Source organism: Chelonoidis abingdonii, chromosome 24 (genome assembly GCF_003597395.2).
Source record: "Chelonoidis abingdonii isolate Lonesome George chromosome 24, CheloAbing_2.0, whole genome shotgun sequence".
Lineage (NCBI taxonomy): Eukaryota > Metazoa > Chordata > Testudines > Testudinidae > Chelonoidis > Chelonoidis abingdonii.
Window position 1 is genome coordinate 4,508,360 of NC_133792.1, and position 144,179 is coordinate 4,652,538.

The 144,179-nt window shown below is 47.7% G+C and overlaps 2 protein-coding genes across 12 annotated transcripts in view; one reads left to right on the forward strand and one right to left on the reverse strand.

The window, feature by feature from the left end:
- Positions 1-34,043: 34,043 nt before the first annotated feature.
- LOC116820424 (cholesterol 7-desaturase nvd-like) lies at positions 34,044-111,203 on the reverse strand. The gene is made up of 9 exons (XM_075060689.1): positions 111,168-111,203; positions 109,802-110,038; positions 90,121-90,244; positions 50,158-50,346; positions 48,696-48,874; positions 44,811-44,936; positions 44,348-44,467; positions 39,369-39,545; positions 34,044-35,986 (listed from the first exon to the last, which is right to left on the reverse strand). The coding sequence occupies exons 1-9, from the start codon at positions 111,201-111,203 to the stop codon at positions 35,825-35,827; spliced, it is 1,350 nt and encodes a 449-aa protein (XP_074916790.1). The 3' UTR covers positions 34,044-35,824.
- Positions 111,204-127,246: 16,043 nt separating this feature from the next.
- The window catches only part of GRIN1 (glutamate ionotropic receptor NMDA type subunit 1), a 66,785-nt gene continuing 49,852 nt past the window's right edge, over positions 127,247-144,179 (forward strand). For 10 of the 11 annotated variants that reach the window (XR_004372617.2, XR_004372614.2, XR_004372616.2 and 7 more), the window contains exons 1-4: positions 127,247-127,330; positions 134,898-135,074; positions 141,459-141,521; positions 142,269-142,369. Coding sequence is in view for 6 of the 11 variants with exons in the window: in XM_032772874.2 (XP_032628765.2) it covers positions 134,964-135,074; positions 141,459-141,521; positions 142,269-142,369 (275 nt within the window). In the remaining 5 variants the exon portion in view is untranslated. The remainder of the gene's footprint in view (positions 127,331-134,897; positions 135,075-141,458; positions 141,522-142,268; positions 142,370-144,179) is intronic. The other variant, XR_004372615.2, reaches the window with a different exon arrangement.

The window sequence follows — 144,179 nt, forward strand, 5'->3', positions numbered from 1 at the left end:
ACTGCAAAACACTTTGCTTCCCTCATTCATTATTGATAAATGCTTCTGTGCATGAAACCGGAATCTCTGTTCTGTGTGAACTAATCTGCTGGTGCTTATTCTGCACCCGACATCATATTCCTCTGTGCTGTGGAAACCATTATGATGTCAGAGAATTGTCACAGAAGGAAACAAGCACCAAAAGTGGATGAACTCTGAAGAAACAAAGTTCTTCTTGTCTTGTCCAAATATCCTTCTTAACAAAGGCAGAGAACTGAAAAAACAGGATATAAAGGCAGAATTTTTCTACGCAGAAAGTTCTATTTTTGTGAGTGCGCAGCAGCTGAGATGCCCATGGGACAGCACTAAACCTATAACCCTCTCCTCTATCTCAGTTTCTCTCGTTTTTTTCCAACAATAGAACATGGTTGTTGTCTAACAATATTCCACTCCACTAAGGTTATCTCTTGAATGGTTAGGAGCAAGTTGACTGGCTGATGTGATGGGTCCAGTGTCTTGTTGTTCTGTTGGATTTCAGCTGGAGTGAAGGATGTTAGCAAAGACTTGTCCATATGAGAAAATTTGCAACAGTTTAACTAAATAGAATTTAAATCAATTGAGTTAAAACAGCATTTTAGTTAAACAAAGAGAAGATTAAGGGGTGACTTACCTACCTGGGAAACAAATATTTAATAATGGACTCATCAGTCTAGAAGAGAAACATCTAAAATCAAGATTGGATGCTTTTCTAACAGATCTGCTCTAGGAATTATTTTGGGGAATTGTTATCCAGGAGGTCAAACTAGATACTCACAATGGTCCCTTCTGGCCTTAGAATCTATGAAAAATTGGTGAAAATCCGTAATGTAGACATTTAAACCAATTTAAGCAAGTGTTAAATTGGTTTAGCTTGAGTCTGTAAGTTACAGAATTAAGCTAAACCAATTTAAGTACGAGTTAAACTGATTTAAGCATCTACATTAGAGGTTTCTGCTAGTTTCACTAAATATATTTAGTGAACACCGATGCAGTTTTTCTCTTATAGACAAAGTGTCACATTTTAAAAAGTACCTAAAGGTCAGATTTTTAAGAGTATTTAGGCACCTAATCCCCTTTAAAAATGTGTCCCACAGTGACTTAGGACCCTAAATCACTTTTGAAAATGGGATTTAGGCCCTTAGGGATATAAGTCTCTTGAAAAGTCAATGGGAATTAAATTCCTGAATCCCTTTTGAAAATGGGACTTTGGCACTTCTGAAAATGTTGCCCAAGGCCTGAATTGCCATGTCAGAGAGTCCTTCTGGAGTCTTAATGTTCCATATGGTGCCTCACAGTTTGTGGTTCTCAAATCCTATAGAGTGGCTCTCCACATCTTGTGCTTTCACACACTGTAGCAGTGCGGAGGGTTTTCTATAAGAAGTAGTATTTTTATTGAAGGAGGAGTTCGTACCGCCTTAGCCAATCTGAAGCATACTGTAGAGTAGCCTGAATCTAACAATGGCTGAACTGTCATGGCAACATGACACAGAGTAGGGAGATGATAATAAAAAGACACTATACTGTACCTAAAAATACTGTGTTCACTTCTGGACACCACAAAGTTAGCAACAAATTGAAAGCAGTGGGGCTGGGTGAACTGATCTATAACGAAGAAAAAGCTAAATCTAGTTTGGCTAAGTGAGACCAAGGGAGGACTAGAGAGTTTGTGAGTATTTGAGAGGTACAAACTCCAAGTGGGGAGAGGGGCGGAGTTGTTTAGGGTGTTCCATGTGGAATAACTAGGAGTAATGGGATGAAATGAAACAAAAGAAATGTAAACTGGATCTCAGGAAGTCTGTATCATTGTGGAGGGATCTATAAAATCTAGGAATAGTCTCAAGGGAATGGGTTTGAGCCCCACCATTTAAAACAAGACCAGGCAGAGCGACGGAGGACAGACTGCATGGCACAGTATTGGACTGGCCCCTGTGCATGGACAAAGTGACCAAATCAATTTTTTCCATGTCTAAAGTGTATATATGCACCCGCTTTAGCATGCAGGCTGCTGATTGGCTTGTGGGATGGCACCAATTCTGAGAGTGCCTGGGTACAAATAATAAATGGGTGCATCTCATTTACTCTCAAGCTAACAGTGCAAGATTGAGAGTTAAATCAAACGCTTTACTCCTCCCACTGTGCATCAGCTGTGGCACACAGGGCTTCTGAGTCCTTGGTATCAGCTGGGAGTCCCTAGAAGCATCAGACCCAATGAGACAATGCAGGTAAAATTTTCAGTGGGACTTGGGCTCCTAAATCACGTAGGTGATTTTGAAATCATTGCCCAGTAGCAATAAGTACTCCCTTGTACAGCACCTAGGACACGTCTGTGTATCGTGGGGAATTTTAGACTAATGGAAACTTCATTAAGCCAATCGTTGTGAATGAGTAGATGTAAAAACAAGCACACATCCTAGCTGGAATGGCCCTTTGATACTATGGGAATAGTTTGCTTACGCTAGACCAGATATGGTAAACCAATGAGACTGTATTGCCCTCTAATGTAATTTTCTATAATGAAAGTTTGGGGGAGTCCTGTTTAATTTTGTTGGTCAGTTGGATTTTTTGGGGGGGGGGAGTTGTGGGGGGGGTTTTTTTGTTTGTTTACTACGCCTATTAGAGTCCTTTGCTTTATAACCTGACAGAAGAGTTTTGCTCACATTAGAGGATAGTGTATCCAGTAGACTTTTTAGGGTTTAGTAATCTGTAAACCAGCTGAGTTTGAAATTTTTAGTATAGCTTCTGCAGTCAGTCACATGAATGGCTAGTTGGTGCCCAACATCGACCACTGACTGAAAGGACTGTTTCTTTCTGTATTTTAATGTCACTGACAGCAGCCAGCATTTGTCTTGGTACCCAGATGAGCAGCATAGCCTTAACAAGAGGGAGGTTTTGCAATGGAATTGATGGACAGAGGCACGTAAAACCCTTGCTATGTATAGCCAAAGTTCCTTAAAAAGACCCTTCCAGCCTCATAAGCCTTGAATAGTCTTCTGGGGATCCTTGGGGTGGTCTCTGAAATGGGTGTGGTTAGGATATATGTTTTTTATTTTTGATGATGTTATCCATGGAGAAGGTCCCGTCAGCTTGAGAAAGGAGGCATGTACTCTGAAAAGAGCAACAAAATCTTAGGACTGTTGTGGATGTTGCCAGAGTCCCTTTACGTTCACTGGAAGCTTTATTTAATTTTTTAAACGGAAAACTGATAATGGATGACAGGTGAATACCCAAGGTCACAAATGCAGGAGGAATACACATCATCCAGACTCTGAGGATTCCAGTCTATCCTGTAGCTAGAATGTCTGCGACCAACAAAAACACCAGGAAATCCTCATATGCAGCCAGTCTGAAAAGTTCTTCATTTTGTATGTTAAGTTCTCAAAACCTCCTGTTGGGAGCTGATTTCTTCTTGTTTTATCAGGAAAATGATTAACAAAGTTCTCTTTTTCCTCCCCATCTCCCCTCACCCAGTAACTTGTGTGCATTTACCTTCTTTTCTGTAGATGCAGATGTTCTAGGCAATACCATAGATGCACCAGCATGTTTCTCTCTACATGCGAGTGCAAGAATCTCATGCCATCTTAAAAAAAAGAAAATATACAAAAAATATCTTTTTTAGGCCAGAGTTTTCTACAGGTATTAATGAATATTTTTCTTAATCCTTATAAGTTTTATGTGTTTAATATTTCTTAATACCAGTAGCATTAATTTATACTTTTGTAGCAACACAATATTTTTATAAACCGCCACCGCTGGCTTTATCTTCATAATGGGGAAATGTGCGGGCAGTTGGCCCCGCACTGTACCATGTACTGTATTTAAAAGGTTATCTAATGTCACACTTGCTGTGTTAATAAACTAAACAAAACCTGTTTGAAGTCTCATGTATTGTTGGTGTGGATCGAATGACTCAATAGAGAGCAATATTGCACGGGATTGGGTTGCTGATTTTCATTGTGATATATGAATGCTTGAGGCTAACTCAAGTTCTTCTAGGTTTTTTCTTTCTAGGATTTTTTGTTTGTCTGTTATTTACAGCTAAATAAATTCAGTGCTGTTTGAAACTTAGACTGACGTCAAACAAAAAGGATTATTTAAAAAAAAATCAAGCTGTTTAAATGTTGCTGTTTCTACAAGTCTGTTGCTGTCTGAATGGAAATATTCCATGTGTGAAAAGGAGTAATTCCACTTAGGATCCAACTAGCTCCGAGCTCCAGGCCAGAGTTCAGTTATTTGGAGAAGTGTCTTAGAGACATATTTCTGCAACATTCTTTTCAGAGTTGATGCCAAGGCAGAAGACAAACTGTAAGAAAGCATCCGTTGCTTGAGGATTTTCATGTCAGTGTTGTATTTATGGTTTTACAATAAAACAACCTTTAGGAAAAAGTAAATGTGTGGGGTTTTCTCTTTTTCAGGAATGTATCTGAGACCTCTCGATAGCCCTTGGTTATTACAGGTTTGGAAGAGCTGATTACATATCTTGAGGTCTGAGACCACAGGGCAGTAGCAGTCATTCTTTGGTGGACTGTATGGGTCATCAGACTCTGCAGTGGGCCTCATCCTATGTTCCTTGTGTACCCAAAACTCCCATTAAAGCCAACCAGAGTTCTAGGTATACTGGAAAAGCTATTTTAAAAGTAAAAGGCAGGGGTAAGTTGGAGGTTGGTTGTATTTAGCACCAAAGCAAAATCAATCTCCATTTTCAAGAGACCTTATGGAATACCAGGGAGATGGATAGTGTAGGTACCAGAAAGTGTGTCCTTTTTTAATTTATTTTATTTCTTAAAGGAAGAACAAGTAGTGAAGAGGTTTGGTGACTATTCAAAGGCATGTGAAGGAATAACCACTAAAATCAAAACCGAACATGGTATAGTAGCCAGAAACAGTAGGGAAGCCAGGAACTTGTCTCCCTTTGTAATTGAAGAGAAAAACGGGGAAAGATTACTCAGAAATCAGCACAGAGAAACCCTGAGAAATTATGCAAAAAGCACTTAAGAGCTGAATAAATTTTCTCTTAAAATACTCAAAAAATCTATAGATTCCAAGGCCAGAAGAGACCATTGTGACCAGCTAGTCTGACCCCCTGTACCACACAGGCCAGAGACCTGCCCCAAAATAATTCCTAGAGCAGATCTGTTAGACAAACATCCAACCTTGATTTACAAATTGTGAAAATGACACAGGTACCAGCATTGTCCAAACCAAACTGACCAGGAGACCTAAAGCAGAATCCTGGATGATTGAAGTGGAGCTCTGAGGAGTGGCAGTCCTGGAGGGTGCATGTGTGTAGCGGGATATTGTAGCTGTGTGTGCTGTACACTCTAAACCAGTTATTTAGTGGTGGACTGGAGGGTGTCTAATGTTGATCCTATCATTAAAAAGGAGGGAAATGTGTTGCCATGGGAACTGTTGGCCAGTAGTCACTCAGTCAGCACAGTCTCTCTCGTGGAACTGTGCTGTTGTATAAAGACTGGGGCTTTCAATGGAGCAGGGCAGCTTTCAAGGATATTGCGGTGCCTAAGGATGCGGAGAGGTGCCTTGGGAGATTTTCAAAGCACCTAAGCAGGTTAGGCACCTAATTCCTATTGAAATCAGTGGGGGCTAGGCCTCTAACCTGCTTCGGCGCTATGACAGATCTCGCTAGGCACATAACTGTGTCTTTGGGCACCTCCATCCCTCTGACAATCCGTCCCAAAGAGTCTAGTGCCCGCTGGCATTCTGTGAGCAATGGGCTGCAAGCTCCATTGTGCCCCATGGAAAGTGCAAGTACTGATCACATCTGGTTAGTCTGGGTGTCAGCCATACACTGACTGATCCCTAAATCACACTGTTCATTTTTACACACATGGTAGGAGTGTGTCAGACTTTGAGGAGTGCAAAAGATTTTACCGCTATTCATGAATTAATCCTTCAAGGAAGCTTAGTGTGCCCATTTTACACAGCACAGAAGCTGCTTGCCGCATGTCATACAGACTGAGCGAGCCAGGGTTAGACCCTGCAGCTACTGCCTCTCAGTCCTGGGCCTTAGCCACAAGTATGGGATTTGCAAAAAAATGTTCAGATTGGATCACAAAAAATGTTTCATTTCAATATTAAAGCAATTCATTTTGATTTTAATCTTTTATTAATTTTTTAGTACAAATTAATGGGTAGAGAGTGGATTTGAACGCAGTTCTTTCACACCCTCAGAGAGTGCTCTAAATACAAAGCCATTTTGTGTAAGGGTGGCACCTTCAGCTGGGTTTTGTGTGGTAGCTGTCTCTGAGCATGTCTACCAGCTTGGCTGAGCTAGGCAGGTGAATTCCAAGTTGTGAATCCTGCTGGACGTTAGGCATTAGCTAGGCACTGCTGTCAGGACTGAGGTGACTGTGCATGCCCAGCAGAAGAACTGTAGGCAACTATGGGACTTTACCAGTGGAAACTTAGGTGGTTGGGCACTTTAGGCACCTAGAGGGTTAGGTGGCAGCTCAGCAGGAGGCAGAGGAGACCGAGCATTTTGAAACCTTCCTGGCTCAAGAGGAATCACATGCCCCAAAAATTGCTGGACAATTTTTGAACATTTGGCCTATGTCATTTTAGAAGACAGGAAATGAAAAGCCTGAATGTTACTTCCAGCTCAGAAAACTTTTGACAAGGGCAAGTGACAGCCGTACATTTTGTTTTCTTGGAAGCATTAGTCTCCGATACTATTTTTCACTCTCTTATTCCTGTTGTATATTGTTATTTTGTTGTATAGGTGGCAGGCCAGAAGGAGAATTAAATCCTTTTTCTTCAAGTAGTGTCCCTATAGGTGCTCCACTGTAGGTGGATCTTCGCCCATGCATCTCTAATCAGAGATTTTAGATAGCAGTGTCTGTTCGGCCAGCAAAAGTGCCCTCACTCCCTCATGGTCTGCCTCAAGGCTAACTAGTGCTAGCCAAGGGAACCACCCTCAGTTCCTTCTCAACCACCTTTGGCCTTGAACAGAACGTGTAGCTGTCCTGTTGACTACTTAGCTCTTCTTATATTGGTAGCCTATAGTTATAGTTCACTCTTAGTTCTTCGAGTTTCCTTTTCTTTTGTAGTACCCTTAGAGCTTCCATTTTTCAATTTAAAAACAAAATCTTTTTTTCTTTTGACTATTTTCTCCCCCACCTTTTGCTGTGAGATCATCCCCTTAGGGGCATGCCGAATTCCCCCCGCTTCAAGAGGTGCCTCTCCTGCAGGGAGGCAATCCCGGTGAGGGACAGCCAAGCTAGATCCCAAAAGAACCAGGAGCTGAAGTTAAACTTCTCCTCATGGAGGGTGCTCTTAGGCTAACATCTGACTGCAGTCCTGAATCCTCTCCAGGACAAAGATCATCGCTGGAGCCTTAAACCCCCAGAGAGGTGGAATCGCAGTCAAAGTCAACTGATTCCTCCTGAAAAGCCTCCAGAAAATGGACTACAAGCCAGAAGGGATCCCCAGTGTGTCCAGTCACCACAGCAAAAATGGCTCCAAACCACAGTTCCCAGGAATCTCAGGGACTCCACAGTACGAATTCTACCATAGCACCTAAAGACCTGAAGGGCAAAGGCATTGAAACAAAGGGTCCACCTACCAGATATAAGGACGGAGACCATACCGGCTCTACAAAATTGGCACCGAAAAAAATACACTTGGCAGTGAGTGCTCAAAAACAACCCTCCTAGGAGCATGCCTCCCATAACAGAGCCTCGGTACCAGTGAGTGAGCACCAGCAATTCCTTACAGTACCAGTCCCATCAACAGTACCACAGGAGTTCTGTTTCCTGAAGGACCTTACAGTCACAGAGAAGCCAGAGTCCCTGCTACTGCACCTGTGCTCTGACCCTCAGTCTTCTAGTATGGTCACCTGTGGGTACCACCATCGATACACTTCCCCCACCCAACAGTGGCCTTACTGGGATCCATGGGCAGTCTACAGGCCCCACACTTCTTGAGCATTGAGTGTCGCCCATGGAGAATCCACTAGACATTACCCTACAGCTTTGGTGTCCAGGGCCCTGGAACCCAAGGAAGAAACTTTGAAGGAGCAGGAGGCCAGACTAGAAGGGGAAACTATCTCACTGGTGAACATCTCCTCCTTGCCCAGATGCGGTGATAATGTCTCCTCTTCCATCACTGACCGATGACTTTAGGCTCTTCCAAGACCTCACTAAGAGGGTGGCAAATGCACTACAAATTCCACTTGATGGGGTTAAAGACTCCCACCATATTGTTAGATATACTGCACACTTCCTCCTCTTCAAGAATTGCCCTCCTAAACAATGAGGCACTTCTAGACTCTGCTAAGGTCATCTAGCAGGCACCAGGCTCCATTGCCCCAACATGCAAAAAAGTCAACTAAAAGTATTACATGTCCCCTAATGAGACAGACTTCCTCTTCACGCACCTTAACCTAACACTGTAGTCATGGATGCGGTTAATGCACAGGAAAAGCAACATCATACCAAGTCGACCCCCCCATGATAGAGACTGGAAGAGGTGAGACCTGTTTGGGCAGAAGGCATACTCATCAGCAACCCTGCAATTCAGAGTCTCAAACTAGCAGGCCATAATGGGTAAATATGACTGCATGAATTATGGAAACTCAGCGCCTTTATTGACCACTTGCAGGAAGCACAGAAGGATCAATTTCAGGCCATCATCAAGGAGGACCAGTTAGTAGCATGAACGGCACTACAGATCACACTGGACACTGCAGATAAGTGGCCCTCTCAGTCTTGACAGCAGTGGTAATGAGGTGGGCATCCTGGTTACACCGCTCAGGGTTCCTGAAGGAAGTGCACATGATGGTCGAGGACCTCCCGTTTGAAGGACCCAAACTGATTCCTGATAAGACAGACGCGTCACTCTATACCTTAAAGGACTCTAGGGCCATGCTGCGCACCCTGGGAATCTATACACTAGGACAGAAGAGGAAATTCAGCTACAACCACCTTACAAATCCAAGCTATCCCAGTTCCTCCCATCACAGTGCTATTATGAGCTGCAGCATAAGCCACCCAGGATACAAAAGCAGAAGTTGTCAGCTTCCCAATCCTCAGTCTCTCAACCCTCGTCCTCTGAGCACCAGTTTTGATGCCTTGGTCAAGGCCCAAACCTCTACTCTTGCAACAACATCAGCTGCTAGATATGGACCTTCCGTACCTCTTCAGAAGTCACCTGACGCACTCCTCTGAAGTTGGAAGAACATCACCTCCAACAAATGGTCTTGGAAATTATTTTGAAGAGTTACTCCATCCACTTCACGTCCCTCCCCCCGACCCACCCTCCCTCTCCCTCGCTCTTCAGGGATCCTTCTCACAAGAGTTTATTACATCAGGAAATAAATCACCTTCTATGCCTAGGGGCGATAGATCCAGTCCTCACTCACTTCAGAGACAAGAGTGTTTATTTGCTGATCCCCAAGAAAAGGGACATTGGAGATCCCTACTAGATCTAAGGGCGCTAAACAGATGCTTGAAGGCACAAAAGTTCAAGATGGTCACAGTATCAGCCATTATTCCATCTCTGTAGCAAGATTTGTTTTCGGCCCTCGACCTACAAGATGCCTACTTCCACATTTCAATCCGACCATCTCACAGGAGATTCCTCTGATTTACCTTTGGGCAGGACCATTATCAGTACAGAGTGCTCCCATTCAGCCTCTCATCTGCACCCAGGGTATTTTCCAAGTTCCTCTCCATTGTTGTGGTGCACCTACAAACATTAGGTATTGTCATCTACCCATACGTGGACAACTTTCTTCTCAAGGCTCGTTCCTTCCAAGACACCTGGTGTACCACTCAGATGTCTATGCACATATATGAGCAGCTGGGTCTACAGCTCAGCATCCAGAAATCGACCTTGACCCCAGTACAACATCTGGAATTCATTGGGGCCAAACTCGAGGCAGTGCAAGTGAGAGTGTTCTTCCCACTGCACAGATCCAACACCCTGATGAGTCTCATAGAGTGTGTCCAGGCCAGCCCACATACACTGGCCAGGAATTGTCTCCAACTTCTCGGGCACATGGTGGCATGCACATTTGTGACTCCACGCACCCAGTTGTTCATGAGATGATTGCAGATATGGCTCAAATCTGTCTACTGTCCAAAAAGGACGGGCTAAACAAGCTGCTGTCAATGCCCTCTAGGGTCAAACACTCCTTGAACTAATGGAAAGAACCATCCAACATCCATGCAAGCATTCCATTTGCACAGCCCCCACTGACGCTGATTCTAGCAACAGATGCCTCTCTAATAGGGATCCCATGTAAATGACTACAAAGTCCAGGGAAAGTGATGTCCCACGGAAGCGATTCTCCATAGCAATCTTTTAGAACTAAGAGCCATCAGATGCACCTGTGCACATTTTCTCCCATTTATCAGGGATACTAACATGAAAGTCATGATGGACAATATAACTTGCTTGTTTTACGTAAATCACCAGGGAGGTGCCAGATAACCCTCCCTTTGCATGGAACCACTGAAACTTTGGAATTGGTGCATCTGCCACAATGTGCTCATTTCAGCTGCTTACTTACTAGGGATACAAAATGCGACAGTCAACAGTCTCAGCTGGAATTTCTCTCATGACCACAAATGGGAAATGAACCCATCAATTCTTCACAACATATTCAACCTATGGGGAACCCCGACAATAGATCAGTTTGCTACTTACCGGAACAAGAAATGTCTCTGCTACTGTATCGGAGTTCAACTAGGGACACAGTCCCTTGGGGATGCTATCATCTTCCCATGGGGCCGAGAGCTATTGTACACCTTTCCCCCATTCCCTCTGATGTCCAAGGTCCTGTTAAAGATATGGTAAGAGAAAGCGAAAGTTATACTGATTGCCTCCACCTGGCCAAGGGAAGTTTGGTACCCTTACTTTGTACAGCTGGCAGTATGTCCTCTGCTTCATGTTTGGCCCATTAGTCACTTGTTCTCCCAAAACGATGGACAGATCCTTCACCCCAACATATGGATCCTCTGGCTCCAGGCTTGGCTCTTTCTTGGTTCCAACACTTAGAGAGCGAATGCTCAGAGGAGGTGAAAGAGGAAAACACAGTAGGAAAACGACGACTCGTTGTACTTACCTACAGAAATGGAAATGATTCTAAATTTGGTGCAATTCCAAACAAGTGGACCCGACATCTTCCTCCTTCCCTCTCTTTGATTCTAGACTATACTGTAGACTGCAGAAGGTCTGGGCTCTCTCTGAGCTCACTTAAAGTACATTTAGCGGCCATAATGGTCTTCCACCACCCACGGGACGGATGCTCAGTATTTGCCCACCCAGCAACATGCAGATTCCTTGAGGGCATGGGAAACCTGTTCCCACATGTCAGACCACCCACTCCAACCTGGGACCTCTGTGTAGTTCTGAGAACTTTGACTAGACCATTCTTCAAGCCTATAGCCATCTGCTCTCTGTTATACCTATCCATGAACATGACATTTATAGTGGCCATTACCTTAGCAAAAAGGGTGGGAGAGGGAGTGGCATTGATAGCGCACCCGCCATTCATGGTGGTCTTTAAAGACAAAATCAACTTGAGGTCACACCCCAAGTTCTTCCCCAAGGTAATCTCCTCCTTTACATGTGAGCCAGCTAATTCACCTCCACATGTTTTTTCAAAAACCTTATTGTGACAACAGAGAGGCAATGCTACATATGCTGGATATTAGGAGAGCCCTGGCATTTTATTTGGACAGGAATCAAGTCTTTAGGAAGTCTCCCAAATTCTTCCTTTCATTCACAAAAAGATCCAAGGGCTCTGCAATATCAGCTCAAAGACTTTCCAAATGGGTCTCCAGTCACATTAACCACTATTACTATGCACGTAACTGCTGTGTCCATCAGGGATCTGCAAGCACTCTCAAGATCTGTTTCTACTTTGGTCGCATTTGTTAAAGATGTCACCATCTCATAAATCTGTAGGGCAGCAACCTGGGCCTCTGCCCATACTTTTCATGGATCACTACACGATTGCCTGGGACTCTGCCTCTAATGCCATCTTCATCCCCACATTTCTATCATCAGTTACAGACTCCACTCCACACCCCAGCCCTCCATGGGGAAGACTGCTGTGGAATCACCTACACTGGAGCACCCATAGGGACACTCCTCGAAGAAGAAGAGGAAGTTACTCATCTTGCGCAGTAAAAATGGTTCTTTGAGATGTGTATCCCTATGGGCGGCTCCACGAGCTGCCATCCTCCTTTCTACTTCGAAGTTCTTGCCAAGGGACTCTGCGGTAAAGAAGGAACTGAAGGTGGTTCGCCCGTGCAGCACTATTTAGCCTCAAGACAGACCACAAGGGAGGGAGGAAGGGCGCATGTGCAGGCCGAGCGGACCCTGCTTTCTAAAATCTCCAGTTAGAGATGCAGGGGCACAGATACACCTACAGCGGAGCATCCATAGGGACACACATCTCAAAGAACCATCATGACTGCACAGGGTGAGTAACTTCCTCATCTTGCCGCAGATAAGCTGATTTCTATCTCCTCAGTGCCAGTCTGTGAAATACATCTTAGAGCAACAGCAAAATAAATAAATGAGCAATTCTTCTGACTCAGGTAGTTATGGGGAAGTTCTAATGGCCTTTATTAGCAAACCACCTAAATCCAAGGCAAAGCCATGAATCTCCGTTCAGGAACCAGGTGGGGACCTGAAATTGTCAACTGTGAGTGGATCCAGCTGACTGATTCTCAGATTTCTCAATCTGTTGTTCTCCATCACTGTAGCCCATGGCCGGGGCTCTTAGTAAGAGAGTTCTGGTATGTGAGGAAAGCACAGATCTGCAGCCTAGTGTAGTGACAACATTTTTATGTAGCTGAGCACTGGGAACATATCAGGCAGGGGTCTAGCCTATACTAGACACCACGTTAAAGTAGGATTCTACTCTGAAAAGTGTCTGACCATCTCTTCATGGTTCTGGTATGTGGGGCAAAACTCAGGGCCCAATTTGCTCCTTCTTTGCACTTTGTGGTCATTTAAGCCCTGTACAAAATGGGTGTAAGATGTTACCAGAATTCTCCTGTCGCTTACATTGGTGGCAGTGTTTTGCAGAGGGGTGTTTTTCTTTTCACCTTTGATGCTTCCTCAGATACTGAAGGATTTTGTAATACTTCAAGCATGTCTGGATGGTTCTTAGAAGTAGTCTCCTAGGACCTGTACACAGTGAATTTAGACTTCTGTAAAATCAATTAACATGCCCCTGCTCTGAAACTGTCTACCAGACTGGGCCCCATAATTGAAATAGACATGGGAATGCTAGGTTTGAAAATCCTGACAGTGCTTAGAGATGAGCTTGGTCACCAAGCAGCCTGGTGTCATCAGGGCTTCAGTGGCTTGGTGCATTCCCACTGCAGAAACATAGGTACCATGGGAATTTTGACATCTTCAGGGCTAGGCAGTAGTTGAGCAGGGGTTTTGAGGACCTCAGTGGCACCTAAATGTTGGATTTAGGCACCTAAAATAGCAGCTAAGCACCTAAGTCCCTTTGTGAGTCTAGCCCCAACTGCCTAAATTCCCCTTGCTTTCATTAGAACTTAGGTGCTTTTGAAAGTTTGAACTCCATCTCAGTAGGGCTATGGTGTGATGCTGTCCAATGGCATTGAATACGTTTGAGATTTAAAATGTAAAAACAATCATTTTTAATAACGTACAGTACAGATTTCCCCACAGTCACACAGAAGTTACCACCTGCCTTATTTTTTCTGTCTCCTGCTCATCTTCGCATTGTCTACACCATCTTTTTAACTTTCCTCTCCCCCTTGTAACGAAAAACAAAACAAACAGCACAGATCTGCAGCCTCGTCTCGTGACAACTTGCTCGTGTAGCTGAGCACTGGGAACATCTCAGGCAGGTGTCTAGCCTATACTAGACACCACATAGAGGAGCTAGCAAACAGGAGCGGCTAACAAGGGAGTTTAGACGGGGAGCTAGATACATGTAACATTCTTTAAACTTAAACCAAAACCATCCCCTGATGACAACATAGGAACGAGCCACAGGAATAAGAAGAGAATGCAGGCAGAAGTCCAGCAACGGAATGAGGGCTAATCAGTGTATTGCACCCAATGCAGCATGTATGATAGGTGTCCATTTGGTGCAAGGTGCTCAGAGACCATGTGCAGGCTTTGGAGACCAGAGTGGCTGAACTGCAGGAGCCAAGGGAGACAGAAAGGTATATAGATGAGACTTTCCAGGAATGGTTCCACCCCTGGTCTGACAGCCTCTGTGCTGTTGAGGAGGATGAAAGTCTCAAGAAAGGAGAACATCCAACTGGAGCAGAGGGAAATGATCCCATAGCTAGGACCCTCCTTACAGATGATGTCGTGGTATCCTCTCACACTGAGGATACCTCTCCGGGGGACAGAACTCCAGTTATTAGGAAGAGACAGGTATTAGTTACGGGGAATTCGATCATTAGAAACATAGCTGAATCTGTGATGACCAGTGTAGTAAGTGAAGGCCCTGATAAAGGCCCAGTATGAGGCCTGAGGCCCAAACTAAAGTAATGGTTAAGACTTTGCTAACATAAAGCAAAGTGAAGCTGTGAGCCAGAGGCAGGCCCTGCTCACAGAAGCTGGCAAGGAAAGGGCTGATGCTGCAAGAAGATACGTACCTAAAAGGTACTGAACACTAGAGATCAGAACATTCACATACTTGCACATTCCACACAGATAACAAGGAACAGGCTGACCCATCCCAATGACAGGGGCAAAAGGGTAATATGATGGATAGAGTTGTTTTGTTCAAACCAACATGTACAAGGTGAGAGGCGGCACCTTACTACGTAGAGGGGTTGTACCTTGCTACGTAGAGGGGTTGCACCTCAATACGTCAGGAGTGATGTGTAACTTGTTTGTACCTGTGTATAAGAATGTATCCCTGGGGCGATGTCTTTGTCCGGCCGAGGGGGCAGTGGAAAGCCCCGCCACTAACTGAGCCGAGTCCATTGACCGTGGGTACCTGGTAGTATGCCCTGAATTAGGCTAAGAAACCTACAGGGAACTATTATTGTATCCAATATGGCAATAAACCTGGCCGACGTGCCTTCGTACCTTACTAGACTCTGTGGTCATTGGGGGTTCTCTTCGGGTCTGCTGTGTCAGCTAGCTGTGCAGAGCTGGGGCAGCACACAGAGGGAACACATGCACGCAGCCGAGTGATACCAACAAGGAGAGAGCAGAGCACCACACCGGTAGCATCTGACAACAACCAGGAGAACCGCATGGTGACTTGCCTGCCTGGTGCGAAGGTTGCGGATCTTTCGAGACATCTAGATAGACTTGCATGTAGTGCTGGGGAGAAGCCAGTGGTCCTGGTTCATGTAGGTACCAATGACATAGGGAAGGATAGGAGAGAGGTCCTGGAGGCCAAATTTAGGCTGCTAGGCAAGAGATTGAAATCCAGGACCTCCATGGAAGCATTCTCAGAAATGCTTCCAGTTCCACACGCAGGGCCAGTTAGACAGGCAGAAGTGCAGAGTATCAGTGTGTGGATAAGATGATGGTGTAAGGAAGAGAGGTTTAGATTTATTAGGAACTGGGGAAACTTTTGGGAAAGGGGGCGCCTATACAAGAAGGATGGGCTCCACCTAAACTAAAATGGAACCATGTTGCTGGCACTTAAAAAGGTTGTAGAGTGGTTTTTAAACTAAGGGCTAGGGGTGCAGAGGAGCATATGGTTCAAACAGAGACATCCCTTAGGAAAGGATATATTAATGGAGATTAATGTTCTAGTAAGGAGGAGATAAAATACAAGTAGGATCTGATGAGAAACAGTCAAATGAAAAAGAATCCCATTCAATTACATCATGTAATGGCAGACAGACAAGAAGTGACAAGTTCTTCGAGTGGTTGTAGATGTCCATTCCAACCAGGTGTGCGCGCGCTGCATGCACGCCAACCGGAAGATTTTTCCCTTAGCAGCATCTGTAGGGTCGTCCTGGGTGCCCCCTGGAGTGGTGCCTTCATGGTGCCCAGTATAGGGCCCTGCTGACACTCCACTCCCTCAGTTCTCTGTTAAAAAGTAAGCCTTTAATACAGCTTATAAAATATTTACTTTATATACTAAGTATAATGTATTATGCTTTATAACCAAAACTATATAACAACTCCATCATATTATTGCTATAAAAATGTTATTGCTTGTATTGATATTAGCTTAAAATTATATTATTATAAAAAATGTACTTTCATGTCCATGCTAATCATGCATTGTCATTACATCCATTCAAAACCCCTAACATTAAAACATCTAATATAAAATCTAAAATCCATATCTTAATGCAAATAAAAATTTAAAAATATTTATTATACTAAAAATACCAAAAAATATAAAAATACAAAAAAACTAACAAAAATTTATGAAAAATCTTAATGCATAACAATCTCTGTTAGCCAAAATTAAGCTAACTGTAACCCTAATAACACAAAATTTATAAAAACAAAAATTATATAGAACAAACAAAAAAAACTATATAAAAATTATTTTAACCTTATATAAATAATATGTAAATAAACTGGCGTCTCTCAAAAATAAAAAAACACAATATCAAAATAACCTATGTATAAACAAGATGCACCTGTTGTTTTCCACACTGTTTCTCTTAATCATACCCTTAATTTTAAAAACCTCCTCCCAAACCTTGGGTCATGGTTTACTAGCCTTTTCCGTACAGTTGTCAAATAAATTATTTTTTTCTTTTCTTTCTATGTGTTGTTTGGGTAATATTGCAATATGCTAAATGTTTGTATAGTGCTGTTACTAAAAGCTCTACTGTCCATAAAAAAAACACAATATTTCTCCCTCCAGCTTAATCGCAAATTGCGTAACGGGCCTGACAATTTGGATTATCAGGCCTGAAGGGGGGACTGTGACAATTAGCAGCGATCCCCTAACAGTTAGTAGCCTTATAATAGTTGGCAACCATTAGAAAAAATTGAATATCTCACGGACACAGTAGCCTGAACTTTTAAACTGTCTTTCCTTATCAGTCTTGAGGCAATTAAAGCTGGTCCTAAGCTGGTTTTTGCTAAGCAGATTGCAAAAGTGCAGGGTTTGCTAACTGCCAATCAAATGCTAACACGACCGAAGCCTGTGTGAGTGTGTATAAAAAATTCTTGGTTTTTGTGTGGAGTAGAGTGTTTTGTACCAAGGTACAAAACTCTCCTTTCTTCTGCAAAATAAAGCAACCTTTCCTTATCCCTGTCTGGCTGTCATTGGCTCTCAGCTAGGCTGACCCAACATTTTGGTAACAGTTCCTTCTTACTGCCAGTGACGGCTAGTTGGAACTTCGCTCACTTCTGCAGCAAGTGTGTCTGATAGCATATTGTGTGAATAGTTTCTCAGTTAATAGTTGTTCCTTACAGTTAGTTGGTTTGACCACCCCTCCTCCCCCCGGACAATGTTTCCCCTCTTGGGGTCTCCAGGGTTTAAGCTCTGTGAGGCCTGTGGCAAGTTTATGCCCAAGAGTGATCCTCACTCTTCCTGCTTGTTATGCTTTGGTGAGAGTCACCGGAAGGAGAAGTGCTATCTGCAAGGGTTTCCATCCCAGAACCCTCAAAAACCGGGAACAGAGACTAAAACGGCTTTTGATGGAGGCGGCATTGAGGCCACACTCTGACCCGGGACCCACTGAACTGGCACCAAGCACGTCCTCATTGGTGCACAATGCTCCAGCACCAACAGCATGCGAAACGGCCCCAACTAAGGATTCCAAGACCCCCCCAGCACCATCACGGCTCAGGCCATAAGAAGTTGGCCTTAGCATGGCACAGCTCTCCATCCCCAGTGCCAATAAAGAAGAGGAGACCGGTGAGGAGTCGATCACTCCTCTCCAAACCTAAGGGGTCTGCGGCGTCCACGAGTGTGTTGGGACAGACCGCCCCCTCCTTGCTTCCACTCAGTGTCTTGTCGACTCCTGCCCCAGCCGGGATCCAGTTGAGTCCGAACCCTCCTCAGTCCCCGGAGCACCAAGGGGACATACAGTTACCATCGACACCGGAGGTGTTTGAGGCAGCCCCAGACCTGATGCACTTCCTGGTGCCTTCCTCCCCACAGAGGAGGGACAAGTCACCAGTGACTGCGCATCCCCTATTCCACTCCAGGGGCAAGCCAGCCATCACCAGCACCCCCGGCACCGCCTGCACAGACAGACGGGCCACACTATTCCCTGGCTTCGTTGCACCGCTTGCTGGCTACCCAGGTCCTCCTCCATAGTCGTCCTCAGAGACCTCAGAGTCGGAGGTGGACTTTTATTGCTCCAGCAGATCACAGAGCAGGAGGTCCAGGTCTCACCGGAGTCACGAGCCATACCCCGCACCATGACAGCAACAGTGGCAGCTGTCTGCTCCATGGCCCTTCTGGACACCATGGGCTTCCATCAGGGCCAAGTCCACAGTCCGTGGTCCAGGACTGTGTCAACGTCTTCGACATCTTTCGTGGCACAGACAGTGCCGGCACTGCCACCAGCGGCACCATCATCTGAGGGAGTGGCACCGCTGGCACAGCCAGCTCCGGCACCATCTCTCTAGGCAACGGCACCGCCGAGTACTCCAGCTTCAACCCCGCCAGAACCATCAGGCTCAGCACCACCAGATTTGTCAGCCCTGGCACCAGCTGCGGTGCTGAATCCCCCATCAGCACTGGCACTGCAGCTCGAGTACCGTGTGCCAAGGGACCCCAGAGGTGCAGAGGGTTGCGAACAGGGCCCGCTACCTGTCCTCTCATGCTCGTCCTCGCCTGATGAAGCGGTCACGAGGACATCAGTGGCCCCGGCTCTCAAGGACAACCGTGTTCTCCAGCAGCTATTATGATGGGCCACTCAAAGCCTGGGGATACAGGCCAAGGAGGTGGAGGAGAATTTGGACCCTGTCGTGGACATCCTTGCTCTCTCTGGCCCATCCAGAGTTGCTCTGCCATGGATAAAAACAGTAGTTGACACATCCAAAAATCTGTGGCAGACCCCACTTCTCTGGCCCCTACAACCAAGAAAACCAAGCGCTGCTACTTCTTACCATCTAAGGGGTCTGAACACCTTGATACCCACCCTCTCCGAGACTCTTTGGTGGTTGATGCGGCCAATCAGAAAGAGTGTCAGTTGTTACAACCTCCGCCTCTAAAAACAGGGACACCAAGAAGCTGGACCTATTTGGCCAAAAGGTCTATTCAACCTGCAGCTCCACATAGCCAACCAGCAGGCCATTTTAAGCTGCTACAGACATAACACCTGCTTGGCAATGGCTAAGTTTGCGGAGCTCCTGTCTCAGGACTCTCAGGTAGAGTTCTCTGTACTTGTGGAGGAGGGGAAGTTGGTTTCCTTTGCCTCTCTGCAAGCGGCTCTGGACACGGCGGATGCAATCTCCACAGGGGTGGTGATAAGGTGAGGCTCCTGGCTACAGCTCTCTGGACTGCCCCACGAGGTCCAGCAGACCATACAGGACCTCCCCTTCGAGGGATCCTCCCTTTTCTCTGAAAAAACAGATGAGACACTTCACAGTTTGAAGGACTCTAGGGCTACTCTGTGCTCGCTGGGGCTCCACACACCAGCCACCCAGCACAGGTATTTTAGGCCTCAGCCTGTTCCTTGGCCTTACCAGCCACAGAACCGCCAGGATGTTCCGTGTAGGCAAAACAGGAGTGCTAGGAGGAGACAACATCCCTCCTCTGGGCAAAACTCGACCAGCCCAAGCCTCTGCCCAGGCCTAGACCACCCTTTTGAAGGTGTGGTCAAGGATGACTCACCAGTACAGACTCTGGATCCTTCCCCTCTTACCTTCTCGTCCCACCTATCCCCTTTCTACCATGCCTGGTCCCAAATTACTTCAGACCACTGGGTGCTCCGCACAGTAGAGAGGGATATTCCATTCAATTCTGTGCCCCCCCACCCCTCCAACCCACTTCCCCGTCCTCCTTCAGGGACCCTTCTCATGAGCAAGTTCTAATTCAAGAAGTGCAGTCCCCCCTCTCGGTGGGGGCAGTGGAGGAGGTTCCTCAGGAGCTAAGGGACGAGGGGTTTTACTCTCAGTATTTCCTAATACTGAAGGCCAAAGGAAGTTTGAGACCCATCTTGGACCTGTGACAGCTCAACAAGCATGTAAAGAAACTCAAGTTCCGCATGGTCTCACTAACCTCCATTATCCCCTCATTGGATCCGGGAGACTGATACACTGCCCCCGACTTGAAGGACGTGTATTTTCACATCGCAGTAGTTCCACATCACAGACGCTACCTCAGATTCGTGGTGAGCAACGGTCACTATCAGTTTGCCATCATCCCATTCAGACTGTCGACAGTGCCCTGAGTATTCACAAAGTGCATGGCGGTCATCGCGGCATTCCTCTGCAAGTGCCAGATACAGGTTTTTGCTTACCTCGACAACTGGCCGATCAGGGGCCGCTCAAGGGCCCAAGTGGAGGGTCAGGTCGAATTCATAAGGACCTGCCTCGAATTGGGTCTCCTTCTAAACGAGGTCCTGGTGAAGAGGATAGAGTTTATAGGCGCAGTCCTAGACTCAACTCAAGCCAGGGTATGCCTCCTGGAAACCAGGTTTCGCTCACTAGGCGACATCATATGGGGCCTCAGACAGTTCCCCACGACTGCAGCAAGGAATTGCTTAAAGTTGGTGGGACACATGGCTGCATGCACCTACATGGTACAGCACTCCAGGCTCAGACTGCGGCCAACCTGAGACGCTCTGGACAGCATCATAACCCTGCTCCGCTCGGTGATGGACTCCCTCCTATGGTGACTCGACCCACGAGTGGTTTGTGCGGGAGTGCCCTTTGCCAGCCCTCAGCCCTCTCTCTCATCGGTGACAGACGCCTCGGATCTAGGGGACCTCAGGACTCAAGACCTCTGGTCTCAGGTGAACTTCACTCTGCACATCAATGTCAGAGAGCTGAGAGCGGTGCACCTGGCATGCCAGATTTTCAAAACCCACATAGCAGTTATGTGCATCTCAGTCCTCACAGACAACACCTCGGCGATGTTCTGTATCAACAAATGGGGATGCACGTTCTTCTCCCCTGTGCCGGGAAGCCCTCGGTCTGTGGGACTTCTGTGTAGAGTATTTGATCCGCCTGCAGGCGTCATACCTTCCAGGAGTGCAGAACGAGCTGGCAGACAGTCTCAGCTGGACCCTCCATGGCCATGAGCGGTCCCTCCGGCTGGACGTGGTGAGCTCAATCTTGCCTCTCTGGGGCTGTCCCCAGATAGACCTGTTCTCCACTCCTGGCAACAGGAAATGTCAGCTATTCTGCTCGCTCATAGGTCACAGTCCGGGGTCCATCACAGATGCCCTCCTCCCCCTGTGGGGGGCCACCTGCTCTCTGCTTTTCCACCAATTCCGCTGGTCCACAAGGTGCTTCTCAAGATCCGCAGGCACCGAGCTCTAGTCATACTGGTAGCTCCGCCCTGGCCGCACCAGCACTGGTTCACATCGCTCCTGGGAATGTCTGTAGCGGCTCTGCTCACTTTACCGCTGGTCCCAGATCCGATCATGCAGGACTATGGCTGACTCTGGTACCTGAATCTGGAGTTGCTCCACCTCACGGCTTGGATGCTCCATGGCTAAACACCACTGAGCTATCATGCGCGGATCAAGTCAGACAAGTCCTCCTTGGTTATAGAAAGCCCTCCACCAGGGCAACATACCTTGCCAAGTGGAAAAGGTTCTCCATCTGGGTGGAGCAATGCAGTCAGTCGCCGTTGCTTGCCCCCATACCGTTCATACTGGACTACCTCTTTCACCTAAAACAACTAGATCTGTTCCTGTCATCAATAAGGGTCCACTTAGCCACCATCTCCACCTTCCATCAGGGCACAGACGGCTTCTTGGTCATCACAAACCCTCTAGTCAGTTGTTTTCTCAAGGGCTTGGACAGGCTCTTCCCGAAGACGCGTCAGCCTGTCCCGGCCTGGGACCTTAATCTAGTCCTCTCCAGACTTACGGGCCCTCCATTTGAACCACTGGCGACCTGCTTCCTGCTCTCTCTCTCATACAAGGTTGCATTACTCATGGAAATTACCTCGCCTAGATGGATATCAGAGCTCAGGGCCCTCACGTCCGAGCCCCTTTACACAGTTTTTCATAAGGACAAGGTCCAGCTCAGACCTCACCCGGCCTTTCTCCCTAAGGTTGTGTCCCAGTTTCAGGTGGGCTGGGACATCTTCCTCCCAGTGTTTTATCCCAAGCCACACTCCTCCGATAGGGAGCGCAGGCTGCACTCACTGGATGTACGTTGGGCCCTAGCCTTCTACATAGAGAGGACTAAGTCGTTCCTGAAGTCTGTCCAACTCTTTGTGGCCATGACGGACAGAATGAAAGGTCTCCCTATCTCTTCTCAATGCTTTGGTCATGGATCACATCCTGCATTAGGGAGTGTTACGGCCTGTCAAGGGTGCCACTCTACCAGGGCCCAGGTCTCCTCGGCAGCGTTCGTGGTGCAGGTCCCCACCCAGGACATCTGCAGGGTGGCTACGTAGTCCTCGATACATACATTCACGACACACTATGCAATTACACAACAGGCAAGAGACGATGCAGCCTTTGGACATGCAGTGCTCCAATCAGTGCATAACTCCGACCCCACCTCCTGAGCTTTGGCTTGTGAGTGACCTGGTTGGAATGGACATGAACAATCACTTGAAGAAGAAGAAATGGTTACTCACTTTCTCGTAACTGTTCTTCGAGATGTGTTGTTCAGGTCCATTCCAATACCCACCCTCCTACCCTTCTGTCGGAATAGCCAGCAAGAAGAAACTGAGGGGGTGGAGGGACATGAACAACATATCTTGAAGAAGAACATTTACGAGAAAGTGAGTAACCATTTTTTTTAAAAGTGCTTATGTACCAATGCTAGAAGTCTAAATAATAAGATGTGTGAACTAGAGTGCCTCATATTAAATGAGAATATTGCTATAGCAGGCATCACTGAAACTTGGTGGAATGAGGATAATCAATGGGACATGGTAATACCAGGGTACAAAATATATCGGAAGAACAGAACAAGTCGTGCTGGTGGGGAGTGGCACAATATGTGAAAGGAAGTGTAGAATCAAATAAAGTAAGAATCTTACATGAACCAAACTGTACCATAGAATCTCTATGGATAGTAATTCCATGTTTTAATAATAAGAATATAGCAGTAGGGATATATTACCGACCACCTGACCAGGATGGTGATAGTGACTGTGAAATGCTCATGGATATTAGAGAGGCTATAAAAATAAAAAAACTCAATAATAATGGGGGATTACAACTATCCCCATATTGGCTAGGTACATGTCAGCTCACGACAGGATGAAGAGATAAAGTTTCTTGACACCTTTAATGACTGCTTCTTGGAGCAGCTAGTCCTGGAACCCACCATAGGAGAGGCAATTCTTGATTTAGTCCTATGTGGAGCACAGCATCTGGACCAAGAGGTGATAGCTGGACTTGCTGGTAATAGTGACCATGAATATAATTAAATTTAACATCTCTGTGGCGGGGGAAAACTCTACAGCAGCCCAACTCCTATATCTTTAATTTCAAAGAACTACACAAAATTAGGAAGTAATAAAGAAATTAAAAGCGTTACAGTGCCAAAAGTGAATCCCTGCAAGCTTTCATGGAAACTTTTTAAAGACACCATTAATAAAGCTCAATTTAATGGTATAGCCTCTATCAATCGTTCTTTCCCCATCTGAACTTATGGGTACAAATGTGGGGACCTGCATGGACACTTCTAAGCTTAATTGACGTAGCTTAGATCTGGTATACACTGCCACCACCCAGAATTTCCAGTGTCTGGGGCACTCTCTGTCCCCCCAAAACTTGCGTCCCCTCCCTGAGTTTGCCTTGAGGGATCTTCACCAATTTTTCCACTCCTGGTGAACACAGATCCAAACCCCTTTGGATTTAAAACAAGGAGAAATTAACCATCTCCCCTCCTTTCCCCACAAACCAATCCCTGGTAGGTCCAGATCCAATCCCTTGGATCTTAAAACAAGGGAATTTAACCATGCCCCCCCTCCTTTCCCCCACCAATCCCTGTTGTGAGTCCAGAAATCCTCCCCTTGTGATCTTAAAAACAAGGAAAATCAATCAGGTTCTTAAAAGAAAGCTTTTAATTAAAGAAAGAAAAGGTAAAAATTATCTCTGTAAAATAGGATGGAAAAATGCTTTACAGGGTTAATCAGATTCTATAGACCAAGAGGCCCCCCCCCCTTAGCCTTAGATTCAAAGTTACAGCAAAGAGGTAAAATCCCTTCCAGCAAAAAAAAAGAAACATTTACAAGTTGAGAAAACAAAACATTAAGACTAACACGCCTTGCCTGGCTAATTACTTACAAGTTTGAAACATGAGAGGACTGAGTTCAGAAAGATTTGGAGGAGCCTGGATTGATTGTCCCGTCCTCCCTCTCAGTCCCGAGAGCGAACAACAAACAAAACAAAAAGCACAAACAAAGACTTCCCTCCACCAAGATTTGAGAGTATCTTGTCCCCCTATTGGTCCTCTGGTCAGGTGTCAACCAGGTTTACTGAGCTTCTTAACCCTTTACAGGTAAAAGAGACATTAACCCTTAACTATCTGTTTATGACAACCCCAAATTAAAAAACATAGTAAGAGAACCAAAAGAGACCCACTATCGCTAAACCACAAACTAAAAGAAGCAGTGAGAAGCAAAAAGGCATCCTTTAAAAAGTGAAAGTTAAATCCTAGTGAGGAAGATAGAAAGGAGCATAAACTCTGGTAAATGAAGTGTAAAAATATGATTAGGAAGGCTAAAAAAGAATTTGAATAACAGTTAGCCAAAGACTCAAAAAATAATAGCAAAAAAAAAAAAAGTTAAGTACATCAGAAGCAGGAAGCCTGCTAAACAACTAGTGGGACCACTGGACTATCTAAAGGATTTAAAGGAGCACTCAAAGACGATAATGGATTCTTTGCATCAGTCATCACTGCTGAGGATGTGAGGGAGATTCCCAAACCTGAGCCATTCTTTTTAGGTAACAAATCTGAGATTGAGGTCTCATTAGAGGAGGTTTTAGAACAAATTGATAAACTAAATAATAATAAGTCACCAGGACCAGATGGTATTCACCCAAGGAACTCAAATGTGAAATTGCAGAACTACTATCTGTAGTCTGTAACCTATCATTTAAATCAGCTTCTGTACCAAATGACTGGAGGATATGTGATGCTAATTATTAAAAAGGGCTCCACAAGTGATCCTGGCAATTACAGGCCGGTAAGCCTGACTTCAGTACAGGACAAACTAGTTGAAACTATAGTAAAGAACAAAATTGTCAGACACATGGATGAACATAATTTGTTGGGGAAGAGTCAACGTTGTTTCTGTAAAAAGAAATCATGTCTCACCAATCTACTAGAATTCTTTGAGGGCGTTGTGACGGGTTGGGTCACAGAAACTCCCTCAAGACAGTCACTAGATATGCTGAGATACCATTGAGAACAAATCCCTCTGCCAGAAAAGGCTTCCCTCCATTCCCGTCTTGCTGAGCTAGACACACTAGTCAGTTCCAGCACAGACCAAGAGGCTGGGCCACACCCCCTGCAGTTTACAGAAACTAAGATTCACTTAGCCCAGTGGCTTCTCAGTTAACAGGGACTTTCCTAGCACCCAATATTCAGTCTCTCTGGGAGCCTAAACCACAAATAAATCCGTTTTACTCTGTATAAAGCTTATATAGGGTAAACTCATAAATTGTCCACCCTCTATAGCACAGATAGAGATAGTTAAGTCCCAGGCAGACTGCAAAGAGCTACAAAAGGATCTCTCAAAACTGGGTGACTGGGCAACAAAATGGCAGATGAAATTCAATGTTGATAAATGCAAAGTAATGCACATTGGGAAACATAATCCCAACTATACATATAAAATGATGGGGTCTAAATTAGCTGTTACCACTCAAGAAATGATGGGGTCTAAATTAGCCATTACCACTCAAGAAAGAGATCTTGGAGTCATTGTAGATAGTTCTCTGAACACATCCACTCAATGTACAGTGGCAGTCAAAAAAGTGAACAGAATGGGGTAGAAAATATATTTCCTCTTTATAAATCCATGGTACGCCCACATCTTGATTACTGTGTGCAGATGTGGTCACCCCATCTCAAAGATATATTGGAATTGGAAAAGGTTCAGAAAAGGGCAACAAAAATGATTAGGGGTCTGGGACAACTGCCAGATGAAGAGAGATTAATAAAACTGGGACTTTTCAGCTTGGAAAATGATATGGTAGAGGTCTATAAAATCATGACTGGTGTGGAGAAAGTAAATAAGGAAGTGTTATTTACTCCTCCTCATAACACAAGAACTAGGGGTCACCAAATGAAATGAATAGGCAGCAGGTTTAAAACAAAAAGGAAGTATTTTTTTCACACAATGCACAGTCAGCCTGTCAACCTCCTTGCCAGAGGATGTTGTGAAGGCCAAGACTATAACGGTTCAAAAAAGAACTAGATAAGATCATGGAGGATAGGTCCATCAATGGCTATTAGCCAGGATGGGCAGGGATGGTGACCCTAGCCTCTGTTTGCCAGAAGCTGGGAATGGGTGACAGAGGATGGATCACTGGATGGTTACCTGATCTGTTCATTGCCCCTGGGATACCTGGCATTGGCCATTGTCAGAAAACAGGATCCTGGGGTAGTTGGACCTTTCGTCTGACCCGGTGTGGCCATTCTTATGTTCTTATTAAAGTAAGAGTGTACACTGAAGAAAGGCTCAGGTCTGGGCTACCCCTAAAATTTAGGTTGATCTAGCTACATTTATCAGAGCTGTGAAAAATTTCACACACTGTGCAACATAGTTAGGTCAACCTAACCCCCCACTGTAGACACAGCTAAGTCAATGGAAGGCTGCTTCTGTCAACGTAGCTACCACCTCTGAGAGAGGTGCATTCTGTACATTGATGGAAAAGCCCCATCTGTTCATGTAGGAAGCGCCTACACAGGGGCGGCTCTAGGCACCAGCAAAGCAAGCAGCTGCTTGGGGCAACCCATTTGCAGGGGTGGCAGCTGGCAGGGATCCAGCCTGGGAGCTGTAGTTCCTTGGTTAGCTTCCTGCCTATAGAGCCAGCCCTGGAGCAGGGAAAGAACTACATTTCCCAGCATTCCCTTTGCCACTATCAACAGGAAAGGGAGGGAGAGGGAGTATGGTAGCTGAAAGCTCATGCTGCAGCTAGCTGTGAATGAAGAGCTCACTGCTAGAGCGAGGTGGGACTGTGAATGGGGAACAAGTGTGCCCAAGGAGTAGAAGGCTTTGGCCCAGATATCCCCTTCAAACGACATCCCCAGACTGGCTTAGGGATACTGGTGTGATCTCATCTTGCAGCCCCCACAGAAGGAATTGGGTGGACTAAATGCACAGTACCCCTCTCTATCTGAAGCCTAGCAAGGGAGGTAGTGGCTCCCACTAGAATTTAAAATGAAAAGTAAGGGAGGGGAGGCTCTACTGGACCTGGGCAGCTTTATATACAGTACCAGGCATGTAGGAGGATTTCCACTTCTGAGCCATGGAAGCAGAAATTGACTTTTCCTTTCCAGATTTAGCTAATATTCAGAAAGGGAATCTAGCACCTGCCTTCCAGATTTGATCACCTCAAAATTCAGGAGTGCTCAAGCTCAATTGGCAAGTTGTTAACTGGCGCGTTGCTCCCAAATCAAATATAGCTGATCTCACCTGTAATTTGACTGTAGAAAAGTAGGATAAATTGCGCTAACAATGCTTCCAGTTGGGTTTTAGACTGAAATTGCCTAATTTCAATCAGCATTGCCTTTGTTTGTTAAGAAGGAAGACAGGGATAATGGCATTGGCAAAAATTCCCCCATAGAAAACCAAGAGGTGGAACACAAAGAATCATAAAAGGCAACTCAACTTCCTCATGATGGAGAACAGGCTTAATAATATGCATGCCAAATCCTCCATCCACACAAGCTGAACATTGTTTCACTTTACTGCAGCTCTGTAACCATATTGGGAACCACTCCTCCGTGTTCTGTGCACATACCAACATTCCTGCCGGAATGACCCGCCGCTGGGAGAAGTTATCAATGACCTGCCCAGGGCTGGGGTGAAGGAAGATTGTGGCGTGGCAGGGGGCAGAGCCCAGGGCGGGAGGCAGAGGATGTGGGGGGGGCTTTTGGGGGGGGGAGCCCAAAGTGGGGCAGGCAAGCGGGTGTGTTTGGGGGGAGCTCCCAGGGCGGGGACAGGCAGGGTGGTGCGGGGGGGAGCCCAAGGCTGGGGTGGAGGCAGCCAAATTTTTTTTTGCTTGGGGTGGCAAAAAACCCAGAGCCAGCCCTGCGTCTAAACTACAGCTGCAGCACTGTAGCTGTGTCACTGGACATACTCCAGTGCAGATATGCCCTAAAAGTAGCTTTGTGGTTTTCTATAGTTATTGTCTCTCAATGAGACAGCTTAAATAGGCTTGCAAGTGTTTTTCGAAGTCATGCCTGGACTTTAATCGAGGGTTCATTCCATTGCCAGTAATAAAGATCCTGTAGGTGAAATTCTGCCTTCAGTGCTGCACCTTTAGCCACACTGTCTTCAGATTAGCCCCATGGTGACACCTGTGTGATCCATTAGCCAGCACTGTGTGCACAGCTGTAACTTACCAGTCTTTGACTGACTGTAGAGAACCATTCTGTTGATGGTGCACAGGTAGGAAGATCATTCAACTCCTTCTCCCATAGCTGTGTTGGCTCTGCAGAGCTCACATGAGGAAGCAATATACAGTGGGTTGGGATTTTAGAAGTGCCCAGAGGATTTAGGCACCAAAATCCTATTGGCGTTCAAAGCTGTGCACCTAAATGAAGCCTCCCCTGCCCCAACTTCAGAGCCTGCGTTCCAGCATGAGCCACAACTTCCAGGTGCTATCAACACAGCTGTGCTCAGAATGCTAGTGTGAGTGAGTCCCACACACCCAAGTCTATTGACCCGGGCTGGGAGAGTCTCTCCTTTGTGCTGTGTAGACATGCCTACAAAGACCAGCTCAGCTGGTGAGTGCTGCTCGGACCTTACATGCGCACCTAATAATGCAGGTCTCCCTGCTGACTGCTAGGCCAACACTAACAGTTACTCCTTGTTTCCCTTGTGATGGAAGCAGCTGCCACTCTGTCCCTCTCCCTCCCTGCCCAAGTTTGTCTCCCTCTGTATTCCTGCTCTACTTGTCCCCTCCATCCTCCTGCTCCATATTTTCTAAACTTATTCCTCTGTACCCCACAAGTCTCCTGTTTTCTCTCCCTGCGCTTCTCCTGGCTCTTCAGTCTATCCACTGTCTTAAGCATAGTGCACAGGGACAGACGAGCTTCAGGCCCAGGCTATTCTTCCTGTAAATCTGCACAGAGATGGTTGTAACAGCCATTGCCACCACATGTAATAGCTTTGGAAACCATATTGTAGTAAGCATCTGAATAGCTTATGTAGTACCGGAGGCCAGGGATTGCATGTACCTCCACAGGGAGAGGGTTGCTACAGCTCTGCCAGGGATTAAGAACAGTGGTGGGTAATTAACGTGCATCACTCAAACACCTCCAGAGAGCCTGGAGAGATTTGCATATACTGGGTCAAACTGGGTTTTCCAGGGACTAACAAAGGAAGACTTTTGATATAAACAGGTTGTGTTTGACTCCGGGCTTCTTTCTGATCCAGCAAATGGACAGGAGCTTCTGCCCATGGGTTAAACATTTATTGATTCCAAGGACAGAGGGGATCAATGTGATCATCTGGTCTGATCTCCTGTAGAACACAGGCCAGAGAACATCCCCAAAAGAATCCTAGAGCAGAGCGTTTAGAAAACCAGCCAGTCTTGATCTAAAAATTGTTATTAAGGGAGAAACCACCATGACCCTTTATCAACATCCTTCTTGACTTGTGGAGGTGAACAGGACACACAGTTCCAGAGCGGTCATACCAGTGCCAAATACAGAGGTGAAATTATGTTTCTACTCCGATTTGTGATTCCCCTGTTTATGCATGTGAGGATCGCATTAGCCCTTTTAGCTACAGCCTTGCACTGGGCAATCAGCATTGCGGCTGATTATCCACCCCCACCCCCAAATCTTTTTCAGTCACTGCTTCCCACAATAGGGTCCCCCGTCCTGTAAGTATGGCCGACATTCTTTGTTCCAAGATATATACAGTTATATTCAGCTGCATTAAAATGCATATTGTTTGCTTGTGCCCAGTTTACCAAGCAATCCACATCTTTCTGTATCGATGATGGTTTTATGTTTTCTTTCAGATCATTGGTAAAAATGTTAAATAGCACAGGGCCAAGAACCGAACCCTGCTGGCCCCCCTAGAAACACACCTGCTCAATGACAATTCCCAATTTACAATGACGTTTTAAGTCCTATCCATTAGCCATCTTCCAATCCACGTAATGTGTGCTGTGTTTATTCTACTTTTTTAATCAAAGTGTCATGTGGTACCAAGTCAAATGCCTTACAGAGGTGTCTATTACAGCAACACTATTACCTTTATCAACCAAACTTGTAATTTCATAAAAAATATTGTTTGTTTGACAGGCTCTATTTTCCATAAACCCAAGTTGATTGAAATTAATGATATTACCCACTGTAGTGAGGCAGAGAGGCCTGAGGCAGAGGGACCACTCTCTGAACCCAGGTGGGCAGAGCCAGGCCATGCTCACCCCTCCCACTGGAAGTCAGGAGGCAGGACAGGAAGTACAAAGGGTGGATCCTGGAGCTCAGTTGGGCTCCAGCCACCGGAGGAGACCGATGCCTTCTGCCCGCTCCCGAACCTGGAGACTGAAGGGGAGCTCTGCTGAACTGAGGACTGGCCAGAGCGGCTGGAGTCGCCAGCAGACCAAGCCACTGAGGACTTGCTGGGACTGCCACTAGCGACCTTCCCCAAGGAACCGAGGACACCCCACAGATCCAAGTATACCCCAAGGAGAGGGTATGAAGTGGCCCAGGGACAGCTAACCCCAGACTGGCTGCATTGCTGCTGGAAACCCGGTCAATGTGTTGCAGCTGGATTCCCCAATGACCCAGTAGCAGAACACTCTGCCACTGTCAGGGCCCTTGTCTGGGACCCTGTGAAGGGCTCATTTCCTTCTGAGTTAACAGTGCTTCAGAAACAGGCAATGCCATTTTTGACATGGAGAGTGGCACTCTCCTTCCCCTTTTCCCCACTCAATCCTTCATAAATAGATTATAATCATCGCTTTTAACATTCCAATTGTGTAAATCATCCCACCACACTTCAGTAATACCAACTAGATTGAATTAATGCCCATAAAAACTCCTAACATTGGTGTATAGGCAATTAAAGAATTTCTCCTCTTCATTTCCTTTGGTTCCTTGTTTAATTTAGTTATCAACATCTTGATTTTGTGCCAATTCAGTGCTCAAATCTTCCCTTCTTTTACCCTCCCATTTTGTTATTAGTTTAATGCCCACCCAGCTACTTTGGCCAGCCTGTCCCCAAGAAGACTTCTGTGGAAGTGGAGGCCATCCAAACAATACAGCTACCTCCCCTTGTAGAAGATGGACCAATGTTCCACAAAACCAAAACCCTCCACCACTTACTTAACTAGCGGTTCACTTCCAGAATCTTCGGCCTTTGCTTGTGGGACCAGAAGGGTCTCAAAGAAGTTTCCTTGGACATTCTCGTTCTTCAGTCAAATATCCTGCAACACAGTGTCATCAATGCCAGTATGAACCGTCACTAATGGATCCTTTCCAGTCAACTTCAGAAGCCTATCTAATCTTTGAGTGATGTTTTGTATCTTGGCTCCAGGAAGGCAGAAGCTATCCCTTGAAGAATGTTCTTTCAATTCTTCTGAGTACTGAATCCCCAACAAGGATCGTCTCTCTTCCTTGGACTGTTGGAGAACAATTTGTGGGCAAGCTTGATTTACTTACAGCTGCTATCCACAGATGTGTCCCATACAGCTCTCAGTTCCCTTTGACTAGCTGGATCTTGAGAGGCATTTTCCATGTTGAGGGCCTGGTATCGACTGGAAATGTCTAGCTCTGTGAAATTCCCTGTCCTCTTCTCCCTGGTGGCCACAGCCTGCCTATCCTCATCTCTCTCCAGATGTGTAGAATGCTGCTGTGACCATTTGCCTCTGGTGCTTACAAACTGCTCAGCCTCTTTGGTTTCCTCTCTCCCCGATTCCTTGGTAAGCCAGCTCCTTTTTTCCTTGAACCTGGGTACTTGTGTTTCCCAAACCTGGCTGTCTAGGAACTCCTCAGCTTCCCAAATTCTCAGCAGTGTCTCTCCTTGCCCCTCCAATCCAAGAATTGTCTCCTCCAGCACAATCAACTACTTGAAGTTCATACACATGAAGTCCTGTCTGGTTTCAGGCAGAAAATAAAATATGGCACATCTGTTGCAGGTCACCACCACTGTTCCGTTGCTGGCCATTGTGGAATCACATGAAAAGCTGAACCTGGAGGGAAAGTCTCTCACACTTCCTCTCTCAGCTCCCTCCAGAAGACTCCTTTGAGATGCCTCTGTTCATGGCTCTTGAGTTCACCTGGCAAGTGATTTTTTATACTTTAGATCAGCTCAGCTCCATCCCTCATCAGCATGGAGTGATTAACCACTCAGAGCCTTCAAAGAGCTGAGCTGTTCAGAGCTCCAAGGGTCAGAGCCTCTGGACCTTTACCAAGGCATCAAAAAAACAGAGCCTCTCTCCATTGCTTACTCAGGCTAGGTCTATACACGCATGGCTGGGCAGTGCCAGTTGACTTGAGCTAAGAGACTATTTAACTGCAGTATAGCTGTTCAGATTTGGAGTGGAGCCTGGACTCTAGGACCCTACAACATGGGAGGGTCCCAGAGCTTGGGCTGCAGTCTGAGCCTGAACGTCTACACTGCAGTTAAACAGCCCCTTAACCTGAGCCCCACAAGCCTGAGTCAGCTGGAATGGGTCAGCCATGGGTGTCTAATAGCAGTGTAGATATACCTTGAGGGGCCCACTTCCCAGTTACACAGCCCATACAGAGAGAGCAAACAAACAACCCACAGACAAACCAAAGACTCCACTCACCAGAAAGTCTGCAGCTACGCCCTCTGAAATGCTCCTGTTAGCTGCCTCAGTTTGCAAAAGACTTTTATGGGTAATCTCTGGTAAGTTTTTGGCATGCACATAGTATTTTTTATCATTTTTAAGTATTTTTCTCACTAATGCTTTTACCTTAAGAATAAATGGGCTTGCTTAGGAAGAGCTGGGTGGAAGCTTGTAACTGCTGGCAATACACTAGAGAGAAAGCAAAGAGCAGGTGCTGATTGTTAGGCAGAGGTGGATTAAGATTTCACGGGCTCTAGGCCTGAGCAAGTTTGGGGCCCCCTCTCCACGCCTTCCACCTGTGGTTTCGCCTCCATTCCGCCCTTTCCGCCTGAAGGCGCACCCAGAGCCCCACACCATTCTGCCCCTTCTCCCCACTTGTCCCATCCATCTGGGATGACTGGGCCCGGACTCAACTACCAATACTTTTCCATGAACAAGAGCACGGAGAGCTTCCAGACCTTCCAGGTGCAGCTGTGCAGCGTATCCGCAGCACAGGTTCCCAAGCAAGTTGCTGTGATAATCTTGTCCAAGCTCAGTGGCAACAACCTCTGCCAGGTAGCCTTTAAAGGCCTTCACAACATCCTCGGGCAATAAATTCCACAGGTTGACTATGCGTTATGTGAAAAAATACTTCCTTTTGTTTGTGTTAAACCTGCTGCCTATTAATTTCATTTGGTGACCCCTAGTTCTTTCGTTATGAGGAGTAAATAACGCTTCCTTATTTACTTTCTCCACACCAGTCATGATTTTATAGACCTCTATCATATCCCCCCCTTAGTCGTCTCTTTTCCAGGCTTCATCCACCCCAAGGAAGCCATAGGTAAAGCTCAGCTGAGTGCTGCTAGTTTAGAAAGCACTGAGGGTTCTTCCCAGGACCTATGGAGAATGACGAGTCAGGTAACACTTTGTATATTTTTATTCTACACGTTTTTATGAAACTTTTGTAATATAAAAATAGTAAAGGCAAGGATCAAAACAAAAGCCCAGTTCACGTTGTAGAAAGAATTTTTATGGATGAGCTGAAACTGGTGCCACTTGTGAACACTTCTCTGGGTGATATGTGAGCCAGAGAAGAGCTCAGCCCCCTACAATTAGCCTGTTCCTGGTTCCACCCAGAAGTGATTCTTCCAAGACTTATTTAACTCCTGTAACTCCTTTGTGGCACTCATCCCTATTAGTACAAGATCAGTCACACCAGAGAGCCAGACATTTGCCAAGGGGTTGACTAGCCCACCTGACGTTGCTATGCCACGTAGTCCAGGCCTGCTTCAGCATTTAGGTGATGAGTGACCCCATGCCATCATGATTCTATGGCTGTAGCCCCCATCGCAGACAATGAAGTAAGTGCGGATTGGCCATCCACAGACCCGGAGGGGGAGGAGCCACTCCCCCCAACCGACTACACAACCCCCTCAAGACTATGACGTTAAGGGACTAGTTTAAACAGTTCACCCAGTAACGAGTGTGGGGCTAGAGAAAGTCCCAGGAAGGAAAGGCCTCTGGCTTGCTGGTTAACATTGTTTTATGGTTCAGTGCAAAAACAAAAGGCTCAGTAAAGTGCAGAATTCACAAGCTACAGGAGGACAGGTTTACACAAGCGATCTGTATAGCAGACAATGTCAGTCAGCTCCAGCATGGTGCAGCCTAGCTTGGAAGGCTCCTAACAGGTCTGTGCGCCCCAAGTTGGTTTTTGATGGCGATGAGCACAGAGTAACTACATTACAGTCTGATCACCAACTTCTGCCCTGACTTACCTGCAACAAACAGGAGTCTAGAGGTTGTAAGTCAAGGCAGAAGTTGGCCCATCTATGTATACTACTAAGGAACAAAGCACAATGGAAATTAGAGCAGTTTTTAGCCAAACCAGCAAAGCTCAGTTTTCGTACACATACTAAAGGCTGATTGTCCAGTGTGTCTGCACGCTCTGCACTTGCCCCAGATGAGTACCTAGCTTTCTAAACAAGTCCCTGCTGGTGTTCGGTCAGTTGTTACTGTCCACATACACATTACTCCAGGAGGAACTAATCTTGGCACAAAACGTTTGGTTTTTACGTTCTTACAGTGTAAGACAATCAGGAAAATTACTTCCCATCTTCACTAGATGCTATATGTCCATTAAGATCTGTTCAGGGGCTGACAAACTCCTTGGTAAAACTCCTGTAGAAATCCATCAGGGACCATCTATAGCCAGCCCTGACCATTGCTGTGGATCCCTTGCTAGTTTCTAAGTACATCAGCAAAAGAACAGACCATCTGCTCCTTAGAGTGACCCTGTCTATTCCTCATCCATGGTAACAATCCTGGTTTGCCATGACTTGCTGTGGGGAGGAGGAACAGATGTCAAATGACAGCTTTAGAGAATAGGCGCACGTGAGCCCTGCAGCACCTAAGGATTGGGGTTTCATACAATTGTCCCTGAGTAACAAAAGCTGCAAAGCACAGACTATTTCCTGAGGGGATTTTAGCAGTCTCGTTTTCCCATTGGAGATGGGGGCACCCAGTGCTACAGCTCAGTTATGACAGCAAAGTCTACACAACACTTAACAGATTTGCCCGGCCTTACATGGAAGACATTATGCTTGGCCGGCTCGAAGTATTGAACTAGAGAGTTTTACTTGTACTGCAGAATAGTCCAACTGTGCCACTGAAAATCCAGAAATGCAGCTTTATTAACTTGCTATGCGTTTGACTGCCGTTCTCATGGGCGAGAAAGGGATGTAGCCATTTGACATCTTTTGAGCACTTGGACATCACCAGTCCAGTACACCCTTTTGGAAAGTGAATCTAGTGCTGTTCTCACTATAGAATTGAGCAAACCAGCGCCTGTGCCTTGGGATCGCGGAATCTTCCTTTACCAGCAGTGGTTTAGACAGATATTGCTTGTTGTTCCAGATCATGATATCACGTTCAAACTGCGGGGAGAAGAAACAGAATCATTTTAAATATATGGAACTTTGAACTAGAGGCTCATTCATGCTATCAATCCACTGGTGATGCTCCTAGTACCACACATTGGTGTTTCTAGCGATCCCACTGGCTCTGAAGCAAGCTCAAGTATTCAGCTTTTGCTGGCATTGTGTTTTGAGTGTTTATTAGCCACAGAGAACATAAGAACAGCCAGACTGGGTCAGACCAAAGGTTCATCTAGCCCAGAATCCTGTCTTCTGACACTGGCCAATGCCAGGTGTCCCAGAGGGAATGAACAGAACAGGGAATCATCAAGTGATCTATTCCCTGTGGCTCATTCCCAGCTTCTGGCAAACAGGGGCTAGGGACACCATCCCTCCCCATCCTGGCTAATAGCCACTGATGGACCTATCCTCCATGAATTTATCTAGTTCTTTTTTGAACCCTGTTATGGTCTTGGTCTTTACAACATCCTCTGGCAAGGAGTTCCGCAGGTTGACTGTGTGTTGTGTGAAGCATCCCTGCATCCTCACCAGACAAGCTTGGGGGATCTTTAGGGATTCATAGTGCTCTTTTCTGCCCAATTTTCTTTATCAAAATCCTTTTTTTGGTTCACCTGGGATCTCTCAACATTTCTGTCATCCTGGAGGCATCGACTCTTAGCACCACTCAAGGTTTAGGAGAAGAGTTTAATTTTAGCACATCTCATAGGCTTGGGCTACACTAGTAGGGTGGTGCGGGGAGGTCGAATTAAGATACTCAACTTCAGCTACGCTGTTCGTGTGAAGTCAAAGTATCTTAGTTCAATCTACCTGGCCGTCCTTACGGCATTGAGTCGACTGCCGTGACTTCCTCGTCGACTCCGCTTACTCCTCCTGCCAAGGTGGAGTACGAGCGTCGATAGCGGATCTATTTATCGCGTCCAGACAAGACGCGATAAATCGATCTCTGATACATCGAACACTACCTGCCGATCCGGTGGGTAGTACAGACATCATAGGCTTCAGGTGCTGAACGAGAGCACCAAGCTGGTGTGGGGCTACTCTTGCCATGTATGGGGCCTTTTAATAACTCTGTAACACGCAATATGTATCCATCCACAGGACTCGCAGAAGGGTACAAGGCCTCTGGCAGCGCAACATGGGAGGCCTTTTTTAAGAGCAGCTTCCATCATGGTAGAAAATACCCTAGAAGCCGGGCCTTCCCTTTAAGATAGAGGATGATCCAATTCAAGGGTTTGAGCGTGTCAGGCGGGTAGCAAGAGCTCGCTGTGAGAGGCACGCTCATGGCTAGGCTCCTGACTATTAAGGGCTTTATAGGGTAAGACTAACAACTTAAATTCCCCCCAGACAAGATTAATGGAGCTCAATTTGCAGTGCAGCCACTGGAGAGACTAGTGTTGCTCATACACCTTAGGAACACATGCAAGGTCTGACATTTGCACTTGTAGCATGCTTATATTGGACCCTTGACACAGGCTCCAGCCTAGAAAACGCCCCCCTTCCTCCTTCCTTTGCAGAGCTACCATCAGGGCTCGCTCCAGGCACCAGCTTAGCAAGCAGGTGCTTGGGGCGGCCACTCCAGAAAGGGGTGGCAGGTCCAGGTATTCGGTGGAGGGTCCCTCACTCCTGCTCGGAGCGAAGGACCTCTCGCTGAATTGCTGCAGATCGCGATCTCAGTTGTTGTTTTTTTGCGCTGCTTTGGGTGGCAAAACCCCTGGAGCTGGCCCTGGCTACCATGCCAAGTGAGATCAAACAGTTTCCAGCTTTTATCCAGTGTGCACAACCAGCTGTAAACTGGATCCAGGCTTTGCGGGAAATAAGTCATTGAGGGAATGCCAAGGCCCATGGTTGGCAGGGACTGGCAAGCCTCTGCCAGACGGGGAGTCGCCAGTCCCGAATAGCTGAGTAGCACCGAGAGGCTTTCTTGGGGCAGTGTGTGCTGACAGAGAGGTGTGGCGGTCTCAGGAAGGGACTCTGAGCTCAGATGGGGTTTTTAGAGACTACCAAAACAAAATCAGGCCTTTGCCTTCCATCACGCACTCTCCACCGGAGAGCACCTTGCTTCTGCCGCTGGCTCCCTCAGCTGCCTCAGATGTTGTGAACCTGGAGCTGCTGTTGAAAGGGCTGCAGGCCCTGGCAGGGTGCTAGTCCCTGGTCAGAGAGGTCCCAGATCGTAGCAATGAACAATGCCCTCTGTCACTGCTCTGGCGGGTGAGGACCAGGGCAATGCAAGAGACAGGCATCAAAACACCAGCACCCAGCACCAAGGGCTGTGAAGCCCTGGAAGGAGCTGGTGGAGCCCAAATTATGCCCTCAAGCTTCCCCTTGCTCAGAAAATGTGATCTGAGGTGGGGGAGGGTCTCCTCTCATCAAAGATTCCTGACAGCAACAAAGCCCAGAAACTGCTAGTCTTCATCTAGCCACACCCCCGTGGGGTCCTTGATACAGGATGCAGGACTTCTGTGGTCATCCCGGCCCTTGCCTCTGATCAGCTACTGCCAAATTCTGTCCTGGGACTAACTGCGAAAGCTGGTGGAAATTTCAGCGAGTGCAGCACAGTGCTGCCTTGCTTGTGAACAAGGCAGGCTAGGGCAGTGTGCAATGCCTGGGATCTGCCCCAGTCTGCTCCTCACTCCCACTGGCAGTGTTGGGTGCCAGATACCTAGTGCCCCTCGCCTTCAGCAACAGCTTCCCTGAGGCCTTTGGAGGCCAGCCATAGTCAGAACAGCTTTTTATCTGGCCCAGGGTAGGGGTTGGCACCTAAAGCCCACGGGCTTTCAGAGCACCGAGGGGGCAGGGCAAGCCATTCTTGCCTCTGGACTTCACTCCTGCCACATCTGTGGAAGCCAAAGCCAGACACACCCAAGAAATGAACCAAGAGGCAGCTTTGCTGCCCGCCAGCTCCTGTGCCTTTAGCATTCAGCCTCCTGACCTGGCTACGTGTCTGCCCTGTACATTTGCAGTATTACCAAAGGTTGGAGGCACAGGGGAACTAGCGCCACTTGTAATCCAAGCCCAGACTCTGCAGCGTCGAGTGCCACAGAAAGCAGCTGGTGCCAAGACAGCAAGTGGCTTGGCAGTTCTGACAGCACTCCCTTTAGAAGCAATTCTTTGGGTACATCTGCACATCGTGGTGGGGTGGGGGATAATTCCCATCATGAGAGACAGCTGTGCACTAGCTCACTCAGCCGTGTAGCCTTGGCGGCGCTGTGGGAGGGACTAGCTGCTCTGAGTAGGTACCAGTGTCCTGGACAGGCGCAGACTCAGATGCGCCCCCCCTCCCCAACCCCTGCTGCCATGCTACACTCCAGAATCACTGAGGGTAAGCTGCCTCTTGATGGGCGTCACAGGCCAGCTCACTGTGCAGCCGTACCCTGTGGTTTACCTGAACGCATTCCACTTTCAGAATGAACTTGGGGATCACCACCGGCATGCTGCGCTGATAATAGATCTTGTGGACAACGTGCTGCAGGAGAGGCTCCACAGGCGTCACGCTTTGAAGAATGATCCCACGGCCCAGGAAAGCATGTTCAAAGATCAGGTAGACCAGCCCTGGCCCCACCTTCAGACAGAGAAGGACGTCAGCTCATTCTCTTCACTCAGGAAGGCTGGGGCGGGGAGTAGGGTGACCAGATGTCCCAATTTTATAGGGATAGTCCTGATTTTTGGGTCTTTTTCTTATATAGGTTCCTAGTACCCCCCCGCCCATGTCCCGATTTTTCACATTCGCTGTCTGGTGACCCTAGTGGGGAGGAGGAGAATCCTCACTGCCTGAACATATTTCTATCAGGTCCAGGGGTCACAGCCTGGATTTAGGAGCAGATTCGCTGCCCTGGGTGGGTCTCTTTGTGCTGCTCAGGCAGTGCCAGCCCAAAGTCCCCGCTGGGGATGCCCCCAGTCAGGTAAGAGTCTCCACCAGGTGTAGGAGTGGGCCTAGCTAACGCCCAGCTCGCCCCAGGAAGTCGAGGGCTGTCTGGGCTGAAAGGGCAGAGGCAGTGTGTCCTGGACCCTTGCGGAACCACAGCAAATTGCTCCAGTTAGTGCAGCCCGAGCTGGAGGAGAGTGCCAGGGAGCTATCATTGGTGGCTGATCTCACCTGTTCATGTCTCTCCCCCAGGACATCCATTGTGTGTTCCTATTCACATACACATTTTCTTTCTAATAGTCACGAGCCTCATAGAATATCAGGGATGGAAGGGACCTCAGGAGGTCATCTAGCCCAACCCCCTGCAGGACCAATCCTCCAACTAAATCATCCCAGCCAGGGCTTTGTCAAGCCTGACCTTAAAAAACCTCTAAGGAAGGAGATTCCACCACCTCCCCAGGTAACCCATTCCAGTGCTTCACCACCCTGCTACTGAAAAAGTTTTTTCTGATATCCAACCTAAACGTCCTCCACTGCAACTTGAGACCATTACTCCTTGTTCTCTCATCAGGTACCACTGAGAACAGTCTAGATCCATCCTCATTGGAACCCCCTTTCAGGTAGTTGAAAGCAGCTATCAAATTCCCCCTCATTCTTCTCTTCTGCAGACTAAACAATCCCAGTTTCTCGCATCCTCAAAAGTCATGTGCTCCGTCCCCTAATCATTTTGTTGCTCTCCGCTGGACTCTTTCCAATTTTTCCACATCCTTCTTGTAGTGTGGGGCCCAGAACTGGACACAGTATCCAGATGAGGCCTCACCAATGTCGAATAGAGGGAATGTTCACATCCCTCGATCTGCTGGCAATGCCCCTACATACAGCCCAAAATGCCATTAGCCTTCTTTGGCAACAAGGCACACTGTCGACTCATATCCAGCTTCTCGTCCACTGTAACCCCTAGGTCCTTTTCTGCAGAACTGCTGCCCAGCCATTTGGTCCCTAGTGTGTGGCAGTGAATGGGATTCTTCCTTCCTAAGTGCAGGACTCTGCACTTGTCCTTGTTGAACCTCATCAGATTTCTTTTGGCCCAATCCTCTAATTTGTCTAGGTCCCTCTGTATCCTCTCCCTACCCTCCAGCATATCTGCCACTCCTCCCAGTTTAGTGTTATCGGCAAACTTGCTGAGAGTGCAGTCCACACCATCTTCCAGATCATTAATGAAGCTATTGACCAAAACTGGCCCCAGGACCAACCCTTGAGACACAAGTGCCCCTAGCCAGGAGCAAACACCTCTTGCATGGAACAAGGAAGTAGATGAACATAAGGGGTCTGTATGGGTTGAGTTGTCCTGCTTTGTAACAAAGTCCTAAAGATAAATGGATAAAAAAAGATATAAAAACCCGGAGGCTGGGTTGGCCATCCAGGTGTTGCTAACCATGACACTCTGGGAGAAAACCTGTATCCCTGTGTAGGACCATTTCCCAGACCTGAGGCAGAGCTCTGTGTAAGCTCAAAAGCTTCTTTTGCTCACCAACAGAAGCTGGTCCAATAGACGATATTACCTCCCTCCCCCTGCCCCAGATTGTCTTTCTAAGACATGAACAGCATTTGGCAGGAGTGAGACACCCATTTTGCTCCCCTTTTCTGCAGGAGCTGCCAAGTGGGGTGTACAGCCACTTGTGTTAACCTTTGCTAAAGAGCTTTTTTTTCTCAGTCTAGTCAGGGCTGTCAGCAAGTCCCTACCGCAAGGCCCTCCTCACCCTTCCTTGGCTGGAGACAACTGTACGAGCCATTCCCCACACACTGCGCATCCCTCTGCTGCCTAACAGGAAGAGTCCCTGCAGCAAGGCCTCAGAAGAGGAGTAAGAATATAAGCCAAGCATTTTAATCAGCAGCGGGCTCTGCCTCCACTAAGGAAAGGCTGCACCCAAACTCTGAGGGTGCATAGAGCCTGTTTGCAATGGAACAGGAGCTTCTAAATAGTGACTCTACCAAGATAAAACATAAGCTATAGAGCGCTTCAATTAGTGAAGCCTGTGCAGTGTAGCTGGAATAGCACGTAAGATTGGAAGCAGTATGGCCAACCCCAACTAGTCCCAAATCATGGGTCACACCCCCAAGAATCATGAGATTTTTTTGAGGGGACGGGGTTAAGAAAAAATGTTTACATTGAGTTGTTTGGTTGGCCTTGATTTTTGGCCTACACTCCCCCACCCCAGTGTGTGCATAGACAATAGTTAGTGTTGCCCACTCTTCCAACTGTATTGAGGAAGGTGATTTTGGCCCCACTCTTGTTGGCTCCCTGATGGTGTGGATGGTGCAGGGTTTCCCGCTTCTCCTCAGACCTCAAATTCTAATTATTTCCACCCCAGCCCCCACCTCAGTTATCCACATTGTTCTGCCCCCTCCCCTCCAGGCCCGGCCCCTAGAGCTCCCAACCGTTCTTACTATATGCATATTTTCTAATCATTCCCATGGCTCGTTTCTGACCCCTCTCCAGTTTATTGAAGTCCTTGAACTGTGGGCACCAGAACTGGACACAGGATTCCAGCAGCAATTGCACCAGTGCCAAATACCTCTCTGCTCCTCCTTGAGATTTCCCTGTTTATATATCCAAGCATCAGATTAGCCCAGTGTCACGCTGGGAGCTCATGTGCAGCTAATTATCCATCTCCCCACTCCCACATCTTTTCTAAGGTCGCTGCTTCCCAGGATAGAGTCCCCCATCTTGTAAGTAAGGCAGACGTTTGGTCCTAGATGTGGGATTTGACATTTGGTGGTATTAAAGTGCATATTTTTTGCTTGTGCCCAACTTGCCAAGCAATTTGGATTGCTCTGTATCAGACATCTGTCCTCTTTATTAATTACCACTCCAATGTTTGTCTCATGTGCAAACTTTATCAGTAATTATATGATTTCTTCCAGGTCATTGATAAAAATGTTAAAGAGAGTATGGCCAAGAACCAATTCCTGTGGGGCCACACTAGAATCACGCCCATTCGATGAGGATTCACCATTTCTAATTACATCCGAGACCCAGTTTTTTATTCATTTGTGCCATGCTGCTTTGTATCATTGCAATTTCTTAATCAAAATGTCACATAGTACCAAGTCAAAGGCTTTACAGATGTCTATTAAAGCATCACTTATCAACCGAACTTGCAAGCTCATTAAAAACAAACAAGTTAGAAATTTAGCCGTATGGAGTGGAAATCCATCAGCTTCATGACAAACAAGTTAGACAGAATCTATTTTCCATCAACTCATGTTGACTGGTATTTATTCCCATCCGTTAAAACTTTATTAATCAAGTCCCATATTAGTCATTCTATTATTTTGCCAAGGATCTAGGTCAGCCTGCCTGGCCTATAGTTACTCGGGTCATCTCATTTACCCCTTTTAAATACTTGCACTGTGACAAAGGTCCTTCTCTACCTTGGTAGGTCCTGCGCTTATTGGCAGATTTGCTCACCTCACAGATTCACCCTGTGGGTCGGGAAACAGCCCAGAGACCTTCCCCTCTTGTAGAAGCTACAGTCCAGGTCAATTCCTCCTGTGTTTGATCAGGAGTTGGGAGGTTTTGGGAGAACCCAGCCCCCCCCTCTACTCCAGGTTCCAGCCCAGGGTCTTGAGAGCCTTCTGGAACAGCTGCACAACACCTACAACTCCCTGGGTTACTTCCTCATGGCCTCCTCCCAACACCTTCTTTGCCCTCACCACCTGACCTTACTCCTGGTGTCTGATAATGCTTATACTTCTCAGTCCTCCAGCAGTATGCCTACTCACTCTCAGCTTCTTCCACGCCTCCTGCGCCCAGTTCCTCGCACACACTTCCTCTCCTCTGGCTCCCTGGCTTCCTCTGGCCTGATTGGAGTGAGCCCTTTTATAGCATCACAGTGCCTTAATTAGAGTCAGGTGCTTAACAGCCTCACCTGACTCTTAGCAGGTTAATTGGAGTCAGGTGTTCTCATTACCCTGGAGCAGCCCCTGCTCTGGTCAGTCAGGGAACAGAAAACTGCTTCTCCAGTGGCCAGTATCTCTCCCTTCTACTCTGCTGTTCCCAACTGGCCTGGGTCTATCACAGCACATTAGCTTCTCTTTAGTCCTGTAGAGCTTCCTGACTGTTCCATGCAAAGCATCAATTTCTTCCTTAGGTTTAGACAGAAACAAACCCAGTCACTCTAGGTTGTTTCTCTTCCTGGTGTTGCTAATGTTTTGCATCTTCAGTCCTCAGCACAGAATTCACTACATGCATCAGCTCCCCTGGGTCGTGTTCTGGCCCTGGACATACGTATGAAAATGCATAATGTTTGCTTGTGCCCAGCTTATCTCTCTTTTCGCAGACTTGTAACTGTGGCACAGGGAAGTCAAATTATTTAGCTGAAACCTAAGCAAGTTTGTGAGAAAGCCCAGACTACACTTCATTGTGCCCATTAATCACTAGAACTTCCTTTGTTCCCGGTACTTGTGAGTACTGTTTTGTGATGTGTGTTACCTACCTGTCTGGCTCTAACTGCTAAATCCATCAAGGAGAAGTGCTTTCCAAACACTGTTAGACTGTGTTTAACCACTAACTGGGAACAATGCTTGTTGGGTTCTGGCTCTGGCTGCCATTCACCCTAAAAGAGATTGAGAAGAAGTACTCAGTCTAGAGCCATGGGGAAAAGTACAAAACAAGACATATGGGATAAGTCCATTGTAGTTTGAGCATGTTGTAGAATATCTGAAGTGAACTGGAAAGGGAAGAGGCTGGTCATATTTCTAAGGAGGTGTCATACAAGAAAGCATGGCTGGAGGGTTGAGGCCAAGTGAGTGCAAGACAGGAGAAGGGTGCTAAAGGTGTGTGAGAGGAGAGCCAGGCAAACATTATGGAAAACTCTGAAGCAAAGGAAAGCTTGAACTGGACTTGCAAGTCAATGCAGTGACTCAGATGGAATAAATGTGTTCTGTTGATCCTTTTACCTTCCAGCAGTGCTTCACAGACTCCCACAGCTTGGAGTGTGTGTATCTCAGGTCAACTCCACTCATAAAAACTGGTTGATGCAGAAAAGTTAGATGAGCAAAATCTGCAGCATTTTCAGGGATTTCCTGCATGTGGGGAACATTAACTGTTACCAGACAGACACCATCAATACAAGTTAATTTGTTCCAAGTTAGCTGTACATTCAGATACACGCACTATATCTTTACAGTGACACTGCAAGGTTGAGCCCCACGGCCCCAGGCACTGTACAGACATGGCAGTGGGTCCTACCCCAGAGAGTTTAATATCTAAAAGACAAGACATAATGGATGGATGGGACAAACATGTGGGTACATGATGGGGTGTCGTAGCACAGACTAGCAGGGTGTACTGCATTTAGCTATTTGGTAGCCATAACCACAACACAACCAGATAGACAACATGGAGATGGAATTAAGGTTTCTTGTATATTAGTAATTTAGGGTAAATTTTTACTGGGATATTGCAGTTATCCTGAGACCGAGCATCATGAACCTGATAAAAGCAGAACTGAAGTAAAGCTGAAAGAAACCCAAACATGTTAAGGTCTGGAAATGCAGTAAGGGCACCCACTCCGCCCTATCCCAGCACCACACCGTGACCATATTATTGTGAGCAAAGCCGTTTAGCAAGTGTGCTCCCAGAGCAGATTTAACAATTGTTAACAATCAGTTTGAGGCCACCCCTGCCCACTGCATGTTTCTTTAGGAAAAACTTGTAACAACTAATATTTCCCAGCTGCGTTAACCCACTCTGGAGCCGCACACAGCAGCCTGAATAGATAAGCCAAGTAAGCAGAGTGTAGAATTAATTTGCACTTGCAGAGCAGTGCAAAGCCAACAGGGGTGTACACCCCAGTGTTCCGCTCCCAAATTCTCCCTCCCTCTTGCCCCCTACAGTCCCATGCACACCCTGCCCCAAAGTTCACATTATGCCTCATATTTTCAAGCACACACTCCCCAGTTTCCACTTCTCTGTTGAGTAGACACCAGATAGGTTTGGGGAAGAAATGCTTTGGATTAACAGTAATTTTGACCCTTAATTTTCATAAATAAAAGTGTCAGCAGAGGTCGGTACATAAAAAGTCTTCAGAGAAACTCAAAGAATTCCCCTTATTGAAAAAGGCTGCCATCTCTCATTGTTCTCTGTCAGACAGAGGCCTGACAACTCTCAGTGAAGATGCCCTCTTTCAAAGTGGCCACCACCTCCCATTGTTTCCAGTAAGAACCTTGCTAATCATGATTTTTGCCAAGAGCGGCCTGTGTCCTCATTTCCATGGAGAGCAATGGGAAGTGGCAGCCATTTTGAGAGAGACAGTTCGGTGCGGAATTCTGGGTAGCAGAACATTTGTCACGTCAGGCTGAAGAAAAAACTTTGTTATGAAGATTAATAGCAAAAGAGTTACCATCAACCATTAAAGTCTCTTCAAATTTATTTGTATGCACAAGATTTCAGAGAGTTTTAACCAGGGGAAGTTTGAAGCATCTGTTTTATTCAGGACTCAGAATCATTCAGAAGAGAAACCTCTTGCGAGTAGGTGTACATTTCATAGAGGATTCTTTTATAATCAACTCAGTTTTAAGTCAAACTAAATTAACAGATTCACTTGTCAATTCTCAGATTGTCCTTTCCATATTCAGAGAGCACATGCCCTACGTTTGGGGAGCTTATGCTGCATTCTTTGTACATAACGAAGCACTTGAATTCCTGCTTTAAGTGCAGAGGCCAATAGAGTTTAACTACAGAACAGCAAAATGGAGTCTCCACGATAAAGGCTGTGTTTTCCATTGACTTGTCCTGGGCACATGCCACAAGAGTCAGTCTGACACCAGTCATCTGAAAAGAGTTACTGACAGTTCCAGTTTAGAAACAAGGCAGGCAGCGTATTTCCAAGGGATACAGCTTAGAGACAGGTTGTATAAATGTTTTATGGCCACGTGAATTGGGCTATCTGAGATAGGCAACTGTCACACCAAGGGCTTGTGTTTATTTCCAAGTGCCATTTAATAGAAGAAGGGAAATGGTCAAGTCTTGATCTGGGCTGAGATTTTCAGAGGAGCCTTAAGGAGTTGGGCACACATCCTCTTGGTATTCATTTGGGTGCTCAGGGACAGTGCTACCATTAAGGCAAACTAGGAGGTTGCCTAGGGCACCAAGATTTGGGGGCACCAAAAAGCGGTGCTCCCAATTTTTTTTTTACAGCATTCCTGGGCTGGGCTGCCCGCAGCGCACTGACACGTGGGGCTCAGACTCCCTCTCCCAGCGCAGCGGCTGCTCCACTTCTCCCGCCTCCCAGGCTTGCGGTGCCAATCAGCTGTTTGGCTCTGCACGCCTGGGAGGGGAGAAGAATTAGAGCAGGGTGATGTGCTCGGGGAGGATGCGGAGCAGAGGTAAGCTGGGGTGGGGAGCAGCCGCATGGCTCCCCGGGGGGGAACTGCCATGGGTGGCGTGCCTCAGGGCGGGGGGGGAGCTACTGTGGGAGGAGTGCCTCAGGATGGAGGGGGGGCAAGGAGTTGCCACAGAGATTGGGGGGGCACAGGTGGAAGTTTCGCCTAGGGCACGAAACTTTCTTGCACCAGCCCTGTGGGTGCCTAACTCCCTTGAGTTTATTTTAACAACTTCAGCCACATCCACGTGGCTGCACTAGCTGTTATAACCAAGTGGCTGGCTCACGCATCACAGGCAGAGCTCCTACTGAAGTCAATGGGAGTTTTGCCTGCACTGGGCTCCAGGAGAAAACAGTTGATACACAGCTAAGGCCATCTGCTAAGTGTTCTACCAGCTTCTCCTTTTCTTAACCATGTAAGAGTCAAAAATTAAGAAGGAAAGTTTCAAAGCTGTAAACTACAGTGCTCGTGCTAGTGACTGGCAGAGCTGGAGTCCTCATCTGCTTTAGATAGGTGTCAAGACCGAATCCCCACTCTGGCACTTTGAGTGCAGAAGGTGGGGGCCTGCAAAGACTCTACAAATTAATATTTGCCACTCCAGGCTTGTATTAAACTCCCAAGGTTACACCTTTTCTCTGACCTTGGCTTAGTAAATGCTGCCACCACCCAAATGCAAAAAACCCCTGGACCCTGGAAGGAGCACTTGGGAATTCCTCCCTATGGGGTACCCTCAAGCCTTTTCACCTCCCCTTCGGGGAATTGCTGAGAAGAAAACAAAGAAAATTAGCTGTTGCCACCAGCTAATGAAACAGCATAGGCACAAACCTCTTAGGACACAACAATTCAAATCCTGTTCTTAAAAAAGGTAAATTTTATTAAAAACAAAAAGAAAGAAAATACATCTGGAACTTAGGCTTTTGCTAGATTTTAACAGAGCAATTCCAAAATTTAAGCACCCAAAATAGCCTTTTTGGGGATTCAGCTTAAAGGTTACAAGCAATCAAAAGCAGCTGGGGTTAGCACAGAGGAGATTCACAAGTCAAAAACTGCGCTTATCTCAACGTTCTCTATCCAAATGATTCTTTCTAGGTATAGAAGATAATTTTTCATACCTGGTTCAAACCTTACACACATTCCTGCTCCACGTCCCTGCAGCCCAGAAAGAACAACAGGCAAAGGGAAAGGTTTTTTTCCCCCAATTTCATAAAGTTCTAGCCTTCCCATTGGCTCTTTTGGCCAGGTGCACACTTTTTTTCTTTACCTGGGGGACTTTTTAACCCTTTACAGGTAAGCAAGCAGAGAACAGGTACCAAAAGGAATTTTACAACTAACTGGCTGGCTGAGTGTCCATCAAAGGGAGCTACCCCCCTTTATTTATCACAGTAGGTACAATTTCCAGAGCACAAAACCCCACAGGCATTACCCAGAGTCTGACCAGATGTAGTAGAAGTCTCCTACCTGAATGTGTGCATTGACAAAATGTTCTGTGTGGCCACGATACACCCACTCCTTGGAGGTGATCTCTTCCTGCTCTGGGACAGCCCACACTGGATCAATACCATCACAGTGGTACCAGACAAGTATCATTCCGTTTATTTCACACGAGGGCCATGTTTTAATCTTTGCAAAGTCTGGCACTGCGCAGGGGAGAAAGAGGTTAGTGCAGAGCAGATGGTGCCAAGTCTTATACTGTGTCATGTCACTCAGCCCTGAGCTACAGCAAACAGCACAGAGAGGCAGAGTCCTAGCAGAGGACATTAGTGCTGCACAGCATCTCTTGTACTGGTTGTACAGGATCTGAAAGCTCTTACAGGACAATGCAGAAGGATGGTTTTGTGGTTCATGTTCTCCCACGTCAGCCTGAAGATACATCTACACTACAGCTGGGCATAAGCCTGGGCAGACAGACTTCCAGCGTGGACATTGTGGCAGGGGCTAGTCAGGCGATCAGGGGGGTGTGGACCTGGGTAGCTAGCCCAAGCTGCTGCCCATGCCACAATGCCCACACTGCTATTTTTAACATGGTAGCTTAAGCCCCACTACCGTGAGTCTGTGCACCTAGGGCTGCTCTCAGCTGCAGTAGAGATGTACCCTTGGGGGCCCAAACTAGACAAGGTGGATATACACTGATGGGCTTTTAAAAATGTTTAATTGGGTTTTTGAAAATTTACATTAATTATATTTCTCATTTTAAAAATAAACCTGATTAAAATTAAATCTGAAGTTATGACAACCTATGCTAAGGCCTCAATTTACTATATCATTCATTCAGGTTATTTAAATAAATAAAGTGATTCCCATCAATGAGCCCCCTCAATTAGAGGAATTAAATCGTGTTCTTTTTGAATTATAAACAGAATCATTTTTTCACTTGAGGTCAACTCAAACTATATGAGCATCTCACAATATCATGTCCTTCATAGTCATACGTTCTAGGGCCAGAGAGGACCATTGTGATCATCTAGCCTGACTTCCTGTAGAACACAGGCCAGAGACCTGCCCCAAGGTATTTCCTAGAGTAGAGCTTTTAGAAAAACATCCAGAAACAGATTGGTTGCTTTCACCCAGTTTACCAAGTGACTCAGATGGCTCTGTATCAGACACCTGACTGCTTCATTATTCATCACCTCCCAATTTTTCTGTCATCTGCAAAATTTATCAGCAATGATTTTATGTTTTTTTGGGTCACTGATAAAAATGTTGACTGGAGTAAATCCCTGAGGGACCCCACTAGACGCACACCTGTTTGATGATGATTCTGCATTGAGAGTTACAGTTTGAGACCTGTCCGTGTGGATGTTTCCAGAGTTATATTTCCTTAAGAAAGTGTGTTCTGTGTCAGAACAGACAGGGCATTGCCTCTGCCACAAGCTTGTGAGCGCAGAGTTGTGGGGAGGGGGAGGAGAAAGCGGAGAATCACCTTTTTCAGCATATGGGATTGTAGTGCATTTTCCATCTTCTCCCCGAAACTGCCACCCGTGGAAAGGGCACTCAATACAGTTACCCACCACACGGCCACCAGCAGCAAGGTTGGCACCCAGGTGTGGGCAGTAGGCATCGACTACATACACTTGTCCATCCAGAGCACGGAATACAGCAACCTGTTCCCCTGCACAGAAAGAGACAAAAACACATGGTTAGGCTGGTAACAGAGTGATCTCATTCTAAGAGTTTGGGCAATACGCCACCTGCTGTATCTCTTTGCATATTTTCAGAACTGTAAAGCATTGTTTGCAGGAGTTTATGCAAGAGGTGGAGCACACCAGGGCACCCAACTTGTGATATAAGCAAGGAGGTTTCTAGCCGAGCAGTTCCCGTTCCAGTTCTTTTGGATTCCCTCAGAGAAGGAAAGCAAGAGAATTACAAAGCAGTCAATGAAGCTGAACTAAGTGGTTTTCCTGTCAAGACAGTCCATAAGGGCTTTGAGAAAAGGCTGTCCTGTCAGCCCACTGGGGTCTACAATGGTTGGCATTTTTGGAGAATTGTATTACTGTCTTAGATCAGTCAACGTCTGAAGTGACACCAAGAAGTATCCCAGATGGTAAGACAGACTCCATACTTGGTACTATTGACCTACAGGAGCACATCTGCCCATTGCTACTCAGAGACTCAGCACTCACCTTTCTGTCCCCACGTCAAAAGGGTCATTTTCAGGATGTCATTAGGAGACCAGGACAACATTGCAGATGTTCAGTATAATCCTTTATTAACTTTTCTCCAATTTCATACTGCAGCTTACAGTGAACCTGCATAATATTAGGAGTGCTGAAGCCAACCATTTCTACAACTATTTAGAGTCTAAAAACTAATGCCTGATGTGAGGTATGTACAGGTGGCCCAAAATCAAGGGAAATCCCAGTTTGGCATAAGCCACAGAAGCAAGATATAGTAGCTATAATTTCTGAGAAACAGATTCTCCAGGCCATCATGACTTAAAAGCTGGTTTAAACTCATATATACATAGTCACAGAAAGTTCCTAAAGAAATGCAATTGTTTTGTTCAGTTTCAAAGGACTTTAATTATATGAAAATGAAAATTGATCAAGAAGGTATTTTCATTTTAAAAAGTTCCCAGAATTTTTAACTAACTCTAATCATGGCCTTTAAACATTTACCATGCTCATTTGCACGCAAGGAAGATGTTTGATTTATTGTAAACAAGATTTTGATCAAGTTGGGTTGGAATTGACCATGTAGGTTATAGAGTGGATGGACCTATACCAGGGGCGGCTCTAGCTTTTTTGCCACCCCAAGCATGGCAGGCAGGCTGCCTTCGGTGGCTTGCCTGCGGGAGGTCTCTGGTCCTGTGGATTCGGCAGCTTGCCTGCAGGAGGTCCGCCGGTCCCGCGGCTTCAGCGTACCCGCCGTCAAATTCCCACCGAAGCCATGGGACCAGCGGACCTCCTGCAGGCAAGCCGCCGAAGGCTGCCTGACTGCTGCCCTCGCAGAGACCGGCAGGGCGTCCCCCTGCGGCTTGCCACCCCAGGCACACGCTTGGAGCGCTGATGCCTTGAGCTGCCGCTGACCTGTACTGTGGTAATTGTCTTCCATGGGAATGGGAGATGGGGCAAGAAGCAAATGCAGGCTTGTTCCTCTAATAACTTTGTCCAGTCTAATTTTAAGATACTCAAATACATCTCACATTTAGGAAGATGTAATCTCAAGTACCCAGTCTTGGGTTTGTAAAAGTGAAGGGCTTTTTGTGGAAGGGAATGGGGGATGAGATGGGGGAAGGAGAGCCACATGGCAATAAAGTTTGATTAGGAAAAGGAAAGGTTATTTTAAGGAAAAAAGAAAACAATAGCTGGAGAGACATTCCCCCCACAATATGGCCATTGGCTTAGAGTGGAAGATGAATTAAATGGCGATGCAGGAGGTGGTGTGTGTGTGTGTGTGTGTGTGGGTGTGTGGGTGGGTGTGGGTGTGTGTGTGTGGAAAGAGAGTGGGGGCAATCATTTAAAGAAAGTTATGCAAGTCTGTCATCTGTTTAGGGATGCCGGCATGCAGGAAAGCATTCCACATTCTAAGTGACTGTCCCAGCATTGCTGGGGGAGTGGGCACACTCAGAGTCCTAATAGAAAAACCCCTGATTTCAGAATGGCGGCTTCCTTCCCATTCTCTACGGCAGTCATAGAAGAACACAGGTGGGATTATTCTGGGTATGCTGTTTAGCCACAAGATGGAACCAAACTGCAGCCAGAGGAAGCTGACGACTAAGCAGCTCTGTATGCGTGTAGTGTAGCGTGAGCACACCTTGGTTTGGCTCGATCTTTGCCAGACAGGAAAGGATGTAGGTTCCTGGCAAGCTATGGGCAGAAGGTATTTCTCCAGGATTATTGGTGAGTCCCATACTCCTCCCTCCCTGTCATGAGCAGAGGGCACATGCCCTTGATGGACAGTGGCTAGAGAAGAGGTCTCAGCCAGTTCCTCACGCAGTCTCTCCTCTTCCCGGCAGCATCATTCCAGGCTAAGCCGGCTGCATATTTATTTTTCAGGTACTGTGACAACATTTGCTAAGGAAATGCTATGTGGCATCATCCTGTATTTGTGGGCAGTCAAGATAGTGTCATCTCAGCCTCTTGGAGATGCCTCAGATATTGCAGAGGGGTTGATGACACCAGTGCTGAGCCTTGCAGAACTGTATGGGAGGACTCGTATGTGGCGCACAGTGAAACCAGATGGTGGAAAGCACCCACCAGCAAAAACACACGTCACACCTAGGCACACCCCCATCCTAATCAGCCTCTCAGTCACCACCTCTGTAAAATGAGAATATTACTTTTCTTCTAGAGATTTAGCACCTAGATAGCATTCATTTGTAGATCTGCGGAGCATCTTATAGAGCCGAGTGAGCATTGTTAGCCCACTCTGCAAACAGGCAGATTGAGATGGAAGTTGCATGACTTGCCCCACAGACACTGTGGATTAACCACAGGGTCGTGTTCCAATCTTAGTTCTGAGACAGGTTTGCTATGTAATCTTGGGCAAATCACTTAACCTTCTCATTCCTCAGGGAAACAGAAACGTACCCAAGTGCAGAATTACTTGTCGAACTTGTAGTGGTGAATTTCCAAGACCTAACTAAACAGGACAGTTTTTAGTCCTAGTCTATAGTGGAATTAGGCAGGGCCATCCTTAGCCATAGGCAGAACAGGCAGCCACCTAGGGCACCACTAGGTCTGGGGGCACTGTTCTGCTGGGAGCCCGGACAGGTGGAAAGCAGTGCAGCATGTAAGAGCAGGGCTGCTGGGTCCTAGAGAGACAAATGCAGCACAGTCTGAGGGAGGGGATTGGCTTCTGGGAAGAGGTGGGGGAAGGAACTCACCTTTGAGTGTGACTCTTTCCCCTGGCGTGAGGTGAGGCAGGCTCAGCGGCTCTGGCAGTATCCTTTGTTGTCCCTCATAACATCCATTCTTCTTCCCCCTGCCCCACGGAGCACCCCCCCCCCTTTCTCTGCCCCCCACGGAGCACCCTCTCTCCCCCATTCCCTCCGTCAAGGCTGGGTTGGGTGAGGTGCTGGAGGGGGAGGGGAGGCTAGCTGGCTGCTTGCTGAGGATTGAAAGTGAAAGCCAGGATTGGAAGGGTCGCACAAGACTGGGCTGGGGATAGCCAGATAGCGTGTGTGAAAAATCAGGACAAGGGGTTGGGGTAGGGTGAGCAGATGTCCACTTTTATAGGGACAGTCCCAATTTTGGGTCTTTTTCTATATATCTAGGCTCCTATCCCCCCACCCCCCTCCTGATTTTTCACACTTGCTGTCTGGTCACCCTAGGTGGGGGTAATTGGTGCCTATATAAGACAAAGCCCCAAATATCAGGACTGGCCCTATAAAATCAGACATCTGGATCTGGTCACCCTAGCTGGGAGCGCGTCTCTCCCCCGGCTGGCACTGATCCATCTCATCCGGGGGAGCTGCACTAGGGCAGGTGAGCTGCTGTGGCTCCATGGGTGCCCCGTCCCTGAGATCAGATGCTGTGCTAACTTCACCAGCTGTCCATTGGGCTGGCGGTGGTGCCCATTGGCGTGTGATCGGACCTGAGGGTTTGCTGCTGCTGTTGCCACTGCTGCACCCCAAGAGGTGGATTTGGGGTCCTGCAGTTTTTCCACCTATCTCCTCTCTACTGCAGCTGTTGGACCAGCAGGCTGGGGGGTGAGAGCCAAGCATGGAAAGCAGTACTGTGTTGCCATTTAGATTGTCATTTAACAAATTTGTTTGCCCAAAAATGCTTGCTAACAATCCTGAATTCAATTTCAATATATTTTTTAAAAAAAAATCAATATCTTAGCACAAAACAGAAAAATTAAGTTGTTGACAATTATTTGTGACAAGTTTGGTATGGGGAAAGGAGTGGGGCAGTTTTCATCAGAGAAACAAAAAATGTTGACTGACTTTCCTATAGCCCTGTTACTGCTAAATAGAGTCCCCTCCAACAACTGTAATATGCTCATCTCCTTACTAGCTGTAATAAGCAGGGAGTCGGCAACCTACGGCACATGCCAAAGGTGGCATGCCGAGCTGATTTTTTGATTGCAGCAGTGGCGGGCTGAGTGGCTCAGCCCGCCACTGCTCTGGGGTTCCGGCTGCTGCCCATTGCCACCTGGGGTCCTGCCGCCAGGCCCACTCAGCACCTAACCGCTGCCGCCTGGGACCCCCAAGGAACCCCAGGCTGGCAGCAGGCCTGAGCGGAGGCAGGTGGCTGAGACCCTGGCTGAGCCACTCAACTGCACTGTTGGCCTGGGTTCCATTCACTCAGCTGGCAGCGGGCCTGAGCGGACTAAATTCAATGAACCAGGTGGAAAAGCAAGAGCAACTAATGACAAAGTGCAAGAAACCTACAGCAGCTGGATCCCCCAACCTTTTTTCCATGAAATAGGCAGGCATACCATCGCAAGCGTAGCAAATAATGAAGGACCTGTGGTGGGCGGATGAGCATCTGCATGCGCAAAATTGCTGAAAATCAAGAGCGGCATTTCAGGTGGCAGCCGACACCTCTGGATGAATGCTGCTTGTCGGTGGCAAGCAGTGTCATCCAGAGGCGTTGGCGCTGAAATGGCCGCCTGAATTCAGCCAGCATTTTGGCAGATGCTTCGTCCTCCGGCCAGTACGCGGTGCACTCCGAGAGGCCCCTGGTGGGCGCCATGGCACATGCAGCGGGCACACGATTTGTCAGGACCCCTGACCTAGCGCAGCCTCCTGAAGCATTGTGGTGATCGCACTTTTGATTAAATGGACTTGAACTGAGTGGAACACCGTACAATGAGACATGTCATCTGTCAAGTGTTGCCACATGCAAAAAATCGATGATGGACTTGTACAGTTTATTCATACCTCTGACAGCAACTTGTTGACATATATCCTAATGTGTACATTGCCACTCGTATTCTACTGACAATTCCTGTAACAGTAGCATCAAGCGAGAACGGAGTTTCTCAAAAACTAAAGCTCATTAAAAACTATCTCCGCTCTACAAGGAGTCAGAAACACTGACTGGTCTTGCTATTCTTGCATCATGAAACAAGACATCACTTTGTCTTGTCATATACGATGACATTATTATTGATTTTGCAGCCAAAAAGCCACGAAAGATTGCTTTTTAAAAACAAATCTTGTTTCAATACCTCTTCATATGAAATTTCCATAAAATGTGACAAATTAAAAAAAAATTATTATGATTTGCAATCATTCTGTAAATCCAGAATTTTTTCTATAGTGGCTACTCTCTTTAGTGCTAGTCCCATCAGCACTACAGTGTGCTTTCATTAAGTTTAAACTGGTTTTAATAACATGGATGTGGCAATTTTTTCCCATACTGTAAGCTTATGTTTGTGTTGCTCAGAGCAAGACAGGCACAGGGGCACTAGTTTAATAATCCTGCCTAGGGCACCATAAATCCTAAGGACGGCCCTGGAATTAGGGATAGGGTTTATGAGTTCTGGCCTCCCCCATCTCTGCTTAATCCCTTGACTTTAGGGAATCTGCCTGTTTCAGTCACAGAGGATAAGATAGGTCTTTCACAGAAATATTTCATTGTGGTACAAATGTTTCTCTGGGCTAAGAAAATAGTGCATGTTGAACAGAATACAGAGACAGAAAGCAATAGATACAGGTAATATCTAACTAGCACTGGCAGATAGTTTAATTTTAAATTTAAGAAAAAGTGTCTTCCTGACAGACAGGAAAACCCTGTTTGCCTCCCTGGTTCCAACAGAGTCTTGGAGAAAAGGATATTCAATAAAATGTCCGGGGGCGCTGAAGGCAAAAAGTCTGTGTTATAAAAACACTTCTCTGCTTTTCCCTCTCTCCGTGGCTGTGTACAGACAGATGGCCTTCACGGGAGCAGGCGGAAGAGCTGACACAGTGGTTGGCCCCAGTCCTCATTTCAGACCATTAGAACCCTGCATGGCGATGGGGGGGGAGGGGGACGACAGTGACCCATTGGACACTGTCCTCTGGAAAGACCAGAAGCTTGCAGTGTTGGGGACAAGTCCCTGCAAGTGGGAAGAGGAAGAGACAGCCCGGAGAAGAGCTCTGGCAGCCTGAGACAGGCCACAGGAAAAGGTCCTTGGCTAATATTAGCAATGGCTGGAGAGCTCCCAATCCAAACGATAAAGATTTTACTTATTTCTTTTGCCCACAGAGGGCCATGGTTCTCAGCCCACATTCTCCTGTAACGAGCTGAAAGCTGCAGGGCTGGAACAAGCACTAGTCTGCTCCCATTTACGATGTGAGCTTGATGAACCTAGGGTTAGTCTGCAGTGTTTAAAGTCACTCCCCAAATCTAGACAGCGATGAAGACATTCTGCACTTTATTACTTTGACATTTACAGTATGAAAAGGGCATCGCCAGGGCAGGGACGGTGTCCCGGAGAGGTCAGCGAGAGGAGGAATAGGATGGGAAAGCTTGAGCAAATAGGCTAGAGTGTTACATAAACAAAGAGTTACAACGGAAGTTGCTCCCGATTTATGATACAAGAGGGAAATAAAATGCATATTAAACAGATCAGGCTGAAGCTCACTCAGATGCGCTCAGCAGAAGTAAAAGGAACAAACTTCTGGCCTGGGAGTTGAAGGTGTTTGTGAGGGAAATCCATGTAGCCCCTCAAGTTAGGAGTACCCAGTATAAAACCAGCCCCGCTCCAGTGCCAGACATTAAAATGATTGGTATTAACCTGGCAATCCAGAAATAGGTAAAGAGCAGTAGTTATCTACTGGCCTCTCAGCCTCTACTGACTCCAACGGAGACGGAGCAATCACAGTAATCTTAACTCTAAAGCTCTGCTGAAGTTAATACCACTGATCCAATATCGGGAAATCGGTTCCTTTCTAATGGTAGACAGAGAAACGAATCCACAAGGCCTGACAGACACCTACTCCACAGTGGGGATGTCTGTGGAAACAAAAGGAAGCATGTTTGGAGTGATGCCACTTACTACCTGGATGGGCAGAACAGTTGTAGTGAGACTTCGTCTGCTGATACTCACCTTCTATTCAACTTCCAACATTAGATGAGATTTTTCTGAAGCAACTCGCATAGAAAAATAACCATGAGTAAGTGACAATACTCTAAACCCATTAGGAGATATGGCTGTTCCATACACCTCGCTTCCCAGATGAAAAATATAGTCATCTGGGTTGAATCACCCCAAACAAGATCTGGGATTTTAAAGCAGTGGAAGAGTTTAGAATTGAACAACAAAGTTAACCTGGATTCCAAGAACAACTCTTCCTCAAGGACCCTGAAACCCCAATGCTAAGGATCGCTCTGTTGTGGTGGGATAAGAAGGCTTGGCAGAATTCAGTTTGTATTGATTAGAATTTTGACAGATAACAGCTATGTTGATTTTTTTTTAAAGGCAAATGGCACTAGGCTGCGTGTGGGGAGGGCGGAGTAGGGAAGGACCAAGAGAAGGAGCTTTCTACCCTGCTGCCGCTACCTTTCTTCCATGCCCACAAGAAATTCAAGTTTTGTCTCCTCTGGCAAACCAATGCCAGAAATGCTGCTGGAGACAAGTGATTGGAAAGCTGAGCAGTCAAGGGGGGCAGGAAGAACTGAGTACATCAGAGGCCTCTATTGTACTGTGACAAAGTTCCTCCTTTACCTTCGTGGGTCCTGCGCTTATTCACAGATTTGCTCACCTCAGTGATCTTCCCCTCTGGTGGAACCCACAGTCTGGGTCAACTCCTCCTGTGTCTGATCAGGAGTTGGGAGGTTTGGGGGGAACCTGGGCCCGCCCTCTACTCCGGTTCCAGCCCAGGGCCCTGTGGATCGCAGCTGTCTATAGTGCCTCCTGTAACAGCTGCATGACAGCTACAACTCCCTGGGCTACTTCCCCATGGCCTCCTCCAAACACCTTCTTTATCCTCACCACAGGACCTTCCTCCTGGTGTCTGATAATGCTTGATTGTCTGATAATTCCTCAATCCTCCAGCAGCACACAGCTCTCACTCTCAGTCTCAGCTCCTTGCGCCTCTTCCCAGCTCCTCTCACACACTCCTTCTCTCTCCTCCTCCCTGCCTGACTGGAGTGAGCTTTTTAAACCCAGGTGCCCTGATTAGCCTGCCTTGATTGGCTGCAGGTGTTTAATTCAATGTAGCTATCTCCACTGCCTTCTAAGAAAGATCTTAATTGGCCCCAGGTGCCTTGATTAACCTGGAGCAACTGCCATTTGGTTACCATGGTACTAGGGATTTGTTTAGCCTGGGGCTAACATACCGGTTCCTCAGTACTTTACTGTAGCCATCTTGTCTTGCCCCATCACAGTACACATCAAAAAAGCATCAGAGACATCTGTTGGAGGAAAGGTTAAGCCTTGAGACACAGTCCCCTTTCTGTGCACATGCTGTAACGACAGCTCTAAGACCTGACTCCTCTCCTTAGTTACCTTTGATTCACTGTGCAGGTGACAGTGTGTGATCGGGACACTGCAAACCGTGAGCCATTTATTAATATTTAACGTAGACAATCGTTATTTAGATACACAACTACGGAGCTCAGCAAAGCGTCACATCAGAAATGAAGTAGACAGAATGTCAGAGGGAGCATGGTATGAACAGGTCTGTTCACTATCCTGTGACACAGGAGCCCCACCTTGTGCTGTCACAATTGGGTAGTATACGAAGGCCTTGCATAACACCTGTAGAATCATCGAATCATAGGGTTAGAAAGGACTGCAAAGGTCTTCTACTCTATCCCCTGCCAAGAGGCAGGATTTGTTGTGACTAAACCATCCAAGACAGATGGCTCCAGTCTCCTTTTGAAAACCTCCAGTCAAGGAGCTTCCACAACCTCCCTATGCCTCTCTGCCATTGTCCTACTGTTCTTTTAGTTAGGAAGTTTTTCCTGAGACTTAATCCAATCCCCCTATGCTGTAGTTTGAACCCACTGTCTCTTGTCTTGTCCTCTGTGGCAAGAAAGAACAACTTTTCTCCATCTGTTTTATAGCAGTCTTTCAAGTATTTCAAGACTGCTATCATGTCCCCCTTTAATCTCTTCTTTTCCAAACTAAACATACCCAGTTCCTTCAACCTTTGATCACATGGCTTGTGTTCCATCCCTCTGATCATCTTTGTTGCTCACCTCTGGATCCTTTCCATTTCTCCACATCCTTTCTATACATTGGTGATCAAAACTGGACACAGTACCCCAGCTGAGACCTAACCAGTACCGAGTAGAGTGGTACTATCACCTCCCGTGACTTGCATGCTATGCCTCTGTTAATGCAACCTAAAACTGCATTAGCTGTTTTTGCAACGGTTGCTGACTCATGTTGAGGTTGTGATCCACCACAACTCCCAGATCCTTGTTGGCAGTGCTGCTGCCAAGTCAGTTATCCCCCATTTTGTGTGCATTTGGTTTTTCTTCCCTAAGTGCAGCACCTTACATTTGTCTTTGTTGAATTTCATTTTGTTGTCTATAACCCAGTTCTCCAATTTATCAAGATCCCTCTGAATTGTAGCTCTATCCTCCAAAGTGTTGGCAACCCCCTAGCTTTGAGTCATCTGCAAATCCGATCAGTATGCTCTCTAGTCCTACATCCAGGTCATCAATAAAGATGTTACACAACACTGGACCCAGAACAGATCCCTGTGGAACCCCACTGGAGACCGCCCTCCAGCCTGACATCATCCCATTAATAGTTACACTTTGTTTGCGGTTCTTTAACCAATTATATATCCCTTTCATCATACTTCAGCCAAGCCCGCATTTCTTCAGTTAACTTATCAGACTGTCATGTGGGACTGTGTCAAAAGCCTTGCTGAAATTCAACTATACTCTGTCCACCACGTTCCCCTTATCCACCAAACCAGTTACCCTGTCAAAGAAGGAAATCTAGCTGGTTTTGCAGGATTTGTTCTTGGTAAATCCATGCTGGCTGCTAGTGATCACCCCTTCATCCTCCAGGTGATTGCAAACTGAATGTTTTATATGTTGCTCTAGTAGCTTCCCAGGTATCGAAGTCAGGCTGTCTGGTCTATAGTTCCCTGGCTCCTTCCAGGGCCACCCAGAGGATCTGGGGGGCCTGGGGCAAGGTGGGGGAGCTGTGGTGCTTGTACTCACTCGCAGCAGTTCCAGTCTTTGGTGGCATTTCGGCGGCGGGGGGCCCCTTCAGTCACTCCACAGCTTCGGCAGCACTGAAGGGCCCTCCCACTGCTGAAATGCCCCAAATTGCCCCACTTGCGCCCCCTCCCCCCGGGCGGTCCTGGCTCCTCATTAAGTCTGTCTTAACAAGTCTGCTCCCAGCTCCACCTCCATCTCTTCCATTTACCCCTTGCCTTCTCCTTCCCTTCCTATGCCTGACCCAATATGCCATGCTGCTACCTAGGTGCCTGAGAGACCCTCCTGAGAGCATGCTAGGCCAAGTCAGAGAGGCAGCCACTTGGTGACCAGAGAGTGAGCATGGAACTAACTAGTCCCGGACTAGCCATTGCCAGTTCTCAGGTCCTCTCCTTTGGCAACATCACTTGTGAGTTCTCTGGTAGGTGCAGTACAAATACACAGTGCCAATGTCTTTAGCACCTGGTCTGCCAATTGCCCCCTATGGCTGCACAGCACAGGCCACCTAGCAACCCAGCCTTCCCCTGCCACTTTTCAGATGAGAGGGCCAGAAGTTGCAAACAACATGCAGGAAAAACAAGATTTGGACTCTACTGCTTACAAGACCAAGGCCCTGTTCCATTGGGCAAGTCGCACTGGTGACTTTTTTAATTACATCAGTGCAAACCCCTGATGTAGAGGCACTTTCCTGGCTTTAAGCCTCAGTGAAACTGGTTTCAGTGAAGTTTAAGCCAGTGACTCCCTGAGTTAAACAGGTTCATATCTTGCTGAAATGGCTTTAACTTAACTTTGCAGGGGTGGGGGGGCTGGTTTGTATAATTTTTGGTGGTGACCAGAACTGGTCTAAGTCCCCCCCCCCAACACACACACACACACCCCTGCCTAAGGCTTTGGGAAGGAGTTTAGGTGCAGAGTGTGGGCTCTGGGCTGGGGCAGGGGTGCAGGAGGGGTTGCGGGGGGCAAGGGTTTGGTGTGGGAGGGGTGAGAGATCGGGCTCGGAGGGAGTTTGGGTGCAGGGTGCGGGCTCTGGGCTAGGGGGCACGGGTGCAGGAGGTGTTGCGGGGGGGCAGGCTTTGGGAGGAAGTTTGGGTGCTGGGTGCTGGCTCTAGGCTGCGACAGGGGGTTGGGGTGCGAGTTCTGGGAGGGAGTTTGGGTGCAGAGTGTGGGCTGTGGGCTGGGGCAGGGGTGCAGGAGAAGGGGTTGCAGGGGGGAGGCTTTGGGAGGGAGTTTGGGTGCAGGGGGCAGGCTCTGGGCGGGGGTTGGGGTGTGAGTTCTAGGAGGGAGGTTGGGTGCAGGAGGGGTGAGAGGTCAGGCTCTGGGAAGGAGTTTGGGTGCACGGTGCAGGCTCTGGGCTGGCGGAGGGGTGCAGGAGGGGTTGCAGGTTCTGGGAGGGAGTTTGGGTGCAGGAGGGGTGAGAGGTCAGGCTCTGGAAGGGAGTTTGGGTGCAGGCTCGCAAGAACTGTTTACGCCAGTTTCCATCATGCCAACTGCTAGCCAAAGCAGCAGCCAGGACATTTCCTAGAAAGCTCTGGACTGGCACATTAGAAGCTGGATTTCTGACTTCTCTCTGATCAGGAACAGAGTTCTTGCTTATTGACACTATTATTGAGGTTATTTTCAGAATATTTATACACTGCTTTCATATTCTAGTTACTGGATGTGGCTATCATTGGTACCCTTACTATGTTAATGAAGATTAATCATTATGAACTACATAATTACATTATCGTGAATTACAGGATATTAAAATCATTGCAATCACCTACAAGCTGTCTTCCCCAACATCTCAGGTTAAAAACATTATGTCTCACTGTAGCTTTCTGGATGAAACTGTCAGCAATTTTATTCACATCTAGTTTCTTGGTATTGTCTTGATGCATGTTAAGGAGAGCTACGTTATTCAGTTGGGTCTGTCCCAGTGATTACTGGAGATCATTTGTAAATTTTCTGAAGCTGGAGAATGAGTTCAGGATGATACGGGCACAGTGAGAAGGATTCTTATACATTTGCAGTACTCTGGAAACATAGTGGTCCCAGGGTATTGCAAATCACTCCGAGATCTCTTCCTTGATGGTAACAGCTAATTTAGGAACTATCATTTTGTATGTATAGTTGTGATTGCATTTAACGCTGAATTTATCTGCCACTGTCAAAACAACTAGGAGTCCTTGTGGCACCTTAGAGACTAACACATTTACTTGGGCATAAGCTTTTATGGGCTAGAACCCACTTCATCAGATGCATGGAGTGAAAAATACAGGAGCAGGTATATATACAAAGGACATGAAAAGATGGGAGTTATCTTACCAACTGGAGGGTCAGTCTAACGAGACAATTGAATTCAGAGTAGAATACCATGGGAGGAAAAATCACTTTTGTAGTGGTAATGAGGGTGCCCCATTTCAAACAGTTGATAAGAAGATGTGAGTAACCATAGGGGGAAATTAGTTTTTGTAGTGACCCAGCCACTCGCAGTCTTTATTCAGGCCTAATTTGATGATGTCCAGTTTGGAAATTAATTCCAGTTTTGCAGTTTCACGTTGGAGTCTGTTTTTGAAGTTTTTTTTGTTGAAGAATTGCCCCTTTTAAGTCTATTAGTGAGTGACCAGGGAGTCTGAAGTGTTTTACTGATTTTTGAACGTAATTTCCCAGTGTCAGATTTGTGTCCATTTATTCTTTTCCATAGAGACTGGGTGGTTTGGCCACTGTACATGGCAGAGAGGTATTGCTGGCACATGATGGCATATAGCACATGGGTAGATATGCAGGTGAATGAGCCCCCTGATGGTATGGCTGATGTGGTTAGGCCTATGATGGTGTCCAGTGACTAGATATGCGGACAGAGTTGGCACCGGGGTTTGTTACAGGGTTTGATTCCTGGGTTAGTGTTTCTGTGGTGTGGTGTGTAGTTGCTGGTGAGTATTTGCTTCAGGTTGGGGGTGCTGTCTGTAAGTGAGGACAGGCCTATCCCCCGAGGTCTGTGAGAGTGAGGGACTGTCCTTCAGGGTAGGTTGTAGATCCTTGATGTACTGGAGAGGTTTTAGTTGGGGGCTGAAGGTGTTGCCCAGTCACCTAGTTTTCTGAGATGCCTTTGTAACTCTTTGCAGTCTGCTTTGGACTTAACTATCTCGAGCAGCTTTGTATCATCTGCAAATTTTGCCTCCTCACTGTTTGCCCCTTTTTTCAGATCATTTCTGAATATGTTGAATGGGACGGGGCCCAGTACAGACCCCTCGGGGACACCATTTACCTCTCTCCATTCTGATAATGGACCATTTATTCCTGCCCTTTGTTTCCTATCTTTTAACTGGGGTGCCTGGGAATGCTTTCAGGATCATCTAAGGATCTTTAATTTAATGACAAGCCTGCCTCTGTTTATAACCAACTCCTTGCCCCAAGGGCAGAACTTGTCAGCAGCACAGAACTCAAAACATTCCACACTCATGCTCTGGCTCCTAGGTGCTGAGCACCCACTTGTTTTCTCCGTGGGTGCTTGAGCTCCGGAGCGCCCACAAGTCGGCACCTGCACAAATCGGCCCTGTGGGATTTCCCTACCCAGCTGTCAGCGCAGCTCTGAGACTGAAGCAAACCCTGCAAGCCTGCTGGAGCTGGGCTGTGAAATACAGGCATGGGGAGGGCCTTGCCTAGAGCACACAGGTGCTCCTAGGCTGCTGGCTGTGGCCAGGTGATTCCAGTGAAACCCTTCCCTGGCAATAGCACCATGGCAGAGGATTATCTGGTTTCCTTAGCACCAGCAGAGGCAACTCGCTGTTATGGTTGTTTTCTTCAATCCACCAAGAGCAAAACAGGTTTCAGGTTCATGAACACAAGGCACCTAGCCGGAAATATACAGGAAGATCTCCAAGAGCCCCATGAGTGACATTCCACTTCCTAACAGAGAAAAAAGGGGGGGGCAGCTGCCTCTGTGGCTGGGACAGTCCCTACATTAAAGGTGCACTGCACAGAGCCAGAGTGTCAGCTCTTTTCAGTTACGCACAACAGATTCTCACACCACTATGGTTACAATCGACCTTTATCGCTACAATGCCTGGAGTCTGATTATCCATATCTGGAGAGAGGGAGTCACCAAGTTGCACTGGATTCGTTTCTCAGACTTTAAAAAGTTGAGACACAGCCCAAGGCATGGCTGAACTTTCCGCAGCCAACAGAGCAAGAGAGACAGTGCTTGGGGGAGCCTTCAGCCCAAGCCTCTTCGGATGCCTACCAAGCTCTCCAAGAGACCCATTTTTCTGGTGCAGGGATACAGTTCACAGAATGACATGAGAGAATGCCAGGCCCCATTTATTCAGTCTGTCTTAGGCTATTAAGGCCCTACACAGACAGGTTCCAAAAGGTGCCCGGTTCCGTGCTTCATCCCAGCAGTAGCAATGAGGGAGAACCGGAGTCTCCACTGCTCTTCCCTGTGTGTAGTTTGCATTCTGAGTTGTCAGGATTTCGCACTACAGATGATTTCAGGCAATGGAGTGTCAGCCCATGACAGCCCGAGGGCTGCTGTGGAGTATCTGCTCACTGCGGTATCACTGCATGTCCACTCAGTGATGATAACAGGAATGGCCGATCCAGCATCTTTCTCCACCCCAGAGCAGTGACAGTCACTGCCAGGGGTTTTATACTGAGACCTCTTCCTTCATTTGGGAGGGCACCGTATTAACCAAATCACTGTAACCATTTCTCCAGTTTCAGGTTTGTTTCTTTTGATTTCTAAAGAGAGACAGAAAGAACCTAACCAACAGCCAGGGTGCCTGTTGGTAGCACTGGTTCCTGCCTAGGGATGTAGGTGATTGACTAAGCGTGGCATTTCATGCCATTGAGGATGCCTAAATAAATGCTATATTTAGACTCTAGCGTGATTGAAAGTGTGCCAAGACCAAGTGTGGCACTAAGACAAACAGCTGCCCTGAAAGAGGTGTCTACACCCTGGGCACTGCCGAGGCATTCAGAAAGTACATAGCTCAGCTGGCTCAGGCTCAAGGAGAAGCAGACATTGGACATAATGCAGGTGACCTGCTTGGAAGTAAGCCTAGAACTGTGACCAAGGTGGAGCAAGAGGGTTCGCAAGGGGAGAACTCCAACCCAACTACTGCTCAGGAAGCAGAGACAAGCAGTGACCATTGCATGTTAGAAAGTTCATAGGAAGTAGAGTAACACACTGTTACAGGGAAGCAGTGTTGAGTCTGAAGCTTTCTAGCTGTGGAGAAGCCACACAGAGTTCCAAGACACTGTGGAAGTTTAGTCCCCCAATAATGCAATTAGAGATGTAAAACCTCCTCGTAAATAGCTCTGGCCACCAACAGATTGTTGGTTTTGTTTTTTTAAAAAAAAAAAACGTCAGTGAGATCTATGGATTTGTTGGAGTCCATCAGTGGCAAGGCTGCAGGAGGGAAAGTGATCACTTGCGCAGCTGGCAGGTAAGAATAGCTCTTAGGAGCTGAATGGAGACACTGCTACATATGTTATGAAAATGGGAAATAGGGAAGCGCAGTGAAAACCATCACAAGTGAGCAACAGACCTCAATGTGAGACAGCTGTTGTCCACGCCCAAGCATGTTAACGGCAGGATGTGACTTATAGCACTGACTGACATGGCATGTTACACGCAAGGACGTTACTTATTTAAATCCAGATGCTGGAAGTTTTGTCTTGCCTCCAAAATCCCATACAAGTGGAGTTTTTCCACAGCACACACCACCTTCATCACACGCTCTGCCCAGCCTTCTCAGCCAGGTATTAACTGTAGCAACAGCAATGCTGGATTACTGAGGCTTGTTTGCGCCAATACCCTGTCGGTGTTAATTCCAGGGTTTTACAGAGGGTATGTTGTTCCCAAATTTAGCTTGTAGCAAAGTTAAAGAGCCACACAGGAAGAGATTTTGTGCTTGGAGTTGTGTCTGAATTCCTGTCTAGGTGGAGAGGAATCCCAGCAGACAGATCGCTAACACGATAGCACCAGTGTGCAAGGGGGAGCAGCTCGCATGCTGGACCCACTGTGAACATGACCTAGGGGCAGACAGTGACCCAATGCCCCGCTGCCCATTTGTGCCGGAGAGCAAGAGGGACATTTGGTGATAGTCAGAACCCAGCTGGCTCTTTATGAGCCTGTTTCTATCAAGCCCCTGCTGTGGAGGTAAGAGGAGCGCAGTTGACTTGCTCTGGTGCAGCCCCTCCCAGGGCCGGCTTTAGGAAGTACGGGGCCCAATTCGAACATTTTCGGTGGGGCCCTGGCAGGGATGACTGAAAAAAAAAAAAAAGTGTAAAAAATAAGCCTTTCATTTCTTCCACGTATTCTTTACTTTCCATAACTATATAAATAATACTATTATATATTATGTACATTGCATCATACATGCTGTTGATTGGTTATTAATGACCGCCATTTCACATGTGTGGGTCCCCGCCACTCCCTGCGGGTGTGCACATGTGTGGGTCCCAGTTGCTCCCTGCCCCCCTCATTGAATCAGGTGTGCAGGGTTACTGCCCTGGGAACTGCAGGGCAGCAGTTGACATGAGGCTGGTTGGAGGCAGGGCAGAGGCTGACTGGAGGTAGGGTCTGGCTGCAGGCAGAGCATGGGGTGCGGGGCTGGCTGGAGACAGGGGGGTGTGGGACGGGCTGGCTTCAGGCAGGGCCGCAGGGAGATGCAGCAGGGGTTGGGAGGGCTGGAGACAGAGGAGTGAAACTGGCTGGCTTCAGGCAGGAGGGTGCAGCAGGGGTTGGCTGGAGACAGGGCAGGGGATGCGGGGCTGGGTGTGGGCAAAGCGGGCAGGGCAGGGTGTGCAGGGCTGGTGCGGGCAGGGGGCTGGTTGGCTTTGGGCAGGGCCACAGGGGTGTGTGGCAGGGGTTGGCTGGAGACATGGCAGGGGGGTTGGCAGGGGCATGGGGTGCAGAGCTGGCTGCAGGCAGAGGGGGCAGGGTTGGTGCGGACAGGGCAGGGGTTGGAGCAGAGGCAGCTGGAGCCCTGGCCCTTTAAATAGCCCCCAGAGCCCCCCGCTATCCCAGGGCTCTGGGGGCTATTTAAAGGGCCCAGAGCTCCAGCCGGGACAGTGGGGCTGCAGGGTAGGGCTTGCCGTGCTCCGGTTGGAGCTCCAGCCGGGAGAGCAGGGCCCTGGGGCGCGCTCCAGCCAGAGCTCCAGCCGGGGCTGCGGGGCAGCCACGCTCCTGCCGGCGCTTTGGTCAGGGGAGCGGGGCCATGGAAGACCCTGGAGCAGACCTCAGCCAGGGTAAGTGAAAAAAATTAAAAATGGGCCTAAGGAGCAGGGTCCAATTCCCAGGAATCGGCTGAATCGGCCTAAAGCTGGCCCTGGCCCCTACCACCATGCAGGGCCAAGTACTGAAACCATCTTTCTAGTCTTGTTGAGTGGATGTTGTTTACTCACAATCTTGCATTTTTTATTAGCTGCCTTAGGGCTCTTCTACACTGCCCTGCAGTTCAGATGAAGGTGGTGCGAATGGCAGTGCACACCGACGTGCTGTGCTGTAACTCCCCCGTGCGGACTCGGCGGCCATGAACTAAACGGCCCCCAGTCTGCCTTAACATTGTCCTCTTCAAATGGGGCTATATCAGTACAACCTGGGAAGCTTTTAGTTTGCATCTGCAGCATCCACATGGGGAAGTTACAGTGCGGCACTTTGGTGCACACTGCTACTCACATGCCTGTACAGCAGAACCCCGTTTATCTGATTGAACTGGGACCAGAACCAGATCAGAGCATCAAAAATTCATATAATCCAGAAAATGGGAACGTGCGATGCTGCAACACCAACTAGTGGCCACTGGAGAGATCACCCACTTCTGGACCTGTAGTTCAGCTAACATGGAGAGCAGGATACTGAGGGTTAGATAAATGGGGTTCTACTGTTCTCCAACTTGCAGGGCAGTGTAGACATAGCCTTAGAGTCCAAAGTACTGGTTTCACTTCCTTATTATAGAAGTAATTCACACTCATGGCATTAAGTTGCTAAAGGAGGCCCTGCTTTTGTGCAATAAGTTAGATGTCTCTGGATTCCTTGAAATGTAAAATTCCAGATGCACCTAGTCCTTAATTTGGTAATTGATCAGCTGGCTCAACTTCCTCTGTGTTCCTGGGTTCTTTCCCTTTGTGTATCTATCAGGTTCCAGACACCCTTAAGGGAGAACAGGGGGTCTGAACTTCAAAAATTAAGCAGTTGAATCAACTGGCTGTATACCATGTTACTGTGCATATGTCAAATAATGTCTTTAAAAGGGTGTAATGTTCTGAACTTAATGGTCAGTAGGAGAATTGTGTACAGATTGTGTAGTTATGTATCTATAACCAGGTCTATGCTACAGATCTAGATCAGTATAACCAGCCACACCCCTATACTAACCCCTCTCCCCCCCCCCCCATGTAGACAGCACTATGTTGGCAGGAAAGCTTCTCCCATCAGCATAACTCCTGCCTCTTGGAGAGGTGGATTAACCACGCCAGTGGGAGAAGCTCTCCCATTGGTGCAGTGTCTTCACTAAAGCTGCACTGCTGTGGCACTGTACATAAAGACAAGCCTTATGTGAACAACATTGTAATTGTAACCAGGATGCAACTACACCATCATCTCATAGCAGTGTGGGGAAACTATCGGGCAGGGAGGGGTATGTCCCAGGCTAGTTGTTCACACAAAACCAATTCCAAGCACCAACCATTGTACAACCCAGTGAAAGACAAGGGTGGACCGCTAAAGTCAATGGAGATACAAAACTGAAAAGAAAAGCCAGTCTTGGAAAGCTAAGGAAGATGGGTGTGATATTCCGCTCTGGTGTTATCCGGACCAGTGATCTGCTCGGTCACTCCGATCCTTGGCTCTGGGAGCCAGCCTCACCCTGCTCTGCTGTGAGAACCCCCACTCCTGGGCTGTTCACGCACAGCCATTGGCATGTAAGCTGCTCCTTGGATAGTGCAACCGAATGACACTAGCCAGTATCTCCGGTCCCAGACACAACCCTAGGAACCTCTGTCTTGCAGTGTCCAGTTATGCCCACTGGACGCTACAAGCTTAGATGAGTTCATCAATTTAACAATGAAAATGATATGCACCAGGCTTGTTATCCCAAGAGGAGTCTCTGACACTCTTCAGACCAAACACACTGCTCCAGGTAGAAAAAACAAACAGATTTATTAACTATAAGATAGATTTTAAGTGGTTATAAGCCAAAGCACAAGAAGTCAGATTTGGTCAAATGAAATAAAAGCAAAACACATTCTAATGTTAACACTTTCAGTGCCCTTACAAACTTAGGTGCTTCTCACTATAGGTTAACTGGTTGCCATTCAGCCAGGCTCTTCCCTTTGATCAGTGTTTCAGTCACTGGGTGGTGATGTCTGTAGATGGAGGAGGAAGAGCATGGCAAATGTCTCTCCTCATCACGTTCCACCTTCCCCCCCCCAGCCTTGCCCCCTACCTTCAGGGCCAGGCAAGCACTACCTCACCATCGCCCCCAACTGACCAAGGGAAGGGGGGTGACCCACCCGAGAGCCCAGCAGATCCTTTTGTTGCTGCCTAGTACGGTGTCCTTTAATCCTGTGAGGCTGGGCTGGGTTTGTCCCATACATGTCCTGATGAGGTGTGAACTGCCCCTCTGCTCTTGGAGAGTTTTTGCCTGGTTTTATTTTAAGCCATGCGGACACATTTTCAGCCTCATAACTACATACATGAAATTACAACCTATACCATCACTACAACAACAACTACCACAACATCACCACAACAATGCTCAGTGTGCCATGAGCCCCCCCGAAGACACCCAACACGACAAATCCCACACTGGACACCACACAATCACTCTACAAGGATGAACACAGGGGTGCAGAGTGCTCCCACGAGGCTCAGAACTTCACAGAGGGAACCTCCCCTGTGACAGAGCTTCTTCTCCACCTCGGTGGGTCCTGGGCTTCTCTTTAGTGGCGGACTGGGGTATTCCTCTTTCCCTCAGTCTCCCCCACACCCCAGGCTTGCTATCCACATCCTGCCACAGCAGGGTTCCTCCTGGCCTCCTTGAAGGGGGGACGGGAAGGGGAGCCTCTCAGTCTCTAGTAGCTCCCGTGGGCATGGTGGCCACAGACCAGACACCCGGTTCAGTCTCTCCTCTCTGGTGGGGTCTCTTCCCTCAGACCCCCGGGCCCAGAGGGCCATGTGCTCCGCTGGGCTGGGATTCTCCCACCCTTTGTCTCTGTACCTGTGGGGGTTCTTTCCTGGTGCTTGTCTGCATCATGGCTTCGGTGCCTGAGGTGCAGTAACAGACAGGAGTCCAGTGTGCTCCCTCTGGCAGCAGCTGCCACCACCAGGCAGAGACAGGTTCTTTCTGCCCCTGCTGATGTCCCAAAGCAGCCCCATGTAAAGGGCGCTGTAGGTCCACGGAAAAGTAGTCCCAACATCAGATACAAAGGTGAGAGACTCGCTTCCCAGCTCACAGACCTCTGACCGAGGGGAGACAAACTCACTGGACAGGGGCAGGCACCATCCTCTCTAGGCCCCCACACCCTCCCTACACTGCTAGCACCACCTCCAGTCTGCCCCCTAAGGATGCTTCGACACCTCCCACCCAAGAGGCCCTGTCTTTGCCAGGCCCAGGCTAAGAGAGACACTGGGCCACCCAGGTTAAATGAAAGGAAAGCTGCACAAGGATAACCTGCCATTCTGACAGCCCCACAACCCACTTCTCCCCCTCTTCTGCGGCTGCCCCACCTTCTGACCGTCTAGCAGGACTGCATCCGCACCAGCTGGGGGCTGCGAGGTGGCCCAGCTGGAGGGCAGCGGAGTTGGGCAGAATGCCACTTGTGGAATGAGATAAAACCAGTGGCTGTTTTACAGAGGCAAATGTTCACCCCCAATGGGTGTCAGTGGAATGCTATTAGTCAAGGTTTCTGCTTCCTGGGGAATTCCAAGCATTTCATGATAGAGCTCTGGCGTGGCGGGGCTGAGATGGGGGAGAGGCAGGGATGTAAGAGTTCCTCTGGCAATTACATTTGGCTTTCAGGAGATAAGAGTCCTGCAATTTGTACATTGTCACTCATGTGCTGCAGGCAGCACGTGGAAAGCACTGGTGGGCAGTGACTGACTGTGCTCTGAAAGCCCCATAAACCATTCAACTCACAAGGGGGTTGAGGAAGATCCCTGCCAGACTAGAGTGCAATATGTCCTTGTTCCCAGTCATGCATTTCAAGCTCCGATCACCTCTTGCCCTCAGCCTTCTTCTCCGGGCCTCCCACAACCCTCCTCTCCACTCTAACAATCTTATTTCCCTTACCAAATATAGAGCTTTTCCTTAGTTCCTCAGTTTTTGCTTTCTTTAAATCCAGCACCTTTGTACTGCTGCATTTTAGATCCCTTATTACTTGTATTACCATAGCACCTATGTGCCATGGACCAGGACCCACTGCGCTAGGTGCTGTATATAGATATCTAGTTGTCACTTGTTTCCCCCTCATTTTTCTTGTTATGCTCTTAATCACACTGATTCCTCCATAGCAATAAGATTCAGGTTTTTCTTATCAGAGGAGGGTCTATTTTCTGGGCATAGAGAGCAGCCCCCCACATAGCTTGAAGAGCATTTGGTTGTTTGTTACCTGCCAGATCCAGCTAATTAAGATCAATGTGATTATAACATTCTGAAATTTACTACATCCTGAGTTGGTCCAGTTTTTAATTCTCCTTCATCTCCAGTCTGAGTCTCTATCTGGTGACCAGTTTTTATATTTTTAAGTCTAGCTGTCCTTATGCACAGAAGCTTGTTGCTGCTCTCCACGGCCATGCATTTGACACAGCACCGCCTGTATTATATGTTAGGCCCCTCTGTTCAGGCATTCCAGTTCCAAGAGTCAATCCCACCAGTTTGTTTTAGGCCATGCCTGGTAGATGGTGCTCATCATCTTGCTGGCCTCTGTTCTTCCAAGTTTCCTCTTTCTTTTTACACAGTCCTGTTAGTTCTGTTCCCACTTCCTTTACTGCAAATAAAGGGCAGGTCTGCATTATCCAAGCAAACCTAACACTTGCCTTTTTACTTCAATGAGACTCTCACAGGTTCCAGCCTAGGAAGCCAATACCTCTTTGGCCAAAGGAGAGTCCAGTGACAGCGAGAACCCATTTGGATTTCAATGCTCCAGGCAGTCAAAGCCCACCTCTGCACCACTGGTATCAATCTTTTCTTCACTTGCACTGGGCAGTGGAAGAACTGAGATCTCCTGTCTCCCTGTTTTGAGGAATTCAAGCTCTCAAACCTTCCTTCAGTGGCTATCTAGTTTCTTAGATTGCACTCATCAATGGGCATCTGAGCACCTGACAAAAACCAAGGGTCTCTTTCCTCCCAGCCCCAGTGACAGTCTTAGCGGAAGGCGGTTGGTTTTGGTGCTGATAGTGGCCAGGCTGTTTCTGCCTTTTGCTTGGAAGGTGGCAAAGTTCATGACTATCCTGATCTCATCAGAGTTCCAGGTTTGTGGGCCAGTTGCCAAGCAAGCTCCAACTCTTGTGCACATAAGTCTCTCTCTTGAGGTTGGCAATTTCACTGATCCAGTGTTAACATAACAGCTGTGGGAAGTCAGGAACAGATCAAGTGATTTGGGCCAAACCCATGGAGGATGCGGAAGAGCACCAAAATCTCTGGTGACCCACTAGTCAATGGGGAACAGCTGAGAGGAGCAACAGGCAGGCTGCTGCTAAGCACTTTGGGGGCTGTGTTATGACCCAGCTGTCAACATTAAGGTTGGTGGTTTTCCTCTGTCTTTTATTTCCACTTACGCTAGCCCCTGGGAGACTCAGAAAAAGGTCAGGCTGGCAGCACCCTTACGATTCTAGGGAGTATCCTGTCAGAAAGAGCATCATAGCTGTGCACTCCAGAAAAAGCAGCAGGGTAATGCAAAGAACGGAGTGTGTAGTCAAGGCCGTGCAGGGCAGATCTCCAGCGTCTGAGGGATGTGCCAGAGAACACCGGAACTTGACTGGGCAAGCGTTTTCAGGCTGGTGTTTATCCCATCCCACGTCAGGCTGGGTTGCACTGTTGCTATGGCAGCATTCAACCGAAAAGCACAGGCTCTACCACAACACAGTTAAAGCAGGAGCATTCAGAGGTCTCCTTTTCCCACTAGTCTCCTAGTAGTTCAGTTAACAGGATTGTTGTCAGTTTCTATGTATTCTGAAACCAGGTCACACTAATGACTCCTAGAAACTAAGACATACCTCATCAAAGATCAGAGCTCGCTAGGCAGCCACATCCTGCCCCTCTTTATACCTACGGCGCCACAGTGACATCAGCGAGTTAACTGGATCAGAGTGCAGAATCTGGTCCATAGTATCAGGAGCCAGATCTTTTCAGGAAAGTTTTATTGTGCAGCCATCAGCGACAGCAAATGCAATGCCAAGTTTACATACCTGCTTTTCCCCTTTCTGTTTAATCAGGGACTATGATTAGGAGTTTAAGCAGCACAGCTCATGACAGCACAGATGAGTACTTCAAGTTTGACTCCAAGTATATGGACCAACAGTAACTGATAGAATAAGTACAGGCCCAAGGTCAGGTGATCAGAATATTAGACCCTGAGCCATTAGGGAGCAGCATGAGGATTATCCCAGGTGATACACACATACAAATCCTCCCCCCGCCCCCCGGAAGGCAGAGAGAGAGAGAGAGAGAGAGAGTGTCCCCCATACTCCTATAGGGCAGTCCTTCAGGTAGCTCATTTCTATGCCACATAATCGGTGACTAGCATGGTTCTGGGATGGCGGCAGTAGGAAGAAACAGGAAGGCTTCAAACAGTACAATATGCTAGGAACAAAACCCACTGGATGTAGCAGTAGACAAAACCCAAATGATCGCTATAGGAACCCAAAGTACGGTTGTAAGAGACAAGCAGGACTGTAAGCAGCAGATTTCCTAGGCCTAGGGGCATGGGCAACAGTTACAATCAGCAGTCAGTCAATAAATCCATATTGGTTGACATGCCCTTTGGTTAGTTCTGGTGCCATGCTGCCCTAGCCAGTCAATCATGTATAGGGACTGGAAGGATCCATGTAACTACACAGAGCGGTTAACTGAACTGTTACTCTGGCACATATTTTAGAGCTGCTTCCAGGGCAGAAACATCAGCTTAGAGCAGGGGGTCCCCAACACAGTGCCCGTGGGCACCATGTGCATGCATCTAAGTGTGCCCATTTACTGGCTGGTGGATGAGCATCCTCTGAAATGCCGCCAACAAGTTGCATCACCCAGAGGCATCGCTGCCGAAATGCTGCCAATGTTCGGTGGTATTTCAGCGGCGATGCCTCTGGATGATGCTACTTGTTGACGGCATTTTGGCGGCGACACTTATTAACGTTGCCGCTTGTTGGCGGAATTTCAGTGGATGCTCGTCTGCCGCCATGATCCTCCATGGTTCATTGTCTGGCGCCCGCCAGACAGAAAAGGTTGGGGACCATTGGCCTAGAGTGCCAAAGACAGGGGGTCTGGGAGCAGGCTCAATGGGGAAGAAAGGCTATTCTGTGCCAAGGGACAAGGCTGCTTGGCAGTGTAAAGGCACCACTGCCACATCACCCTGTGCAAGGAGAAAGCATGCTCTTGCTTCTCTGTCTGGCCATTTCTGTTGACTGGGATGCAGGCAGGGCCAGGTACAACTCTCACTTCCAGAGTCTTGCTTTACGGCCTTGGCAGGTTCCTTGTACTGCCCAAGTACAAAGAGTTCAGCTCTGCCTGGCCCATGCTGAAGGTGCATAAGGGAGTAGCTGAGGATATGAGGCAGATCTGTGGATCTGTGTGCTCTCCCTTTCACGATCTCTTGCAGGTGCTACATGATCTGTCCTAGAGTCAATCCTCTTTCCTTGACCAGCCTCTCTTGCTCTGCTACCTGGGCTAAGTGAAAAACAACTCACAAGCCAGGAAAAGAGCTGGTTCCGTTCTGCAGTCTCTACAGGGACCAGTATCCTGACAGCTTCCTGTTCCTAGGTGCAGGGAATAGAGATGCTATTGCCACTCTGAGAGCTCTCGGGAGCACTACAACACTCCACACAGACTGAAGTAAGGAGACGGGATGTGAGCTTTACCCCAGGAAGAGCCAACAAAACCCACCTAGTGACTTGTATTCGAGATGGGACAGTTCCACTGAGACTAGCAGAGTGTCTGACTGATCAAGGTTGAGTATCTCCTCCCAGCACATGGTGCCTGAGCTTTGCTGAGCTGTCTCAGTAGCTTCTAGTCTCCCTCCCACTACAGGCTCGCTCCCTGCTGTCTCTGCCTTGAGTGCTTTGCTTAGCCTGATACTCTGAAAGGGAAGAGCCTGCCTGGCATTCCCTGTCTGCCTCCAGACTGCTGCACCGAGTGCGCTCTCCCAGCCCAGCAGCAGTAGGTCTCCAAGCTCTCCCCGTATCTCACGTACCAACCGCACTCCTTTCAGCACTGAGGGAATCCCCTGGCCTTGGGCAGTCTACTGGAGCCATTATCTCCCCCCGGCTTCCACTGCCCTGAAGATGGAAGGTAGCATCTGTCACTGAAGTTCGCCAGCTCAGGCCGTCCGAACGGCTGCTCTGAAGAGCGAGTGTGTAACACTGGCCCATCTAACAAGAAGTCAGGGAGGCTCATTTAGCCATGAGTTTGTTTCTTCCCCCTCACCATGCCCTGCTGGCATCACAAAACCGAGATTCTGTTCTGGCTCAGGGATGAGACCGATGTAATTCACAGCTAGTGGGGCCAGATCTTGGTCTCAGTTACATCATGAGCTATGCTAAGCACAGACCCTGCATTGCCATGTCAACAGGGCCTGATTAATGCAGGGGCTTTAGGGACTGTAGCCCAGGGCCCCGGCTCAAGAAGGGCCCTGCAAAAATAAATCACAGGCAGCAATCTCTGGACTGCTAACAGGGGTGCTCATGCTGCCTGCCTGCCCTGGCCCCATGCCTCTCCCAGAAGTGACTGGCTAGTGGCACGTCTCTGCAGCCCCTGGCAGGGGAGGGAGGCAGCTCCGTACGCTGCTCCCGCCCACAGCACCACCTCCACAGCCAATGGGAGCTACGGGGGTGGCACTTGCAGTACAGGCAGCGCAGGGAGACAAGCGGTCCCCCTCCCCCCAGGCGTGCACAGAGATGTGCCAGCATCTGGCCGCTTCCGGGAGCCGCATGGGACCAGGGCAGGCAGGCAGCCTGCCTGAGCCCTGCTATGCCACCGGCCAGGAGCTGCCTGTGGTAAGCACCTCCTGGCCAGAGCCTGCACCTCACACCCCCTCCTTCACCCCAACCCCAGGTCAGAACCCCTTCCTGCACCCAAACTCCTCCCAGACCCCAGACCCCCTCCTACACCCCAATCCCCTGCCCCAAAACCCTCCTGCAAACTCCCTCCCAGACCCTGCATCCTCTCCTGCACCCAAACTCCCTCCCAGGAAAAAGACTTGTATACAGGGGCTCCACTAAGTCTAATAGCCCCGGGCCCACAGGAGAGTTAATCCAGCCCTGCATATCAAGCCTCTCTAGCCAGCTTACACACCCTTGGCATAGGAGTTAGTCCACACACAGTCACTCTGTTTAACTTAAAGGCCTGGGGAATGTTCACTTTACTACCTGGTGCCCTTAGAACTGTAATGGGCCTTGGACGGTATTTAAAAAAAAACACTTCTCTAAAACTAATATATCTGACCTGTCAATCACATGTTCTCCACCTTCATGGCTCTAAGCGTCTTGCTGAAGGAAGCTGCCGAATCTCCCGTATACACAAATCAAGCCCGAGGGCTTGTCTACACAGCGCATTAGTCCACCCTGGAGGGCTGTGACTTCTACAGCACATCAGCCTGTGGAGCAGGGACCGGCCCATGGGGACTCTGCTGCTGTGCACAAAGCGTTTCCTAGGGCATGTTACCACAGTGTTGGGTGCTTTGATGTAGTGCAGGACTTTTAGTGTGAAGCAGCAGAGTCCATGTGGCCAGCTAGAGTACAGCAATCTAGCATCCCAACCCGCCTTGCCGCACACTAAATCACCATGCAGACAAGCTCTCTCTTTGGGAAAGCCTGGTACTGGCCTGGAGTCCACTAGAATGACCAAGTAGAAACCCCAAGTCAAGGAAACTGCAGTGAAGGGAGTAATTGGGCAATACTGCCTGCCACTAGGCCCATGGCTGTTTGGTTCCTTTGATGAAAGCAAGCCCAGATTAGAAACCAAGTAAGATTTTGTGTGGCATGTGTGAATGGGGGCAGAGGGGAGCGTTCTGTATTCTTCTCAAAAATCGCCTTTAGGGGGCAGATTTCCTTCAAACTTCTGCCACCGATTGCTACAAGCCCTTGAGAAAGTCAGTGTCCTACAGACAGAGTTTTGCTTTAATATTAAGAAACTTTTAGAAACCTTGGTCCTGAGGGTGGGATCTTTTAGTGATTAGAATTCAGGGACTGAATTCACAGATGGACTTCAGTGCATAACTGCCACTTTAGGCACGGTAACAAAGTTCCTCCTCTACGTTGGTGGGTCCTACGCTTATTGGTGGATTTGCTCACCTCAGTGATCTTCCCCTCTGGTGGAACCCACAGCCTGGGTCAACTCTTCCTGTGTCTGATCAGGAGTTGGGAGGTTTGGGGGGGAACCCGGACCCACTCTCTACTCCAGGTTCCAGCTCAGGGCCCTGTGGATCGCAGCTGTTTATAGTGCCTCCTGTAACAGCTGCATGACAGCTACAACTCCCTGGGCTACTTCCCCATGGCCTCCTCCAAACACCTTCTTTATCCTCACCACAGGACCTTCCTCCTGGTGTCTGATAATGCTTGTATTCCTCCAGCAGTACACTCTCTCACTTGCACCTCCTTGCCCTCTTGCTCCCAGCTCCTCACACATGAATTTCACTGACTAACTGGGAGGCTTTTAACTTGTTCTAGCCAGCCCTTCAGGTGGCCCAGTCAATGTAGCTATCTCCACTGCCTTCTAGAAAAATCTTAATTGGCCCCAGGTATCTTGATTAACCTAGAGCAACTGCCATTTGGTTACCATGGTACTAGGGATTTGTTTAGCCTGGGGCTAACATACCTGTTCCTTACTACTTTACTGTAGCCATCTGGCCTTGCCCCATCACAGCACCTAAATCCCAGAATCAGGCCCCACTGGGATTCACCGAACCACCCTGCTCAGCAGCACTAAAGTCACTTGACACCTATGTTTTTGCAGTAATAGTTCCCATGGCCCCTAGGTTTCCATCTCAGTGCATGCACACTGCAGCCCCACACCAGACATCCAGATGCTCCAGCCCCAGAGCAATGCATGAACTGGGGGAAGATAGTGTGAGAGCCCCAAGATCCAGTCTCCCTGCTCCAAGTCTCTCCCCCACCCCCAGCTTCTTACAGAAGCACCTATCGCCAAGAGAGGGTTTGCCACTGAGAATCCTAAACAGAGACCTGCAGCCCCGAATTAGGTGCTTTACTCCCTGAGCAGAGTGGGACTCAGGATACACACCCTCACCTGGGCATCTCCTATTGGTTAGAAGAGGTGAGGAGCTGGGTAGCCTGCTGCGAATCCCATTCTGAGGTGCCTCCCTCTCCCCATTCACTGTACAAGGAGGCCAGGGGCCTAACTCAGACTTTGTGAATCCCAGTGATGTTCTAGGCACCTGGAAGTGAGGTGTGGGGACAGTCAATTCCTTGTACGTCCAGTGCCTGATGTGTTTGTCCTTTTGGTCTCTGTATTCCCAATTCGGTTCCTTAAGAACAGTTGAAAGTTTTCATGTTATCCACCCAGAAGTCATAAGACCCAGAGGCTGAGGGTGGAGCAACAGGCTTATCAATCCATCAATCTGCTGGCTTCAGCACTAATTTGTCAAGTTTAATTAAAATTGCTTAATTTAGCGCATATGGAGTCAGGCTGAGGACTGTGGGTGGCAGGAAACCAGAACAGTATGAGAAGGAAGAGCCAGGACTTTTGCTGGTGTCACTGCTGCAGCCTCAGTTTGCTGAGGAGGTTTTATAGGGCACCTGCAGTTTCCATTGTCAGAAAGGAAGGCAGCTGGTCACAGGAGCTCCTTCAGGCAGTGGACACTTATACATGGTGCCTCAGCTCTCATCTACTAAAGTGAGGCTAAAATGCTTCTCTCGATGTTGTCACAGCCCTAAATTCTTCAGGAAATCACAGAGGCCAAGAGTCGAAGCTTCAAAAAGTGATTGTTTATATGGGACTAAGATTATCCAGTGTCATAATGAACAACTGAATCTGGAAGGGTGTTAAACTCCTGCTTCAGGGCAATCTCCAACAAAGAGATGAATGTCAGAGGCAAGTTATCCCACATCTGTTACTACAGGGCTCTTATACCTTCCTCAGAAGCATCTGGTGTTGGCCACTGCCACATACAGGACACTGGCCTAGATGGACCTGGGCTTTGATCCAGTCTAGTCATTCCCAAAGGGGGTAAAATCCAGAATGAGTTGGAATGGCCGAGAACAGCATTTTAGTAAATAAACCTGATTTTGAAGGCAGTGGATATAGTTAGACAGATAATCTTGAGAAAAATATTCTAGGAATGAGAGAACCCAGTGAGTAACCTGTTCTAGCCCAACACCCTTTTTAACTACCAATAAGGACCTGGAACAGTCTGTTCCAAAGTTGCACAACTACAAAAATTACACATATAATACAAGTGGGTGAGAATAACAGTGTTAAAGGTGGATTCAACCAGATTTTCCCATTAACTGGTCATTCCAGACTTTAAATAGCTTCATTACTAAAACCACTTGTAACACTGAGTTCCAAAGTTGCACAGAGAATGAAATGATACATATAACACAAGTAACTGAGAACAACAAGTAACTGAGAACAATATGATACTATAGAAAAACTCTGAGGCAACCTTCGAGTGCCCGTTCTGGGCAATAAATAGCTTTATTAATAAAACCGCCCAGAATATTTGGTTTCAACATGGCACAGAGAACAAAAATGATATATGGATACAACTAAGAGAGCAAGGTAATGCTTCTGGAAAAAAAACAGCTGAACTGACTTTTAACTATCCATTCCAGGCAATAAAGGGTTAATTATTAATAAAAACGACCTAGACTACTTGGTTCTGACTTTACACCGAGAACAAAAAATATAGGGCATATAATCAAACTAAGTGAGAACGTAATACTACAGGAAACGTGGCCAAACCAACCTTTAATACCCAGATGTACTAAACAGAAGGAGAACTATTGATTTAAATTATCCAGATCCACATACTCCCAAAGTTAAGGGACAATAAAGATAAATGCATAGGCCTGTCTAATACAGAGTCACGTTAGAAAGACTCAATACTTGTCAGAACCCCAGTTAAAAACTAACTATTAATATTGTACCACCTTCTGTGCAAGAAAATATGATGTATTATGAGCCTCAAATCCACCCCCCGCCACTGCCACTACAAAAAACCCAAGCCACCCCACAACCACTACTAAGTACTTTTACAAAGGGACTTTGCTTCAGAGAAGGCTAGGAATCTCATTAATTAGCTCATTCCATTCTGTCTTGCTTCTGAATTCTCTGCAGGAATAACTGCCAGATCACTTAACCATTCCTGTCTCACAGACATTTGAACTAGACAGGGCCGTCCTTAGGATTTATGGTGCCCTAGGCAAGATTATTAAACTGGTGCCCCTGTGCCTGACGTGCTCTGAGCAACACAAACATAAGCTTACACTATTGGAAAACTTGCCACAGGCATGTTATTAAAACCAGTATAATGGAGTTAAGCCACTGTAATGCTGATGGACTAGCACTAAAGAAGTGGCACTATAGAAAAAATTCTGATTTGACAGAATGATGCAAATAATATAATTTTTTTAATTTGTCAACATTTTATTGGAAATTTCTATGAAGACGTATTGAAACAAGGATTTGGTTTAATTAAAAGCAATCTTTCTGGCTTTTTTGGCTGCAAAATCTGTAATGTCATCATATGACAAAGATGTCTTGTTCGATTGCAAGACTAGCAAGACCAGTCAAGCGTTCCTGACTCCGTGTAGAGTGGAGATAGTTTTTAATGAGTTTTAGTTTTGAGAAATTCCGTTCTCCTGATGCTACTGTTGCAGAAATTGTCAGTAGAATACGAGTGGCAATGTACACATTAGGATATATATATATATATATATATATATCTCTATCAACAAGTTTGCTGTTATGAGTAAACTGTACAATGTCCATCATTGATTTTGCTGTGCAACACTGATGAAGATCATCAATTCTTCTACAGTCAACGTCATTTAAATCAAACTATCACCATTGCTTCAGGAGTTCTCAGGTTCTTTGCACTTTGTCATTGAGTGCTCTTGTTTTCTATTTCGTTGAATTTAGTTCCAGTCAGCTGCTGCCAAGCTGAGTGAATGGAACCCCAGGCCACATGGGTTGAGTGGCCAGCCGTGTCTCAGCACCGGCGCTCTTCCTGTTGCTTGAGCCTGCTGCCAGCCTGCGGTCCTTGGGGGTCCAGCAGCAGTGGTGTGCTGAGTGGGCGGTGCCGGGACCCGGCTGCCAATAGGCAGCAGCCAAACCCAGAGCAATCAAAAAATCAGCTGCATGCCCTCTTGGCAAGTTGGGCCATAGTGGCGACCCTTGCCTATACTGTCATTCCCAAAGACTGGTTCGCGAACGCTCGCGGGTTTGCAGAACGTTACTAGGGGTCACCAGAAAATTTCACGTAATGGTGGCCAGAGACCCAGGCACTGAGACAGCAGGTTGGGACCCGTTGCAGGCAAGACACCCCAAGGACCCAGGAGAGTGGGGCAGGGCAGTTTGGGCGGCGCCGAGTTCCAGCAGTCAGCGGGGGAGCTGACAGCTCTAACCCCAGTGCTCCGCATGGGGCTGTAGCCCCAAGCCCAGGTAAATGTGGTGCCGGCAGCCGCGAGGTCCCAGCCAGTCAGCAAGGAGCCGGCACCGCCTGAACCCAGTGCTCTGTGCGGGCTGGCGCCTAGTAACAGAAGAGTGTGGGATAGGGCAGTTGGGGCCTGCAGCCTGAGCCTGCCCATCAGTGGGGGAGCGGCAGCCCGACACCCCAGCCTGAGCCCCAGGAAAGTGGGGTGTGGCAGTTCGGGGCACCATCACACTGCAAGAAATTAAACTTAAATCCCTGAAAATATCATTTTTTAGGAGGGGGTTCATGACATTTCACAATTTAGAGGGGTTCAAGGCGTTAATGCATTCAACCATTAGAGCGATATAAATTAGTTTGGTAGAGAGACTTAAGATATCGTAGTAGGGGTAAGATGATCTAGCTCGAATTACTATCAGTAGGTAAGGCAATGAGCATATACAGTTGTGGAGGGCTGTATATTAGCCACAGGCCGTAGGCAACCTATGGCACACATCTGCGAACGGCGGCACGCTAGTTATTTCAGTGGCACTACACTGCCCCGTCTCTGGCCACCGTCCGAGGGGCTCTGCATTTTAATTAATTGTAAATCAAGCTTCTTAACATTTTACAAAACCTTTATTTACTTTACATAAACAATAGTTTAGTTATACATTATAGACTATATAGAAAAGACCTTCTAAAAAACATTGCATATGTATTACTGGCCACGTGATCTTCCCATCCGAGTAATGAAATGAAAACGTGCACACCACTCTCTGAAAGATTGCCGATCCCTGTTAGCAGTAACAGGGCGTGTAGGAAAGTCATCAACATTTTTTGTTTCTCTGATGAAAACTGCCCACTCCCTTCCCCATACCAAACTTGTCACAAAATAATTGCCCATTACTTAAGTTTTCTGTTTTTGGCTAGATATTGATTTTTTTTAAATGAAATGATTCAGGATGTTTAGCAAGATTTTGGCAAACAATTTGTTAATGACAATCTAAAATGGCACACAGCACTGCTTTATGCTTGGCTCACCCCCCACCTGCTGATCCAACAGCTGCGGTAGAGGAGGAGATAGGTGGAGAAACTGTAGGACCCCAAAATCCACTCTTGGGGTGCAGAGTGGCACAGCAAACCTCAAGTCTGATCACACGCCACATGGGCCCCATGGCAGCCCAACCAAGACCATGTGGTGAAGTTAGCACAGCATCTGATCTCAGGGACGGGCACCCGTGAGCAACAGCAGCTCATTCCTCCCTGTGCAGCTCTGTCCGGACGTGCATCCCGCAGCTAGGGTGACCAGAATCCAGATGACCTGATTTTAATAGTGCCAGTCCCCATTAGGGGCTTGTGTCTTATATAGGCACCAGAGTCTATATAAGAAAAGACCCCAAAATTGGGACTGTCTATAAAAGTGGACATCTGCTCAACCCTACCCCAACCCCCGTGTCTGATTTTTTGCAATATGACTATCTCCAGCCCAGCCTGTGAACCATTCCAATCCTGGGCCTGCAAGGAGGTGAGTTACTTTCACTTTTTCCCTAGTGCAGCCAGGGAGGGGGGATAGGGAGGTTACTCCGTGGGGGCAGGAGAAAGGTGGAGTGCTCCATGGGGCAGGGGAGAAGAATGGATGTTATGGGGTTCACAAAGGATATTGCAGAACCTGGCTGAGCTGCCTCACCTCACGCTGGGGAAAGAGTCACCTCACAGTGAGTTCTTTCCCCAACCCCTTCCCAGAGACCCCAGCAGCCATCCCCTCCCTCAGACTGTGCTGCATTCAGCTCTCTAGGACCAACACCCTGCTCTTACATGCTCCACTGCTTTCCGTCTGTCTGGAGGTCCGGCCAGAGCGGGCCCCGGACCTAGTGGTGCCCTTAGGCGGCTGCCTGTTCTGCTATGGCTTAGACGGCCCTGGAGTAATCTTGATTAACTTTAGCGTGCTGAATGTCTTTCTATTAGCAGTCATGGTTACAGGAGACAGAAATAAACCTCAGTGCTGTTCTGTTGGTAGGAAACCACGTGTAAAGAACTTTGTGAAAGTGGCTAAGGAAGATCCATTCGTGCTTCATTTCTAAATCATCCTTAAAATTGCTTGCAGAACAAGTAAAGAGCTCAATATCTCAAAAACCATCAGAATTTAAATCCTTAGGGTAGGGTGACAGACAGCAATGTGTGAAAATCAGGACGGGGGGGGAGGGTAATAGGAGCCTATTAAAAAAAGAGCACCCCAAAATTGGGACTGTCCCTAAAAATCAGGATATCTAGTCCCCCTACTATAGGGTTTCAGCAATCTTATCTAAGCAGCGGCACATTTCTTTAAGTCCTTTGCTGGATGATAACTTTTCAGTTTAGTATTGCCGCATAGCAAAAAAAAAAAAAAGCAACATTTTCATTGACTCCAATGTACTTACACATCCTATCCAATTGTGTTAATATTGTGTCTAAGAGGGGGTTTAAAACATCTCATTCAAAAACTTTTTCAGGATCTGATGACCATTTGTCCTTTGCAAGTTCACTTGGCACTAACTTTCCTCCTTCAAAACTGGTTCTCTTTGAACTGTGCGGATATTCCTAACTTTTCTGCATGTAAGGAAGCTATGGCTTCACAGGCTATGAACTCAGAAGATTAACTCCAATAAAGTGGCTTGAAGGCTACCAAGTAAACTGTGAGCCATTTGAATCTCAAGTTCCACACGCTGCAATTTTTTGCACAGAACTTTAATTTTTGATATGATAGTATCCCACATTTCAGCCAAACAAACGTAAGCTTTGAATTGTTTGTTCTCATGCTACCAGCTTCCAGCTTAAGTTCCAGTGTAAGGATTATGTGAAGCCTTGGTCTCATCTAATGCACCAAAAACATCCTCAACCAGATTATGTAGTGGATGGATTGCCTCTACCATCTTGTCATATTTTGGTATTTTAATATAATGGTGGTTTGCGTTTTCAGAATATCCCAAAGACTAGTAGAAGCAGAGAAAAGGGTATACAATCTCTGGACAATTCAAAAGAAATAGAACAACTTGGAGAAGATGCTGCAATGGTTGTTCCCCCAACAAGATTCAGTGAATCGGCAGCATATAGAACAAAAGATGCAAATTGATTTCTCTGCTGAATTCACTTTTGAACACCTTTGTGTGCTGCAGCCATGTGAGTTCCACTGTCATAGCTCTCCCCCCTGCAATCGGCAATATCTAAACCATCTTTTTTTCAGCTTCTCTAAAATAACCTCCATAACACTTTGCCATGTTTTGCTGTGGATATCAGTGATATCCACAAAGCTCTCAACTTCATACCTTAATACCCAAGACATTTGCTCTGTTCAGGAGTGGTCCAGAGTACAGTTAGACAGAATATATAAGAATTTAACTTCCCTAACCTTTCTTGGGATCCTACCAATAAACTCATTTTGAATTCAGTTTGGTAAGTACATCACCATTGTGGTACAGGTCTTTATAGTTTCCACAGGATCTCCCAGCACACTATCATACCTTGCAATCAATTCTAGTAAACCCAACAATCTACCATTACAAGGCTTGTCTAATTTATTTTGTGAACCTGTAGAAAATATTCAGGAGATAAAATATTATGGCATATGTCCTGCTACATAGGATAGCAGGTGATCATACCTCTGTCAGTTGTATGACCCTTTCCCAACCATTCTGCAAGTTCCATCCAGTGAGCGACTGCTTCCATGTATTCCTTTGAATGTTCATGTTGTCCTACTTGTTCGCTAAAGCAGAGAAAGGTTGTGCCCCCAGTTTTATAGTTTGCAAAGGAAGATGAGGAATTTGGCTGGAAAAAGCAAACAAGTGAAACAGAACAACGAGGCAAAAGTCAAACTGTACATCAGCCAGGATTGCTGGTGTAACCCTCCATTAAGAGTTGTGACCAAGAACCACATTTTAATACTTCCTTTGTGTTTGCTAGGTGAAAAGTCTTGTTCTTAATTAATTGTTCTTTTCTACCAAAAAGACAGCAAACAGAATCTGCCAATAAAAGTTGGATCTGCCGTATCAAACTCAAAATTCTGCTACATGCTTTCAATGTCAACATCCATAACAATTACACTGGCAACCAACGCGCAACTTTCTGTCCTAGAATCAGAGACTCCAGCACCCAACAATCCAATGCTTAGGTCAGTTACAGAGTCAAGGACTTTGAAGTCTGACAAACCCAAATCAGCATCCTCACTAGCTAAGGGAGGCTCAGAAGGACGAGCAGAAATGTCTGCAGATTGTTCACTAGGAACATGGTCAGACTTCACATGTTCCTTGAAACTCTGTAGAACACTCACACTTTCTGATCTTCAGGAGATGGGCCTGCTACAGCTTGCACTTTTGAGCAGCACACTTGTGCTTGTAGATATTCATGGCGGAAATCACAGCCAATTGTGTCTAAGAGAGACTTCATGTCTTCAACATTAATGTAAAATGTTCTATACTTGAACACCCTTCATGGGTAGATATCTTATTAGGATTCCAACAGAACTGTCAGTTTGTTTGGGGAGAGTTCCTGGATCAAATTAATCCAGTGCAAAGGAGGACAAACTTTTTTGCTTGGGAACAGATTTATATGTTCTCATCCCTTTGTCATGTTTTTCCACTGTGTTGATGTTTCTTGTGCAGCATCAGTTTTGTTCTCATTCATCAGAATAGAATCCACCGTCACCTGTTTCTGCAGATCATCTTTTGGTCGTGTTTTCTTCCTTCCAGATTTGTCTTTTCTTGCATTTGTCCTGATTTTTTTCAGAGACTACACTACCTTCTTCTCATTTGCATATTTACATATTAACTTCTGTGCAGACAGGATGGGGCAACATGTTCGAGAAGTGCTGCAGGAGCATGTTTCAATTGGGAATCATTTAATCACATACACCTTTTCCATTTTTACTTCTTTCTGCATAATCCTTTGATTAAGAAGCAGCCAGTCTGAGCTTGTAGAAATAATTTTTATTTGTTATCAGATCAGCTAGACCATCCATGGTCTTTGATTTGCTATCATCTCCTTTTGAGCCAAGTACATGTTCTAGGTTACACTGCCCCTGCTTTATGAAGTACACAATCTCATCTACAGGCATGTAATCAGCTAGGAATTCAATATGATCAGGATTAAACTTGCTATTAGCGTGCTTGGGTAACAGATGGTAATTCCCAATGCCACACTGTCCTCCCAAAACTTCTTTTAGCTAGAATGTTTGCAAGCAGTAGAAAGCCAACACCATTTTGTCCATCTCTGCACCCCACCCCCATCCTGCTTCCCCATGCACCCAACCCCTGTGAATCCAAACCCTCCACACCCCTGCTGAGTCCCCTGCTGAGCCCCACTCCCCCTGCATCCAGACCTCCCTGTACTCACGCCACCCCCACTGAACCCCCCCACCCTGATGAGCCACACCCTCCTGCATCTGGACCACTGGATGAGCCCTGCACACCTGGCCCCTCACCTCATCAAGCCCAGCCAGCTGCACTCAGACTCCCACCTCACCAAGCCCCACTCCCCCAGCACCCAGACCATCCCTGCCAAGCCCCAGACCTCCCTTGCTGAGCCCCAACCATCTTCATCAGCTGAGCACCCCAAACAAGCCCCTGTGCATCCAGAACCCCACCACCACTCAGACCCTCCTGAGCCACCTGCACCCAGATTGCCTCATGCAGAACCCTCACCCTACACCTGGATCCCCCCCACACTTGGATCCTGCTGGGCTGAGCCTGCCTGCCCACACTTGGTGCATCAGGCATGGAGGATGTTTCTGGGGCAGGTCCGGCCCATGCACTGTGTCAGGGTCAGGAGAAGCCTCACCGTTGAGTCTATGTCCCGGGGCAGGGATGAGGGGAATCTGCAGGATGATCTCCCACCTCTGTGCAGCCAGCGGCCTGTGCTCCCCAGTGCCATGCTGCAGCCTCCACATTTATTTATTGACAAATAAAATTTGCAGACTTAAAATATTGTGCGCAGAAATTTTCATTATTGTGGTGCAGAATTCCCTCAGGAGCAAAGAGAATGCATGCAAAATGCACATCTGACTAGGAGCATGCATGGCAAGGAAGCATGGGCAACCTACTTCTTCACACACACCTGGAGTGAGTACAGCAAACCAGCCAGAGCAAATATCAGCAAATCATGCTAGGAACTCGCTCAACCCAGTGCCAGCAGGGAGTGTCCGCTCATTTTCATGCCATCTTAGAAATGTGCTCATCATATCTACTCAGGTTTGGAGAGACATCAGACTTCCAGTCTGGTCAACACATGTGCACAACTGTCCGGCACCAGCCACAAATTACCACTATGGTCAGAAATTACTTGCACACTGCAGGTACTGTCGGGAACAGTGCACAACAGTCTGATCTAAGAAGGGATCATCTGCGAAGTACTAGGCTGCCTACAGATCATGTACAATAAGCTAGTCCAACCAGCAAATGGTTCACAGATTCCAAGATGAATTTCAGACTTTTCTCCTCTTTTTATTCAATGTGCAGAGAGTGTTGTTCTTCAGCAAGTTTCAGTTTAGGACAGAAAAGATTACAAACTAGGTCTGAAAAATTCCACCATTTTCTTGGCTCTAACAAACTCGTATGTTGATAATTTTGTGGTAGCAACGCAAACCTATGTGAATTGTTATTAGCCACACAGGCAATGATCCCTGCAAGTGCTCCCAAAAGACTGCGTTTGACAAGTTATCCTTCAGGTAAATCCAAGAGCTTCCAGAGGCCTAAGCAGCCACTGGGACCCCACTGGCAGATATCCCCCCACCAGTGCTTAATTTGTAGTGAAAGAAGTGTGGGGCTCAAGCAATTAGGCGCTGGGACTCAAACAATTGTTTTTACTTTCACAACTGATGCAGCAGGCCCCGAGGTGCCAGGCAGGGGCGGCTCTAGCTTTTTTGCCACCCCAAGCATGGCAGGCAGGCTGCCTTTAGCAGCACACCTGTGGAAGGTCCCCAGTCCCGCGGATTCGACGTACCTGCCACCAAATTGCCGCGGGACCAGGGACCTCCCGCAGTTGTGCCACCGAAGGGTGCCTGAATGCTGCGCTCACAGGGACTGGCAGGGCACTCCCCATGGCTTGCCACCCCAGGCACACGCTTGGAGTGCTGGTGCCTGGAGCCACTGCTGGTGCCAGGGCTACAGACAGCCAGGCCCCGAGGTACTGAGGGTTCAGCCCTGGCACAAATTAAGCCCTGATTTCAGTGTGTGGGGGACAGACGGAGCACCCACCCCTGCTGCCACAGGCCCAGCTGGTGCTGATGGCCAGGACAGGAAACAGGGGGCACCTGGGCATGTCACTTGACACCCAGGTGAGAGCCAAGGGGCTGGAGAGGGGAGGGCCCCGAGCCGCGAGGGTGACGAGGGGCAGGCTCGCTTTGCAGCCCTCCCAGCGTCCAACGGGTCGCATGAATTCTGCAGCCCCCTGCCGCCCAGAAGGGCTGCGCCCCTAGCCAGCCCCGGGATGCTGCCAGCGGCCGCGCCCCCCAAGTTCTGTCTAGTCCAGGGCGAGCCCGGCTTGCGGCACCCCGGCCCCGCACTCACCCAGCGCCGCCAGGCTGCGCACCCCTCCGCGGGGCAGCCCGTGCGAATCCAGCAGCCGGAACCAGCCGTTGGGGTAGAGGGGCCGCAGCGAATCCCGGAGCGCGTAGAGACAGAGGCTAAGCGGCTCGTGGCGCGAACCCGGCGGGCGCCGGCGGCGGCGTTAGCTCACGTACGAGTAGCCCACGGCTCTTCCGCGGGTCCTGCGCAGGGCCGGGCCGGGCGCACAGGGAGCAGGGCGCGGCCGGCCAGCACAGCCAGCGGGGGCAGCGCCCGCCCAGCTCCCGGGTCGCGGCGCGGCAGCAGAGCAGCGCCCCGGCGGCGCACAGCAGCGCCAGCCGCCAGGCTCCGCGACGGCCACAGCCCTATCGCACCGCGCTCTGCCCGCCCGCCCCGCCGCCCTTATACCTGCCTGCCGGGGGCGGGGGCTGGGGCGGCTCCAGCCCGACCGGTCCCTCCCGCAGAGCCTGCCCCGGGGCTGGCCTGCCCCGCGGAGCTCAGAGCAGGCCTGCAAGTCTCTGCTGGGGCTGGGCTGCCCAGAGATCCCCTAGAGAGGTGCTGGAACTGGGGAGCTGCCACCCCCTCCCCCGGCTTGAAGCGGTCTCCATCACATAGAGGGGTTCCCGTTTGGTTGGAGGGCTCTCAGCTCCCCCACTCCACAAATGGTTCCAGCGCCCCTACCTGGCCCAGCAGAAGTTGGTCCTATCAAAGCCCCATAACTTCCTCTTTCTCTGCGACCAGCTGGCTACACACTGCAGGGGGAACCGCATGACCCTGCCCATCCCCCCTAATGTGAGCAGGGGCTGAACGGCAGTCACAGGCCTAGCTCCGGGGCACTGTACTGGAGCCTGCAGCCTGGCCTCACCAACAGGAGTGGTTCTCCTTTGCCCTACAGGCATAGAGGGCAGAAGTGACTGGCCGCAGGCACCAGCAGCTCATCCAGAGCTCCACCAGAACCAGGCCTTCTGGCTTCCAGCCCCCTGCCTGTGTGGTGGCTCTTGCCTCCCACCTGCTGCTTTGAGTTGGGGGATCCAGTTGCTAAGGCAGCAGATTGATACTCAGGACACCTGGGTTCTATTCCCCCATGGCCTTGGGCAAGATGTAGGCCCCTTCCCACCTTTGGTCTGTGTAGACCAGCGGTAGGCAACCTATGGCACACATGCAACCAAAGGCACAATGATTTTCAGTGGCACTCACACTGCCTGGGTCCTGGCTACTGGTCTGGGGGGCTCTGCATTTTAATTTAATTTTAAATGAAGCTTCTTAAACATTTTAAAAACTTTATTTACTTTACATACAACAATAGTTTAGTTAATATATTACACACTTATAGAAAGAGACCTTCTAAAAACATTAAAATGTATTACTGGCACGCGAAACCTTAAATTAGAGTGAATAAATGAGGACTCGGCACAGCACTTCTGAAAGGTTGCCGACCCCTGGTGTAGACTGTGCCCTTGGTGGAGCAGGGACTGTCTCACCCTCTTCTGCAGTGCACCTACCCATACCCTAATACATCCCACCTTTCCCTGCATCTAGGCAGAGGTTTGTGCCTGGGGTTAACCTTTGCCCGACTACCCCCTTTTGTGACCCAGCTGTTCTCCTTTCCTCTAACCAGCTGCCTTACCCTGCCATCTCTGCTGAAACAGGACCCCTGAAAACCTGCTCTGCTGGGCCTGCTGCTCGGGACACGGGGGAGTTAGTGCTTATCAATGGAGAAGGGTTTGTCCCCTGGCTGTTTCCCGCACTCTTTCAGACTGGCATGGCCTCCGTTGTCTCTCCCCAGACTCCAGAGTTCTGTACTCCCTTGCCACCTCTCACACTGGGAATCCATTGGAACTAGCCACTCCACGGTGCCAGCATTGCACCAGGCTTGCTGACAATAGAGGTGAGAGGCTGCAGTCCCAGCAGAATAACACTGAATGTCCCTGATGGTCTCACCATGGAACTCGTCACATTTCACTTGGGCTGGAATTGTTCATGTTTGTGTAAAGACAGCTCCTAGCTGGGTCCCCTGTGAGTGTGCTGAGTCTAGTGGCCTGCTAGGCCAGGCCGAGAGCTTTCTAACCAGGCTCTACCCTGCCATCCTTTGATCCCCAACCCCTTTAGGTCCCCTTGGCAAGGAGGCGGTGCTAACTCAGGGAGAACGGATTTAAAAAACCAGCTCATAAGTGACCAGAGGAGCTAGCAACAGGAGCAGCAAATGGGGGTTTAGAGGGGGAGTGTGAGACCCAGATACACGTAAACATTCTCTGAATGTAGGCCCATAATAACCCTAACTTATGTGCACTGTGACAGTCATTGCACCTCCGTGTGGAGCCACGGATTGACATGCTCGCTTCCTGTCTCATTCCATAGAGCAGGAACCATTCTGGAATTCAAGAGTCAAGCCTTTGTAAAGTTTACCCTGTTCACAGCATTGTCCAGCACCTGTAGACATCCTTTTGGCAGCAAGCACTTGCCTATGTATACTGCAAAGCATACACATTGCCTTGAGAGCATCTGCTCTGATACGTGTCACTACTCCACTATGCCTGCCAGTCATTGACTTTGCTCCATCGGTGCTGATGCCAATACATCGTTACCAAGTGCTATGTTGATTTATGAAGCTGTCAAGCAATCAGAAAATCTCTTCAGCTGTTGTTCTGGTAGACAGTGACTGGCAAACCAAAATATCCTCCCGTATAAATGTACCGCACGTACACCAGAAGGTGAGCTAAGCCTGCCACATCTGTGGATTTGTCCCACTGCAGAGCAAAGTACTGGCTGCTGGTAACATGGTTTACTAATTGAGTTAGGACATCCTTGGCCAAGTCATCACTTCGACGTGACACTGCATTGTTTGATAATGGCACTAACAATTAATTTTGGGCCTTCTCTCCAAGCAGAGTGCTGCAGCCGCAGGTACTGTTAGCTCCTCTGCTCTGGTGTGAGGTTCTCCTGACTTCACGACTCTGTAACTCACTAAGTCTGATGCTTCAATGGCCTTCATGTTGTCAGTGGCAGCGGAGCCCAAAACTTTCTTGCTTGCCATTAGCTGCGCCAAGATCCTGCCAAGTTAAAGGTCCATTCTCTTCCCTAGTCAGCCCCTGTTCTGTTCCCTTTTAACTCCTCCAGTCTAAGCATCACTTGCAGGTGTGGTGGGATGGGGCTGTCTGAACCCAGAGAAGCTCTTTAACCCCTTGTTGCCCGGTGCAGGGTTTGTATAGCCCATCACAGAAACTTGGTGGAATGATGATAAGTGATAGGACACAGTAATACCAGGTTTCAAAATATATAGGAGTGACAAAGTGGGTTGTGCGAGAAGCCTGCCACACAGTCAGTGGGGCCACTGGACAATTGAGGTGCTAGAGGAGCACTCAAGGACTACAAGGTCATTGAGAAGTTAAATGAATTATTTACTTTGGTCTTCACTACAGAGGATGTGAGGGAGATTCCCACACCTGGGCCATTATTTTTATGTGACAAATCTGAGGAATTGTCCATAAAATCACTAATTATCCGTATTTCCTCCTCTAATATAAATGCAGACATTTCACAATGTTATTCATCATCAGTGTGTCATTAGCTTTCAGAAAGAAACTCACTTGATACACTTTTATAATTCAGTAATATTGTATTGCATTGATGCAACTACTTGTCACTTGAGGTTCATGCCCTGGCTTTATAGGTCAGTAACTTTTGAAATGGATTCTTCTGAAGGTTAAGCCTCAAAGAAAAGTTTGTCCAAGCTGTGAGGTAGGCAATGTGGAGTCAGGAGTGAAGAAAGCTCCATGATTTTTCTTCCCCCACTCATGTTTGCTGAAATGAAAATTGTTCTGTTTCCTGCCATCTCCTCCCCGCTGGCTTGATGGCCCTGATTACTGCTTATATATAAATTGAGGCACCCACATTCGCTTGTTTAGGACAGGCCTGCTCACCAACTCCCCCTGATGTACCTTTTCCACAGTCATAATTCCAGCATATATTCATAACTGTTAATACTCACCACATACATACATCACACAAGAATCTTACTGATCAGAGTTATGAGTTTTCAAGTATACCTCACAATGCATATTTTTATACAAAGATTACGATGATAGGGTGCAGGATGTGAATACAAGGATGTTTAGTGTCATATGTTGGGGGGGATGTAAGACCCTGGTATAGTGGCAAGGGAGCCAGGTGGAACCTGAGGGAAAGGGGTATTGGGGAATAGGTGGAAGAAGGCTATGAGTCTCTGGCATGAGGGAAGAATGAGGCTCCATGGTCTGGAGGGAGTGGGCTATGTAGGGGGGAGGAATAGCTCAGTGGTTTGCACATTGGCCTGCTAAACCTAGAGTTGTGAGCTCAATCCTTGAGGGGGCCATTTAGAGATCTGGGGCAAAAATCTGTCCGGGGATTGGTCCTGCTTTGAGCAGGGAGTTGGATGAGATGATCTCCATAGTCCCTTCCAACCCTGATATTCTGTGGGGTGACACACAGCCCCCAACAGGTTGCCAAGGAGAAAATGGGGGAACATGGAGAGCACCTAACATTCAAGGAAGAAGGGGAAACCTTGGTATTTGTGGAGAATACAATGAGGGGCACACACACTCCCTGGTATTAAGGAGAAAATGGGGGACCATGGGATTACAGAGCCACTGGCAGGAGCAAAGTTGCAGGGGGTCCCAGAAAGAGCAGGAAAAGGGGAGAGTGGCATTCAGGGAGCTTACAGAGGGCAGTGGGGGGGCACAAGGAGCCCATGGGGTGAGCAAGGGGTTTATCTACAGAAGCAACAAAGTGTGAGATGAGCAGGATACCACTATATAAAGCAGTGAGAAGCAATAATTGTTGGCTGAGAAGCACCACACAGTACAGAGAGTGAGTGACCTGCAAACAAGAAATTACCATTTGTCTTATCATTCATAATGATTTCACCATAGTATTAATGGTGATATCCAGGCTGATCCTATCTGGACAATGGGGCAGAGAGGATAGTTCTGTTTGACAGCGTGCATGTGAATGGAGAGTAACATAACACTGTTTAAATAAGCTTAGCCTTAATCTTTGGATTCATTGTAAAGACCTGTTTATTGACTCTTTTCCCTGGAATGGCACTTAGCAACCTGAACTGTAACATACTGGAGTTTTGTTTTGGATTTGGGGCATAGCTAGCAGTGACACCTCCAGCTAAGGTTTGTTGTACAGATGCCTGTTGTCCAAGATAACAAGAGTCCAACTTGTCTTCTTACATAAAACTGTTTATATATATAACCCTTCTGCCAGCTGCAGCCAGCAGCCACAAGGGCCAGGTTCATTATCTAGGGACTCCTTCTCAACAATACAACACAAAACTGGCTTGAGCCCCCACCCAGTGACCTCGGACAATTACACACCATCCCTTGGGTGCCTCTGAGAGGTGATACTTCCCCTCTCGCAAGCACAGAGTCTGAGTGTAGCAAAAACTTTTATTAAAAGGAGGGAAGAGGACTAGGGATGGTGTAGGTCCCTTACTCAATGAGGCAGGTATCCTAGTGGTGGAAGATATGGAAAAGGCTGAAGTACTCAATTCCTTCTTCCTCAGATCTTACGGCAGGATCACCCAGACTACTATCACTGGGTGAACTGCGAGAGAGAGGGGAGAGAGCCACTGGTAGAGGGTCAGGGTGGGACTACTTATACAGACGTTAGACGTCCAGTTATGGACTGGACGAACTGCTCGAGGTGAGGGTGTAGCTGATGATGGAAGAGCGTGAATTATTTGAAGTAATTCATCGTGAACAGGAAGTCAGCGGACTGAGAAGCAAATTCGTACCTATTTTAAAGAAGGGAAAAGAAGATCCCAGGGATACAGAACAATCAGTTACCTCATGCCGTGAAAAAGAATCATGGAGCAGGTGCTGGAAGATCCATCTGTAACACTTAGAGAAGACAGAGGTGATCAGAAGCGTCATGGATTACAATGGGTAATGATAGCCTGACCAACCTGATGCTTCTAGCAGAGATGACTGGACTTGTGGATGGCGAGGAGCTTTATGTTGTTATATACCTTGACTTTAGTAAGCGCTTTGAGAGGTGTCACAGCATTCTGTATCAGGCAACTAAGGAGTATGGGTTGGGAGGATGGACTGGAAGTGGATAGAAACTCGGTTGACAATTCACGGGCTCAGCGGGTAGGTATCAAATGGCAACTCTAGTTGGCAGTAACAAGTGGTATGCCAGGTGTCTGCTTACGGGCCCGTTCTATTCTTTTCATTTGTCTTGAATTTTGAAAAAAGATGGGATACGGCTTGCAACTTAAGTAATTTGCAGGATGACACACTTGGGTGAGTGGTGGACCGGCTGGGAGGGGCAGGGATAAGCATTCTGGAGACTTAGACAAATTGGAGAAGTGGCAAGAAGAAACTCATGGGTTAACAAGACAAGTGCAAAGTCTGCAGTTAGGACAGAAAACTGCATGCCTGTACGCTGGGACTGGTTTTGGTAGCTAGCAGTGCCTGAAAAGATCTTGGTTACGGTATGAGTGAAGCTTGAAAGCAGCCTACAGTGTGCTTCGTGTTACGCAAAGCTAATGAATACTGGTGCTGTTTGTAGGATCGTTGCGGAGCTGATCGGAGGGAGTGATATTCCTGCTATATCGGCATGTGGCCGCATCTGAAATATTGTGTCCAGTTTTGGCCACACTACAAAAGGAGTGACATTGGAGAAGAGCAGGCGAGGGCAAAAAATGATTAGAGGATGGCACATGACTTATGAAGATAGACTGAAGGAATGGCTATTAGCCTGCAGAAGAGAAGACTAAGGGGGTTTGATAGCAACTTCAACTATTGAAGGGATGCTCAAGGAGGAGGAGCTAGGCTGTTCTCAGTGTGACGGGACAAACAGGAGCAATGGTTGGAAGTTGAGTTGGGAGTCGAGGTGGATATTAGAAAAACTTCTGACTAGAGAGTGGTGAGTATTGGAATGGGTTACCTAGGAGGTGGGTATCTCCTCATTTTTAGAGCTATTAAGGTTGGCTAGACCGCACCCTGGCTGGGATTATTTAGGGAAAGTGGTCCTGCCTTTAGCAGGGGGTTGGACTAGATGACCTCATGAGGTCCGTTCCAACCTTTTGATTCTATGATTCTATGATTCTATGAATTAACTCAACATTAATTTGGGAAAACACAGCAACTAGGGTTCATAAACACAAACCATGAGCAAAAGGACCCACCCCGAAGTAAGTTGGGCAGTTTCCTTTCCTCCTCAGGGTCTTAAGTCCAGCAACCAAAAGTCTCTTTAATGTGCCCATCCCTTCTCTGTACCCCACTCACAGGTGACATCCTTGGCCAGTGCAGTACAGCCCCAGAGTCCAGAGGTTCATCCACTGTGCGGAAGGCAGGAGAGAAAAAGGAGGCACTTTACACACTGCACTGCTCTGGCCCTCCCCACCAGTTGCCTGCTCACCAAGATATTTTCAGTACCCCGTTTAACACAGCTCTCAGTGATTTCAGCTGTTACTGGGAAGAACCTTACTGTTTATCTGATGAAGTGGGTATTCACCCATAAAAGCTCATGCTTCAAAACGCCTGTTAGTCTATAAGGTACACAGGACTCTTTGCTGCTTTTACAGATCAAGACTAACATGGCAAACCCCCCTGATACTTACTGCTAGTGTATACCAAGCAGTCTCTTACAATAGCACAATGAAGAGTCCTGTGGCACCTTGTAGACTAACATAAGCTTTCATGGGCAAATAGCCACTTTGCCAGATGCATATCTTGCAATAAAAATACTGTTCTAGAGCAGATCTAAAACTTAGAACTAGATATCAATGATTTCAAGTCTACAGCCTGTAACAACACCCTCTACCCTGGAATGGAATGGAATACAACAAATCAACCCAACCCACTGGCTTTTGGAACCCATGTCCCCTGCCTAGCAAGTGCTATTACATTGAGGGTCAGTCCCTCAATCGGGGTCTGCCAAGCACAGTTGTGCTGCCCTTGAGTCACACAACAAGGATAACAATTCTTTATTACTCCTGCCCCAATAATAAGGAGACTGGGGATCCAACACCAGCCACAAGTGACCATTTGGGCAAGCAGTGCCATCATGCTGAGCACCAAGGCAGGGTGGGTGTGTCCATGCAAATGAGATCAGCTTCTGAAGTATTTTTCCACAGCTCACCACTAGATGTCAGGGGAGAGCTCATCCAGACTGCTTACATAAACATCAGCAAAAGTTAAAGACCAACTGATTGGAATAGTCCAAACACACAGGTGTCCAGATCTCCCCTCACCACCCTCACCGGACTGTGCTGAAACTCATCAATGGTAAACAAACGGAAAATGGTACTGGAAATTAAGGGACTGAGATTGGTGTGCTGGAAATTAAGCCTATTTGGTGAACACAATAATGAGGGGATGGGCTGTTCCATCTTTAAAAAGATCGAGTCTTTAAAAAGATCCTTTGGGAGAATTATGAAACCAGGGTCAGACAAATGGATTGAAAGGAGTGAGCTCTGCCATCATGGCTCCCACCCCCAGTGTCTTCTGGGAGCCCAGGATCCATCATGACACTATTGACTTTCATCGTCCTGATCCTGAGAGATGTTCTGAACAGACCAGGCCAGAGGGAGGGACCCCAATGACTCCACCAGCTTCGGCTAAGTGCTGAGCAGCACCTGGAATGTGAGCCTAGAGTTCCTGCTCTCACTCTTCCCTTGTGACTCCTTTTCTTTCCCCATCTTATTTCTTCTCTTTCTCCTTTTGCCGTCTGTTTAATAAGAGTCGAGCTCTGAGACTGTGAGCAGAAAGGCAGCTCAAAAGCAATGCCCTGGACAGCCCCAGGCTGGGCCAAGTGTGCCCAGTCTCTGATGGCTGATTGGACCATGGGTTGTGCTTGTTTCTTTGGCAGTAGGTTGCAAGTAAGAGTCAGCACTGGAGACAGAAAAAAGAGGCTACTCACCCTTTGCAGTAACTGTGCTTCTTTGAGATGTGTCCCTCTGGGTGCTCCACTTCAGGTGCATGTGCGCTCCATGTGCTTTCGACCAAAGATTTTCATGAGCAGAGTCAATCCAGCCTGCGCATGCATTGCCAGACCCAGGCACCAGCTTTCTCCTTCTCCCGGGGGTGCTCAACCCCTACTCACCTGCCCCTACCCCACCCTTTCCCCAAGGCCCTACCCTTGCCCTGCCTCTTCCTGCCCCTACTCTGCCCCATGCCTCACCCCCACTCCACCCCTTTCCCCAAGGTCCCACTCCACCCTGCCTCTTCCCACCTAAGTGTGCCCTGTCCGCACTCCTCCCCCTCTGTCCCAGCACCTTCTGTATGCCTTGGAACAGCTGATCACGATGGGCGGGAGGCGCTGGGAGCCAGGGGGAGGAGTTGATTGGTAGGGCTGCCAGCAGACGGGAGGTGCTGGGGGGAGAAGGAGGAGCTGGCTGCCAGTGGGTGCTAAGCCCCCACTAATATTTTTTCCATGGGTGCTCCAGCCCTGGAGCACCTACAGAGTCAGGGCTGATGCTGCCAATATCCTCATGCTCTGTTCCAAGGCTATATCAGGCTGTGCAGGCAAATCACTCTCAGTTCTTTTTCCACCGCTGAATCTCAGAAGGAAAATCCAAAGCAGAAGGGAAGGAGGGCAGGTAGTGAAGTGCTGGCAGGGACACGTCGCAAAGAACCACAGTTACCGCATAGGTGAATAACCTCTTCTTCAAGTAGTGTCCCTATGGGTGCCCCACTTCAGGTATCTCCCAAGCAGTATCCCCATAGGGAGCAGGGAGCTTTGGAATAGAGCCCAGCACAGGTGAAAGAACTGCATTGCCACCTGACCGCTCAGATCTGGAGGCATTGAGCCAGGCATAGAGCCTGCAGATGGTATGTATCGAGGACCATGTAGCAGTTCTGCAGATCTCAGATACGAGGATATTTTTAAGTACAGCCATAAATGCAGATTGTGATCTCATAAAGTGAGCTGACACACCAGCTGGGGGTAGAAAGCTGGCAGCACTGTAACAAGCTATAATACACCCCCAAATCTAGTCTTTGGATAGAAACAGCAGAACCTTTAGATCTGTCTGCAAATGAAACAAACAATTTAGGAGATTTACAAAATGATTCAGTCCTATCTAGATAGAAGGTTACTGTCCTCCTGACATCTAGAGGATGGAGAACAGTCTCCAGGTTAGAGTTATGTGGTTTTGGAAAGAAAACTGGTAGATGAAAGTGGTGATTCAGATGAAACTCAGAAGATGCTTAAGAAGAAACTTGGTTGTGGTTGTAAGGAAACTTTGTCCTTGCAGAACACCGGGAAAGGAGGGTCTGCCATTAAGGTCCCAATCTCCCTGACTCTGTGGGCTGATGTAATAGCCACTAAGAAAGCAGTTTTCATGAACAAATTCAGTAAGGAGCAGGTCACTGTCAGTTCAAAGGGAGATTTTATGAGACTTTTAAGAACCAAATTAACGTCCCAGACTGGACAGGGGAATTTCACCAGTGGCAAGAGATCATCCAGATTCTTTATGAACCTTACAGCTGTAGTGTGAGTAGACAGTGAGAACCCCTCAACAGTGGTTAAAAGCTGTTAGTGGACAAAATTCACCCCTGTGTACAGAGCCACTCCAGCCCATCGGGCTTCAGCTGGTCCTCTGTGCAGGGGTGGATTTCACCCCAATGATTTCAGAGCAAGCTAAAGCACAATAGACTGAGATTGTTTTTGTGCAAGTAACCTGTAACTGGCAGCATTCTGAGGATTGGCTTGTAGACAAGAGTAGAGGGATAGTTCAGTGGTTTGAGCAGTGGCTTGCTAAACCCAGGGTTGTAAATTTAATCCTTGAGGGGGCCACTTACAGATCTGGAGCCAAATCAGTACTTGGTCCTGCTAGTGAAGGCAGGGGGCTGGATTTGATGGCCCCTTCCAGTTCTAAGAAATAGGTTACCTCCACTTTTTTTTCTTTTTTGATAAAGGAAGAAAATAAATTGCTGAAGCATGGAAATGTTGGTGATTTGAAAATCTTGGTCCTGGCTGCCGGTTTGATGTTACAGACATTCCTGTTGCCTTGATTAAAACAAATAGCTAAAATGTTCACTCTTGGCATCATAATTTTCAGAGGAGCTCTCATAACTCCAACAGAAGTAGGTACTTCACATCAGTGAAAATCAGCCCATTTTGCCCATTCTGTAGGTGCTCATGGATGGATTGACCAGCGTCCATATTAGCAGTGAGTGAAGGGAGGGCAGCTGGGGGATCTTGGAGAGTATCATAATATAAAGGACAAGAAAAAGGAGAAAAATAAATACATATAATGGACCAAATTCTGGTGTCAATAGAGTCACACCAGGATTAATAGATTTTAAGGCCAGAAGAAACCATTGGATCATCTACCTGCCTGCCTATATCACAGTATACTGAATTTCATCCAATTAATCCAGTATTGAACCCACTCTTAAAGCACCTTCCAGAAAGCTATCCAGTCTTTATTTGAAGACAGCAAGAGATGGAGAATCCACCACTTCCCTTGGGAGTCAGTTCCATTGGTTAATCACCTTCTTTGTTAAATATTTGTGCCTTATTGTTAATTTGTTTGTCTGGCTTTAATGACCAGCCCTTGGCTCTATTTCTGTCTTTCTTCACTAGAATAAAGAATCCGTTAGTACTTAGTATTTTCTCTCCATGAAGATATTTATACATCATAATCAAGTCACCCTTGCACCTTCTTTGTGATAAGCAAAACAGTTTGAGCTGTCTAAGGGTCTCTCTGTAAGGCTTTGTCTCCAGCCCTTGAATCATTTTTGTGGTTCTTCTATGCACCCTCACTGATTTTTCAACATCCTTTAAAAAATATCCAAACTAGAACTAGACACAACATTCCAGCATTGATCTCACCAATGCCATATATAAGCTAAAATCACCTCCCTGCTCCTCAGTTTATATATCCCAGGATTGCATTATCCCTTTTGCCACAGAATCGCACTGGGAGCTCATGTTGAGTTGCTTGTCCACTATGATCCCTTGTGACGTTATCTAATTAATATGACCATATAGCTCATTGTTGCAACCACTGTTATGTATTTGCAGCAAATCTTGTACAAAGGTTGCTGAGTGAGGTGTCTGTGAAAAGGCTCTGATTTGCTGGTCATGATTATGCTGTCTGTATGCATGTATCATTTCTTTATGTCAAGTTATAAGTATTGGCTCTATACTTGGATTTCAAATGTTTGCTCCACAAGGTAATGCCCAGTACATCTTGGAGGGACTATTCAAATTAAGTGGCTCATCAAGAAACACTTGGTTGACAATGAACCATGGGAGACGCCCATCTATGCCAAGTGGACTGTCATGTAAACGTCCTGCAATGACTGAGGGAAATTGGGCATGAACATGTGACTTGCCCATGTGACTCCAAACTCCATCTTGTTGCTGTAATTTTCCACAGTAAGAACAATGGGATACCCTCCACATGGCAAAAGCTATAAAAGGTCCTGGACACACCTCCATTTGGTCTTCAATCCTGCTTCTTATCTCTGGAGGAACTTTGCTACAAACTAAAGCTCTGAACAAAGGATTGAATGACCCATCCAAGCTGTGGATGTATTCCAGAAACTTAACTTAAGCTAGCAGTTTATTCCATCATTGCTACAAGCCTGAACCAAAATTTGCCATTACTGTATGTAATTAATTCCTTTAACCAATTTTAACTCTCACCTTTCTTTCTTTCTTTTTACAAATAAACCTTTCCATTTTAATTACTGAAGGATTGGCATCAGTGTGATTTTGGGGTAAGAGCTAAACTATATACTGACCTGAGTGTGTGGTTGGTCCTCTGGGATCAGAAGAACATTCAGAAGGCAGGGCAAGGACAGCTCTAACTAAGACCAAAACATGGTGCTCTGTCATTTAGTAGAGAGAGTTGATTCGTGGGCACTGCTAACAAGGGATCATTTACCACCAGGCCTGAGACTCCGCAAGCCCTTGGGGACTCTGATTGGGACCTGGTATAGATTCTTTCATGGGGACCACTGTGCATCTTATCCCATGTGCTTGGGTGGTGGGGTGAGTTCCCCTGACCCATTTTATTGTGATGTTTCCACTCATCTGTACTTCCATATTCATGCTTTCCCAGATTTCAAACATCTAGTCTTATCCCTGCATGTCCCTTCAGAAGGGGGTGTGCTCCACTTTATTTCAAGCTCTCAGGACTCTAGACAGATAGGCACCATGTGGGAGGAGTTGTTGGGAGGAGAAAGCAGGTGTCTCCTCCCACCGCATGCATCTAGCCTAATTCTAGGATTGATTTAGCCAGAGCACTGTGGACTGGGCTGGAAGATTCAGGCACAGGGGAGATTGTTCTGTGCAACTGCACTTTTCATGAAAATTAGCTAAGGGTTTGGCTACACTTGCAGCTGTACAGCGCTGGGAGTTAAACCTGTCTTTGTACAGCTGTGTAGGGAAAGCGCTGCAGTGTGGCCACACTGACAGCTACCAGCACACTGTTGTGGCCACATTTGCAGCATTTGCAGCGGTGTTGGGAGTGGTGCATTCTGGGCAGCCATCCCATCATTCAAGTGGCTGGAACATGCTTTTCAAAAGAGGGGGGTGGGGTGGAGTGTGATAGGGAGCATGGGGGAGACAGAGAGAGTGGATTTTTGAAGCTGACACTGTGTCAGCTCCCTGCCTTGCAAGTTCCGACCCTTTCCCCCTGCACCCCCATTCACTAAATGCAAATAACCTTCTTTGTTTTTTCCTCACGGACCAGATAAGCAACTGCTCCGAAATGGACCCCCCCACCTCCTGCCCACCCTGCTGCTTCCTTCTCAAGCAAACACTAGCTGTGGACATTCCAAAGGGATCCCCCTGCCTGCCTCATTCACAGCAAACAGGAGCTGTGTTTGTTTTTTAGCTAAGCAACTCTGGGAGCCCCAAGTTCACAACAAAGCAAACAGAGGCATCACAACAAAACAAAGAGTGTTATCTTTACTTAAAAGCATTATGGAAAGGTTCCAGAGGTGAGTTACAGTGTAGTAAGATTAATCACCGTTTACACTGGCACCCCAGCGCTGTTCTCTTTATTCCTCTCGTCAAGGTGGAGTACAACCAGCTCTGTAGCCAGGGAGATACAGCACTGTATGTGCCTTGCCAGTGTGGATGGAGAGTAAGTTACAGCGTTGTAAAGCCACCACCAGCGCTGTAACTCTCCAGTGTAGCCAAGCCCTAAAGCTCTGAGAGCAACTCCTTCCCCTCCCCTTCTCTATCCAGAGCTGCAGCAGAGCAAACTTTCAGTCCTCAGCTGAGGGAAATTAGTGGTGCTCCTCTGCAGTCAATGGATTGATAAGTCAATGGAAACAGAGTGTAACTTTGTAATGGCGAGAGGAATTAACCACTGGAACAATTCAACAAGGGTCATCATGGATTCTTCATCATTCGCAATTTCAAAATCAAGATTAGATGTTTTTCTAAAAGATCTGATTAGGAATTAATGTGGGGCAGGGCTCTGGCCTGTGTTATACAAGAGGTCAGATTCGATGATCACAATGGTCCCTGCTGGCCTGGGAATCTATGAATCTGTGTGTGTTAATTGACCTAGCTGAGGATCTGTTCCCACACATCCAGCCTACAAACGGGGGTTATACTGTGTAGAGGGAATGGGGCACTTTGCACCAATGGTATTTCCATACAGTTGTCCCCAGGATGTTTGACAATTGCTGGACTTGAAGAGTGGGACAGTGACATGCATCTTCTTATGCCTTCCCTTATGAGTCAGTGTGTGTTTGTCACTTGGCTGCAAATCAGTGCTGAGAAGGTTTTAGTGAAAGCCAGTACAGCAGTCACACTGACAGAAACACATCCACCTTGAGAGGCTAATGTGGTTGTGGGGGCAGGAAGGAAGATTTTGCACTCACTACACTGCTCCCACTAGCATAACCAGCCCCTGGCTCAGGTTGTGACTGCTGTTTACACAAATCCCATGCTGGGAAATGTCCCCTTGTGCACCTAGGTGTCTCACATGATCGAAGAGCTGGACGACACAGTAGGTCAGGGTGTCATGCGGTGACGCCTTCTGCTCTGGCTGAGCCTGGCTTCTGCACTTTGTGATCTCACCTCTCTCTGATGCAGGGAGAGTGCAGCCCAGCTGGAGGCAGGGCCTGGGAAGGAAGCAGGCATTGCTCCAGTCTCTGGAATGCTGTCTGCCACGGACATTGGACTGCAGGAATGAAAAAGAGAACTGAGCAGAGGGGAGAAAAAAAGGCAAGTTCCATTCTCTAGGTCAGGGTCGGCTTTAGGCCTATTCCACCTGTTCCCCTGAATTGGGCATCACACCTAAGAGGGCCCGTGCCCAGTGAGAATCCCTTCCCTGGCTAGAGGTGCCTTTTTAATTTTTACTCACCTGGCGGCTGTCCGGGTCTCCAGTGGCACTTCGGCGATGGGTCCTTTGCTCACTCCAGGTCTTCGGCAGCACTTCAGTGGCGGGTCCTTCAGTGCCACCAAAGACTCAGAGCACTGCCCGGTGAGCACAAGCCCCACGTGTTTGTTAACATTTTTTTTTTAATTTTTATTCTTTTTAGTCATCCCTGTCTGGGCCCTATCGAAACTGTTCGAATTGGGCCCTGCACTTCCTAAAGCCGGCCCTGCCTAGGCATGTCCATCGCGGATTCATGGGCAGCATGAAAGTGGCCTTAGAGACTCCTCCCTCACCCCTCTTATAGCAGGTGACTCCATAAGCTACTGGGGCTACAGGCTTTCCATGGAGTGTACAGGCAAAGTGGATAATGTTTCCCAGATCTGCCTTTTCCTCACTGTCCTGACATACCCCCAGCCTTGGCCAGCTCTTCCTTTCATTGCTCTACCCTGCTCTCGGGGCTGACACAGCCCAGGACAATGCTGCTGAGAGGAATCATTGCGCCTTAGCTGTCCTGTGTTGGATGAGTGTGTCACTGCTTGGCTCTTTAGAGGACCTTCATTTCACACTGTTTGTTAAAATATGCACGTTCTCTTCATTCCAATTAACATTTTAATGTAGAACTGGCAGAAGGGGGAGCTGTATTGCTGTGGTGCTCTGGGACTCCGAGCAGAAGGAAGGCTGATACGCACCCCTACCAACATGTGGTCTTTGTCCTGAAGAACAAGTGCCCCTCATAGGTAGAAAAGAGGACTATCAGCTGCCTGCAATCTGGATATACAGCGATACCAGGGCCTTTGTCTTTTTTCCCAAATAAATGTAATTCCAGTTGCCTAACTGCAGGCGTTGCCTCCCCCAGACTTCAGAACAGTGAAATTGATCTGAACTGAGTCTAGCAGCATGGGAAGAGGTGTTCAGGATGTCATAAGTGCCTCATTTCCAGGCTTTGAAGAGCAGACCCTGCACAATGGTTCTGAAAAGGGTAACATATGACTCTTGGTGTCCCTGGCGCATGGTTTGTCTTTAGTGAGGTGCTGAGAGTGCAGCTGGGATTTGTGTGCATTTCCACACAAAGCTGGGCAGAGGTTAAACAGAGCAGGGGCCATTTTTGTTTTCTTACTGGGAGCACCATAGCTGAAATCAGCTTCATTTGCACCCTTTGGTGGCTGAATGCACCCCAAAGCCTCCGCAGCGTGGGCTGTCACCTGGAAAGGCTCCTTGCAGCAGCGCTCTTCACCTTCCAGATCCTGCGTCTTTACACAAAGGCCATTTTGCTTCAGCCTTTTCTACCGCATACATTTTGAGAACATGGGATGCTGACAAAACTGTTTCCATAGCAACCTGCACTTTTAAGATGTCAGCAGGAAAATTTGCATTGGAGAAAAAAATCTTCTACTCGTTTGTTCTGAATGAGCACAGTGGTGGGCTGGGGCAATATTCTGAAAGTGACGATGTAAAAATACCTGTTTGTGTTTTTTCTCTGCAGTGCTCATGCTGTGCCCTCTTCTTTGGCTCGTATATAGAGGGGATGCTGATGGCATCTGTCCCATGCGTTTAGAAGAGCAGGACTCTGAACTCTCCTGCGTTCACATTTTTCTTTTAATTTATTGGTGCTGAAAGGTGCCAAATGGACAGCTCCGGAAAGCAAAGTCCTGGTATCCATGGAACAAGCTGTGACTAACCATCCCATCCATCTGCCTCGCCCCTGACCTGGAGAGACTGCTTTTGGGTGAAAGGATAGTCTGGGTCAATTCCCGTTCAGTCCCTGGTCACTAAGCTGAGACTGCTTCCACCGATTCCTACCATGAGGGCAGGGGACTGGATTAGATGACCTCTCGAGGTCCCTTCCAGTCCTAGAGTCTATGAATCTATGAAATATTGTCAGGTGAAGTATGAGCCCAGCACAAACTACTAGAGCTCCACTTCCCCTGTGGCAAGAAGCTAGTGGTGGCCCAGAGAACCTCCCCCACTCAAAAAAGTCAGCTGAGTTTAAGGGCACTCCAAGATATCCCCTACCTGGCCAACCCTGGAATCCTAAGAGTGGTCCTGGGCAAACATCAGGGGAAGGGAATTGTTTCACAGGCTCGCCCCAAAATGCTATGGCACCTGGAGAGCCCTGCCTCCATGGCCAATGACTCCATTCTCCAGCAGGCTTTCCAGCCAGCCCCCAGCAGTTCGCTGATACACAGAGGGCAACATTTCCCCATGTAGAGGGCCAATGCAAAGCCTAGGCACCAGGTTATCCTTCCTTAAGCCTCTCTGGCCAAGAGGTATAGGCCTGGGGTTGGCCCTCTGCACTGGGGTGAATTTCAGCCCTAGACCCTGAGCCTACTCACCACACACACTCACAAATCATTCGCTCTGGGCTTCATTCACCACTTCTTTAAAGGGAACCCAAAATATGGGTTGTTCAAAGGCATTGCAGACCTAAGAACCCTTCAGCTGCTTGGAGAATCCAGAGCCCTATACCCACAGGATGCCTAGTGTGGCTGTGTCCTGCCAAGGGGATAGGAATACTCAGAGCACAAAATGTGCCATAAACAAGCAGCCAAGGATTCCCAGATGAATACAGAATTAAATGAGTTTCCAAAAGACAACATCATTCTGCTTTCTACTGTGGCTGTATGAGGGTTTAACCCTTAACTTGCCTAGGAGTCTTGAGTTCATGTGCCCTTATCTCCCCATTCCTTTCCACTCTTAGCAAGTGCACCAGTGCTCCCTCCTCACCATAAAAGATCTGACCTCTTTCCTAATCCCTTATGCTCCTGCAACCCTCCAGCCCCACCACGGCTGGTTCCTCCCTCCCTCACCCCTTGCACATGTACTCATGGGCAACATAGTTCCCACATGTTGGTTCCTCACCTAGTAGTCACATTGGGAGTCAGCAGAGAGGACACAGTTGGCATGGGAAGGATGTGCTAGGGATCAGGGAGGGTTTTCAAAGCTGGCCAGGGCAGAATAACCTCCAGACATGAGTCCCAGTTCACTCCACCTCCAGAAACTCTCCCCAATCCTCAAGCTACTACTAGTGCCTGCAAAATCCTAAAATCAACCCAACCAATTTCCAGGTGCCACCTCCCAGTACCTGCCCCCAGGTTGTGTTTCTGCGAGTCACACCATGGGGACGGCCTGTTTATTTGCAAAGCCCCACACTATGCTCTGGATAGGCACTTTCTTAGCTTGGTCTCCTAAGTCTACTTGCTGCCCTGTGTTCTTTGCAACAGTGTGAAGTGTTTAACATAGTGTGGGGAAGCCATAGCACATGCATTGCTAATCCACTGTGATTATTGTATTCTTTTAGCTCTTCTGCCAGACTCACTCAGAGCCAGAAAACTTAGATGACCAACCCACTAATGGATACAAGTACTGGGGAGATCCCAGTCCCCAGAAACACTGCTTTCAAAGATTTCCCATACACACCAAGGCCCACTTTAATTCCTGAAACTAACACTTTAGGACAGAAAGAGTTTCAAGGATCTATTTATTGATCAGTGTATCTATCCTCATACACACCAGTTATCTATTGATTGCGCTGTCTATCCCAATACACATGAGCTATCTATCCATTATATCCCATACTCACCAGCTATATATCAATCCATCTATCCCAGTACAGACCAGCTAACTATCCTTTCTTTCTTTCTTTTTCTTTCTTTCTTTCCCTACACACACCAGCTGTCAATCAATCTATCTCCATACACATCCAATATCTATTGGTTGATCATTTATCCCCATACTATCTATCTATCCGCATACACGCCCTCTATCAATCTCTCTATCTCCATACACCCTCTCTCTCTCTCTCTCTAATCTATCTATCTATCTCCATACACCCCAGCTCTCTCTCTATCCTAGTGACCTCGTCACGAGGACTCCCCTCCTGAAGTGCTGGGGCTGGAAGCGGGCTCTGCAGGTGGCCCGAGGAGCTGAGCCGGGGGAGAGGTTCTGTGGGCTGGGGCGGGTCGGGGGGTGTCTGGGAGCACAGCAGGAGCTCGGGACAGGGGCGAGAGTCTGTCCGGCTCCTGGCGGCCAGCTCCCCGGCACAGGGCAGAGTGTCTCGCCGCAGGCACGGCCCCGGAGGGCTGGGCAGTGGGGCCGGGCGCAGCCGCCCTTCCCCAATCCCGGGCCGGCGAGGGGCTGGCAGCAGCGGTAGGCTCCGCAGCGCGCTGCGCTGTGACGCGTCAGCAGGCGGGACCCGCTCGCTCCGGGGGCATCAGCGCAGCGCAGCGCTCGGCGTGCGGGAGCTGGTGCGCGCGGGCGCAGCGCAGCGCAGAATCCCTGCCGCGCGGGCGGCGCAGGAGGGTCCGCGCCCGCCCCTGGCCGCAATAGGCGCCTGGCTACCTGCCGCAGCCGCCCGCGTCGGGCCGCGGGCAGAGCCCGGAGCGGGGAGCGGAGCCGGGCGCGCCGGCACTTCCCCAGCACCGCGTAGAGCGCCGTGCGCCGCGTGCAGTGCTCGGGGGGCGGGCTGGCGCCGCGCGCCCGCGCGGCTCGCGGGGGGCCCGGATGGGGCAGCCCTCGCGGCTTGGCACGAGGGCGAGCGGCGAAGCCTCCTGCCGCCTGGGCGGGGCCCGGTGGCGGCTGAGCGGGACCGGGCAGGGGCGAGCCGGAGTCCCGCGGCCCATGAAAGCACCCATGTCGCCTGCTGGCCGCGCGTGGCTCTGCTCCCCTCTCCTTCGCGGCGCCGGCTGCGAGCCGCAAGATCGTGCAACATCGCGCGGTGCTGAGCACAGGATAAGCAATAGCGAGCAGATCTTCCGCAGGGCGTGAGCAGGCCAACAAGCGCCACGGCACGATCGAAGATCCGCTGAACGCCACCTCGGTCACGCTCACAAGCCAGCCCAACGCGCGATCCAGATGGCCCTGTCCGTCTGCGAGGATCTCTCATCTCACAGCTCAGGTACCGGGCGCCCCGTCAGGAGCCCCCCCAGCCGCACCCGCCTCGGGCAGCCCCTGCGCGCTCCCCCGCCGGGCCCAGCCACCCACTGCAGCCCGGCCTCCTGCAGCCATTCCCCGGAGCCCCATCCGCTCCCCCTCCAGGCCCACTCCCCTAGAGCCCGTCTGCTCCCTCCCACAGCCCTCCACTCCCCCTGCAGCATGCCCTCCCAGAGCCCCATCCGCCACGCACCACACGGCCCCTCCACTCCCCCTGCAGCCGTCGCCTCCCGTGAGCCCTATCGGCCCCCCACAGCCCCTGCCGGCCCCCTGCGGCATTCTCTCCCCAGAGGCCCCATCCGCTCCCCCTCCAACATGTCCCCTCTAGATCCCCGTCTGCTCCACCCACGAGCCCCCCACTCTCCCCTGCAACCATGGCCCCCCTGAGCCCCATCTGCTCCGACCCCACCTCTCCTCCTGAGCCCTCATCTGCTCTCGCCCACAGCCCTCCACTCCCCTGCAGGCCATCTCTCCCCAGAGCCCCATTCGCGTCCCCTCCAACCTATGTCCCTGCTAGATCCCGGCTGCTCCCCCCACAGCCCCGTACCACTCCCCGCAACCATATGGCCCCCCCTGAGGCCCATCTGCTCCCACCTCCAACCACTCCCTGGAGCCATCTGCTCCCCCCACAGCCCCTCCACTCCCCCTGCAGCCTCCTCCCCAGAGCCCATCCGCTCCACCCCACCATTCCCCCAGATCCCATTCGCGCACCCAACAGCCCCTCCACCCCCGCAACCATGGCCCCCTGACCCTACATCTGCTCCCACCTCCTAACCATCTCCTCCTGGACCCCCATCTCCCCCAGCTCCATGCGCCGACCGCACCTATCTCACCGGAGCCCCATCTGCTCCCCACAGCCCCTCGACTTCCCCCCTGCGGCCATCTCTCCCCCGGCGCCCGCATCATGCCCCAGCCCCCAGCCCCGTCCATCTCACCCGCAACCAGGCTCCCTGAGCCGCATCTCGCTCCCACCTCCAACATCTCCTCCTGGAGCCCCATCTGCTCAGCCTCACCCCCCCACCAACCCAGCTCCTGGAGCCCCATGCTCCAAAGCCCTCCACTCGCCCTCCGGAGCCCATTCTCTCCCGGGAATCCCTCATCTCGGCTCCCTCGCAAGCCATCTCCCAATCCCGTCTGATCCCCCATCTATGCTCCCTCTCTCTCCTCGAGCATCTCACCCCAGAGCCCCCTCTGCTCCCCCAGCCCCTTGACAGCCGCCCTCCACTCCTCCACCTCCTGCAGCCTCACCTCCGGAGCCCCGTCTGCTCCCCACTGCAAGCCATCTCCCCCGCAGAGCCCCCGTCTGCTCCCCCAACAGCCCCCAATCCCCCTGCAGCCATTGCCACCCCGGAGCCCCATCGCTCGCACGCTCCACCATCTCCCCCGGAGCCCGTCTGCTCCCCCCACAGCCCTTCCACTGTCCTCCGTGTGCCGAATCCGTCCCGGAGCCCCATCGCGTCCCCCTGCAGCCATCTGCTCCCCAGAGCCCCATCCCCTCCCACCTCCAGCCATCTCCCCATGAACCCCGTCGTGCCCCCCCCAACCCTCCACTTACCCCTGCGCAGCCCGCCCCCTGGAGCCCCCATCTGCTTCCCAACCTCCAGCCATCTCCCCCCCGGAACCCGTCTGCTCTCCCTGCAGCCATCGCCCCCTGGAGCGCTCCATCTGCTCCCACCTCCAGCCAACTCCCTCTTGGAGCCCCCGATCATCCACCCTCTCCTGCAGCATCTCTCCTGGAGTCCCATCTGCTCTCCACCTCCAGCATCTCCCCGAAACTCCCCGTCTGCTCCCCTGGCAGCCAGTCGCCCCCTGGAGCCCTCCATGCTCCCACTCCAGCCAACTACCTCTGGACCCCCCAAATTCCACTCCTCCACGTGCAAGCCAATCTCGTTCCCTGGAGCCCCATCCTGCCTCCTCCTAGCCATCACTCCTGGAGCCTCCATCCGCTCCCCCTCCAGCCCCCACCACTCCACCGTCCAACCATCTCCCCCTTGGAGCCTCGTCTGCTCCCCTCCAGCGCATTCACCTCGTGGAGCACTCCTGTCCACTCCCCCTCCAGCCATCACCTCCCTGGAGCCCCATCTGCTCCCCCTCCAGCGCATCTGCCCTGCGACACCCATCTGCTCCCCCTGGCCCCGTTCTGCTCCCTCTCCAGCCATCTGCCCTTGCAGACCCCATCTGCTCCCCCTGCAGCCAGCTCCCCCGAGAGCCCGGCCCATCCCTCCCCCTCCTAGCCATCTCCCCCTGGAGCACGCTGCTCCCCCCCAGCCATCTCCCCCCGCAGCCCATCCCGCTCCACCTCCACCATCTCCCTCCATAGCACCCCGCTCCCTCCCTCTCCAGCCATCTCCCCCTAACCAGCCCCCTGTGCCTCCACCCCAGCCTTCCCCTCACAGCCCCGCTCCCCTCCTCCCCCTCAGCCATCTCCCCACAGCCCATCGCACTCCCCCTTACAGCAATCTCCCCCCACAACCCCCATCCGCTCCCCACTCCAGCCATCTCCCCCTGCAGCCCCCAGCCAGCTCATTACCAGTGCTTTATTTCACTGTTCAGGGCAAGGACAGGCCACCAAGCACCAAGAGTTCATCCTATAGCCTGAGCAAATCATGTGTTAACACATACAACCAGACTTTGCGTTCTCTCCAATGCAGGGGGGGGCTGGGGGTGATGTCTGCATCTTAAGGTTGGTGGTGGACCTGTTGGGAAGGGTTGATGTCTGTGTGAGTGATGTACGGTGTGTACTTGTGTGTATGGGTACAGTGTATGTGTGTGTTTGTATGTCAGGGTGCGTGTGGACTGTGTGTATGTTTGTATGCCTTTGTGTGTGTGCGGTGTGTATGTTTGTATACGTGTGTGTGTGTCTCTTTTCTTTGTGTGTGTACAGTGTTTGAGTAGGTGTCTGTATGTCTGTGAGTACAGTGTGTGTGTTTGTATGTTTTGTGTGTGTACAGGATGGATGTGGGTGTTTGCGTATCTCCCTGTGTGTAGTGTATGTTTGTATGTCTGTGTGTGTACAATCTGTGTGTGGGTGGTGTATGTGCTGTAGGCGCAGTCAGTTCATACCAATAGATAAATCTCCAACATCCGGAATAATTCGGATGCTTTTTACCATCCTTTATGGAAAACCTCAGAGGTAGGTAACGAAAACACCAACTAGAGTTGTCTATTTTTTTCCTATCATCTATGGAGACGCTTAATATTCTCTCTTGCGGTGGGTGGATTTGCTATATGCAGAGATACATTCAGGCAAAGTTTTACTTAAAGAGAAATAAATGCAAAACATTTTCTTCAGCAATGAAAACATGAATATATCTGGCAAATAAATATGAGTAGAGCCACATGGATAATGGAATGGTGCTGAGCTGGGAGAGGCTGCTACCAACATCTCATATGGAAACTGACTAATGCCCCAGCTGTTTCTTTTTGTTACCAGCATGAATATACTTCTGGATACATCCATGGGTAACAGCTTGACCCATCTTTTGACTTTATTTTAAAATGCAAACACTGACTGTGACCTTCGTTGCCATTAAATGAAAGGAAACATAACATATAAGTGAAGGATTTGCACCATGTTGGGGGAGAAATGAACCACTGCAGGGCTGGGCGGGAGGCAGAGGGGGAGGCCCTGTGTTTGCTTGATTTTTAAATATGGTGATTCTAATGGTGCTCCAGCAATCTGTGCCGGGTGTTCTTGTGTCAGAAACTGTGTGAAACCCAGGCAGAGCCCTGTCACAGGCAGGGACAGCCACTCTCCATGTCCAAGTGGAGCCTCGGTGCTCATACATGGCTCCGGATGGCCTCATTTTATGTGACATGATCTCCCCTCCCCCACACGCTGCTGCCTCGCTGAATTCCAATGAAGCTTTATCTGACTGCATTGCAGCTTTTTATATAAGAGCATTTAGATGCTCTCACACATGGTACTCACATGCACACACACATGCACATTTCAACACACCCTGCTCCCATGCCCGGTATTAAAGCTACAGGATTTTTTCAAATATCTGAGCCTCATAAATAACACATTAAACAAACCAATCCTCAACACACAGGACCTGGCATCGCTGCAAAGCAGAAGTGCTTTAAGCTGTCTGCCTGGCACTATAAACCTTCAGCATTAAGAAAGCATTTAATTAAATCCCACCCATCAATCCTTTAAAACATCTCTCTGCCAAACATGCACCATCACACTCGCTGAGTGCACATACTGGCAACACTCATAGCATCAGAGAAATGTTGGGCTGGAAGGGACCTTGAGAGGTCATCAAGTCCAGCCCCCTGTGCTGAGTCAGAACCAAGTAAACCTTGACCATCCCAGATGTGTTTGTCCAGCCTGTTTTTAAACCCCCCAATGACGGGGATTCCACAACCTCCCTTGGAAGCTTATTCCAGATCTTACATACCCTTAGCATTAGGAAGTTTTTACACACGCGCGTGCTCACACACACACACCAGTATACTTTCTTGCTTAGCTCCCCTTCCTCCCCACACTGGAAGTCTACACAGAGAGGCTGGCTTTTGGAAGCTGGCTGAGTCTGTGACACCCTGTGGGGCTCCATGTTGTTTACACTTGACTCACATCAAGAGCTGCGGAAATAATGGATTTTTCCATTCCCCTCCACCTCCTGCTCCTGTGAATCCCACTGCACCATCTCCCACAGGCCAGGCAGGGCTATTTGACATGGCAAATGCCAATGCCTCATCCAGCCCAGGGACGCCTGGATTACTCCTGCTACTGCTGCATAATGCAGGGACAGAGGGAGCTGTGCTTCTACTTAGGGCATTTAGTAGGAGGCTGTTTATTTGTCTCTAGTTTGAAACTGAGCAGATTAAGGATTTAACCTCCAGAACATCAGTTACTGAGATTTTCGTTATTATTTGCTGAATACAGGGCATGGAATTCCCCTTCTGCAACTGTCGCTTGATCTCTAATTCCTGCAAAAGACAAGCGCCCTATTGCTTGTACATAACTGAAGTGGTGGGGGAGGGGGTCTGCGTGTTTCTCTCTTAATTTACAAAGGACGCCTAGTATAGCTGGTAATAACATCAAAATAAATAAAGCTCCTTCCAGCCTGCAAGGCTCTGAGCTCTGCACAGACTGTGGAGGCATCTGTACTGACACCATAGTTAAGGCTGCATTGAGGCTGGCTGTTAAAGCAGAACTAAGATCCCTTTGGCACAATAACTCTGCAGGGCACAATTACATTTGCTATCTATTTCTTCAGGTAAAATATGTTCTAACTTCTGCAAAGGACATTTTTTTGAATACTCATTTTTGCAGTATTGTTCCATTTTCTTTACATTTGGGGGGTGGTTCTTGGGTTCTCTGCCTACACAACCCACAGACTGTTCACAAACATATGTACACACATGCACATCTATACACAAACGTGCTCCTGCACATACATGTGTATATACATGCACACACATGTACACACACGAACACATACACACACAGAGAGATAATATCCTGGACATTTTAAACTTTTAAAATTAAGCATAGGTACTCCCAGCCTTGTCTCTGGTGGATTTGCAGAGGGAAGGGGACAGGTGGGGAGGGGAATGGAGTGAATGAAGCAGATGGAAGAGTAGCTGATCTATTTAGTTCAAATAGTAATTGGGTATGGCCCAATTTTCCAAACAAATACTATGGAAATACCTGGAGGCCAAGCAAGTCAGAGAAATGTACAGAAGACATATTCAAAAGAAGCAGGGAGAAACCAGCAGAAAGGATAATGTTCATGCACCATTGGATTGTACCATGAGCAATTTACATAGCTGCATCACTGAAAAAGGTACTTCCTTCCATAACAATTTATGCAGATAGCTCATTAGAACAGCACAGGGGCTGTTTTCATGTGTACTAATCAAGCAAAGGGCACAGTTTTGAGGGTAATTTAGAATGCAAGTAGGGATTTGAGGATCTTTAAAATATACATCTATCTATCTATCTATCTATCTATCTATCCATCCAGTTCCTGAAATCCAACCACCAGATAGGGATCAAATCAGCAGACAAAAGGGGTGCCATTGTCATCCTCAGCCATGATGACTACATAGAATCATAGAATATCAGGGTTGGAAGGGACCTCAGGAGGTATCTAGTCCAACCCCCTGCTCAGAGCAGGACCAACACCAACTACATCATCCCAGCCAGGGCTTTATCAAGCCGGGCCTTAAAAACCTCTAAGGATGCAGATTCCACCACCTCCCAAGATAACCCATTCCAGTGCTTCACCACCCTCCTAGTGAAATAGTGTTTCCTAATATCCAACCTAGACCTCCCCGACTGCAACTTGAGACCATTGCTCCTTGTTCTGTCATCTGCCACCACTGAGAACATCAGTGAGACCAACCAACAATTCTTTGGCACCACCTACTACAAAGAACTTAAAGACGACCCTCCCACCACAATTCACACAGAAATTTAACAATATAATCAAATCCTTTCCTAAACAACTCCAAGAGAACCTGTATAACCTCATCCTCCATGAAGCCACTCCAGGGGCCTTCTACATGATTCCCAAGACATGCAAACAAGGGAACCAAGGCAGGCCCATCATACTTGATCACAGCACTCTTACTGAAGGAATATCGGAACTTATAGAAACTGTCCTCAGACTCACCGCACAAAGGGCCAGTTTCCTCCAGGTCACAACCAATTTCCTCAAGAAACTCCGAAATATTAACAACTTCCCTCAGAACAACCTCCCTCAGAACGGCTCTCCAATATGTCACCTTCATGGCTCACCTTGAGGATGAATTTTTGGATGAATGCTGCACTAAACCTGAGATCCATCAATGATATATTCATCCTCAGGACCTAAACTTTTTCATAAATTTTCACCACAACTTCAACAACTACCACCCATCCATCAAACTCTCTCAAGAGCATTCCTACACCAGCATAAACTTCCTGGACATCATGGTAAGCTTCAACAATGATAGCCTACAGACAACTATTTTCAAGAAACTATCACCACATCTACCATCACCACCTCACACACACCAAGAAACCTGTTCTCTACAGCCAGGTACTCAGATACACAGAATATGCTCTGAGGAGAAAGTCTGTGACAGACATCTTAATACACTTAAAACCACCCTTTGCCAAACAAGGACTCTCTACCAGAGAAGTAGATTGCATCATGGAATGGGCCACACAAATATTCCAAGAGAACCCGCTTTAATACAGAGAAGAAGAAAAACTTCCATCAACTGCACACCCCTAGTTGTCACCTGTCACCCTACACTGGAACCCATCTGAGCTATCATCAAACAATTAAAACCCATACTTGATGGGGACTCCATCCTGAACAAAATCTTTCCTGAACCCCTCCTTCTGGCTTTCAAAAAATGCCCCAACCTCACCAAGCTCATCATCAGAAGCAAGCTCCGTGCATGCCAGGACAGACCAACTCAAAGCAGCACCAGACGCTGGCAGAACAACAGATGCAAAACCTGTAGCCGTATCTCCACTGCTACAATGATCAACACCTTCCACAACACACCTTTCAAGAACCATGAGTCCTACACATGTCTATCACATGTGGTGTGCCTCATCCAGTGCATCAAAGACACCACCAGCAACTGGGAGGGTAAAACCAGACAATCACTGCGCTCTCGAATGAACTCACACAGAATAATGATAAGAGATAAAAACATCCTGTCACTCATGTGTGAGCACTTTTCACAGAGTGATCCCTCCATATCTGACCTGTCAGTCCTCATCCTCAAAAAGAAAACCCTGAACAACACCTTCAAAAGACGAGCCTGAGAGCTTAAGTTCATAACTTTGCTAGACACTGAGGCTATATCTACACTACAGCCTATGTCAGCAAAACTTATGTCGCTTGGGGTGTGAATATTGCACCCCCCTGAGTGACATAAGTTACATTGACATAAGAGGTCATGTGCACAGCACTATGCTGGCAGGAGAGCTTCTCCCACCACAGAGCTTATGCCGCTCATGGAGATGGGCTTTTTATGCCAACAGGAGAGCTCTCTCCTATCAGCATAGAGTGTCATCACCACATGTGCTGCAGGGGCACAGCTGTACTGATACGGCTAGGCTGCAGCATTGTGCATAGAAAAACCTGGCCTTAAAAATGGGCTCAGTAGCGATGCTAGTTTTATGTCTCATTACAACAATATGTAATCCCCCAACCCTCCTTTGTCCTATGACTACAGAGGTGACAATTGTCCACTTCATCTTAGAATCATACAATCATGGACTTTAAGGTCAGAAGGACCATTATGATCATCTAATTTGACCTCCTGCACAATGCAGGCCACAGAATCTCACCCACCCACTCCTGTATCAAACCTGTGTCTGAGCCATTGAAGTCCTCAAATCATGGTTTAAAGACTTCAAGGTGCAGAGACTCTTCCAGCAAGTGACCCGTGCCCCATGCTGCAGAGGAAGGTGAAAAACCCCCAGGGCCTGTGCCAATCTGCTCTGGAGGAAAATTCCTTCCCAACCCCAAATATGGCGATCAGCTAAACCCTGAGCATGTGGGAAAGACCCACCAGACAGCCGCACCCAGGAAAGAATTCTCTGTAGTAACTCAGATCCCATCCATCTAACATCCCATCACAGACCACGGGCATACTTACCTGTGATAATCAAAGATCAGTTGCAATTAATTGCCAATTAGGCTATCCATCATACATCCCCTCATAACTATCAAGCTTAGTCTTGAAACAGATATGTCTTTGCCCCACTACTCCCCTTGGAAGCTGTTCCAGAACTTCACTTCTCTAATGTTAGAACTTCATCTAATTTCAAGTCTAAACTTCCTAGTGTCCAGTTTATATCCATTTGTTCTTGTGTCCACATTGTACAGCTTAAATAATTCTCTCCTCTCTAATATTTATTCCTCTGATATTTTTATAAAGAGTGATCATATCCCCCCTCAGCCTTCTTTTGATTAGCTAAACAAGCCAAGCTTTTCAGTCTCCTTTCATAAGACAGGTTTTCCTTTCCTCGGATCATCCTGGTAGCCCTTCTCTGTACCTGGTCCAGTTTGATTCATCCTTCTTAAACATGGGAGACCAGAACTGCACACAGTATTCCAGATGAGGTCTCACCAGTGCCTTGTATAACGGAACTAACACCTCCTTATCTTTGCTGGAATATCTCCCTGATGATCTAAAACGATTAGCTTTTTTCACGGCCATATCACATTGGCGGATCATAATCACCCTGTGTAACCAATACTCTGAGGTCTTCTCCTCCTTTGTTATTCTTCCGACTGATGTGTCAATTTTAACTAAAATTCTTGTTATTATCCCTAAAATGCATGACCTTGCACTTTTCACTATAAATTTATCCTGTTACTATTATCCAGTTTACAAGGTCATCCAGATCTTCTGTAGGATATTCCCAGTCCTTCTCTGTGTTAGCAATACTCCAGCTCTGTGTCATCCGAAACTTTATTAACACATTCCCACTTTTTGTGTCAAGGTCAGTAATAAAAAGATTAAATAAGATTGGTCCAAAACTGATCCCTGAGGAGCTCCGCTAGTAACTCCTTCCAGCTGACAGTTCACCTTTCAGTACGACATTTGTAGTCTCCCCTTTAACCGTTCCTTATCCACTTTCATTTTCATATTGATCCCATTTTTTCCAATTTAACTAAAAATTCCCATGTGGAACTGTATCAAATGCCTTACTGAAATCGAGGTAATTAGATCCACTGCATTTCCTTTGTCTAAAAATCTGTTCTTCTCAAGAAGGAGATCGGGTTGGTTTGGCACGATCTACCTTTGTAAAACATGTTGTATATTTGTCCCAATTACCATTGACCTCAATGTCCTTGACTACTTTTTCCTTCAAAATTTTTTCTAAGACCTTGCATACATGCAGATGTCAAACTGACAGGCCTGTAGTTGCCTGGATCACTTTTCCCCTTTTCTTAAAGATAGGAACTATATTAGCAATTCTCAGCCGTACACTACAACCCTAAGTTTACAGATTCATTAAAAATTCTTGCTAATGGGCTTGCAATTTCAGGTGCCAGTTCTTATATTCTTGGATGAAGATTATCTGGGCCCCCGATTTTGTCCATTAAGCTGTTCGAGTTTGACTTCTACTCGGATGTGTAATATCTACCTCCATATCCTCATTCCTATTTGTCATCATATCCCTGAACTCCTCATTAGCCTTATTAAAAACTGAGGCAAAGTATTTGTTTAATATTGGCCCATGCCTAGATTATCTTAACCTCCACCATCCTCAGTGTTTAGCGGTCCACTTCTCCTTTCTTTGTTTCTTTTATATGCTATAGAACCTGTTACTATGGTTTAATTCCCTTTGCAAGGTCACTCTACATGGCTTTTGGCCTTTTCTCACTTTATCCCTACATGTTCTGACCTCAATAAGGTAGTTTCCTGCTAATCCCTCCCATCTTCCATCCTTGTAGCTTTCTGCTTTTCTTAATCACTCTCTGAGATGCTTGCTCATCCAGCTTGGTCCCCAACTCCTGCCTATGAATTTTTTTCCCCTTTCTTGAGTGCAGGCTTCTGATAGTTTCTGCAACTTTGACTTGACTTGAAGTAATTCCAGGCCTTCTCTGTCTTTAGATCCCCAAGTTCTTCAGTCCAGTCCACTTTCCTAACTAATTTCTTAATTCTTTAAAGTTAGCCTTTTTAAATCAAAAACCCAGAGCTATTTTTGTTCTTAGCTCATGATCACTTGAAAGGTTGTCCCACAACCATTCTTCTATGAGGTCCTCACTACTCACCAAACCAATCTAACATGGCATCCCCTCTTGGCAGTTCAGCAACTACTTGTGAAGGAATCCATCAGCTATCACATCCAGAAAATCTGGCCCTGTTATTACTACTGCCTTGTCCTCCAGTCTATATCTGGAAGTTAAAGTCTCCATGATCACGCAATTCCCATTAGTATTTACTTCATTAAAAACATTAAAGAGGTCTCTATCCATAATCCAAATCAGATCCCAGCGGTCTGTAGCACACCCCAAGCACTATCTCAGGGAGGCTCTAGTAGCTTTCTTCTCCAGTGTGATTTTTGCCAGACAGACTCTGTCTTATCCATTCCATCACTTCTTTTTCTTTACAGTTAACTTCATCATTGACATACATGTATCCACACTTTTGCCTTTATTTCTGAACAGCACATGGCCTTCAATACCTGTATTCCAGTCATGGCTACTATTCCACCATGTTTCTGTTATCCTTACGATATCTGGTTTCACTTCCTGCACCAGTAACTCTAGTTCCTCCATTTTGTTACCTAGGATCCTCGCATTATTGTACAAACATCTTAATTCTTGCTGTCTGGCTTCACTCGCATTCTTTACCCAGTTAGGCCCAGACGTTCTAATGCCACTATCACCTATTAGAATTGTATCTATAGTATCCTCCCTCCATATGTCCTTTCTTTTACCCATTACAGTATCTTTTCTTGCTTCATTTTCTTCCCACTCAATGTTAAAATCTGGCATGGAGATTACCTGGACACCTCCCAAACACAATCCCTAGTTTAAATCTCTCCTAATCAGTTGTGCCAGCCTCCATCCTAAAAGTCTATTTCCCTCCCTACTCAGATGAAGTCCATCCCGAGAGAACAGTCCTCTGTCCATGAATGCCTCCCAGTGGCCATACATCTCAAAGCCCTCCTTATAGCACCACTGCCTGAACCATCTGTTGATCACCATAATCTTGTCACACCTTTGTTTCCCTTCTCTAGGAACAGGCAGAATCCTGCTGAAGATCACCTGAGCCTCGATTTCCTTAAATGCCTTCCCCAGTCTGGCATAGTCTCCCTTGATACGTTCCAGTGAGAATCTAGCCATATCATTCATTCCCACATGAAGGACAATCAGTGGGTTTTTCCTGCTCCCATTAGGATCCCCTTCAGCCTCAGGTCCACATCTCATATCGTAGCACCAGGCAGACAGCACACCCTTCTGTTCTCCGAATCAGCTCTGGTTACAGGCCTATCTATTCTTCTCAGTAAGGAGTCCCCAATCACGTAGACCTGCCTTTTCCTGGTGACAGTGTGATTCTCCGGTCTATCCCCTGCTCCCACTGGCTGCAAGTCCTCTCGATTCCTATTCACCCTTGCAATCCTCTGCCACCCATCCTGTATCCTCCTGGGGCTCATGTTTGGTGTCATCTCCATTGACTCCTCCCCTCTCCTTATAGGGCTAGCTGCTCTTCTCTTTTTCCTTGCCCTCTCACCTTCAGCGACCACTTGCTGTGCCCCTTCTTCGTTTTCCAACTCCACAAACCTGTTCTTGAGCTCTATTGCTCCTTCACTAGCCCATCTTTTCCTCTGCCTGGTTCTCTTAGTCACATGCTTTCATCGTCCACTTTCCTCACTCAGCAGTCTCCCTCAGAGTTCTTTGGTCCTGCTTCCATCTGCAAGTCTGAGCTTTTCCCTTCAGCCTCATCATGTCTTTGCTCCATCATCTGCTTGAACCCCCTTCTAAACTCGACCAGAGTTTCCACCTGCATATCCAATCCTTGGTTCTTTTCTTCCATCAACTCTATCAGGAGGCACTTCATGCAGACAAAACTCTTTTCAGGTACCCGCTCCAGGATCGTGTACATCCCGCAGCTTCCACATCCAGTCATCTTCATTGTGTCTTCCACTGCTTGGGTCACTAAAACTGCTGCCTCTGTATCTGTCATAGGCTTCCCACCTAAATCCTGTAAATCTGGGAAACTCAAACCAACCCAAAACACTACCACCCACAACAAAACAAACTTCCAACAAGCACCAAGACACAGCTAGGACACCGCACACTCCCTTCAGTAGCCTGTGTGTTCCTCTGCCTGCCTCTCTTAGTCTTCCCCCAAACTGCACCTGTAAACTCCCACTCAGACTTCTCTGTTTACAGCTCTGTTTGCTCGCTCCTATGCCGCTGCAGCTGTCTATGAATGGTCTCTTGTGACGTGTTGACTCTTTATGCTTAACAATCTGTTTCAGCTCATATTTAGCTGTGACACTCTGATTACGTTTCCCAGACACGAAGAAGAGCTCTGTGTAGCTTGAAATCTTGTCTCTCTCACCCATTTTCATTCTTTTTCTATCTATCTATCTATCTATCTATCTATCTATCTATCTATCTATCTATCATGATAGCTAAATATCAATTGAAAAGATGGAATTTATTAATCTTGCCACACGGGGAAGACATAAATAGTGTGCAGTACTGCAGGACAAGTATCAGAGGGGTAGCTGTGTTAGTCTGTATCCACAAAAATGAGGAGTCTGGTGGCACCTTAAAGACTAACAGATTTATTTGGGCATAAGCTTTCATGGGTAAAAAACTCACTTCAGATGCATGGAGTGAAAATTACAGATACAGGCATAAATATACTGGCACATGAAGAGAAAGGAGTTACCTTACAAGTGGAGAAGCAGTGTATACTGCAGGACAGTGTATCTTGTGCACTGACAGCATTGTTTCATCATTTCCCTGATCACATGTGTTAGTAGGTAATTTCACACTTGTGTAGAGGGCTGCCAAAAGGCCTATGCACCTCTTAATTCTCACATAAGCCCTATTTGAGGTTGTAGGCGGGGCTAAGAAGTGTGTGCTCCTGGTCTGGCCCTCTGCACCCAGGTTGCCCTGAGACAACTTTTGCTCATTTTAAACAATGGAGATTTTTTTACTTCTGAATATTCAATAAGAGTGTGCTGCATTCCCAGCACTGTGCTGAATGACACTGTTCAGTGATGCATTTTAACTGTTAATAAAGCTTCATAGTCAACTTGTCATAGATGTGACACAGTGATATTCCTCACCCTTTAGAAATGCCAGACCCGTGGGTTATTCAGACCAGCATACCACAGAACGGGTGGTATTCATTTACGGGTGGGTTATGCCTTGGCATAGGATACCTTTAGCAACTTTAATTTTCTTATTCTTTGACCTTAAGCATAAGCAGAATTTCAGAGTGTCAGAGAAGAATTCTGGAAATAATTTTTTGCAAAATGGCCATTTGATGTTAGCAGCTGCCATGAATAATGCACAGCATCTCCCTTTTTAAATCTGCTGAGGTCATGTGGCCAGACTTTGGGCCTGGGGGTTGGGTCCCAGAGACCAGGTTCCAGCCCAAGCCCAAATGTCTACACTGCAATGTTATAGCTCCACAGCCTGAGCCCCATGAGCCAGTCAGCTGCATAGGCCCCACAGCCCCTGAGCACCCACCAGCAACCCCCCTGATCAGCTCCTCCCCCTGCCTCCCAGCCTCTCCCGCCTGCTGTGCTCAGAATTCAGCAGCATGTGGGAGGGTGGGGCATGCTCAGGGGAGGGGTTCAGAACAGGGTGGGGCAGAGGTGGGGACTTGGGGGAAGGGGTGGAGTGGGGGCAGAGCCTGGGGTGGAGCCCCCCCTGGCAACTCATAAAAATGGCGCCAGTGGTCAGCTGTCACACACTAGCCATGGGTGGTTTACTGCAGTGCAGACAGACTCTGAGATATCCCAGCGCTTGAACTGCCCAGCATGAGCTGCCGGCCTCCCTATTCCTCTAACTCCTCCCTGGCCCTTCCCAACTGTGTCGAAGGGAAGCGTCCTTCCCTGTTTCCTCCTTGGCCTGTGCTGCTTTCAGCTCTGTCAGTTGCTCCCTCCCGCTCTGCTTTCCCCATCTCCTGGGGCTGGACCAGGTACAATGCTAGCTGCTTTCAGCTCCCATTGCAGCCGGCTGGAGCTGAGGAAGCTCTGCCCACTGTTCTACAACTTTGCCCTCATCCAGCTTGCCTCAGCTCCTCATTCTCCCCTCCATGCCACGAGGTTCTGCCTTTAATCCCTCCTCTTTCCATCTCTCTTGGTGACAGCTTTCCTCCTCCTGGCCACCCATTCCCCCCATCTGAGCTGCTTTTCTTGTCTTCTCTCCCTCCCACCCCCTCTACCATCCTCACTTCTCTATCCCCATTAACAAATCCACTGTCCCTCCCAACTCCCAGGCTTTAATCTGGCTCTCCTCTTCCTCGGCATCTCCCCCGACATCCTGTCTCCCCCTGTGTCCTGCTGCTGGACCCTCTTTAACACAGCCCCAGCACTTCCTTCCCAGACTCTTTCCCCTCTAGGACCACATCTTGATGGCCTTTTGCCTTGACCATTGCCACTCTAGACTGTCCTCCTGCTTCTCCTATCAGTCCAGCCAAAATGCCTGCTAATGTCATCGCCCTCATCCAGCTCCAGCCAGCAAACCCTCTCCCCTGACGATACTCAGCATCAATTCCTCACTTTCACCTGTCAGCCCTACGCCCCATCTCTGCTTTCCTTCCCCTGCTCAGACCCTGTGCTCCTCCCAATACTCTGGCTTTATTCCTTCTTCCTCTCGTCCTTCCACTCCTTCCAACGTGCTGCCCCCAAGAGTCTCTCTGTTTCTGGCAGGTGCACTTTCTTTCCCTAAACCCTATCTAAAAACCTATTTCTTCCAGGCAGAGGTGGCTTAGGTATGTCTATGCATGCTGCAGTCACAGCTCTGATTGCAATATAGACAGACCCTGCCACTGTAAATCCTCAATCCATGGGGCACGCCCCCTTAGGGAGGAAGGGAGGAAGGGGTCACAGCTGAGGCCCAGGCCAGCCCCTATGGAGGGTGGGGAGGGAGTGCCACCCAGCTCCGCTCCTGGCCCCGGGTCCAGCTGCCAGCCCCACACCCCAGGTCCCAGCTGCCAGTCCCACATCTGGTGATCTGGCTGCCAGCCCCATTCCTGGGGCTCTGCTCCTGGCCGCGACTGCCGTCCTCACACCCGGGGCACTGGCTGCCGGCCCCGGCCAGACTCCCACCCCGCCTCCAATGATAGTCCCTGCCTCGGCCCCCTTACTGCTGGACAGTCCCCACCTCCCAGAGCCATGGCCCCACTTCTGGCCATGGTTCTAAGGAGCAGGGGGGTGCAGACAGGGGCAAGAGGGGTACAAGGTACAAAGTCTGGAGACAACTGCTGTAGATGCTTTGGGGCAGAGAATGTGAAAATGTGCTTCACCATATGGGCTAGATCCTCAGCTGGTGCAAACTGGTCTCACTCCACTGACTTCAGTGCAGTTACACTCATGTACACCAGCTGGGGAGCTAGTCTCTTGGTCATCAAGTGCCAGGTTCATTCATGGGGCTGAACAAGTGATTTCATATGAAATGATATCGTTGTACTGGCCATCACATCAACCTTGCTTTGCTGAGAGAAAAGAAAGTAGCTAAGACACATTTTTATCCACGTTTCTTCATGTCCTTACCTGAGTGCTGAGGAGTCTCCCATGTGCCTCCCGTCCCTTCTGTTTTTGAACTGTGTGCCTTTCTTTTGTTGTTCTGTATTGTGACTCCCTATCCCTCTCCGTCTGTCTCTCCCTCGCTCATTCTCACGGAATCCCAGCTGAGCACTTTGTTTGTAATAGTCCTCAGAGGGGAATTAGAGCTGAGTATTAAATGTGTGGTTAAATAAATCGCATTACAGAGTGTGACTGTAAGAGAGATGTTACTCTTTAATCTGTAATCCACGAGAGTTATTAGCTTAGCTTGCCAAGCAGCATTTCCATTAAGATGAAACTCTAAACAGACCCATCTTTTCCTAATGGCCAGGGCTTCAGTCTAAGGGAAGAGGCAGCCTTTTCATACACACCTTCCTCCATCTACTGAACCACAGCATGACGTGTGTTGCTTATGTATTGTTGTATTATTTATATCTCCTGTTGTTTGAATGCCGTGACCAGGTTAAAACTTGGCTACTTAATGTACAAAAAAGAAAAAGAAATTCACATTTCATGATCGTACTGCTTCTATGAAATAATGTTTGTATCATGTATCCTGTGTCCTACAGGTCTATGCAATATTAGTTAGTCACCCACCTGCTCCAAATGATCACCTAACACCAACACCTGTATCATACACAGCTGGCTTCTACAGGATTCCTGTCATTGGTCTGACAACACGCTTGTCTATATATTCTGATAAGGTAACTGATGCATGTTTCCTAGTTCATATCTCATACATGTGATATAAATGAAGAACGTCCATCAGAAGTGACTAATGATTTCTGCACTACTTTCTCCAGAATACATCTATCTATCTATCTATCTATCTATCCTCTCCATATTAATCTGATAACTCTCACTTTTTCTCTTCTACTCTGGCTCTCTCTGAATTCATTGGTTTTGACATGTCACAATGTTGACCTACATATCGCTGGATCATTTCTGCGTGTTTCTCTGTCAGGCTGCTGTATTCACAGCTCTTTAGTCAAATCAAATGCATGAACTAGCTCCTGAACTGCTGACTGGTGACAGCTGGGAGCCTCCTGGGTGGTCCCTGGATACTGGAGGAACTGCAGAGATGGAGGAGGACCCTGATACTGTCTATTCATTTGGCAGGAGCTCTTTCAGTCTTCAAGGTTATTTGGTTTTGTTCAGTCTGTGTGTGATTGGAGATTAACACTGGTGATGTTAGTTCTCCTCTGGTTTGAAATAACACCCAGCCTGCCCAGCAGCCAAAAAATAGTAAGTCCGGTTCCAAAGTACAGCGTGAAAAGGAAGAGGTCTATTCACTTTGGAGTGCGATTCACCCCCCTGCAGAGGGCCAGGCAAGGACTAGGTGCCATTCATGTCTGATACACCCCCTATTTTGAGGATGTAAGTGTGCCTTGCCTAGGCTTTGTGCTGGCCCTCTGCAGAGAGGTGAATTCGATGCATTTGGCCATGTGCAGGGCAGTATGGTGGGTGGCTCCTTCATCAGACACTCCTCACTTCAGGGCTGACCTTGTACAATGTAGTTCTTTTGTAAAAGCAAAGGCATTCCACAGAGTCCTTGCAGAAGGGCTGTGACATTCTCATGGTATTGCTAACCTGAAGCTGGACCAATTTTCAGGTAGAACAGTGCTAAATGTATTGAGTAAAAATGAGTCGATTTCAAAGCTCAAAAGAGTCCATATTTCGTATGCTGATGGCTTTTGCCTGGAAAATGTGAACATTCACTGATGCAAATGTCAATGCAAAAATAGCCATTGCATCCACATTCCAAAGGAAGCCAAAGTTCAGTCAGGGAGGACCAATGGATTCACATGAAATGAAAGAGCAAAAGCTCAATGCATATCTCTTGTCACTCACATCTGAAGGCACCTCAGGAGGTCATCTAGTCCAACTGCCTGCTTGAAGCAGGACCAGTCCCCAGACAGATTATTGCCCTGGTCCCTAAATAGCTCACTTCAGGAATTGAATTCACCACCCTGGATTTAGCAGGCCAATGTGCAAACCACTAAACTATCCCTTCCCCCCTTGAAAGACTGCTACCTAGGCCCCTGTGAGAGTTGGACTCACAACCCCAGGTTTACAAGACCAATTCTCTAACCCTTGAGCTATGGAGCCAGGTCTGGAGCTATGGGTAAGGAGTGAATGTTCTCAGCCAGTTCCAACAGGGCATGAGTCCTCAAATAAACCCCAATTCCTCCCTCCTGCAAAAAAACCTCCCCCATTATCTCAATTGCTACCTTGTTAGCAACTTCAGTAGAAAAACCAAGGCCAAGACTGATTAATGCTAGAGTCTGAAATACCCCAAAGGTGGCTCCTCCAAAAACCAGGTGAGCCCCAGTGAAGGGCAGGGTGGGGGAGCTGTATTGCCAGTACCCATCTTGTAACAGTTCTGTGGACAACCTTAGTTCTTCAGAGCACTGGTTAAAGTTCAGTACAGCTGCCATAAGCAGGGCTGCAGTGGAGTCCTTTAACACTGATCCAGGAGCATCCGTAGCCATAAGAATCTGGGATGTGGTAAAGTCATGGGGGAAACTTGTCAGCAAGGGACAACTGAATACTTTGGTGCTTCCGGCTAATGAGCACTGAGTCTACAGTAATGCTGAATAGCTTGTGATGGAAGCACTGATCAGATTTCACTACCACCCAGTGTGGTGCCTGTCTGATGCCATTAGGACAGGAGAAGAGACATGGGTGATGTTGAAAATTGGGAATTGCATGGACTTCGGAGGAAAGTGCTATCAGAGGCTAGGAAATGTGTGGGGTTTTACAGCTGGAGGGGTGATGGGGTTCCTGTATCCATGCCAGCATCAAGGACATCCCATATGGGTTATGAGGGGTCCTGCCAATTAAAAAGGCATTTTAATCGTGCAACTGATGCCAGGGATGGAGGGATATTCACTTATACATGAGTCTAGGGTTTTTTTCTCAGCAGAGATAATACTCACTGCAATGAATGATGTTTATTGTAGGCGGCGGGTAGCAGCAACTATAGTTAAGATGACTTGACACTTCCATTATAAGACCCTGTTTTCAGTTGCCAAAATGAAACTGTTCAGGCTGAAACTTCCTAGGTGTCTGTCTCAGGCTAATATTTTGTTTGTTTGTTTAAGTTTCAGCAAAAGCAGTTCAGCCATTTCTGAGAATGAGATTGGAGGAAAACACATTGTTCTTCCCATATTAACAATGATCATACCTGTTTCATTTCAAAGCTGTAGTGCAGCCATGATTTGTAGCACGGGTTTGAAACCAGACAACAGAGTCCCCCTGGTGCCTTTTGGAGTTCATGTGAAATTTGGCCAACTGGGGGTACATTATGAGCTTCTGAAAAATCTCAGTTTGCATGTGCTCAATACAGACTTGTTAGTTTGGCAGCTAAATTCTCCAAAGATTCCATCTGTGCTGGGCATGCTCCATCCTTTCACTGCTCCTGTGCGTGACTGGCCTGCTCATGCACTATCTCCACAGAGCCACTCTGGGGGCACCATTCTCGAGCTGACCAGGACTTTCCCTTCATTTGCTCCTCCTGGCAGCTGGGGGAGGTCAGGTGCCAGGGCTGAGATCAGGGACCTGTCTCTCCTGTGCTCTCAATGATCCCCCTCCTGGGTCCAGGTAGAGGGGAGGGGAGGAAGGAGCAGCTGCCTTGAGTGCAAAAGAGAGGAACGGGGGCGAGAAGCAGGGCAGGAGAGGAGGGATGGAAGCCTCAGAGGGAGGGCACTGGGAGTGGGAAGGATGAGGAGGTATGGGGACAGGAAAGGGAGCAAGGATGGAAGTGGAAGGGGACACGGAGAGGCTTGAGGAGACTAGAGCAGAACAGTCTGTGACCACTAGAGAACACTCCCCTCTAAAGTCTGGAATGGAACCCAGAAGTCCTGAGGACAGTCTACATGACTGCTTAAGTTGATCTAGCTTGTGTCACCCAGGGGTGTGAAAAAGACACACCCCCCCAAGCAACGCAAGTTACAGCAACCTAAGCGCTGTCCGCACCGGCGCTATGTCAGCAGGAGGTGCTCTCCTGTCAACGTAGCTTCTGCCTCTCATGGAGGTGGAGTAATTATTCTGACAGGAAAGCGCTCTTCTGTCATCACAGAGCGTCTTCACCAGATGCACTGCAGCGGTGCAGCTGAACTGATATAGCGATTCTAGTGTAGACCTGCCCTTAGGCTCACCCCCATTTCACAGCAAAGAGCAGTGAAACCCACTGACAGTGGGCGTGTCTCTAAATGTCAGGTTCACCCCTCCCTCCCACACAAATATTTCTATCAATAATAATCTACATTTATGGAGACGCAAGGTAAGAAACGTGCTGCTTGAGAATTTATTAGTCAAAATGCAGTGATTTCGACTTTTGAATAGTTACAAATGGCCTAGTGATTGAACAGTAAAAACAGGTCTGATTTGGTGATTTAAGACAATTTATTTTGTGTATTTTGATGTTGATAGTTTGTGTTTTAACAGTTTCCATGCTTTAACTTTTTGACTCTCAGTGTTACTGTCAATAAATAATTGTCTGACCCCTCCCCCAATTTCCCATAACTGTGGAAATTTAAATCAATAAAAATAAAAAATCAAGCTTAAAAACAAACACTGATATCTGCCAAAATTATACAAAAAACCCCAACTCTGCCAAGCCTAAAGATAACAGTATTCTATTGCTACCAGTTACCCTGTTACCAAGGATCTGTGCTGTGGCTCTAAAGATCCCAGTCCTGCTGATGAAGTATGCAGGTTCACCATCATGATATTTTCATTTTGTAAAAATTTGTGTGTATTTTTAAAATGTGGGAAATTACATTAAAAAAAACTATGTGAAAAGAACGGTCAGATTGCAATGCCAAGCACTCCGAAATTAGCAAATTCAAGAATGAAGATTGTCTGTGCAACCTTAAGTTGGCCCAATTTGTACGTATGCATTATGTTAGTCTTTAATGACATGATCACATACTGTTTTTTCCATGAAATCTTTGCCTCATTCATACAGACGAGGGAGCTGAATTAAGGTTGTACAGGCCGTCAGTATCAGACCTAGAGTTGGCTGGAAAATGGGAAAACAGTTTCATTAAAAAAATGAAATTCCAAATGTTTACATTTCTCAGAGTCTGAAATACAACAGTGGATATAGTGTACTTGGACTTTCAGGAAGCCTTTGTCAAGGTCCCTCACCAAAGGCTCTTACACAAAGTAAGCTGTCACGGGATAAGAGTGGAGGTCCTCTCATAGGTCGGTAACTGGTTAAATGATAGGAAACAAAGGGTAGGAATAAATGGTCAGTTTCCAGATTGGAGAGAGGTAAATAGTGGTGTCCCTCAGGGGTCTGTTCTAGGACTAGTCCTATTCAACGTATTCATAAATGATCTGGAAAAAGGGTTATACACTGAGATGGAAAACCTTGCAGATGATACAGAATTAGTCAAGATAGTTCAGCCCAAAACAGACTGTGGGTCTCACTAAATTGGATGACTGAGTAAGAAAATGGCAGATGAAATTCAGTGTTGATAAATGCAAAGTAATGCACATTGGAAAATATAATCCCAACTATGCGTACAAAATGATGGGTTCTAATTTAGCTGTTGCCACTCAAGAAAGAGATCGTGAAGTCATTGTGAATAGTTCTCTGAAAACATCCACTCAATGTGTGGCAGCAGTCATAAAAGCTAACAGAGTGTTAGGAACTATTAGGAAAAGGATCAATAATAAGACAGAAAATAGCATAATACCACTGTATAAATCCATGGTATTCCCCCACCTTGAATATTGCTTGCAGTTCTGGTCTCCCCGTCTCATAACAGATATATCAGAATTGGCAAAGTTACCAAGAAGAGCAACAATATGATTAAGGGTATGGAACAGCTTCTGTATGAAGGGAGATTAAAAAGATGAGGTATTTTCATCTTGAACAAGAGAGGACTAAGAAGAGATATGATAGAGATCTATAAAATCATGACTGATGTGGGGAAAGTGAATAAGAAAGTGTTATTTACTCCTTCTCATAACAAATTAATAGGCAGCGGGTGTAAAACAAATAAAAGGAAGCATTTCTTCACAAAACGCACAGTCAACCCATGGAATTCGTTGCCAAGGGATGTTGTGAAGTTCAAAACTATAATCGGGTTAAAAAAAGAACTAGATAAGTTCATGGAGGATATGTCCATCAATGGCTATTAGCCAGGATGGTCAGGGATGCAACCCCATGCTCTAGGTGTCCCTAGCCTTTGATTGCCAGAAGCTGGGAGTGGACGACAGGGGATGGATCACGCGATGATTCCCTGTTCTGTTCATTCCCTCAGAAGCACCTGGTATTGGCTACTGTCATCAGACAGGATACTGGCCTAGATGGACCTTTGGTCTGAGATGGCTATTCCTATGTTCGTAAAAACAATAAAGGTTCCTATACACAGGCTAAAAGCTTACCATAGATCATCCCAGAGTCTCAAGGGATCCTGGTAGGTTCAGTCGTTCCAACCCTTCCATGAGAATTGGGGCACCCTTTGGACAGGAGGTTTTGTCCATTTATTAGATCAGAACAAAGAGTCTGGGTCAGTTTGCACTCCAGCTATTTATACAAAGTCCTTTCTTTGTCAGTTGTTCTCTGGAAATCCAGTTTGAACCAGTATGCATGAGCCTCCGCAGGAAATGGTACCTATTTTGGAGGTTCCAACATGGCTGATTTGCCTTAATCCCCACCGTTTGTGGTTCTTGGAGGAGTTGTGCAGCCCTGCCCCATGGAATAGGACACAATCATACAGGAACCATTCATTTAAAGCAGTGGACCCCAAAGATACTGCATGGCATCACAATTGTCCCAACTCCCCCTAGAAAGGTTACATACAATCCCAGCTTATCTGGGGTAAGTGTATTGACACCCCACTCCACTAGGGTGGACTTTTGATCCTCACATACTGAGTCAGGGTGTGCAGCAATTTTTCCTCCACCCATCTCAGGGTCTTACACATTTTCACAGACCATCAGGCAGTCATAGATTGTGGGAAGACATTCCCCTTTCTTCCTGGCTGGAGCTACCTTTGACGTCTCCCAAGTAGCTGTCATACACATTTCTTGGGCATTTCCCACCCTTGGGTGGGTGTCACAGATTTCCCTTCACATCAGTAGGTCTCATCCTTCTCCTGGAGAAGAAGGCTGTCTCACCCCACTCTCTCCAGGAATTTTTCTGCATATACTGGGAAGATAACATGATTCCTCTTGGATACTGGCAGCAGGGATCCCCCGTTCCCTGTCAGGCACCCTATTTGCATGTTGGCTCCACAGTCCCTTGCAGGTCTGGCACTAACTGAGAGGGTCTGATCACCCCTTCTGCTTTCCAAGCAAACTACTGTAGACATGTCTTGCTGCACCCTCTTAGGGGCAGATCCACTGGATTGCCAGTTGGAGCAGAAAGTGGTAGTCATTCATTGACTGGAGAGACACTGGGACTCCTAAAACAATAATTAAGCCCCATGTCATGAAATCCCATCAAATGCTCCCAAGGTGTTTAATCTGTGTTCAAGTTTCTGGTGTGATGGCCTTTGCTGTATGTACAAGAAAAATTTCCATGCAGACTCAGTAAGGGTTGGGGTGTTGGTTTAGGGTGCGTTGTTAGATAGTCTGTATTCTTTGCTTTGGGAAAAGGATATTATGGCTTTAAAAGCAAAAGGACTTTTGGATAAATAGCCTGCATTTAAACTAACTCTGGGCCTGCTTTCTGATCCAGCAAAAGGATAGGACCTTCTTTCCAAGGCAGGGGAAGGGCAACCATTGTGGAAGGGTTGAAAGACCTTGACCCACTAAATCCAATAAAACTGATAGGTGACACTGGTAAGCACTTAACGTGTGTAGGTTCTTTTACTGTTTTTATGTTTTATTTGTGATGCTTTTACCTTAAAAATAAATGTGCTTGCTTAGAAGAAGCTGTCATCTGTCACAATCTACAATCAGAAAAAAGGGCTAAGCACACACTGAATGTTACTGACAATGAATAACAAGGTCTGCTCTGTTTCTTATAGGCCGCACATTCAACCTCCCCAGGCACTGGACTAGCCCCAGAAAACAAGAGTGTCTGAAATCAGAGCTAGAAAATAGAGCCAAAAAAAGGGGAAATCCAGATTATAGAGGCCAATTAAAGATTTGAGACCCAAAGATCTATATTTCAGGGTCACCAGAAATTCCTGTGTTGCTAGACTTCTGATCCTTGGCCAGTACTTGTGGAACTGATTGGTCAATGAGACATATCTCTGCAAGAATGAGCTGCAAAAGTCTCTGTTTATCCTTTGTTGTTCCTTGCAGAGCATCCACCTGTCCTTCCTGCGCACTGTCCCACCGTACTCTCACCAGTCCAATGTCTGGTTTGAGATGATGCGAGTGTACAACTGGAATCACATCATACTCATAGTCAGTGATGACCATGAGGGTCGCGCTGCACAGAAGAAACTGGAGACACTGCTGGAAGAGAGAGAATCCAAGGTCAGTATCTAAACATTGTCATGTAATTTTGTTAAAGAACAACAACAAAGCTAGAAGTCTCAGGCTGTTGTATGTGTGTAGATTTCTGTATGTAAAACACCTTTTCTTTCCATTGTAACATGGCTAACATTATGCTTAAAGCTTCAACAGTGTCTGACTAGTACCTGACAGAACTTTGTACTTTATTCATTTCACTTGCTTTGCCATGGTCGAAATCTCCTACGTGTAAATCAACTACAAAATGAAGGGAAGAATAACCTGGAGCTCTGCAAATACTTCGCCCAGGCGATTCCCACCCAGGGAGAGAACCAATCGCACAGTTTAGGAAAAGCACCTCTCCCCTTTGACACTTCCCTAGGGTACAATGCAGACTTGGCAACACTAATTATGAAACAGAGCCAGAAGAACAGCTTTTTAATTGGCTAATTGGCACTTGCTTTGTGGCTTAGGAGGGAAAGGGCAGAGTTATAAAGCGCCCTCTCTACACAGCTCTCAGCCCTTTGGCTGTTATCATAGGCCCTAACCCATCTTCATTGAAGCACATGCTAAACACGCTTTCCTGACATGCCCCAGGCTGTAAACGAGAGTGAGTTTGTGGCTTCTGAGAGCAGCTTTATGAAGGAGGTGCACTGCACCTATTTTCAGTGTCAAGCGAGCAGGCAGATAGCTATGTTCAGCGTGGGCATGTCTGAGTCATCTGTGGATAGTGGGAGCCTGAGCCAGTAGGAGAGCTCTGTTCCTACAATTAAAACTGAGCAGGCACATACAAGACAGGAAGTCCCTTGACTGCACTCTTACTCTGAGCAGTTTGAAGGGAAATCTTTTAACTAGAAGATGTGGAGCCTCCTCCTTGACTGGCCTGTGGAAGTGATAGTTCTCACCCGCACTCAGGTGCACAAGGTAACAATCTCGGGTCCATTTCAGGTAGGAAACATCCAAGCCTCTCACACTCTGGGAGCTTCCCAGAGAAGACCTGTAAAGTAGCTGCACTTCCTGCCTACCAGGCTGTCCCTGTGAGTGGTACCTCTGGAGCCTGCTGTGTAGCACTGGCAACACCTGGAATTTGTTAGGCTCTAGACATAGCAGCAGCTGCTGGGCTGCCCACCAGATGTAGAAGAGTGGAGCAGGAGGGATGGCTCAGTGGTTTGAGCATTGACCTGCTAAACCCAAGGTTGTGAGCTCAATCCTTGAGGGGGCCACTTTGATCTGAGGCAAAATCAGTACTTGGCCCTGCTACTGAAGGCAGGGGGCTGGACTCAATGACCTTTCAGGGTCCCTTCCAGCTTTATGAGATAGGTGTATATCTCCACGTGGGTTAGTTGATTGGTAGACATTGCTTGTTGAGTCTGCTTAGACTCAGAGAGACCTTTGAGGTGGGAGGCACCTCATCTAGCACATGCTTCTTTCTACAATGGACCAGCACTGAATTAGCTACCTGTGGGCCATCCCTGAGAGATGGGTGCATGGGCAGTTTCTTCCATGGCCCAAATGGCTCTTAGAGTCAAATATTTCCCCTGAATAGGAAGACTAAGAGTTCCTTGCTGCAGCACAAGTCTCGTGGATGTTAGTCAGAAGGGATCATCATGATCATCTAGTTTGACCACTGCAGGCCACAGACCCTCACCCAACCCTGAAATAGATCCCTAACCTGTTACTGAAGTCCTCAAATCATGGCTTCAAGTGACAGAGAATTCACCATTTACACTAATTTAGATCTGCAAGTGACCTTTACCCATGCTGCAGAGGAAGATGAAAATCTGCCAATCTGACCTAGGGGAAAACTCCTAATCCCAAATATGGTGATCAGTGAGACCCACCAGCCAGACATCTGGGAAAGAATTCTCTGTAGTAACTCAAAGCCCTCCCCATCTAGTGTCCCATCTCCAGCTGCTGGGGATTTTTGCTACTGGCAAAAATTGCTGCTTACTCTGTACTATTCTCTCTCAGTTCCCCCACTCCCTGCTGTTTCCTGCACTGGCCTTTGGATCAGCAAAAGAACATGACACTCACGGCCATGCTCTGGTCCTTTGTGTCCTCTTAGGCCCCAGGGGGCACTGCCCCAGCTCTGTGTTATACTCTTCGTCAGCCTATCACTTGTGAAGCAGAGCCACTGAGAGCACGGGGTGGGACTGGGGGTCTGTGGGGGCCTGCACTGTGTTCAAGTGAATACATGACATCCCCTGCTGCTACAGACACCCTCCTCTAGATGCTAGGACCAGTGTCTTGGGTGATAGGTCTCCTTCTCCTTTGCCTCTTCTTTGGCAACTGCCAGGCCATCTCATGCCCTTTTCCTTTGCTGGAAAGGTTTCCATTGATCCAACCAACAGCTGTGATATGTGGGTCACTCTAGAAGCTGGCTGATAGATTACAAGGCCAGAATGGACTCTTGTGATTATCTATACTGACCTCCTGCATAACCGAGGTGATACATAGGGTTTCTTCACCTCTTCCCCAGTCTCTTCTGGCTCTGATTGCCCCTTTTATCACAGAGGGTTTGATCCCTGGGCATTTAATGCACCTGAATCTTTGTCCATTTCCTTCCTTTCCATGACCTGAGCCCTGCCCTAGTCCTTTCCCCAACCATATGGTCAGACTGAACATTGATCTGGCGCAGAACAGTGAATGAGTACAAAGGAGAAGCTGCCGCCATCCACTTATGGAAGACTGGATATTCATGCAGATTGATCACTGTAAAATTCCTTATCTCTAACTCCACGTTCTCTTGTTCTTGGGGACTGAAACCATCGGTGGTAGCAATAGGAACTCCTGTTACATCTTACCTGACAGCCACAGAGAGTCCAGTCAGGCTCTGTGTGTTACCCAAACACTGTTTTGGTGGTTTAGTAATTTTAACACAGGCATTTATGTTTATCCAGTGCTGGGTTCTCTGTGAACAGCTGGATTTCAGGTTTGGTTCAAGCACATCTCCAGTGACTATCAGCCTGACCTAGCTGCTGTTTGTCAGGCTGAGGAGCTCTGCCTTCTGCAAGCAGCCTAAGTAATTTCAATTAACACTTGAACACTAGCCAGAGTTTATTAGAGATTGTTCAAGACTGCAGTAAAGACCCCAAAGTACATTTGCGTTGCTAAGTGACTCTGTGCTGTCTGAATCCCGGGCCTGCTATGCTTCTGGTCTGCAAGTGTGCCAGCAAACCAGAGCACTGGGCAAACCACAGCTCCTAAGCAAATGCTGGAGACTAGTTGTGGAAAGTGAATTTTTAATTTCTGAGCACGAGTCTTCGCCTCAAATGCCTGATACTAAGAGATACACTCACCCAATCAGGAAACAGACATATGACCTACAACCCATATGTCCCAGCCAAACATTTTAAATGTCAAATATCAAATACACAGGGCCACCTGGGGGGGGGCAAGTGGGGCAATTTGCCCCAGGCCCCACAGGTGCCCCACGAGCCCTGGCCTGGCGGCGGTCTGGGTCTTTGGTGGCATTTCAGTGGTGGTGGGGGCTCTTCAGTGCTGCTGAAGATGTGGAGCGACTGAAGGGTCCTCTGCCACCAAAATGCCGCTGAAGACCCAGACTGAGTACAAGCGCCTCAGCTTTCCCGCTTTGCCCCAGGCCCCCTGAATCCTCTGGGCGGCCTGCAAATACATGCTGTAGACTCAGAACTGTACAGACATTATTTAATTAGGTTAATTAATTAAAGACAATGACAATCAGCTCCTGGACAATGCACAAAGAGGTGAAATCTGATCATTTGGAATGATTTGTGTAGCTTTGCTGTTCTATGGGGAGCCCAGCAACAACCCTTGGGAACCAGAGCAGCTAACGAGATAACTCATAGAAATTAGGGATGGGAGAGACAGAGGTTGCAGGCTTGTCACAGCATTTTTTATCAAAAATCACTGAACAGTCACAGTAAATTTAGTAAAAGTCAAGGATTTAGAGGGAACTGGCGTGTAATGGCATCGCAATGCCATTTAAAGTGGGGGGATCACATAGGGGAGGGTCCAGCCCTGCCCCCCTGGGGAGTGAGAGGACCTGGGGGTGGGTAGCAGAGGGACCCTGCCCTGCACTCACCTGCAGTGGTGGGTCCTGTTCCTTGGGGCTTGCCTGGCTCCCTTTCTGCCATCCCCCCCATGTGCAGGCATGGCTCTCCCCTCATGATGCCTCCTTCCTGGCCCTGGCGCTAATGAATCACCTGCCCCACGTTGTAAAAAGTGGTTGAGCCATGGCCTGCGTGACACCCCCTCCAGCCCCCACAGCTGTGCAGCCTCTGAAACCATGGATACAAAGGAAAATCCTAGACACAAAGCAAAGTCACAAACAAACTGAAAATTCACAGCACTCTTGACATTTCTGCCACCATGGCGAACCTGGAGCTCTAGGAAAGTCTTGTTAGGTCCCATCTTGTCTAGCGCCTGTAGACCCAGGATAGAATCGTTCCCTACTCTCCAATCTTTTGTCCAGTCCACATCTAGGACATCACCGCTAGGCATGTGCACAAGGTCATTCAAGACTGGAAAATAAAAGAAATAGGAAACACAGGAAGCTCGAGTGCACTGCTGACTAGCTGCTGCCTGAGTGAGAGGACCAATGCATCTGGAAGGGAGTGAATCTTTCATTGCCTTCTGCCACCCAGACACTGCTTTCCTCTGTTGTAATGTTGCTCTGTCTCCCTGTGCCAAGTGATATGATGAGAACTGAGAAGAAGCGCTGGAAATTCTTACCATGGACACCAATAGAAGGAGTCCGAAACGACGACAGAATTGGGCTCAGAGTATATTTTATTTCCTCAGATTCTTTTCTACAATAGAGACAGTTACTGTCTAACATTCTAGATTCTTAGGGAAATAAAAATCTTGCCTGATTTATTTGGAGGAAAAAACAGGGAGGAGAAAGGCAGTGGAAAAGCCCATCCTTTCACTGTATAGCGCCTGCAAGCATTGTACAGGCAGGAGAAATAGCAACAAGTCTTTAAAAGAAGCAGCTCTGAGAGCAGAGAGAGGGAGACAATCAATGCAGTTTGCAAATCAAGATGCAGAGATGAAAACAGATGCATGTTTAAGGAATGACTTGGGGGGCAATGCATTACTTCTTCACTTTTTGGTAGACGCGCGGCCGATCCCCATCAGGGATTTTGTTCTACAAGAGACTATGCTGCAAAATTTGGAGGAAGACTTTGAATCCCCCAAAGTCCAGAAGTGTTCAGATCTAAAGGGAATGGGTTAAATCCTTCTCTAGCTTTAATACAACTCAGCCTTGATCCTGCATGCACTAGCAGTTGTAATGTTTACCAGCACGAGCACTGGCTTCTCCAAGTATTATGATCTCTGCTCTGTACTAAGCTGTTGCAGGATCCAGCCCTCTGGGTTATGTGTCCTTTCACAGGTAACCTGTAGGAAAGGCAAGCTCAGAGGGAAGTCCCGTGCCACTGGCTGCTTTGGGACTGAGCATTCTGAGGCTGAGAATGGGAAATTGGTCAATACTCTAACTGAAAAAGAAGGAGGGATGAACTCTTCTCCCCAACTTATGGTTCAGAGCTTTTATCCACAGTGCCTATCCTGCACCTGATCACACCTAGTGTTCCCACTGAGGTCAGGGAGAGCTCCCCAGGTGAAGGGCCTGCCCGGTGTGCCATGGCAATAGTAACCCACAGTGCTGGGCAGAAAGGACCATTTTCTACTATATCTGTATTTTCCAAGGGCAAGTGTCCATTTTGTAATTGGATTCCCAAGGTGTGTTTTGGTGACCTGCCTTCCGCCATGCAGCAGGTAAAGGCTGGCATGTCATCTTGTGATCACCACTGCTTCCACATTCACGCTTTGATCCAGAACAGAATAGAACACGTGTTTCTCTCTCTTTTGGGTGAGAGCAAAGCTCCACAAAGCCCTCCAGTCCCCGCAGCAGATGTGAAGTCCAGACAGACATTTCACTTTGAGCACTCATTCAGGGTGAACAAGACAGTAATAAAATAATGATAATAAAAGTTCATCATCATAATACCTTGCATTTATCTAGCACTTTTCCATACAGAACAGTTTGTCCTTTTGACCTTCCACAGTAATTTTATGGAATTACAGCAGCTCAAGCATTATAGACATGTAAATTGTTTCTGGATTTAAGATATGCATTTCATGCTGAAAAAAATTCCTTCTCCTACATGGGAACATACAACTGCATCGCACCAGCCACGAGGTTCAGGCTTGTTTTAATCAATGTGGCTTTTCAACTCGAGGTTTTCACAACAGCCCAGACACTCTCTCCTATTAGTAATGGTTTTTGCGAGCTCCAGCGTTATAGAGGCCCTTTAGCAAACAGTGGAGGAGGAGGTGGATGTTGGATTGCTTTACTACACATCATTTTCAACTGTTTATAATATTCTTCTGTGTCTACATATTTTCTCTGTGCACATTATTCATCAGAGTAAAAAAAGGAACTATGAAAACCTCGACCAACTTTCCTATGACAACAAGCGAGGACCCAAGGTATATTTGCATGGAAATGCACGCCGCCCACCAGTCTAACTAGCAAATGACAAATAGCCACAGCCACCAAAAAAAAAAAAAAAAAAAAATTAAAAGGAAAGAAAGAAAGAAAGAAAGAAAGAAAAAAGATCCATGACTATGTTTCTTGATAGCACGTTTTTATGTTAACATAGTTTTGGTTTGAACTTGAGAATGGAAATGTAGCCAGCTGACCCCAGAAGGATTTCTTTTGGAGACATGCATGTGAACCAGTAATTAACTTGCAAGTTTTTCTTTTTGAAAACTGAACTGACCCCCTTTCCTCCCCAAAGGAAATGGTTCCTTGGTGTAAGATGCTCACTTTTACTCCCAAAGGTTAACCCTGTGCAATATTTTTTTTTTTATTTCCCATGTTTTTGAAAAACAACACTGGTTTGAGTTTTCAATTGCATTTCAAAAGCCTTTTTCTCTTTCCTGTACAATGCACGCCTCTTTTTGGGTCTTGATTGACTTCAGTTTGCATGCACAGTGCAAAACCCCTCCCAAAAAGCAAACAAACAAAAAAACCTAAAACAGAAAAGAAAGAAAGAAAAACAAAGAAAGAAAAGAAAAGAAAAAAGAAAAAGAAAAAAAACCTAGTTAACTTACCATATCTAGCAGAGCTGTATACAGTTTAATGAATTCTCTTGAACCTTTTCTAGATAGAATGGCTCTCACCAGCAAGCATTAGGCTACTGCACTAACCAGCTTTGCTCACACTAATCACAGGCTGAGAAAGTTCTTCAGTTTGACCCGGGAACCAAAAATGTGACTTCACTACTGCTTGAAGCGAAGGAGCTGGAGGCTCGGGTTATCATCCTCTCTGCAAGGTAAGGAAATGAGCACCTGATTTTCCCATCTGTCTTCTGCTTCAGCCCTTCACAGCTAGGCATATATGTTCCACTGCTGTACCGCTACATTCCCATTGAAATCAGGGATACGTCAGAGGACACCTGGTCCTTCAAGATAAGTCTGCAAGAAGTAGCCAATGGATTTGGCAGTAACAAGATGGTTAAGTATGAGAGAAAATCCAGAGAGACCACTCCACTGCATATAGATCTAAAGCATCTTTCATGTGCTGCTGTGGTTTTCTCATTGGGAGAGGTGGTCTGTATTATTCTGGGGCATGGCAAACATGAATTCCACTGTATTGTAGAAATACATTATGTCAAGTATCAGAGGGGTAGCCGTGTTAGTCTGGATCTGTAAAAGCAGCAGAGAATCCTGTGGCACCTTATAGACTAACAGACGTTTTGGAGCGTGAGCTTTTGTGGGTGAATACCCACTTCGTCAGACGCAGACCCACTGACGAAGTAGGTATTCACCCACGAAAGCTCACGCTCCAAAATGTCTGTTAGTCTATAAGGTGCCACAGGATTCTCTGCTGCTTTTATAGAAATACATTGTTGTTGATAATAACAGTAATAGTCATAAGAACGTAATAACGGCCATGTTGGATCAGACCAAAGGTCCAAGACAGTATCCTGTCATCCGACAGTGGCCAGTATCAGGTGCCCCAGAGGGAATGAACAGAACAGGGAATCATCAAGTGAGCCATCCCCTGTCGCTCATTCCGAACTTCTGGCAAACAGAGGCTAGGGACACTCTCCCTAATAGCCATTGATGGACCTATTCTCCATGAATTTATCTAGTTCTTTTTTGAACCCTGTTATAGNGCGCGAGTGTGTATGTGTGTCTGCGCATGATATTAACAGACACTTCTGTTAGTTTCGTTAAAACCTGCTGCCTGTTAATTTCATTTGGTGACCTCTAGCTCTTGTGTTATGAGAAGGAGTAAATAACACTTCCTTATTTACTTTCTCCACACCAGTCATGATTTTATAGACCTCTATCATATCCCCCTTAGCTGTCTCTTTTCCAAGCTGAAAAGTTCCAGTCTTATTAATCACTCCTCGTACGGAAGCCGTTCCATACCCCTCATCATTTTTGTTGCCCTTTACTGAACCGTTTCCAATTCCAATATTTCTTTTTTGAGATGGGCCAACCACATCTGCACACAGTATTCAAGATGTGGGCGTACCATGGATTTATATAGAGGCAATCTGATATTATTATTGTCTTATTATCTATCCCTTTCTTAATGATTCTCAACATCATTCTGTTTGCTTTTTTGGCGGCTGCTGCACATTGAGTGAATGTTTTTAGAGAACTATCCACAATGACTCGAAGATCTCTTTTCTGAGTGGCAATAGCTAAGTTAGACCCTATCATTTGATATGTATTGTTGGGATTATATTTTCCACTCTACACTACCTTGCATTTATCCACATTGAATTTCATTTGTCATTTTGTTGCCCAGTCACCCAGTTTTGTTAGATGCTTTTGTAGCTCTTCACAGTCTGCTTGGGACTTAACCAACTTGAGTAGTTTTGTAACATCTGCACATTTTGCCACCTCACTATCCTTAGACCTTCATCTGAGGATCTGCAAGCATGTTAGTGACATTTATTAATGAAGCTCCCAAGCACCCTGTGAAGTAGGGAGGTTTGATGAGCCCTGTGTCCAGACAGGGAACAGAGACACAGCAGTGGGAAAGTGTCACACATCAAATGGCAGAGCATAAGCAGTCGTGGCTACCTTGTAAGAGAAGCCATAGGTCTAGGAGGTTCATCCCAGCCT

Excerpts from the sequence above, each read along its gene's own strand:
- LOC116820424 (XM_075060689.1), bottom strand. The coding sequence starts at position 111,203 with ATGGAGCTGGGGGAGATGGGGGTCCAGGAGGAGATG. Across the intron at positions 90,245-109,801 it reads GACGCGGGCGGCTGCGGCAG|CCGCTTAGCCTCTGTCTCTA; the intron begins GTAGCCAGGCGC and ends TCGCGCCACGAG. Across the intron at positions 48,875-50,157 it reads AATCCCATATGCTGAAAAAG|TGCCAGACTTTGCAAAGATT; the intron begins GTGATTCTCCGC and ends TCCCCTGCGCAG.